Below are 142,382 nucleotides of genomic sequence, written 5' to 3'. Positions count from 1 at the left end.
ACCATATCTATCAATATAAAGTTATAAACACCAACTACAAGCCTAAGACCACAAGATGCAAGTGCGAAAATACAATACAACTTTGCATCTATACAGGAGAGGCATCCAACATTGTAGATATCAATATTCCTAAAACTAATCTGGAGAGATAGATGTTTGATCATAATTTAAAATAAAAAGCACATGAGATGTAAGTCTCACAATATTGCAGAGTTGCTTTATGCTTGAAGATTTCTTGCAGAGTTGCAGAATGTCAAGCATGCTCAGTATTGGGCAGTGATTGAACGCAGAGTCTATTGATGCCTCCCCAAGTCAAGATCTCTTCCTAGCAATCTGTCAATACCAACAGAAGGTTCTAAAGAAGCTTCTGACCTCCTCACATCTATTTCCAGTTCCTTCTGCCTCAGTTGCAGTACCCTTTTCTCATTCTCTAATTTCATTCTCTCATTCTCCAGCCTCAACCTCTCCAGTTCCCTGTCTTTCTTGCTACGGTATCTTAGCCATTTATACCTCTGCTTCTCAAGCTCCAAAGCTTCAGCCTCGCAGCTGACTCTTTGCTGTTGGAGTTGCAACTTCTGTTTCTTGATCCACTCTCTTCGCTCCCATAGAGACTTTGTTGGGTCTTGAAGAACCTCAGCCATTTCAACTTCAAAACTATCCAGAGAAACATGTTGCCAGAAATGGTCATCCTCTTCACTAGATCTCGTCCTGTCACCCATTCTACCCATCCGATCCCTATCAATACCATCAGCATTATTATCTTCGTCATCTAACTCATCATCCTCAGTGTCATGGTGTTCTTCAGCCCCTTCTTCCTCAGAAGCATTATTGTCTGTTGAGCATCTCCCGGGAGGTAAAGGATGACCCTTGAGGTCAAGATCATGACAACCAGGTATCCACTGTCCATTATGATAAGCACACATTTCTTTATAAAACAACTGTTTTGAACTCAAAATCTTTCTAACGTCATCTTTCGCCTTGGCGGAGAGATGGGGCATTGAGTCCATAAGAGTAGGATTCTCCACCACTCTACAACTAGTTCCCCTCCCAAGAATATCATTCAACCTTTTATACCTCTTGTTCAAATCATTAAACTTGTCCTCGCACTGCTGAGGTGACACATGGCAACCTTTACCAATCATTATCTTTGACACAGTCTTCCACTTACCCTTTTTCTGTAAAACTGCAGATTTCCTCTTAAGGCCTTCACCACCTTCAACCGTACCATCATCATCCACACAAGCAACCACCGATATAAGAAGCCTAACCACTCTATCCGTCCATTTCATTCGCTGCCATGTGGATCCCTTTTTACCCGTGGCTCCTTCAACGTTCTCACCATTCCCATCTTCTGTATAACTTGGCTCATCTTCTTCACTCAAATTGTAAGCATTACTGCTATTAAAAGGTGCAACCGCCTTCCCTTTTACAACATTCATCGAAGCACCTCTTGGTATCGACCCTTTCACCTCTACAAGCCCTACAGGGCGGTGATCAACCCCAACACCACCCATCACAATCCCATGATGTTGATGATGTGCTAACCCCGGATGACCCAACTGCTTCTCCTGGTGTCTGGGGATCGCCGATTCAAGGTCTAGTGTCCCCCCACTTGGACCAGACAAAAATCCACCTCCCAAACCTGAACCATCCATCCTTCTACAGTCAACAACAAAATCCTAGTCTTCAATTTGGTTCCTCTCAAAAACCGAGAAGAGATAAAAAGAAACTAAAACCCTTGGATCAACCTCGTACTCAACCCAAAAACATTATATAAACTACTATTCCTTCATATTCTTCCATTTTCTTATCAATCAAACATAACAAGATCAAGGTTCAACTTTCACAATCTCTTTCATTTCCCTCCATTCTCTTACCAACAAACCCCAGGGTTTAATGAGAATCCCATGATGCCCAAAACCGATCAGACCAACTAATGACCAAATCATACAATGCTGCTTTTCGGGTACAAAAGCCCGTGACAATTTGAAAACAGACCAACAAACCCAAACCTGCAAAATATTTACAATTTGAACATGTGAACATTCCTCTTTTTGACTTTACAAACATCCCCAGAAAGCTCAACAATCAGAGTCTATATGAACGACAACAAAATCCAAAAATCCTGACGCAGAGTCTATATGAAATAAATATCAGAGTGTTTCGGAAGCCTACCTTGTGGAGATTCGGCGTCTGGGTAGTTTTGAAGAGTTTGAGTTTGAAGGAACAAGGGTTACAGCCTTCACTGGAAGAGTCTGTTGCATCTACTGTATCAAAGTCCACGCACCGCTACAGTGGCACTCTCCTGCTCCATTATTTCTGGGACATCCCGCTGTTTTAATTCACTACAAAATGCCTACACGGTACCACACATACATACAACTTTTTTTCCATCTGGAATATAATTTTCTCCGGTTTAACAACAACTTTTAAGTTTCATCACCTCATACCTACATCGCTCTGTTATAAAAGGAAATGAATTTGTTCATATTTGAATTGGGTTAATTCTCTAATATTATGTTTGTCGCCGCCGTTGTTCAGTTTTTAATGATGGTGTGCAAACGATATAGTTATGAATCAAACTGGTTAACGAGATCCAACTATTAACTAAAAACAAATGCAACTACTCATGGAGGATTAATTTTGACCAGAAATGTTTAAAAAAAAAAAAAAAAAAAAAATTAATCAGTCTTACATTTCTCTTTACCTGAATTCTTGTAAATTCATTCTGAACAATCCAACGAAAACCTTCACTTAAAACGAAACATTTCCTACCCAAAACCAATGAACAATGCTACTTGGGATGACAAAGTTACTCAATCGGTACCTATAACCCTCAATTTCCGTTCCTCCCCCTCTGATTCAAGCACTAGGAAAGCGAAGAGTGGCGAACACCCAATTGAGTATTTTTGCTTGTACTGCTCTAAGTGCTGGCTTAACAAGCTCATTATGACATATAAATTCAATTGAAGATAAATTTGCGAGAAAAATTGACCCATTGGAATTAAATTAACTTCATCATAATAAGGAAGATTTAAAAGATACAGCGCCACAGCGGGTATGAAAACTAAAACCGCATGAAATAAAAGATGAGGGTACACTTAGGCCTCGATCCTTTCGTCATGTGAGTTCTTTGGAAAATATTCCATTGTTTTTTTTTTTTTTTTTCACAAGGATAAGAAATTAATTTCCAATTATACATTTGGAAAAAGAGGAAAGTAATTAGGTAATTAATAGTATATGATGTAAAATTGGTATCAACAATTTCCAATAGTAGTGATAAGGGGAAAACTAAAAGCCAAGTAGCCAGCTGAGGATACACATGGCCACATGGGCTTCAGTTGCTTCGCCAAGTGATCTTTTTGGAAACTTTATTCCTTTGCTTTTGTTATGGGGATTAGAAATCAAGATTCTGATTATATATTTCGATTTTTCTATTGGTAAAACTGGGAAAGCAATTCAGAGAGTTAATATATTTAATACAAAAGTAGTATTAATAATTTATAATATTAGCACTCAGGAAACAACCAATTGAGGATACATAGCTCTTGGTCCTCAACCAATTTGCTAAGTAAGTTTTTTTTTTTTTTTGTAAATGTATTTCTTTGCTGGGCCTCAACTGATTTGCTAAGTCTTTTTGTAAATGTATTGCTTTTTTTATGGGAACAAGAAATTAAACATATCGTTACAAATTTTGGTAAAATGGGAAAGTAATCAATTGATATATGCACTTGGGCCTCAACTGATTTGCTAAGTAAGTTTTTTTGTAAATGTATTTCTTTGCTTTTTTTATGGGAATAAGAAATTAAGGTCTCGTTTGGTTCGCAGAGTGAAAATGTTGGGAAAGGAAAGTTGATCCTTTCCTGTATTTGGCACATCCAAGAAAGGAACAATTTTCTTGCATGAGCGGAAAATAAGAGGGAAAATGGATCCTCTCACACCCCATGAGATTTATTTTCCCTCATACTTTTCCTGCATTAATTGCACATTAATTACCTACTCTAAAGATGATTTTAATGGTTGTTATTACCAAATTATCCAAGAAACTTTTGAATCTTAAATTGTTTATGTTTTGATAATAAGGATATTATTAGAAAATTGATGTTACCTACTTTCCTATTCATGCACAAACCAAACATCGGAAAGAAAAGTAAAATACATATTGCGATTACTTTCCCGGTGTTTCCAAACATTGGTAGGGAAACTAGTGAGAAATTTACTTTCCCATGCTCATGGGAAAGACCAAGGAACCGTTGAAGGGCCGAGTGGGCTAGACGAGATCGGCGATCGGCAAAGGGATTAGGTTAGGAATGAGTTAGGTATTAGGAGCTTAGGACTGAATGGAGGATGAGGTCGGGCTAGCCTCGAAGAGATTAGGTTAGGGTTTCCGTGTGTTCAAAACAACGTCGTATAAGGTAAGTTCGGGGTTCCCCAAAACGACGTTGTATCAAGTAAGTTTGGTTCTCGGTTTGGTTTGGTTTTGACTGGGTCGAAATCAAAAACCGAACCTGATAGATTCGGTTCAGTTCGGTTTTTGCACTTCGGTTCGTTTTTTTCAGCATCCGTTCGGGTTTCGTTGCGGTTTTTTTTTTCATTTTTCGGCTTCGCGAGTCCACCCCTAGTAAAGAGAGCCTCTTAAGCTAATGGCTCACTGCAACCCACAAGGTTTTGTGAGGAGGATCAATGAGCTAGCTAATAGTAAAATATGACAACCCAAGTATGGTGAAGAAAAGATTTTAAAAACCAACATAAATATTTCCCCAAAAACCTCGTATAAAATAATCATGAACCAAAACATGAGTACGATTCCCAACCGCACTAGGAAAACATTAATCAAGATCATTCTCGGAAAATATGCCAACAAATGCGATTAATATTTTATAAGATTTCTCAATTTGCTCAATATAATTATGCTAGCATTCTTTAAAAATATGATTTTGCGTTTCAACATGAGCTAAAAACCTAGTCAGAATCATCAAGGAGGCAGCAGGAAATCAAGTGCAAATTAGGCTTCCCGATAAGGTAGAAACTGTCAGCTTTTCATGAAGCTTTTTGGGAGATCTTTTCCGGAGAATTACTTGGAGTTTTTTCTAGAAGTTTATTGATCATTCTTAAAGATATGATGTCATAGATCATGGATAAGTCAAGAACCATCCAGAACCACGACAATATCAAGTCAATCCTTGTCCAAGAAGAAAGCTTCAGAGAAAGAAAATGTATCCTAGTCAGAACATGACCGTTTGGCCTAGAACCTTCTTTGGGCGAATTTCTTGTGCATTTTTGGAAGCTAGGTCTATGATGCTGAAATGATCAAGGAGAGTCCTAGAAGAATCTTACAAGATTATGACAAGATTAATCCATCATAAGAATCCTACAAGATTATGACAAGATTAATCCATCATATTATCCTTTGGATAATAGGTATCCCTATGCACCTTCTCTCATTTGGTTGTCACATTGACTTTGGTGACCCAAAACCACCCGAACACTCTTCATTTTCATGTTTCCCATGCACAATAAAGAGAGTTAGCTGCTCCTCTCTTCTCCTAAGTCATCTTTTTTCTACTCTACACTCTCCAACTCTAGAGCAATCATGTTCTGATGGATAGCCAACAAAAGTCGTGCCCTACATGCCTCCGCCTCCATGTGTAAAGCGAAAGACGTATGCGGGAAGTAGCGTGCAAGAGCTGCCAAACAGACACCATGTTCATCACGTATTACTACCCCCACACCACTGTCACCATGGTCAGCTTTATAATTGCCATCAACATTCCCCTTCAGTCCCCCACTAGTAGGGGTGGGTTCGCGTAACCGAAAACCGAAAAAACCGAGCCGAAAGCCGAACCGCCACCGAAAAATACCGAACCGAACAAAAACCGCACCGAAATGAAAAAACCGAACTGAACAGAAAACCGAACTGAACCGAAGTCAGCCTAAACGACGTCGTTTTTGCATTTAACTCAGAAACCCTAGTGGCCGCCATATATAAAGCTAAATCCCTCGGTCAATATTCAGTCTCTCTCTCTCGAGGTTCTCTTCAGCCTCTCTCACATTGCTCGCACAGCGATAAACATCTCAAATTGAGATTAACTTCTACCCAAACCCTAATTATGTGAACCCTCTCATTCTAGTCGTTCTCTCTTCCATCGTTCTCTCTACCATTCTAAGCAGCTATGGGCATCACTGCGTTGCTCCGATCTCGACATCGTGACCTCGCTTCAGCCCTGCTTTGTGCCTACTGATCTGTATGTTTGACTTCTTATCTCAGATTCTCTCCAACTTTTCATCTTTTTCAATCATATCAATGTTTAGATCTGCTTTGGGTTTATTTGTCACTGATTATTTGTGTATGTTTGTTGTGATTAGAGAAAATGGAATCCATCGTTCTCTCTACCATTCTAAGCAGCCATGGGCATCACTGCGTTGCTCCGATCTCGACGTCGTGACCTCGCTTCAGCCTCGCTTTGTGCCTATTGATCTGTATGTTTGACTTCTTATCTCAGATTCTCTCCAACTTTTCATCTTTTTCAAACATATCAATGTTTAGATCTGCTTTGGGTTTATTTGTCACTGATTATTTGTGTATGTTGTTGTGATTAGAGAAAATGGAATCGATATGGGTGATGTCATGATATTTGAGTTGCTGGTATGATTTCAAGCTTTTTTAGTTTCAAATCTCTCTGCTCTTGAATTCTTGATGCTGGGTTTATGTTTGGGTTTATTTTATCTTAATTTCGTGGCTATTGTACAAGTTCGTGAACAAGGCTGGACGATTGGAATAAGGGAAAGCTATGTGTAAGGGAAATTCGTCCAAACAGTATCTGAACTTTTCCAGACTATTAATTTTCATACCTATACTTTGAAAAATGTCATAATGGTACCTGAAGTTTTGGTCCCGACCCAATTTCCATACCTGGCAACAGTAAAAACGTTAACTCTGTTAACTTTTAAAGGGTTTTTTCGTCATTTTACTATTCATCCTCCTATCTTATCTGAAACCATCCTCATCTCCATCCTCTTCTTCTCCTCCACCGAAACCATCTCAAAGCTTCAGTCTTTGCACACAAAATCCAAAAAAGTTTTCAGCATTCCCTTACATTTCCCACATACTGATTAGCTCACCATAACAAATTAACAATGCACTAAAGCCAATTTCTCTTACTTTTTTTTTTTTTTTTTTTTGGTCTGAAAAATACTTCAATAGAAAGCTCAAAACGAGCAAAGATACAAGAACAGAAGAAACAAGTACAGCAAAAACCACAAACAAAAGAGAAAAACAAAGCAGCAAACTGCAACATAACCAATCCATGAATAATTGCAGCTCCCTCGCATTCAATTGCAGAATTGGATGCACTATGGGTACTAGAACCAGCTACCCAGTTACCATTGGCATCCCTGATCACAACACCAATACCAGCCTTCCCAGATGTCTCATCCCAAGAACCATCAACATTAACTTTCATGTAACTCGGAGGAGGAGGAGTCCAAGAATGAGTTGGAGGAGCAGATTGAGAGGGAGCTATACCTAACCAATTCGATCTCTTCTCCAGAGCAAGTAGACCGATTAGCTCATTCATATACATTCCTCCCAAACATACATTATGCATCATAAAGCTTCAAACTTTTTGCAAAATTACACAAAATCAAACAACTTTCAGCTATCCCAACACACCCACCAAGCCAAATCCACCTAAAACACCATAAATTCTTCAATTTCTACCAAACAAATGCAAAATTGAGCAACTACACAAGTCAAGGTAGCCTGCCCTCACCTCGGCTTCCCCAGACTGGCCTGCCACCCTCCCTGCCTACAGTAGACTCGCGTCCGGCAGCCCGCGCCTTGCACACCCCACCTCCTCACCTGCAACGGCGCTGCTGCACCTGTACGCATGGCCCAACTCTCGCCTAGCCGCGCACGGCCGGCTGCCCACCTCGCCTAGCCTCGCACGACCCGAGAAGGCCACTGCTCGCCGGCGCTCTCCACCGTCGCAGCACCCAGATCGGATTCGTCAGCTCCCCACCGTCGCAGCACCCAGATCGGCGACGACGTAGCAGCCCGCTCATCCCCAGTCCTCGCCAGCCCACACGGGCCTCAGCCTTGTCCAACGCTGCACCCCAGGCCTCCGCGACCCCGCGCATTCCTCCCCGCCTGACAGCATCCACGCTCGCCCGACCTCGCCTCCCTGCAAACCATCCATCGCTACAGACCAGAAGGAAGGAGAAGGGAGAAAAGAAAGAAGAAGATGGAGATGAGGATGTAGATGGTTTCGGTGGAGGAGAAGAAGAGGATGGAGATGAGGATGGTTTCAGATAAGATAGGTGGTGAATAGTAAAATGACGAAAAAACCCTTTAAAAGTTAACAGAGTTAACGTTTTTACTGTTGCCAGGTATGGAAATTGGGTCGGGGCCAAAACTTCAGGTACCATTATGACATTTTTCAAAGTATAGGTATGAAAATTAATAGTCTGGAAAAGTTCAGACACTGTTTGGACTAATTTCCCCTATGTGTAATGGTGGAACTATATAACATAAATAATTGGAGGATGTTTACAAGATCCAGAAACTTTGTTATTTGGTTCAGCTTTATTTTCTTTAGTTGCCAACCTCTATATAAATCATCAAATTATATGCATCTCTGGAAATCAATTATATGTCCATAGTATGATTTTTCTGAGATTCTTTCTTATATTTTTCCTTAAATTTTGTCAGGAGGAATGCCTGCAGAAACTACAAAGCCGGATAGATGTTGCTATGACTTTTTTATTGTACGTTGATGATGCCCAGTAGGTGCATGTCTAGAAAGAATTGAATAGGTAAAATAGTCTTTGATTGAATGGCTTGACAACTAAATAGTCCTTTGTGTCTGACCACATGTAAGTAGTTTTGCTATTTGGTTGTGTAGACTAGTTGTCTAGATTTGATCGATAATTTGCATTCTTTTGGTTATGTTTATCTGCAGGACTTGGATCCAGTGACCTCAAGGATTGAATATCATTGCACAACAGCTATTACATCCTAATCTAGTTCGTAGTCTGTTTAGCAAAGTTTATGATGATGATGAGCTAAACTGGTTTCAAACTCTCCTAAGAAACTTGTCTGTTAGTTGGTTGTATGATAAAGCTAGTTAAGAAGACTCTGTTTTAAGAAGACTCTGTTTTAATTTGGAATCTAACTGGATTGTGCTAAAAATTGGGGTCTAAACTAATTTGTATGGTTGTGTTGTATGCAAAAAAAATCCCAGATTGCTTTTGAAACTGATGATGTATACAGAAGTGCTTGCTGCTCAGCTTTTTCTAGACCGAGATGGTTGGAAAACTGTAAGTCTTCACTTGTGTACTTGCTGGTTGCTGCTTAGCTTTTTCTTTAGTTTTTTATTTTGACTTCTTCTTTAGTTCTTCTATTGTAGGAGCATGTCTATCTGGCTCTGATGATGTAGATTTGAACCATCCCAATCATAAAGTTTATGAGGTAATATTTCCCTCATTTAATTATTTGTGTTCTGGGTTTTCAAGAAGCAAATTTGTACCAAGCTCTTATAGCTCTTAAAGTATGTCAGTATCAATTTCTTTTTTGTCTAATGTAAGTGGGCTGAAGCATTTTTGTCTCACTTGCAGTTAACAAGAACCAATTATCAAAACTTATATTCGTTCTCCAGCTATTTTGGAGGATATATTTCTAGATAACGTTTTTAGTTTTTTTTTTTTTTTTTTGCTCCATATCGAAAAGGCTCCAATGGCCTTGATTTTTTCTATATTGGAAAGGCTCCAATGGCCATTTTGAAAAGGCTCCAATAGCCTTGATTTTTAGTTTCCTGGTCTCCAGTGTAATTTATGCAAGGAGCCTAAACGGCTAGTTAAAATAGAAAAAGAACCGTTAAATGGACATTTGAAAAAAAAAACATTTGTATTAAATAATTTTTATTTGAGAAAATAAACCGAATTAGGCCGAACTGAACCGAACCGATCGGTCCGATTCGGTTTTCGGTGTTGAATTCTGAAAAATGTAAAACTGAACCGAAGTTTTGTACGGTTCGATTATCGATTTTGGCCTAAAACCGAACCGAATTGAACCGAACCCACCCCTACCCACTAGGGGGGTTCTGCCATTTCGTCTTTTCCCTTCTCGTATTGTTACCTCCAATGACATGTACTTGCTGGTATTCCTCAAGAAGTTTAATTACCCATTGAGCTGCATTAGATGCACAAAAGAAGTTGCCCCAAAATATAAATATAGAAGGTGAGAGTGTGTGGTTTACAATTTAAAGCACTGCAATCCCAAAAAAAAATTATATTTTTGTATTTATACATTACAGTGCGCCCATAAACGAGGTCGTTTTAATTTTCTTCCATCTTGAATGCAAAGATATTGGCTTGGGCCAAATCTGAGTCGCTGTCTTGCTCCAGATTAACTCCTCCCCTGCTTCACCCAAAAAACCCGGACTTCCATTTCTCTGTAGAAATAGAAATGGCCATGTCCAACTTCCTGTGCCCCACAGCCCCTCTTCGCCTCTCCCACAGACCCTTTATTCACTCCTCCCCATTCTCTCTAAACCACCAATCTCTTCTCACTCTCACCCACCTCTCAACCAACCCAGTCAAACCCAGAAGACTCCTGACCACCCAATCCAAGGGTGACGACTCAGTCGACGTCCCCGACCGCTTAATCGCCGCCGTCTGTTACTTCTACCCCTTCTTCGACGGCATACAATACGGTAAATATGTGATCACTCAGTTCACCGCCATTCAAGCTCTGATTAACCCCTTGGTGCCGGCTATACGGGTCTTCAAGAGCTTCCCCTTTAATGGGTTCTTGGTGTTTTTAACCCTCTACTTTGGTGTTGTTAGGAACCAGAACTTTAGTAGGTATGTGAGGTTCAATACCATGCAAGTCATTGTGCTTGATGTGCTGCTCATTTTCCCTGATCTTCTGGAGAGGAGCTTCAATCCCAGAGATGGGTTGGGATTGGATGTGCTGATGAGCTTGGATAGTACCGTCTTCCTTTTCCTCTTGGTGTGTTTGATTTATGCGTCTTCTTCTTGCTTGTTGGGTCAGGTGCCCAGATTGCCCATTGTAGCTGAAGCTGCTGATAGGCAAGTTCCTTGAGTTGAGCTCATTCTTTTGTAGCAAATTGTGGTGATTTGTTGTCAAGGCAAAGTTCCTGGAGCTGTTTTGTAGCCAATTGTGATTTTTGGGTTACTGATTATGCTTAGCCACAAAAGGGTAGAAACTCATGTTGTTGTTGTCATTGCGCTTTATATGCTTTTGGATTTTGACTGAAATTGATGACATTAGATTGGTTCAGGTACAATTAAAGAGCTATTTATTACACTCTATCATTCTGCAAAGAGTTTAATTCATTGCCCACACGGTATTTACTTCCACTGTGACAAATCATTACCTAATTGCAGCTTGGGAAGCAACTAAAGAACAGTAACAACTGTAGATAGTGATTCAATCTGGATCTTTTTATGTCAGGAACAAAAAAGTAGTTGGTTCTAATGAATTTTGAAACAAAATTTTGTTGATATCATCATCACCTCCTCCTTCAGTATGTTAAACCATTTGTTGACTTATATACTGGTTTACTAGGCTTCGGCTTTGGTTTTTTTTCCTTTTCTTTTCTTTTTGCATTTATGCTAGGCGTTAGTAATGTTTTCAAGTCTAAAACCCTCGTTTATTATCTTGTTTACAATGTTGATTTGCGTGTTTCAAAAACAAAGCTTAGCAGCAATGGACCATCACCAGTTTTCTTTCCTTCCTAAACCAGGTTTCAATGTTTTGTTTGAACTTTGAACTACCACATTAGGAACTGTCAGAAATAGAGTTCGTCTTTCAGTGCTTATGACGACCAAGAAACAACATTTAGGCTATTTTGTCCTGGCTAAGTGCTCATAAGCAAGGGGAAGGCTGTGTGAGGTTATACCAAAAGGTGTGTTTTTTTTGTTTTTTTGTTTTTTTTTGGACTAGACACACACTTTCAGATATCCGCGCACTAGTTATTTGAAATGGTTGGAGATTGTTCTACGAGAAAAAGAAAAGAACAGTTATTGCACAACAAAAAATGTTTTGCAATTTCATTTTTAAGAGCCCATAACATTTCTGGCACTACACAATGGGTCCTGTATATTTTGCACGTAGATCGTTAGGGCTCCTGACGGTGAGCCAAGAAATAGATGAGGTAAAAACTTTACTGCTTTGTCAACAATACACGCAACAAAACTTTACTGCTTTGTCAGCAAGTTTCACTGAAGTCGTAATACGAAATAGTTGTTATGACTTATGACTGGTGAAAAAACTGTTTTGAGAGAAGTGGAGTTTTCAAATATACTTTTTGTCTTGGCCCAACATTCTCATAAGATTGCTAATTCAATTCATATATTTCTAAGCAACTTTTGCTGGACATATTTATATCCCACAAACCAACCTAAAATCACAGTACTTGATGACAAAAATGAATGAATTCAGGGCAACAAAAAGGCATTAATTTATTTATCTTTTCTCAAAAAAAAAAAAAAAAGGCATTAATTTATTTATCTTTTTGATGAAAATGGGTAAGATTATAGGTTAAATGGGGAAATTTCTAAATTGCAGAACAACAGCAAATTGGCTTGCTCCCTGCAATGCATTATGTAAATCTCAACATACTATAGAAGTAAGGCAACTGAGAAGCCACCAAAACAAACACTAGGTACATTCCCGAGACTGTTGTGTTAATCAGAATCCTTTGTCTGTAATTAATAAAAAGAAACAAATATCACATAAAATTAAGGAAAAGGATGAAGATTTAAAGGAACATATCGATCACAAAATTCAGAAAACAACAAAGCCTTGCCAAACCGAAATACACATCGAAGAAAATAAATCTGAAAAATAAAGAAAATTCTTATAATCTCATCGATCTTTCTCTGACCAACCTCGGCTTCTCAATTTGCTCTCGTTGAGATTTTTCCATTCTCGTATAATCCCTCGAGCGCAAGGTGTCGATTCTCATATACTTGGGCAACACGGTGTTGTGTTGGGCCCTTTTTACATGTGCCCGAGTAGGCTGAAAACATTATGCGGGCAGCTCGTGTGTGTGTGTATATATATATATATAGGTCCTTTGAACCCTAAAATCATCAGCAAGCAAATAATACTAAACAACACTGTTAAGCGAGACGATACTGACCTTAAAAAAATCAGGGAAAGTAAATTGAAACAGCAAAATCCTTTGTCAAGACTAAGCAAAAAGTTCCTTTCCCTTCTTGGCTGATATTCTGTTATTCCCTTGCCAGTATCTTCTTTAATTCTCTTCAAGCCTTTCAATATCAGTAGAAATGCTACTCTTTCGTCAGTCAAACACGTTCGCATTACCAAACCACAGAAATCCATACTCCAACTATAAGCAAATTTCACCAACTCGACTCTAAAAATAGACCAAATTCAGAAGCCAGAAAACAACATATAGCTGTTCTATTCTTTCAAATTCCCTTCAAGCCTCTCAATTTACATGAGAAAAAGACTCAATTTTAGTTTGACTATGATTGCACATTGGATTCTATAGTTTAGGTTTAATGCTCATATCCTTATAGTTTCTAATAGGTCAAATTCGTCCAAAACAGATGAAATTTCAGTTAAGTTAACTGAAAAGATGTGCCACTCAAAGATTTGGATAAGGGCTAGATAGAATCTGGGGGAAAATATAGGAATTAAAGTTTGATTTCGGTAATAGAAAAGTGATGGCTCATTGCGTTGTGTTAACAGAGATTGATGAATACCAATTTGACATGATTGCAACTTGGAAGTAATGGTAACCCTGTTGAGTTTTAAACTGTAGGAATTAGAGCCAAATTTTGTAAAAACACAAAAGTGAATTTGGCCAAAACAATTGTTGCTTCACAGCTTAGTAGCCTAAATATATACTATAGATGGTAAACCAACAACTCAGCAGTGGAAAAACTTGCTATTCCAATCACTTTCCAATCCGGATTAAAGGAGATGGCTGCTTGAAAGTTCTTATGCAAATCCTTTCACAGCTACCTAATTAGTCAATAGTGATGGCTGAGATCTGCTCTGTGCTCTAGCAAACTTTAAAATCCATTTCTTCAAATTCCCATCAATTCCCTTAATTTACATGAGAAAAGAATCAATCTTTATTCTTTCACAAACCCAAATCAAATTTCTCAAGCTATATTAAACCAATCTAACCAAACAACGAAGTGGAGAAGCAAAAAAAATATGAAGCAAAAACAACCAAAACGTAGCAAGGAATTCATTACCTGATGCAGCTGCTGTTATTCGGTTTGGGAGGCAGAAGGGGGAAAAGAGAGGAAAAAACTCGGTCTGGGAGGCAGAAGGGAGGAAGAGAGAGGACAAAAAAGGTCAGTGGCAGAGCCGTAAAAAAAATTCAAATGAGGGCAAAATTGTCTTTTTGCTCATGAATGAACAGTGATTAATGGCAGCTTCGTATTTTTTTTTCCAGAAATGAGATGGCAATAATTACTGTTCACTGTACTTAGAACAGTGTAACAGTGCATCCACGCTTAATATATGTATAATAACTAGAAAACTTCCCCGCGCTTTGCTGCGGGATGTACCGTTATCAATAAATTAAATGTAATAGAACTAAACTTAAGAGGACGACAAAATTGTTTTCAATTGTCTTGAGACCATTGCTACATTATAAATCAAGGATCTCAGACAAAATTGTACAATATGACAAAATAGTACAATATCATCACTGCAGATCATCTAAAACAAAAGATGAATTAAATCATGCCCTAGCTTTGAGATCTTATCAAAGTTTCTACTGGCAACATTTTCCATTATAGTAGTTTTCAAAAAATAGGCTATCTTAGTTTAAGGTCAACTTGGTTACAATTGCTGCTGGAACATTTTCCAAAAAATAGTTGTTCTACTTGCTCCAGGTGTATATATACAAAAGGTGTTAGCCTATCAAAAGTTGGTCATGGGGTCTCTCCAAAAACATTGCTTGCTGCAGTTCTATCTATACAAAAAGTGGTGCAGCAACAAATAGTAATTCAGCAGGGAATAAAATTTAGAAAAGGAGACTGAAACAGTGAGCACTGACCAGGATCACACTGCTTATAAAATTTCTTCAAAATCTGCAAACAAAAATCGAGAGCAAGGAAAATTCATACTCAATATCCAGAAATTTACTAAGAGGAGGAAATTGATGGGAAATGTTGGGAGAGAAATACCGGTTGTGAAGGTCTAACCAAACCTCCTCCACTCTGTGGATAGAAGCTCTTCTCCTGACAATCTTTGGGGTGTTAGGACCATACCATTCTAAATTGCAATTGAACTGACTGAAGAACAATAAAAAAAATGAATAAAAACATAATAGAAAAACAGAAACTTATTTTTTTCAATTTATTTTATTTTATTTGCAGCAACTGCCCCTAAAAAGTCATCAATCCTCAGAAATAAGCCAAGAAGGTCTAAAACTTCAATAATTCCCAGAAAGAACACGAATAAAAAAAAAATTCATAGAAACAAAACAACTTAGTTTAATTTCAACAATCAGTATCAAGGAGCGATGATTAAGGAAAAGAAGAGCGAAGAGAGAGCCGGGAAAAAAAAAGAAGAAAAGAAAAAGGATGCCGTGGCTCATCAACAGCAATCACAAAATGATTCAAAACCTCATTCCTTATCATCAACTATTCCAATCTTTCACCCATCAAATACAGCACCCAGAAAGAATTTCAAATCACATTCTCACAAAGTCACAAATAACTTCCACTTGTCCTGTTTTAAAGCGACAAATATACTTAAATGAGAAAAGGCACAGAATACTCAATCAACCAAACATAGGACCAGCTACTTGATCATATTTGAAAGCAAGAAATATACTTAAATGAGAAAAGGCACAAAATAAAAGATTGAAGTCTCACCTATGAAATTTGAGATGAAACTGATTTCCCTTCTTCCCTTTTCTATTTGAATGCCTCAGACTTTACAAAGACTGCAAATTATGGCAAATCAAAAGTTATTTAGAGATAAAAGAAAATTAGTTCTAACATCAGAAATTCCCAACATTGTCTTTAGTCACAAATTCCCATAAAACAGAAATTGTTCTCTCTGTTGTTTTAAATAAAGCTGACAGCCAATTTTCACTTATACTATTTAAGATTACTCTTAATGCTTTAGCTGTTTGAAGATCACATCTTATTGATCCCCACTTACTCAGAATCCACTATTAAATATGGTTCAGAGCACGATAATTATGAAACCAAACCCAAAACCTCTCTAAGAAAACCAAACTCCAACAGCTTACTTTCTAAAAAAGAGGGGGGGGGGGACTCACCACCAGAAAACAGCAAAGAAAAGTTACCTCGAGCAAAAACTCCAAAATCAACAGACCAACAAAAAACAAAATCAAACAAAAACAGATAGCAGTAGCACACATTCCAATTTCACACCAGCACTTCAAGTATAATCATATCAAATGAAGGAAGACATACAAAAATTCATCCAATCAAGGAAGCCACTATCTAATGTCTGAAAAAAAAAATAAAAAAAAATAGAAAAAAGTATAATCCAATAAAAATACCCATTGCAATTGAACAGCCTTAATTTAACAAACTTCCATAACGATACAGAACAAAACAACTCAACTCAACAACCTAATGTCTCTTTTCAACCAACACATAGAAATCCAGAAAGAAAAGGGGTGTAAAACAATGAATTGCAAGAAATAGCAACTGCTCTACCAAGCACCCACAGATCAAACAGAATTTCTATAAATCGTATACATTATACACTTGTTACAACATTACTTGACCAATTTACTTATGTCAAAAACCTTATCTCCAAAAACCAAATCAGTTATCCAATTTCCTAAAGCAACAGTCTTTTCCCTTGAAAAAAAATCCATGAGTATATTCAATAACCCTAACCCTGAAAGCTAATCAAACAAAATTAAGGCCTAAGATCAGAAACCAAACGCAACAAAATTCAATTCCCAATTTCCGAAATCAACAAATCACATACGTTTTGCTTCTGGGTTCCTCAGCTTTTATCGAAAAGACTTCCTTCATTTTCCGGTTGAGAAGAATCGGAGAAAAAATCCAAAAGGCCCAATTGAAATTAGCAAAAGCCAAAAGTACAATCAACCAAAGATCATATCTAAGAAAATAAAGCAGAAAATTGAAGAATTACAACACTGATCTGAAAATTGAATTCAAAAAAAGCAAGATTGATAAACTCCCATCATCATTCAGAACCCAACAACAGTGATGAGAGATAAAAAAAAAAAATAATAATAAAAATCCAGACCTACAACTATTCCAGACGCAGATACCTCTCTCTCTCTCGACCTCTTCTGCAATAAATCCAGATCGATCACTATCACTTCTTCTTCTGCGAAACAGTGAATGTCGATCTTGATCGTCTTCTCGAAGACACAAAAATTAGGGGGAAATGGCAGCATGGTAATTCAGAGAAAACAGAGGGCAATACCGTCATTTCGCACCCTTTATGAACAGTTGAATGAACAGGGATGAACAGTCAATGTGATTCGGCTTTAGATGTACTAGCCTTCCTACACGCGCGAAGAAGGACTTGTCAATTGTTCATTTATGTCAGTGGTTAATAATCAGGCATCTTCAACCTCAATCACAAAAAGCTACAATTTTCATAAATAACTGAAGAATTAGATTGGAAATGTATCCGATAACAACCTATTAACATTGATCTGCAAGAAGAAACACAAAGTTAGAACTTTGCATTAGGAAAAAATGAAATCATTATCTCTCTTGTAGAGAGCATAATAATTTTGAAAGAAATATAAGTCAAAAGTACTTCATAATATCCCCAGGAGAATGAGGCACCCCCTGAGTTGCTTCAGCCCAATCCAATTCCTGAAGGGGTGTGGAGCGATATATCTATGGATTTCATAGATGGCCTTTCGAATGTTGAGGGAAAAACTTCAATTATGGTGGTAGTAGACAGACTGACAAAATATGGTCATTTTATTTCACTAAGCCATCCCTACACTGCTAAACCCACAGTTGAATTCTTTGTAAAGGAAGTTTTGCTACATGGCATGCCTCGACACATAATAAGCAATAGGGACCCAGTTTTCCTTGGTGCTTTTTGGACAAGTTTCTTTGAGCTTCAAGTAACTAAGTTGGGGAAAAGCACTACTTACCACCCACAAATCGATGGTTCTTAACAGAGTTCTGGAACAATACTTGAGGAGTATGCTTTGCGAGCAAAGGAAATAAGAAACTAAGTCCGGGAAAAGCATTGCTTACCACCCACAAACTGATGGTCAGACTGATTGCCTTAACAAAGTTCTAGAACAATACTTGAGGAGTATGATTTGCGAGCAAAGGAAATGAAAATGGCTGAAATTGCTCCCATGGGCTAAGTGGTGGTATAATACCACTTACCACTCAGCCATCAAGATGAGTCCCTATCAAGCTTTGTATGGGTGTCCTACTCCACAAATCCATTCTTACGTACCATGTATTATTGTTGTACATCAAGTTGATATGTTGTTAAGAAACGGAGACGAACTGTTAGCATCCTTAAAAAGGAACTTGAAACAAGCTCAACAGAGGATAAAGTCATTTTATGATAAACATCACACGGATAGAGAACTCGGTATAGGTGACTAGGTATTTCTAAAGCTGCAGCCATACAAGCAAAAATCAGTGTAGGAGAGGAAGTCACACAAGTTAGCTCCAAAATAGTTCGGACCCTTCCAAGTCATTAGTAGAATTGGGAAGGTTGCTTATAAACTGGACTTACCTCCTACTATTAAGGTTCATCCCGTATTTCACGTGTCATTACTAAAAAAATAAAAGCTGGGTGACTCTGTAATTACTTCTCCACACCTTCCCCCTGGTTTTGATTCCAACAAGGAGCATTGGTGAAGGAATTGTGTCCTAAAACAATCATTTTGATGTAATTATTATTGTAATTATTATTATTCAAAAGGGCAAGTTTATTGTTCATTGCTTATACTTAATATTTGATTGAACAAGGTCCAAGGAATATGAGTTAAAGAGAAAGTAATCTAAAGAGTTAGATGTGTGAGACATTTACTCTTTCACACTCTTATCCTAAAAGGTTCCTAGTCATAGGATTATCACTTGGACATTGATAATCCGGAAAGACTAGCACATACTATGTATTCTCAATATGGAGGATGATATGTCTCTTGTCATTTGTGTAGAGACACTAATACAAGTATGTGGGTGCTCTTAACTTAAAGAGTATACTGAACGCGATCATTAGAGTTCTTGTATGGAGTCTTACTTACATGTCAAACTTGAACTCTAAATTGCAATAATACAAATTAGTCCTTTGACCTGAGACACCATAGTTGTCTTATGAGTGAATGGATTATCTCTTGATGATGCAATAACATTGTGTCCCTTAATGGATATAATAGATGCATTCATTGGTATAATCAATTCGGTCATGGAGACATGTGAGTGTACAACAAGGAATCTCTATCCTTAAGTAAATAAGGTGTATGTTCAAAGATGTGATTCAATGAGTCTTTGGCCAAAGCATTGAATGAGATTTAAAAAGGAGTTTTTAATCACATTCTAAGAATCACATAAGAATGAAAATCACATTAGGGGATTGACATATCAATTCCATACCCCGATGATGTGATTTAGAACATAGTGTAAGAGAAGGACCGTATTGTATTGTAATTCCAATTGAATAGGTTCTTTGTCAATCTACATTAACTAGGGTAGTCATGATATGTTGCAAGACGTCACTCATGACTTGTGAAGTCCCCGAGGATTAATAAACATTTATTATCCTAATAACAAGGGAGAATCAAAAATGGAGTTTTTGATTCGTAAACAAAATAGAATGGTTTCTATAAACTTCACTGCCTTGTTAATTAGAACCTAAGAGATCGCACACCATATAAGTGGATCATTGAGATTGTATATGAAGAAGATTAAACAAGAGTTGGTTATGAGCAAATAATTAATTAGATTTATTATTTGAACATAATTAGGATTTTCGGGTAAAACCGAACCTATTGGGCCTAAACGATTGTCGGGTTTTTTGGTGTGGACTTGGGCTTCACTAAATGAGATTTAAATGAAAGCCCAAGACACATTTTTAGTGCCCAATAACATGTATGGACCAGCCAAAATATTGGCTTTATGAAAGTCAATATTTTTCTTTTAGTAATTGGAGTTATTTCCTATTATATAAAAGGGAAAGCATGGACAAAGAAAAGTGTGTGTCTCCACACTATTATTTTCAAATTAGAGAGAGAGAAAGAGAGTTCTCTCTTGGTCCATTTTTCAGAAATTAAAGGAAAGAAGAACACTTGCATAATTTCTTCTTTTCTTTCATCTTTCTTCATCTCTTGATTCACTTGGTGAAGATCCTTAGAGGCCATATATTTTTGTGGCTTTACTTGTTACATCAAGGAGGAGATTACAAGCACAAGAAGGAGTATAAGAAGGAGTTCTTAATTCAAGGTGCTTCAAGGTGGAGGAAACACACACAAGGAGAGATCAAGGAGAGGAACTTTGGTGGTTCACTTGGATCGGATTAAAATCACGCTCCAAGGGTGAGTAGAACATAAACTCCCTCTTTGTTCTTCCTTACCATGCATGCTATGTTTATATACATATCACAATAAGCCAAGATCATGGGTTAAAGGAATGGATTTTATGTTTAGTTAGTAGTTTAATTGTTAAACTTATTCCGCACTAATTAAAAAGTTTTGAAATCCATCCATTCCTTCAATTGGTACCCTAAAAAGTTTTTGGAGAGAGGATTGTTCAAGCAAGGTAATTCATCAGTGGTGAAATGGTTGATACAATGGCAAAATGGTACTGAGAAATATTCTACTTAGGAAGAGATTGACAAGTTTCAACAGCGATTTCCAGAATTTGAAGATTAACACGAGCTATTTCTGCAAGAGGCTAGGGGTGGGATGATGAGAGCCTAGGTCTATTCATCATTTAGTTATGCAGTATATTATAATTAAGCTTTGATGTTAGTAGTTGCTATTGAGCTGTAAACACTATTAGTCATATTGGGAGCATGAGTGCTTATCTGTTAGTGAGTGGGACAGGTGTCCAACTCTCCTTTTCCTTTTGGTTGAGTCCCTATATATGTACTGACCTCGATCGTTTTATGGTTATATATCGAAGAAAAGTATCATTTTGTTTTCTCCTCTTTCTTTCTGCTTCTTTGTATTTCTGCAATTCTAGACCTAGGGTTGTATTACATAATGACCACCACCTTCGGCTTCTCTTCTTCTTTGTGCTTTCTCTGCGTTTCAATAGCAGCAGCGGCGCTACCCTCCATGCTTCTCTCATTTCTTTCTATCGCCTCCACAGTTCAAGAATTTTGAAACCAATATATATCTCCTCAGACCTCAACTTTTATACTGTACATTATAGTAGATTACTACTGATTAGGCCCGCGCAATGCTGATGGGTTTTTTTCTTCGAGAGTTTCTATTGGGACCTCCTAATTTACTTACTAGACCTCCCTCATTTTTTAATTATTAAATGACTTATATGTCATTAAATAAAAAGACTGTTACAGACAATAAAATGTTAAGAAAAAAAAAAAGTAAAACTCTCTTCAAAACTTTATAATAATAGAAACACAATTCATATTACTTTTATTATTGGGAAAAATACTATTTAGTTCCTGAAGTATGACTTTGTCCTCATTTTATTCCTTGCCTTTCTAATTTAATCGCAAAAGTCCCTGAACTCAAAATTTTCAGTCCAACTGGTCCATTCCCTCTATTTCATCCAGTTGCCACATGACCTGTCAGTTATCTACTTGCCAACTAAGCGCCACGCCAGACACTGATTTTGTAAAGTGACAAAAATGCCCATGGCCTCTATTACGGTAGTTGTGGAGTCTATTAACTGTTAGGTTAAGTAACTAATGCTTTTCATTGACCTTTGCAGCTGATCCTGACTATTTCACAGTCAAGGTATTCCATGGAGGGCGCATAAGTGGCAACAAATATGTTGGAGGGAAGGTAGATTATTATGACAATATGGACAAAGATAGGATGTTCGTTGTTGAAGTAGATAATATGGTGAAGCAGTTAAATCCAGCTTATGCAGATCAAATGATTGATTATTGGTATAGGGTTGGGGATGAAGGAGACGAGTTGACCAAATTGGTGACTGATTTGGATGTTATCACTATGTGTACTGCTGTTCCTTTTTGGAGATTGATAATTTTGTACTTGGACCACAAGGGACCAGAAGATATAGATGATGACTTATTCATATATGAAGACTTCATTTTTAGTCAAGTTGGTAGCAGTGTTGTAATAGAAGAGCTACCCGATGAGCCTAGACCTAGACCTAGCAAGGGAGTAGTGATTCGGGAGCTTGAGGACTGTGTGCCTACCCAAGCTAGCACTGCTTGTGGAGTTTATCCAAAGGAAAAAGGTAAACAAAAGCTGCTGGAGTATACAAAACCATCTAATAAGGGTAAAGAAAGTGTGGGGTAGTCAAGTGTAGGAGTAGGTTCAAGTGGTTTAGGGCAGTCAAGTAGTGTGTAGATAATGAAGGGCAAGGGCTGAGCTGTTGACAATGAAGGGAAAGTGCTGCACGGTATTGACCTTCTTAATTATCTTCAGTCATATGGTGGTGGTGAGGTCATTGAGGTTGACCATGAAGGTGATAGTGAAGATGAAGATGGGACAGTTAGAGGAGATAGTGAGGGTTCAGACCACAGTGAGGATGATGATTACTATTCTCTAGCAGTGGATGATGACTATGACCAGTACGGGGTAGATGATGACGATTGGTTGGAGGATGTTGAGAATGAACTGGATCAATAGAGAAAAGGCTTACTAGAGGGTATTGTTGGACAAAGGTTAAGTATGCAGCATGAGGTACCAGACTTTGAAGATAATGAAGACATGTTTGCTGAACAAGAGTCTGATAAAGAGCCACCTAATTACATTGTCAATTCTGATAGGGAAATTGAAGAAATTGGGTTGTACTTTAACCCTAAAACTGACATGAGAAAGCCTGTTTTCAAGTGGGGGATGATGTTTGGTACAGTTCAGATATTGAGGGATGCTCTTAGGAAGATGGTTGTACAAGGTGGATGGGAGTATATTTTCATCGATCAAGAATGATAAAGTAAGACTCAGGGTCATATGCAAGGAGGAAAATTGCCCTTTCGAGCTGTTTGCTTCAAAAATGCAGCATGAGGATACTTTGATGATCAAGGGTTACAATCCAAAACACAATTGCACAAGGAAGTATAACAACAACATCATGAAGCAGAAATTCTTAGTAGCAAAATTGCTCTCAATGAACATTGGAAACCAGGTATATTTTCTTGACAAGTTCATAGTTTAGAATTCATTCTTATCAGCTAGTTGAGTGTCTACTTAATCAATTTCCATTTGGTGTTACAGAGTCACTAGCTAAGACAATGTCTGCCAGTCTTAGAGCAAGGGTTTCAAAAGAAATGGCTTATAAGGTTAAGAGGGCAGCTTTGCTGGAAGTTGAGGGCTCTATAAGGTATCTGTTTGCAAGGTTGAGGGATTATGCAAATGAGCTGAAGAGGGCTAATCCAGATACTACAGTGGATATTAAATGTGATTTCAGAAGCACTCACAAGAATCCACTCTTTAAAAGAATGTAATTTGTTTAGGAGCCCTCAACAATGGAATCAAGGCTGGATCTAAGTGTGATTAGCTTGGATGGTGCACACTTGAAAAGTGCTTTTGGGGGACAGCTTTTGACAGTAGTGGGTTTAGATGCCAATAACACAAGCTAGGTTGTTGCATATGAGAATAAAGACTCATGGATCTGGTTTATGGAACTTTTATGCAAGGACTTGCATACCAAGGAGGATGGAGCTGGATGGGTTTTTATTAGTGACAAGCAGAAAAGGCTCAAACCTGCATTTGAGGAGGTGGTTCCAAGTGCACACATTAGGTTATGTGTCAGGCATATGTGGACTAACTTCACAAAACTTTTCTTTGGCAAAGTGATGAAGGACCAGATGTGGAAATGTGCCAAGTCCACTACTATGCCTTACTATCTTAATGACATGGAGGAGATGAAAGCCCTTGATGTGGATGCTTACAATTGGATGACAGGTATTTGAATACAATCTGTTTGTACAAGTTGGGTTTAATTTGTTTGCTATTTTTAATTTTTGTTCCTGTTTTGTAGAAGATGAGAGGCCTCCCAAACATTGGTGTAGGACATTCTTCAACACAACCAGTAATTGTGACATTATGCACAATAACCTATGTGAGAGTTTCAACTCATGGATTGTGGAAGCAAGAAAGAAGCCACCAGTCAGCATGTTTGAAGACATAAGATTGAAGCTTATGAAGAGGATTCAGGTGAGAAGGGCAAAAATGGAGGCTTATGAAGGAAATATTTTCCGCAAGCCAAGGTAAGTGTTGGAGAAGAGCAAGGTGAAGGCTACAACCGACTGTACTCCAACATTCATTGGTGGTGGTGGAGCTGAGGTTGAGAACATAGAAGGAAGCAAGAATGTTGTGAACCTAAGGTTGAGGACATGCAGCTGCAGGAGGTGGGACTTGACAGAAATCCCATGCAAGCATGCAGTTTCAGCCATACACTTTAGGAAGCAAGACCCAGATGACTATGTTGCTGATTGTTATTTGAAGAAGAGGTATATGGCTATCTACAACAATTTCATAAGGGCTGTTAATAGCATGGACTTGTGGGGAAGATGTGAAGATCCACCAATCTTACCTCCAGCATATTCAAGGCAGCCTGGTAGGCCTAAGACACAAAGGATTAAGGATGCCTTTGAAAAGCTTCAAACGGCTGAGGGTAAGCTTGGAAGACAGCAGAGATCCCTCAAGTGTGGGAATTGTGAACAAGTAGGCCATAATGTGAAAACATGTCTGCTAATGTCTAAGATTCAGCAGTGGCTAAACCTTGGTACGCTGGTCCGATGGGCGGACCGCTACTTGTGGTGTAATCGATACTTCCGCTACCTGTCAAGTAAAATACAAAAGGCGTCAGAGGGAGACCGCGTTGGGCGGTCTTCTCTTCTTCGATGCCTAAGTTAGTCAATGTATTTGTGTTGACAGAATAACAGTAGGTAAATAGTAAATGCGTAATTAATGAGGAGAGAGGAGAGAACCTTTCATAGGTGAGGAGGGAGCTGATCTTTTCCATGTTTTCGATGTAGGACTGATGTGCTTCAGTTCCCAGCTTCTGGAGTTTCTGATGCTATCTTGGCGCGGCGAGTGGCGGCGCGTCAGCGGTGATTTGGGGGTAAGCCGGGGCTCAGGCCGTAGCCTACTTGGCTGTGTTCCCGTAGGTCACTCATTTGGCGGGAGTTGGTACCGTTGGCTGTAGCATGAGCGTGGCTTATTATAGCTAATTATGCTTGCAAATGCTCATGTAAGTACAAGTCCCCCAAGTGCCCAGTCAAGGAGGGCAATATTTGTTGGGGAGTTGCCTAGCGGTTCGAAGCGTTGCTTTCGCTAGACTTGCAAAAGCATAATTAGCGTTAGTAGGTTGTCAATCATGGGCTTACTGAACAAACGTTTTATACCCTTTCGGGTGGGCCCCTGCTAGGCCCCCCAGGGAGTCCCCCACTCCCCGGCTAACATAGACCTCCGTTTGGCCGGTGTATTGTTTGTTGAGGGGAGCTGCGCTGAGCAGAGGATGTTGGGTAGCGAGCCCAATCTTTGATACCCAAGTGGCGGGGGTCAACGTGCCTGATTAGGGTCATCGAAGACTTTGTTGACGTGTCCCCTTACTTGTCCCGGAGGACTATGGTTTGACTGCAACGCCGCGTGGCGGTCTTTGTCAGAGTGAGGTGTTTCCTCGGGAATCACCGGTGGCGGAAGTCCCTCCGCTGATAGTAAGTGGCAAGCAGTGTCGCGGGGACTTGCTTGGTGGTAGACTAGTGAGTAGTGTTGCGCTCAGCGGAGATTGTCGCGCTTGTAGGATAGAAGGGGAGAAGTCCCGCTAGCGGAGCTGCGCTTAGCAGAGACTATCTCGCTTGCAAGATGAAAAGGGAGAAGTTTCGCTAGCGGAGTTGCGCTTAGCAGAGACTATCTCGCTTGCAAGATGAAAAGGGAGAAGTTCCACTAGCGGAGTTGCGCTTAGCAGAGACTATCTCGCTTGCAAGATGAAAAGGGAGAAGTTCCGCTAGCGGAGTTGTGCTTAGCGGAGACTATCTCTCTTGCCAAATGAAAAGGGAGAAGTTCCGCTAGCGGAGACTATCTCGCCCTTGACGGTTAGTATACCTGCTTTGTGGATGGTTACTTCGGATAGACGCTTCGTCTGACGGCGCCCGACACATGGCTGACATGTGTTGGGTTAGCGTGTGGAATAACGTCCCCACAGCACGCCCGCCTCCTTGCCATTAATGCGAGTCATTATTGGTTTTGTAACCGAGGCGACGCCTCGGTTAATCCGGAGAGTAAGTGCGATCGTGGGCTACGTGTTCGGCTATCGTGTGATGTCGTTTTTCAGTGGACGGCTTAGATTTGTTTGATGTTGACATAAAAGAGAGGGAAACCACAGTGGCTTTGACATTATCTTCACTTCAAACTCAACTCCTCGTCGTCGTCTTCAGGCCTTGTTCTCCGATATTCGAGGAGTGTCCTCTGAAAACCGCGTGTCACTCCGTTGGGTGAGAGAGATTCCTGGAAGTGAAGACATACATTCTGAACGCGCCAGATCGCCCATATCAACAGGTTAGTGATTCGAGCTTCTTTGTTTCATTGCTTTCTATCAGTTTCTGGTTTTGTGGTTTCGAAGTGGTTTTTGCCATTCCCCGATGTATTTGAGGGTCTAGAATTGCGTTTGGGGGTGGGTTTTAGGTTTTTTGACAGAGGGTTGAGGTTTCTTGCCTTGCTAGATGGTCGAATCTGGGTTTGAGTGTATATGCGTTTTGTTCTTGTTTTGGCACTTTTTGGGTTTCTGGGATTTGGTGATCTTGATGTTCTTGGCATAGGGATAGTTTAGATCTTGTTGGAACTGACTGGTTTGGGTTTTAGGGTTTGTGATGGCTAGCGTCGTAGAGATCTCGAGCAGTGACGATTCCGGGTCTGACGTGTCGCTCAGCATGGCGGATAAGATATTTTTTGACTCGTTGCGTCCGTCTGCCCATACAGGAACCTCACAGTCCGAACTGCTAGAGATCGAGCCGCTACAGACCATACCCTGGGAAGTAGCGATGGGTCGTGCCGAACGTACGGAGAGTTATAGGGCAGGGGAGGATGCCGTTGATCGCAATAGGCGTGAGGAGAGGTTAGCGAGCCATAGCGTCGCTAGTGGCTTCGCTGATGAGGGAGAGACTGGCGGGGAGGAGATTGAGTCAGCATAGGACCTCCGCGACGGTACTCCTGTTGACGAGGCGGGAGGACCAATGACTGTAGCCTCCGTGAACTGGTTGAAGCAGGTGTTTCGGCTGCCAGGCGTAGTGAAGCTGCGTCCGCCGCTGAAGGACGAGAGAGCTTCGATTCTTCCAGCGGGGCATGCCGCCGTGCATGAGGCAATCTTCCGCCAGGGAGTGACATTCCCGCTGCTGCCAAATCTCCAAATTTTAGTTTGTGAGTTCGACCTCGCATTTGGACAGATCTGTCCCAACATGTGGCGGTTGTTGATGGCGATGAAATCGCTCTGGCGCTTGTCGGGATGTGAAGGGCCAACTGTGGCGGAGGTACTTCACTTCTACGAGCTTGTGTAAGTGAGGCGCCAAGGTTGCAGCGGGCAAGTGAACCTGAGCCGCCGCCAGGGGGCGCCGAAGCTGATCGAGAACCTGAAGGATTCCATGTCTCCTTGGCGGGGGGCCTTTTGTGTTGCTATCGCGGGGTGGGAATATCAAGCGGGGTCGAATGAGGGGGCGCCGACATTTAGGATTAAGTCGGAGTTCCAACCTATCCGAGGTTGTCGCTAGCTTCCGCTGCACACAGTTGGTAGTTTTGCTTTTATGACATGTCTCTGCTTTGTTCTAACCATTACCTCTTTCTTTTTTTTTGTAGCGGGTTTGTGTTTTAACTTGACGCGTGAGGAAGAGTGCCGCGTGGCAAGGATCAGAGGCTGCTGGCTGAATCGCAACCTGCTTGACCTTCGTCTTCTCACCAGTTGGGAGTTGTTGGTCGATCAACAATTGACGCACGCCCTTGGTAAGTAACTTCCTCTGATACTTGCCCTAGCTTTAGTTGGTATCAGGCTAACCCGTTGTTTTTGTATAGATTCTCCACCGGCCATGACGCACGCCCTTGGTAAGTAACTTCCTCTGATACTTGCCCTAGCTTTAGTTGGTAACAAAGCGAGCCGCGACGCTTTTGCCAAAGCCATGGACCGCACCGAGATTAACAATTTTTTGGAGAGTATGTATTCCACTGGGCTGGCGGCCTAGCAGACGACAATCAATCCACAGACACTGGTGTTGAGCCAGTCAGAGACTCTTGTGGTGATGCCAATGCCACACCACTCGCATCTCAACCCCGCTGACCAGACCGTGTGGCGCTGGTTGAGGGTAGCGGTGAGCAAAGGGCTGCTGGAGGAAGCAAGGCCCCTGCTACTCTTGTGCAGCCGAAAGAGAAAGTGCCTGCCAATCGGCGTGGGCCCCAGAAGGAGAGGGTGGTGCCCTCGAAGGAACTAGTTACTATTGCGGGGCTGGAATCGAGGCCTGTCGCCGCTGGTGCCACACGGGTGGTGCTGCAGAGCAGAGGAAGCGGCGGCAGAACGACGGCAACGAGGAGGACGACGTCGCTGACGCGGAGACCATCGGGGCCCGCCAACAGAAGAAGGCCAAGCAAGCCCCGCCAAATGTGACTGTGGCCGCCGGCCGGGAGGTGCAGACGAGCGATCTAGATTCGTTTGCTGCGTATGCCGAATTCCTGACCGACCCCGAGCGGGAGTTTCTCTTCCACCTTTGTCAGCGGCTGGGGTTTGGCGGACTGGAGGGGATTGTGCGCTCGACCACTATTGACTAATCGCCATTCAATTCGGCCTTCGGGCAACTGTCTGTTGGGCTACATGAGATGTTCCTGGCCCCGTCAAACCAGCCTCGGGTTGTGCGTCAGCTGAAGGAGGAGATCAAAGGTCTCCATAGGGAGTTGCAGGAGGCCAAAGACAAGCTGGTAAACGTTGAACGGCGCCTGACCAAGGCGGAGTGCGATGCGATGGATGCCCGTGGCAAGCTGAATGTCGCCGTTGAGCGTGACCTTGAGCGGAACGATCATGTCTCCAAGTTAGAGCAAGACATAGCCCTGCTGAAGGATCAAGTGGCGGCTAAGGTTAAGAAAGTTGAGATCCTTCAGCGGGATTCTGCCGCTAAATCTGTTGAGGTGAAGAGGCTAAAGGGCAAGGTTGAGCGGCTGGGAGCTGAGAGAAACCGCGCGGAGGTCACCGCTGTAGAGGCGTTCAAGCAGTCAGCGGAGTATAAGCAAGCAATGATGGATGCGGCGAAGGCTGGTGCCGCTGCTAATTTGGACCTATTGAACCAGAAGGGCACCATTGACTGGGTGAAAGCGTCCCAATCCGCCGGGTCAGCGGGAACTCGCGAGCAGTGTGGTTCCTACTCAAGTTGGGGGTGTCCGCTCAGGTAGTGGTGAGCGTCGGGCGGACGATTCTCAACGGACTCCACCTCCTACGTACCCAATCCGAAGTTTCCCGCGCTGACTTCATGGCCGCCCATACCTGAGCGGATGGCACCATGGTGACTCCGAGCCCTACCGCTCATGGATCTGATCAGACGAGCCGCCTTGCTGGGCAACAACCACCTCTGGGGGGTGATAATGTCGCCGGTGCTCTCGAGAAATGAAGATTGCTCTATAGCTTTTGTAGTGCCGCTGAGGCTTTGCTTTTTTTTTTTTTTTTTTATTAGTGTCGCTAAGGCTTCTTGTACTTTTGACAATATTTTTGGGGCGGGGAGTCCCGACCCTGAATATATGAAGTAATTGCTATTTGCCTCTGAAATTTTCCCAAGTGTGGATGTGTTTACTAATTGCGTTTTTTGAATGTTAATGAACCGCTAGAGTTTTGACTTCGCTTTTTGTTAATCAACGAAACACTAAGGGAATTAAAATTGATCTAAGTGCACGATGTAGCGGACGTGGTCCGCCGAATATTGTTGGCGTTGCCAGTTAATTCTTGTGCTCGTACTTGGTGACAATGGTTTGAATAATTCCTCGTTTCATTGATAGCCAACAGCTCAGCGTTTACAAAAGCGGGGTTGTACCCGTTGGGTAGCTTCCCTTAGCTAAATATTGAACAAAAATTTAGCTAAGTCAAGATGCTCTTGGGTAGCGACATAACTATTTATAGTAATACCGAAGGTGTTCGGTATTCCAAGGGTGGGTCGTTCTGACGCCATCCTTGTCCATTAAGTAGAAGGTGCCGGGGCTAGCGACTTCCACTATTTTGTATGGTCCTTCCCAAGTTGGGAGCAGTGCCGTTGGCGGTGGAATGACTTCCTTCATTACCCAGTCCCCCAGTTGAAGGTTCCGGGCTTTGACTCTGGCGTTGTAGAAACGTGATACCCGTTGCTTGTTTTGCAAGTTGTGCAAATGGGCCTTGTGTCGTTTCTCCTCGAGGAGGTCTTTGTCGAGGTTGATGCCTCCGCTGTTGGTCTCGGAGCAGTAGCCCTTTACCCTAGCGGTAGGTTGGGTGACTTCAATAGGTAGGACGGCTTTAGTTCCGAACATCATGCAGAATGGTGTTTCACCAGTAGCGGAAGTTGGGGTAGTCCTAATGGCCCACAGAACTTCCGGGAGTTTCTCCGCCCATAAACCCTTGGCGTCGTCGAGCTTCTTTTTTAGCAACTTCTTGATTATCTTATTTGCTGCCTCGACCTAGCCGTTGGTTTGGGGGTGAGCGACAGATGCAAAACTCATCTTGGTGCCCAGGTTGGCGGTGAAAGAGATGAGTTCCTTGTTGTTGAACTGGGTGCCGTTGTCTGTGATGATTGTGTGGGGGACGCCGTAGCGGCAATAGATGTTCTTCCAGAGGAAGTGAGTTACCTTTACGGTAGTTAATGCCGTCAGCGGTTCCGCCTCTATCCACTTGCTATTGTAATCGATGGCGACAATGATGTATTTGAACTGACCTTTGGCGGTTGGGAATTTTCCCACCAAATCCAGGCCCCACGTGGAGTGAATCCATGGACCAGTGATGATTGACAGGGGTTCTGCCTGGGCATGGGGGAGGTCAGCGTATTGTTGACATTTGTGGAAAGACTTTGACACCCTTCTGGCGTCGTCGCCGAGCATGGGCCAGAAGTAGCCTTGTCGCATTGTGCGATTGGCCAGAGATCTGGCGCCCGAGTGGTTTCCACATTCCCCAGCGTGTATCATTGCGAGAACAACCTTTCCTTCTTCTGGGGTCAGACACCGGAGGTTAGGGTGGGTCATGGGTGAACCCCTGGTGGTAAAGCCTACAATTCTGGATGTTATAGCGGGTTGCTATCCGCTTGAGTTGTCTTACCTCGATCTTGTCATCGGACAGCGTTCCATTGCGCTTGTACTCTATGATTTCATCCATCCAGCTGGGATTGACCTCAATGTTGCAGTTGTTGGTCTTGCCAGTGAATCAGCCTTGACGTTCTTTTTCCTGGGGATCTGTGTGATGGTGTGAAATTTGAATTTTTTTAGGAGTGTCCTGACGTACCCCAAGTATGTTGCTAACTGTTGGTCCTTGGCCTGGAAGCTGTCGTTGACCTGGTTAACAACTAACTGGGAGTCGCTGAATATGTTGACACTATCAGCCCCTAAGTCGATGGTGAGGAGTAAGCCGGCAATGAGCGCTTCATACTCCGCCATGTTGTTTGAGTCTTTGAAGTTGAACTTTAACGCGTATTCCACATTTAGTCCCCCTGGTCCGATCAAGATGACTCCGGCGCCGCTGGCCTTGGCGCAAGCAGAGCCGTCCACATGGAGGTTCTAGTCTGACTGCTGTTGGGGGACTGATTCCTCAGCGGTTACCATTTATGTGTTGGCCACCTGTGTCCTTAGGTTGGGTTCTTCCTGACGCTCGGTGAGCTCAGCGATGAAATCTGCCACTGCCTGGCCTTTCATGGCGGTTCTTGGCTTGTAGTCAATGTCGAACTCGCTGAGTTCGATGGCCCACTTACTGAGGCGACCAGAGTGCTCAGGGTTTTGCATTACCTGCTTCAGCGGTTGGTTTGTTAAGACATGAATGGTGTGGGCTTGAAAGTATTGGCGGAGGCGTCTTGCGGAGACAATGAGTGCGAGAGCGAGTTGCTCCAGGGCGGGGTATCTTGTGTCCGCCCCGTTCATGCCCCTGCCGGCGTAGAATACCGGGAGTTCTTCCTGGCCCTCTCATCGTACAATGGCGCAGCTTACCGCTGATGGCGATACCGCCAGGTAGATGTACAGTATCTCCCCTTGGATAAGAATGGAAAGAAGTGGGACTGCTGCCAAGTATTCCTTCAAGCTTTGGAACGCCGCCTCACAGTCTGGTGTCTAGTCGATTTCTTTCTTGTGGGTCCTCTTCAGAACTTTGAAAAATAGGAGGCACCTGTCAGTGAGTCTGGAGATGAACCGAGAGAGGGCGGTTAGTTTTCCTTGGAGGCTCTGAACGTGCACTTTCCATTCCGAAGCCTTCATGTTAAGGATGGCTTGCACCTTGTCAGGGTTTGCCTCTATGCCTCGTTCGCTGACAATGTAGCCCAGAAATTTGCTAGCTGTGACGCCAAAGAAACATTTTTCCGGGTTGAGGCGCATACCATAAGCCAAGAGAATGGCGAATATGACTCTGAGGTTTGCCACATGTCCGCTGGCCTTGATGCTTTTGACCAACATGTCGTCCACGTATACCTCTATTATCTTGCCTAGATGCTCGGCGAACATGACATTCATCAACCGCTGGTAAGTTAGACCGGAGTTCTTCAAGCCGAAAGGCATGACATTGTAACAGTATAGGCCCTTGTCAGTGGTGAAGGTGGTGCATTCCTGGTCGCCGGGATGCATCCCTGGTCGCCAGGATGCATCTTGATCTGATTATAGCAGGAGAAGGCGTCCATTATGTTGAGCAGCTCGTGTTCAGCGGTTGCATCGACCAGTTGATCAATGCGGGGTAGCGGGAAGCTATCCTTTGGGCACGCCTTGTTGAGACCCTTGAAGTCGACACACATCCGCCACTTTCCGCTAGGCTTCTTGACCATGACCAAGTTGGAGATCCACTGAGGGTAATTGACTTGGCGGATGAACCCAATGTTTTGAAGCTTGGCAACCTCTTCCCTTATTGCACGATATCTCTCTTCATCGAAGGCCCTCCGCCGTTGTTTGACAGGGTAGAAGGATGGTTTGATACTCAACTTGTGTGTGATGATCTCAGGAGAAATGCCCGGCATATCAAAGTAGGACCATGAAAAGACGGCGGCGTTGTCACGTAGAAACTGAGTGAGTTCAGCAGCTACCTCTGGGGCTAGCTGAGCGCCTATGTGGACTGTTCGCTCAGGGTGCTCGTCAGAGATGCTGATAACCTTGAAGGATGTTTCTGGGTTGACAGGCTCCTTCATTACATATTTCTCCTCGTCATCCCTAGGGTCCTCAAAGATATTTGGTGCCAGTGCATGGTTTCCTACTGTTAGGATCTCATGGTTGTGCGTTGACCGTGCCACAGTCGTTGAATAACATTCTCGTGCCAATTGTTGACTTCCTTTCACACACCCTGTCTCGTTGGGTGTGGGGAATTTCATGAGAAGCATGTATCGGGCTATGATGCACTTGAGTTTGTTGAGCGCCGGTCGCCCAATGATGGCATTATATGAACTGAAGCAATCGACAACTATGAACTGTGTATGTACCTCCGCCGTGCATGGACTAGCGCCGATAACTAGCCGCATGTAATCAGAACCCAGTGGTCGCGTGACGTCACCGGAGAAGCTGAGCAACGACTCATGATCTTGGAGTAATTTTCTGTTCCGCTGGAGTTGGTATTAGTAGCCATTGAAGATGACGTTGACAGCGGATCCGCTGTCAACAAGGACCCTTCCCACGGACCATTTATCGAGAATGGCGTCGATCAAGAATGGATCGTTGTGGCGCAGATGCACACCACGTTCCTCCTCCTCTGAGAAGGTGATGGGTTCCCATCCAGATCTTGGGAGTTTAGCGGACCTCTCGTAGTGGATGTTGCAGATTTCTTTGGGGTGGTTGCCGCGTGCATAACGCTTTCTTACCCTGTGAGACATGTTGGTGATCAGAGCACCGCCATCGATGGTGTTGATGCGGCGCATTGGTTCGATGTTGGCGACCACGGGTGGCGGTTGGCGCACCTTGAATTGTTCTTACTTGTCGTCACGGTATAGAGTCTCAATAGCCATTTTGAGAGCGTTGCAATTGTTGGTGTTGTGACCGCTGTCCTCGTGGTACTTACACCACTTGCAGGTGTTTCTCGGTTTTCCCACTCTTGGGTACTTTCTTAGGGGTGGTGGTGGGATCTGGTCGTATATCTCCTCATACGAGGCTGTGAGGACTGTAAACACTGCATACCGCTGGGAGGACTCCGATTGTTTGTTACGGTTATCCCTGTGGGATAAGCGGTTGCCCTTGTGGTAATATTGGCCGCTTGCTCTGGTAGTTGCCCTGTTGCCACTCTCCCTTCTTATCAGTTGGTGGCGTAACAGAGGTTTTGTTAGCGGTCTCCTGCTGGCTGGAGGAGGGCTGAGCGGACTTTGCCGGTGTTGGCGGGGTTTCTCTATATGTGATGAATTCTGCCTGTGCGTGAATGACGGCCTCGCTCATGACATGGTCATATGCAGCGTTTGGATGATTGTAATTGAGGTGATAGAGAAATGGCCCCTTGAGGAGTCCCTGCTTGAAGGCTGCTAATGCCATTGTTTTATCGAGATTGTGGCACTGAGACGCCGCCGCTCGCCACCTTGTGACAAATGCCTTCAATGTTTCTTCTGCTCCCTGCTTGACATTGAACAACTGACTTGTGTTGTGATGTCCGGCGGACAACAGGATTAACCGAGAGAGGAAAGTGTGTGATAGTGCGTGGAATGAGTCGATGGATCCCGGCGGGCATTCAAAGAACCAACTCATTGCCTCACTATCCAACATTTTGCTGAACAAGTGGCAGAGGGTGGCGTCATCAAATCCCTTGTTGTTGGTGACTTTTTTGAAGGTGTCCATATGGACGAAGGGGTCAGTCATGTCGTTTTAATGTGACATCTTTGGTGTCTTTGCGTGTGCTGGTCTGACGGCTTGCAGGATCCTGGCGGTGAATGGTCCTGGCCTGGACTCAAAGAGCAGATTTGGTATTGGCGATAGGGTGCCTGACTCTGCCCGGATCAATCTTTGCTCTAATTGCTGCATCCTTTCCAGGATTTGGGCTGTTACATCGCCTGCGGGCCCTACCTGGAGATTCAGCTGGTCCAGCCCTCGCCTGGGGACATGTGGATTGCCCTCAGTCCTAGCCCTAGCCGCCGAGCGGTTGGTGTGCGGCTGTGATTCCGCTTCCTGCTCCAACATTAGTTGGGGCAGGGGGTGGTCCTATTCCCAACAGCTCTGGTGGGTTCAGCGGTACCTGCATCTGCATGATTGGTGCTGGTACCAATCCGCCGGTATTGGGTTGACCGCGTCTGGTGCTCCGCGATTGCTCGCTCTGCGCTGGGTTGACGTTTGCCTCCAGCGCCTTTTTTAGTTCATCGAATCTCGACATCAGCGTGGCCACCTGCTTTTGGGCCTCGGCCTTTTCTCTGCGCTCTTGTTCACGCTCTCTGTTTGCCTTGTGAAGGGCGTCAGAGGGAGACCGCGTTGAGCGGTCTTCTCTTCTCCGATGCCTAAGTTAGTCAATGTATTTGTGTTGACAGAATAACATTAAGTAAGTAGTAAATGCGTAATTAATGAGGAGAGAGGAGATAACCTTTTATAGGTGAGGAGTAGGGATGGCAAAAATCCCCAGCGGGGCGGAGCTTCATTGGATACCCGCCCCTAATGGGGGGAGAATTCGGGGACAAATGGGGAATGGGGATGGGGATCCCCAATCCCTGCTATCTAAGATTGGGGATGGGGCGGGGATGGTATTGTGATCCCCATCCCCAAACCCGCCCCAATAATATATATATATATAAATTTATTTTTTATTATATAAATCACAAATATATACATTTATTACTTTACTTTAATGGCTACACTTTTACTTTAATAGTTTTTTTTTTTTTTTTTACTTTTGCACTCACTGAATTATGATTTATGAATTTAATCATGTTTTAATTTTATTTGTTGTAGATTTTGATTTTAAAAAAGACAATATGAGAAAAAATTTATTTTATTTATTAAATTCTTATTGGGGATTTGGGGCGGGTTTGGAGGCTTAGTCCCCAGTGGAGATGGGGACGGGGAATCCCCAGTATATTTTTATTGGGGATTGGGGCGGGGATGGGGGTGGAAAATGACCTCGGGGATGGGGATGGTATTGTGATCCCCATCCCCAACCCGCCCCATTGCCATCCCTAGTGAGGAGGGAGCTGATCTTCTCCATGTTTTCGATGTGGGACTGATGTGCTTCAGTTCCCAGCTTCTGGAGCTTCTGATGCTATCTTGGCGAGGCGCGTTAGCGGTGATCTGGGGGTAAGCCGGGGCTCAGGCGGTAGCCTGCTTGGCTGTGTTCTCGTATTCACTCCTTTGGCGGGAGTTGGTACCGTTGGCGGTAGCATGAGCGTGGCTCATTATAGCTAATTATGCTTGCAAATGCTCATGTAAGTACAATGTCAAAGGCATTTGCCACCAAAGGAAAATAAGAAGAGGAAGTGAAACAATGAAGAAGGTCAAGGTTCTGATTAGGTATTTTTTGTTTTAGTATGCTTTGAACTGATTTGGCTTCAAGAAATGTCAATTTGTAGGTCAATGATACTGTTATTGCTTGCTGCAGGCCAAGAAAGGGAACAAAGGTCCTATGTCTGCAAATGAATTGAGGAAGAAAGCAAGGGAGAGAGCCTCAAAGGGTATGATGATTGAGTTATAATATTTAGCTCCTATTTATTTGACTGCTTCTCGACTTCATTTAATGGTTGTTTGTGTAGAAAAAATCTGCTCTGCACAATCTACAACCAGACCTACAAGCTTAAGGCCAGCCCAAACTACAACTGCCCCAACCAAACCTATAAGTTCAAGGCCTCTACAACCTTCTACAGCATCAAGCAAGCATGCTGCAACTTCAACAAGGACATCTCAAAGGATCAGAGAAAGGTCGGTTACAAGAGATGGAAAATATGAAGTATGACTCAATGTTTAGCATAGGCAGCAATTTCATTGTTGACGTCCTTTTTTGTGCATCTATGTGCTGTGTCATTTAGTTGCTATCTCTAATCTTTTGTTAAGATGATTAGAGCTAAATTTGAAATATATTTGAACAATTTATGAGGGATGTAATGCTCTAATTTTGGTTTTTGTTAGGTTACAGCTTTTTTCGTTAGGTTGTTGCAAAAACTATGCCTATTATGAATGAAAGTGTTTTTATTTTCAGTTAATGAATTTTTATGAGTGAATGCTTTGTTTGATGAATTGTGGTTGTTGATTGTTGATGAATTGTGGTTTTTGTTGCTACTGCATATTTGAGGGTTTGTTGTCAAACTTTTAATCATTTTGGAGGGAATTGTGGAAGAAACTGAAGCAAGGGCATTTTTATCACTTTACAAAATCGGTGTCTGACGTGGCGCTGAGTTGGCAAGTAGATGACTGACACGTCATGTGGTAACCAGATGAAATGGAGGGAATGGACCAGTTGGACTGAAAATTTGAGGTTTAGGGACTTTTGGAATTAAATTAGAAAAGCAGGGACTGAAATGAGGATGAAGTCACACTTCAGAAACTAAACAGTATTTAGCCCTTTCATTAAAATATAAACAAGATAGCTAAATGTGTACATAAGAATAAGATTTAGATTTCTTCAAAATTATGAAAATTTTTGTAAATTGGCTCTACCGATATTTGAGCTTATCTAAATTATCATCAAAATTAGTTTTTGAGTACCGATATTGACTGAAATATATCAAGATTTCTATTAACATCATCGAACTAAAATTTCAAACTTGCATCAAATAAATGATGATCAAGGAGAAACCATAAAAGTCCCTCACTTAAAAAATACCACAATGCATAGGAAAGGCAAATTGTCGTTGAGTTATTCTAGTGAATTGAAACATAGAACCCAAGTTACCATGTTCAACTCCGTTCGTAGTGATTTTTTATATATTACAAAATACAAACCAAAGGCTACAAAGAGGCAACCCTAATACAACCTAAATTCAAATTATCAAAAATAAAGAGCATGAGCAGCCTAACAAGGCAAAGCATGAGACCATCTACACATCTCCAAAGTGTGTCCACGGTTTGCAATAGCATCAGCAATAAAATTGGCTTCCTCTAAAAATGTTTGAACTAGGTTGAGTGAAAAACTAGGTTGAGTGAAAGAATAGAGAGTTTACTTTGAGGTCTCGAACCAACATTTTGATCATCTGGGGGCAAAAAACTTTTCTAACTTGTTATCAATTATCTCTGTTAGTAATTTGCCGTATAATAAGCAAATAAAACACGTATTGACTTCTTTTTTTTCAAAAATATTTCCGCACTTCGTATTATTTTAAGGGACTCGATAAATTTCGTATATTTTTTAAGTCAAAAGTATTATACATGTACTACACATTATTTTTATAATTTTTATTCGTATTTTACACGTACTATTGAATAAAAATGAACAAGAATGAATATTTTAAAATTAAACAACTAATGAATTAATTAATTAATTAAAGACATTTTGCCAAACTTTTCAACAAATTATTTGATGAAATATCCAAATTATACACGTATACATTTTTTCTATATTATACACATACATTATTTTACTATGTCTATTAATAGAATTTTTGAATCTCTTTCAACCTGAATATGAGACCTGCCTCAGAGCAGCTTTAATCCATATTTGTGCTTTATAAACAACTTGAATAAGAGTTTTATCAACTTGTCTAGAAATAGCATTTTTTTTTTTTTTTGAAATAGCAGTATTTCTAGCATATACCAAATTTGGTAACAAAAATGAAGACATTAGAGCAAGTTTCCCGTTGGGTCACTAGGTCAGAACACTGTTCACTGCCACTGGACATCTGTTTTCACCCGTTGTATCCGGTTCACTAGATCAGTTATTGTTCATTGAATATTCTATTAATTTATTTATTATAAATAAGAAATATATAATTTAAATAAACAGTAATGATGAATATTTTAGAAAACCTACCAACAAAATCATTAGTAATATAGAGAAAAATTAATAAATTTTCATTATCACTTCAATAATTCTTGGAGAACTTATCTCTATTACTTTTTTAGTTATGTCCTGATTCATCTACGGCTTCTTTTTTTTTGACTGTGTTAATGGGAATCCAAACGCTTCCTAGGCCCAAGATAAACTCCTTCGGCGCATGTGAAATTCATCTACGGCTTAATCCTTATCCTTATTTTCCTTTTAAAATTTTCTTTAAAAATAAATTTATCTTCTATTTAATCTATATCTTTTTTTTTTTTTGAATAAAGGGCTGGTGCGGCTGCCCTCAAGTCTTGATTAATGAAAATGTCGAATACAAGGGGGGGACATTGAGCCTAAACCCCTTATTACACAATAAGCATCTAGAGTATTTTCCGAAATAATATCAGAAATCTCTACAGGAGACTTGTATTCTTACAAGCACCAACTAGCAAAGAGTGCACAATTAGCTACTCCATTTGCTTTAAAATAGCAGTGACATAGCGGAAAGATAACTCGATATGTAACCCGATTACAACATAGCACAATTACCAACTTTAGCACAGCTTTCCTCCTATGTTCCCGCCGAAAAGTAAATCCGACGACATTTAGTCTCACCCTGCCACTAGGCGGCAGCGCCCATTTGACGAAGCAAATAACTCACCGCCAACCTAGACCAAACAAGGCACATAGAGTGCATACACAGGCATAGAGCCTGACTAGTCCTACACAACAAATGTAGGGTTTTATTGCTCGCATAAAGCACAGCCAACATAGACAACTTAGCAAAATAAAAATTAAAAAAGATAAAACAGCCTGGGCCCAAACCCAAACACAGTCCCAAAAGACAAGGATATCACAGCCACAGTTTTGGGCCCAGCCCAGTTCTAATCCAACACAAGCATTGGGCGCCAACTAAACCAGGTCGCCCCCGCCCGAGACGGATCGTGCCCGCCTGCATCGAACCCTCCCTTGCGTCCGGCCACCACCTGCAAAGGTCCTCTACCGGCATCGGAGAAACCACCGAAATGGATTGAAAATAGCAACAGATCGCCGCCAGCCACCGCTCCACCAACCCAATTGTCCCAAGACGTTGATCTGCAAGCCGCCATACCCCGATCGGAACTGGAAATACTCCCCTCCCCAAACCAAAGCAAATCAACTCGCATCCACCATCCTCGTGCAACCAAATTGAAAAGAACACTACCGGATCCGGCCTCCACAACCCATCCAACCCACCACTTCGTCCTGCCAGAACTGAGCATCACCCACCCCGCCACCGCGAACAACCCTGCTACCTGATACTGACACCCTCGATCCGGAGCAAGAAAACCCCGATGGAGGGACCTTTGATTACTGAGCAATAGATCCCGTCCGACGACAGCGTCCACAGACGCGCCGTTAGACGGATGTAGCCAAACCATCCGAGAGCCCTAGTTTCGCCTCCGCTCAGAGAGAGAGAGAGAGACGCTGCTGGGGTATAGCTCAACATAAGTTATTTAATCTATATCCTAAACATGCAAAGTTTACACAAAGTGAAGAAAATTTATCTTCTATTTGCTCTGTACGTCTACACTGCACAAAATGAAATTGGAGAATGAATAAGTGAATATTGGTGGTGACGTGTTGCTCTCTCTCCATCATTACGCAACAAAAATCCTTCTTCCACGCGCGTCAGATAATTTCGATGCTAGAAGACAAGAGACTCACCTTCACGCTGCTTCCATGGCGCGTCTGTGCAGCTGTCTTCCTTTGGGCCACACTGGAGGCCCAGGTGAGTCAGGATCAAGACCTGGGTCAGCAACTTAACCTAGGAAGTGGCCTGGGTCATCTACTGTTGGGTTGCCCCAAGCCCCGTGGAAGCTTGATTTTGAAAATTTCTCTCCACTTGGGACAAGATTTGACGTGGTGCCATGGCAAGATCCCTCCTAGTGGACTTGCTCTTGGTGAGATTCATCTAAGAATTTGGATCTTTATGGATTTTAAAAGAATTGAGCCTATTCATAAATTAACTATTTTAACTAACATGTAAGAAAGTTTCTCAAGATGTTTCCTAAATTCGCCGGACAAGATTTGACGTGGAGTCATGGCAAGATTCCTCCTGTGGACTTGCTCTTAGTGAGATTCATATGAGAATCCGGATCTTTATGGATTTTAAAAGAATTGAGCCAATTCATAAATTAACTATTCTAATTAACATGGAAGAAAGATATTGAGAAAGTTTCCCAAATTTTTCAAAAAATAAAGGCAATTCATGAAAAGATGGTCTAAATTCTCCATGTATGAATGACAAGATCTATCAATATGCATAGTAGTACGTACCTACTCTTGTATTCTGAGTCTATTTCTATTCAATTGACGAGTAAGATTATGGTATGTTAACATTTATTATGCGTGTCTATTTCATGTAATAATTACTAGAAACGTAGCTAGACATGTAGATTGCCCTCCACAAGAAATGCAAACAGCAGACCCTCCCAACAACCAAAGGTCCAACATGATTAGTATCAAACCAGTAGCAATGAATTTCTCAAAGGGTGCGTCTATTGCCACCTTACTATTTTCTTAGTTCACCCTACAAACATTTAAATTATTGAAAGACTATATTACCCAAGTGTAAAATGACTACTAAGTACATTAATTTTCTAAAGTCCAAATTTGTAAGGAAAAATAAAAAAATAACCAATGAATTAAATAGAAAGATTACTTATTAACATTAATCTTCATCTTCTCCATCCAAATTTCCATTTATTACTATTTTTTTGTCTTTTTGTTACATCTTCATCATGAATTCGTTATTTAATTTACAAAATCATTAGTGTTAACTACACAAAATCTTTGCAATACCTTTTGTGAACACCGAAAGTAAAAATTTAAAACACGAAAGAAAAATCTCAATATCTTCTTCACCGCTCATAGAGTCATAGTTGTTAACTAACTAATCTTTTGACATAGATTGAAATAGATGAACATTGAAGCAGAAAGAAAAAATTTAAAAAAAGGAAGTAAATTAGATTATGATTTTGTTAGGAAACTTTAATATATTATAATTTTTTTATTGGTATAAATTAACTGCGAGATTTTCATTAAAAAAAATCTCTTTTAATTGGATATGTCATATAAGGATATTCTTGGAAATAGAAATAGGTTACATAAGTAATTTTAATAATTGAAATTAAAATGTAGGGTGTAATGAGCAAGTAGAGTGAACAAAGAAAATAGTAGGGTGGCAATTGCCGCACTTGAGAATCCCGCACAAATTCCCTTAACAAGCCCGACAATGCTAGCAAAAAATACCACGACCAAAAATCGCGCACATAGTCGGAAAAAAACTTGCCAATTGGAGCAAACACAAATATGGAAAGAGCACAAATATGTAAAAGGAAAGAAATCGGTCTAGATGACACTAAGAACATCATATCTAGATTGGAAACGTTGATTGATAGGTCGAACATAATTGCAGATAAACGGAATCTCATCAAAAACAACAAATTACAAAAATCGGATGGAATAACAAAATAACAGCGGCTAGAAAACCCTAACAAAAGCAACCCACCGCACCCATTACAAGTTTTCTAATATACTTTGGCATATTAAAATGAAAAGCTTGTAATGTTTATAAACTTGTAAAAATTTGTGAATAAATGTGCACTCTACTTAACCTCATAGTGGTTGCATGTGCTAATCAACCCCAATTATTTGATATATATATATATACCTAGGCAAAACAATAAATTAATAAATTAATTAGAGAGAAAATCTTAGTAGTCAAAATCATCGTGATTGTCGGTGGGGAGGATGGAGAGAAATCTGCTGTCCCTACTAGAACGAAAGATCAGAAGATCACTCACAATATGCCGTCCACCTGGCCTTTTCTTACTAGATCTTGCCAGCCTGGCACTTTGACCTCGTAAACTCACCTCCTTATCTCCCTTAATTACCCCCCTACTTGAACGAATCTACAAAACTACCCCCACCGCACACCGACACGTGACTTGGCAGCACGGTCGTTGAGATCCAACGGTCAGACGCACAGGTATTTCGGTTTGAAGTCAATCCCATTGACGGCGAATGATTACTGTTGGTCTTTTGGACAGTGGTGGAAGTGCACGCAGGAAATGATAGCAGTAGCCTGTGGAGGGTGCGGGCCCCAGCATATCTATTTTGGTCCCTACTTTTTAACGTGCGAGTTAGCTTGATTCCATTCCATGCGTGTTTGGTTTGGTTTTAAAAACTTGATTCTTTTGCCGTTAAGGCTTAAACCACGTGATCTGTTCCTAATTTTGCTCCCGTTTTCCTTGAAAAAGTTTGACGCTGGTTGGTTGAATTCCCTCTTTTGCCCCTTAAACTGCGATTTGGTCCACGTGTTTCATCATGATCATTATTTCACAGCTGTTTGTTGTCTTGTTCTTTGTCTTTTTTTTTTTTTTTTTTTTTCCCTTATTGGTAAAATCATTTTGATTTATTTACTAAAAAAAAAAAATCATAAATTTTGGGGTTAGGACTTATCTTTGCTCGTAACTGCCGCTGCTATTGGTTTAGATAGCATTATTTTTCACACCAGTAAAAGGCCGGTGAAAAACAGGAAACAAAAAAATAAAAATAAAAGAAGCTTTTGAACAAAATCAAAAGTCGAATTGATTGTGCCAAGGTTGAAAGTTGATTGATGAGGACAATGAGGTCCAACAGGAAATAGGCAAAAGCTTTCTTGCCACCTGTATCTTATTAGGATAATTTATGTTTAATTTTTGAAGACGACTTACTTTCTAGTTTGAAATTTCAGGAGTGAGGATCTTCAATTTTAAGTTTCACTAATCAAGAGGCGACATCTGTATCGATAGCTAGACAAGCATGACCCAAGGACATGTCGTCATTGAACAAAATTCTTCGGTTTTAATGTTTTATGGATCTTTAAGCTCCAAAAACTTTTAGTTGTTAAACCTAATAAATTAAGGTAAATTTTTAGTTTCTTGGCTCAGATTGACACAGGTCTGTTTCCAAATTGACCTAGTGACCCAAACTCAAAGAGTGAAAACAAACATAAAAAAGCAGTAAAGAATGTCTGTTTCAGTAACCCAATGACTTAGTGACCTTGATCTAATAACTCAACGAGTGAACTTGCTCTTAATTAGTAATTTGTGACCAAAATACAAAAGTGGATTTGTTCATGCTAGAAGAAAAGTCTAATTATTGCTACTTTATGAAACCCATTTGCTCTTAAGTCTCAACCAAAATTGCTTGACATTGTGTAACTTAATCATACAACAGCAAAGAAAAACCTAGAACCATTTTCCCACTTTTGCTACTAGGTTGATAGACCCACGGTCACTTCTTCTTAACAATAAAACAGACACAAAGTAACAAACACATGGAAGCAAATGGACCCCATGTCAACACGCAGTGGCTTCACCCGTAATATATTCCCCATCTAAGCCCTTTTTCTTATAAACCCTCCTTCACTCCAAACAAAACCACCATAAACCAGACAGGTTCCAGTTACACTTTCCCCCAACTCACTCACTCTCACTTTCCTCTCTCTCTCTCTCTCTCTCAACCCAAATTTCAAAATCCAGATCTGTTCCTACACAATGCAGCTCCGTCCGGCAACCACCGCCGGCGCCTTGGTCCTCTCCGTCGTCGTCTTGCTCTTCTCCGTCGCCCACGCGCACAACATCACGAGCATGCTGGCCAAGCACCCTGAGTTCTCCACCTTCAACCACTACCTAAGCTTGACCCACCTTGCCGCCGACATCAACGACCGCACCACCATAACCGTCTGCGCCGTCGACAACTCCGCCATGTCCGCCCTCCTCGCCAAGCACCTCTCCATCTACTCCATCAAGAACATCCTCTCCCTCCACGTCTTGCTCGACTACTTCGGCGCCAAGAAGCTCCACCAGATCACCAACGGCACCGCCCTCGCTGCCACCATGTTCCAGGCCACCGGCTCCGCCCCCGGCTCCGCCGGCTTCGTCAACATCACCGACCTCAAGGGCGGAAAGGTCGGATTTACCCCCGAGGACAACGACGGCTCCTTCGCCGCGCATTTCGTCAAGTCCGTCGACGAACTCCCCTACAACATCTCCGTCATCCAAATCAGCAACGTCCTCCCCTCCGCCGCCGCCGAGGCTCCGACGCCGGGCCCCGCCGAGGTCAATCTCACCGGGATCATGTCGGCCCACGGCTGCAAGGTCTTCGCCGAGACGCTCTTGGCCAACCCCGACGCGTCCAAGACCTTCGACGAAGCCGTCGACGGCGGCCTGACCGTGTTCTGCCCCGGCGACGACGCTTTCAAGGCCTTCCTGCCGAAATACAAGAACCTCTCGGCGCCCGGAAAAGCTGCATTGCTGGAGTACCACGCCGCTCCGGTGTACCAGTCCATGCCGATGTTGAAGTCCAACAATGGGTTGATGAACACTTTGGCCACCAACGGAGCGGAGAAGTACGACTTCACCGTCCAAAACGACGGTCAGGCGGTGACCCTCAAGAACAAGCTAGTGACGGCCAAGATCATCGGCACGCTTATCGATCAGCAGCCCCTTGCTATATACACTATAAACAAGGTTTTGACGCCCAAGGAGCTGTACAAGGGAGCGGCTCCAACTCCGGCGCCGGCTCCGGCACCAGAGAAAGCCGCCGACGCTCCCAAGAGTTCCAAGGCGGCGCCGTCCCCCGACGACGCCGATTCCCCGGCTGACTCGCCGGAAGACGACCCGGCCGATCAGACTGCTGACGACAGTGGAGCCTTTGCGTTGGGAAGAGTGGGGTTTGGGGGTTTGATTCTCAGCGTGTGCCTTGGCTTTTCACTGTTGTAAGTTTTTTATTTTTTATTTTATTTTTACCTACTGGGAAATAAGTGAGGCAGTTTGAGATAATTTTTCATTTCTTTCAATTGTTTGGTGTGTGTGGGGGTGTGATTTTTATTTTTGTGTAATTTGTGGGGGGGAATTTGTAAGGTTTTGATTTTGGTTTGTTGGTGTAAGTTTGGCTAGAACTTGTTGGTAGATTTTATTTTATTCTATATGCATAGGCTCCGTTTGGTTGGTAAGAATGTCAAAATAGGAAAATGATTTATTTTCTTTTTCAGAAATAGATTTTGGTATTTTTATGTGGGTGTTTGAAACATTACTTTTCAGTATTATTCTGGAATTAATTTTCCATTTCTTTTCTGGCTTTACGAGAGAGTCAATTTCCAGTTAAATTTTATTTTTTTATTTCCTTTCCAATCTCTAATTACAACCAAACAACACTTTTAAATGGAAAATGAAATTAATTTCCATTTCATAGCATGATTTTCTGCCATCCAAACGGGGCGGGGCCTTAGAGGGATGTTTTCACTCTATCATCGTATAATTGCTGCATTCAGTAAATTTTTGTTCATATCATATCCATGAAACAGATTTTACTGGTGTGATCTCAGGCATTGCCTTTAATTTTCCTTTAATTACTGTTGGATTTTAATTCTTTTCAGTAATGTCTTGTGTTGAAAAATTATATAATACGTTAAAGAATTTGTTACTCCACTAGGTTCAACTGTTATTCGATCTAAATTCAATAGGGAAGAATGATGAAGAAAATAAATAAATTTCATCTACCTTATTATTCTCAATCCTAATTATTTAAATCCAAGAATCAGTTGAGCATAACTAAACAGGAAATTCTCCAAGTGAGTGATCATGATTGCTTGGAGGAGTCTGCTCCATGAACCAAAAGAGTGGAGTTTAACCTTCAACACAATAGATTCCTGTACAAATTTCATTTTTGTGGCGAACAAATCTTTACCATAATGAGAAGCAAAGGACCTTTTGTTGTACACTTGTACTTACAGTAGTGTATATGACCTTCTAAATTAATGAACATGTTTTAATGATTTCAATAGTAGTTTGGCATGAGAAGAGCCTGGAAGATATGAGTTGGCAATCAATTTTTTTTCATGTCAACCTCAATGGCCATATCACATCCCGTTCCTATAAATAGTTCACATGTTCACAACTGGAAAGCTTAGTAGATGCAATCTTTCAATAATCAGAGGCCTCTGTCAACAATGTATTGACATTAGGAAGGAAATGATACAACGTGGAAGAAGAAATAGTGCATTTCCGAGCCAGATCAAGTTTTTTTTTTTTTTTTTTTTTTTTTTTTGGCAATGAGTATTTGGGAGGGGAGAGGCAGGTCCCTCCGGTCCAGGAACATAATGATGGACCGTTGCCCCGATTACTCGAGGCAGGCCTTGGCAAGAGTCCAATTAACATCTGGGCCCCGAGCCAGTTACAATTGGGAGTAGACAGACCCCCGCAACGTCTCAAAGCCCACACTACCACACTGAAGTGGTCAGGTGGTAGGACCCGCAGGCATCCGCAATCAAGCCTTCGAGATGACTTAGACACCCGTAAAGTTGGCACGTTTCACCAGCGTTCACATGGGCCCCGCAAGACTCCGACACTCAACAACCTACCAACAGGGGATAAATTGACAACTCTGGGGCTCGAACCTTGGATGGGGGTGCCAACCAAGGCAAGATCCTTGCTTTTGCCAATCCTGCCTACCCTTGTTGGCAGCCATATCAAGTATTAGACGGTGCATTCCTCACTCGGAGGCTTCATCACTTTGTCAATCCCTCTATAGTGAGGAAGGCTGTCTCCTTCCCTAGGTAGCAGCGGATCTGGAACTCACCTGCAAGCAAATCCAAGTTGCTGTGAAGCCTGAAGCTTGTTGATAGTGCATGCAGCTTCCATGTGCAGGCCACGACTCACCGGGTCTTGCCCCAGCTCTAACCCGACCTAATTGCGACTCGTGGATCCCGGCCCAAATTTTTACCGTCGGATTGCCTACTGTAAGGTCACCATTGGAGCCGGATTTGGGATCTAGGTTGGTTGGATATGGACCTACTTGGTTTATTGACATGGGATCCTAGTCTTTGGTTCTTATTTTTGTGAGGTAGTTTGCGTTATGGTCATGGTGAGTATCAGTGCTTTTGTTACTTTACTGAAGATTTCTCTATAATTGGTGCGGGGATTGATTACTTTTGTCAAGTTTTGTGTTGGATCTGCATGGTTAGTCATACATACTATCAGTTATATTTCTTGTCACTTGACTGACATTAGAGGCTTTATCAGATATACTTGGTATCTCATCACGTCATTGTTAGATTTATTTTTCGATGCCCGTTGCATCTATATTTTCAATTTTAATGCAATTTTGGCATCTATCATGTGTGCTTTTTTATATTTAATATATGTTTGGTCAACATTTAATTAAACTCAAAATACATCCGTCATAGTTTATTAGTCTCCCTTTTTGCCTTTGGGGTTAACCTAAGTGAGTGAGGTAGAATCACAAGCAAGTTAGTCATCAAAAACCCCAAGCGCCGTCTACGTACGTTGCCACCAAACTCTGGCAGTCCTCCTCCCATCATGCTGCAAGGTAGTATTCTAGTCTGGAATTGTCGAGGGATAGTAAACCTCGAGACTCAAAGAGCCCTGGTAGATCTTGTCCAGGCTTGCAAACTATATCTCATCTTTCTTGCTGAAACACTAGCATAGAAAACCCTAATCGACTCTATCACTCAAAAGTTGGGATTCAAAGACAATATCTGCTTCTAACATCAAAGAGATTCTCAAGGAGTAGCCTTATTGTGGAATGATGACACTCATGCGGAATTTAGATCCTCATCTGCTCATCATATTGACGTTGTTATTGGAAAACCAGGGGATACAACAAAATGGAGGTTTATCGGTATTTATGGTTTGCTGCTAGAGATGCAAGAACGCAAACCTGGGACCTCATCCAATCTCTTGCTGCAGAGCCATGTACTCTTCCATGGCTTATGGCAGGAGACTTTAATGAGATTATGTCACAGGTCCAAAGCATGTTGCCATGCCAATGGAGATGTTTAGAAGAACTATGACTGACTGCAGTTTTGCTGAGATGGGTTTTGTGGGAAGCAGATTCACATGGAGTAACAAATATACCAAAGAAAGCCTGGATAGGGGCTTTCAAACCTTGCAATGGCGGAGTCTCTTTCCATTTAGCAGAGTGATCACCCTCAATCCATCAGAGTCGGATCATTGCCCTATTTTGGTGGAAGTTAGTGCTGAAAAAGTGCAGTGTAGAAGAGTGAATAGGCTCTTTCGTTTTGAGGAGATGTGGCATGGACATCAAACCTGCATTGACATCATTCAAAAGGAATGGGCGCTGCCTACTATAGAAAATGCCTTGAGTCAAATTGGTTTCAAATTCAAAGCTATTGGTTAGAAACTTGTTCATTGGCACAAGACGGATTTTGACAAACAAAGGGCTGGAACGAGAGTGATACATGAGAAACTAAATGACATTATGAAGTTGCCTTTTTCTCCAGATCAATATGAAGAGCAAAGAACCTTGCATGCCAAGTATAGTCATTTACTGTCACAGCAAGAGAAGTACTGGAGGCAAAGATCTAGGGCTACTAGCTCAAAGATGGGGACTGAAATTCTGCCTTTTTTCATCAGCATGCTAGTAATAGAAAAAGCAGAAATACCATTAAGAGACTAAATGATGAGCAGGGACAATGGCAATCGGAACTGGCTGAAATCCAAAGATTATTGTTATCATACTTTAGGTCGGTCTTCTCCTCGGAAGGTTGTGACTCTAGTGCACTTCACACTGTGATTAATGCTACACCAATAAAAGTAACCGGCAGCATGAATGACACTCCTCTCCAGCTTTATACAGATGATGAAATCAAAGCTGCACTCTTTCAAATGCATCCGTCCAAAAGTCCTGGCCCAGATGGTATGTCACCATTCTTCTTCCAAAAATATTGGAATGTTGTGAACATGGATGTTTGTACTGCCATTAGAAATTTTCTGGAGAAGGGTGAGTCATGGCAAGAGTCAAATTATACTTATCTTTGTTTGATCCCCAAAATTAAATCTCCTAAAGTTGCTGCCCACTTTAGGCCAATTGCTCTATGTAATGTGATTTGTAGAATTGCCTCCAAAGTGGTTGCCAACATATTGAAAACTATACTACCTGAGATCATCTCACCACTCCAAAGTGCATATGTCCCAGGTCGTTTAATTTCTGATAATACATTAGTGGCCACAGAAGCTGCTCATTTCATGCATCAACTTAAAAGCCAAGAAACAGTTTTTTTTTTTTCCTCCTTGAAACTCGATATAAGCAAGGCTTATGATTGTTTGGAATGGCAGTTCATTCATGCAATGTTACTGAAGCTGAGTTTTAATCTTCTTGGGTCCAAATGATTATGAGCTGCATTACACAAGTTACTTATTCGATCCTCATTCAGGGTGAACCAACTGCAAAAATTATTCCCACAAGAGGCATTAGGCAAGGTGATCCATTGTCACCTTACTTGTTCATTCTATGTTCAGAAGGGTTGTTTGCTTTGATCTCAAAGGCCATTCATAACAATGCTATTGTAGGGCTTAAAATGTGTCCACAAGCTCCAACTCTCCATCACCTTTTCTTTGCTAGATAATAGCTTCATATTTGGCACAGCTAATGAAGTTGAATGTTATAGGTTTAAAGAGATCCTTGACACGTATGAAAGAGGCTTTGGTCAAAAGGTGAATTATCAGAAGAGAAGTGTGGTTTTTAGCAATAATGTGGACATGGAAGAGCAGAACATATTGGCTTCCATCTTAGCTGTTGAAAGAGTGGATGAGCATGATAGGTATTTAGGTTTACCATTGAGAGTTGGTAGATCAAAAACTGTTATTTTTGAGTATATTAAGGAGAAACTAACAAATAAGCTCATCAATTGGAAAAGCAAAATTCTTAGTTGTGTAGGCAAGGAAATCTTGATCAAAGCAGTGACACAAACAATGCCCTTGTATGCCATGAATTGCTATCTCTTGCCAAAAGGACTATGTGATGACATTCACAAGTTGTGTGCTTCTTTCTTTTGGGGTGACACTGATGATAAAAGTAAAATACATTGGAGAAGTTGAGAAAGATTGTGTTTAACAAAGCAGGAGGGTGGCATGGGATTCAAGAACCTGTATACATATAACCTAGCCATGCTAGCAAAGCAAGCTTGGAGACTTGTTGCCAATCCTCAATCACTCATTGCAAGGTTATACAAAGCTAGGTACTTTCCTAATAACTCTTTTTAGGAGGCAGAGTTGGGAGACTCACCATCTTTTTCATGGAAGAGTATCGTCACTAGAAGACCGATATTGAAAGCTAGAGTGTAGTGGAAAATAGGTTGTACATACCTCCAATAATATGGAGTATTTACTACATCACCAAGCATAAGTAACACCTACTTTGGGACATCCACAAGACATGGCAAGGCCCAACCGAGACATGCATCGTGTAGCCCTATGTTCAGGCTACGCGGCGGTATCCGGAAGTCGCAAATCCGCCACCGGGAAGCCACCTTCCCGCCCTTGCCAACATGCCTCCACAAACATGACTTTCTACATGCTTCTAGGCTTTCTAGACTAGAATTATGTGGGTACTTGTCCCACATCGAAGAACAAGTAGAGAAAGGGCATTCCTTCATCTATAAAAGGAATGCCCCCCCCTCCCACAACACACATTCACTCCATTACAACACACTTTTGTAATCATGTTAGGCCGCAAGGCTCAACACACACTAGTACCGGCATTCCCATTCGCGTGTATACATCAACATGTATCACGCACCTCATACGTTTATATATGCCAACCCATATCGATGCAACTCACATCTTGTTGCCCAATGCAACGAGCATTCTACATATGCCTGTCTTCTTGTCTTTGATTGTACAGGTTAACGAGTCCCTTGCTTACGGAGTTCGGGGACTTGTAGGGGCTCCGTACCGCCCGGTTACTTATGCTTGATGACTTCGTGATTTGAACTCCCCAACCAAGAAGCTACTCTTACTCGGGGACTTCGGGGACTTGTACATACCTCCAATAATATGGAGTATTTACTACATCACCAAGCATAAGTAACACCTACTTTGGGACATCCACAAGACATGGCAAGGCCCAACCGAGACATGCATCGTGTAACCCTATGTTCAGGCTACGCGGCGGTATCCGGAAGTCGCAAATCCGCCACCGGGAAGCCACCTTCCCGCCCTTGCCAACATGCCTCCACAAACATGACTTTCTACATGCTTCTAGGCTTTCTAGACTAGAATTATGTGGGTACTTGTCCCACATCGAAGAACAAGTAGAGAAAGGGCATTCCTTCATCTATAAAAGGAATGCCCCCCCCTCCCACAACACACATTCACTCCATTACAACACACTTTTGTAATCATGTTAGGCCGCAAGGCTCAACACACACTAGTACAACATTCAAGTGGACGTAGTCTCCCGCTCATGCGGAGGCGAACCACTATACTTCGCTTGTGTCATTCTCTCTCTCTCTCTCTCTCTCACTTAAGCTAACTAGCGACCCCCTCGGTCACTAACGTTAACATAGGTGATGGCCATTCAGTAAACATTTGGCAGGATAAGTGGATTTCAGTGTATCCTCAAGTTCACTTTCAGCAATCGAAAAATACTGAATTTCAAGTTATGGCAGATCTGATTAATGAGGAGGCCATAGAATGGATTACAGCTTCTGTACATGCTCTCTTTCCACATGACATAGCAGAAAAAATATTGTGTTTTCCACTTGGGAGACGTACTTGTTCTGATCGTCATATTTGGAGTCCAGAGAAGAAAGGTTTTTATTCTATGAAATTTGCATATTAGATTGCTAGGCAAAAAGTGTTACAAAATGCTCTTGCTTCCACTTCAAACGGAGATCCATTCAAGGAGCTTTGGAAACAACTTTGGAAGGCAAAAGTTCCGGGTAAGGTTCTTATATGCAATTGGCGATCTTGTAATAATCTCTTACCTACAAGAGAGAGACTACTCACCAAGGGTTATACTGGAACTACTGAGTGTTTCAGCTGTCTCGGGAAGGGTATGATCCAGCTGAACCACAAGATGTCTCAGTCTGCTATTATCGTGTCACACCTCGAACCCGGGTCAATTTTTTTTAAATATTTCCCGAAATCCGAGGTGTGAGTAAAAATAAAAATAAACGAATAGAAAATAAAATAGACACTTTGTTAATGGAATTGACTTCTCATGTTAATGGAATCGACACCTCGAACCCGGGTCAATTTTTATTTTATTTTTGTGGACTCATTTTTGTTAATATAGGGGGTGTGCATTAAGCAATTGGAGATGTGTATATAAAACTTCATTAGTGTTAACTTCATCAAAATCTTTACAATACCTTTTGTGAACACCGAAAATAAAAATTTAAAACACGAAAAAAAAAATCAATCCTTTTTTTTTTTTGAAATAAAAATCAATCCATTTTTTTTTAAAATAAAAATCAATCTCTTCTTCCTTGCTCATAGCTGTTAACTTACTAATTTTTTGACATGAATTGAAATAGATGAACATTTAAATTGAAAGAAAAAATAAAATAAAATCAATTTTAATTTTATTAGAAAACTTTAATTATTTTACTTTCTCTATTAGTATAAATTATATGCCCGCCCATGGCAAGCCTCTGGCTTCGTCGTTGTGTGGAGAGTGCGGCCGGACGGGACTGTCTTGAGACTATGGCTCTGGTGGTCTGAGAAGTCGCTGCCGCTTCTGTAGGTTTGTTGAGGCAGCGGGGTCTGATTTAGAGCCTCCGATGCGTGGCGGTGGGATGTACAGAGGTGGAGCTTGGAGGTTGTTGGTCGTGGCAGCGTGGTCATTGCGGTGTGATGCAGGCGGCGTGGTCGTGGTGTTGATGATCGTGGCGGCGTTGGTGCAGGCGACGTGGGCGTGGGCATTGATGGTCGTGGCGGTGTTGATGATCGTGGCGGCATGGTGCAGGCGACGTGGGCTTGGCGGCGTGATGGTCGTGGCGGTGGCCTAGACCGAAGGCAGGGAAGCCTGCTGTATGTGTTGCAAGAACGTGGAGGAGGGGAAGATTTGGGCCGGGTGCTGATCCACCTGCTGGGCTGGGTTGTGGCTTTTATTTGGGCTGCCTTTTGGGCTATTCTATTTAGTTAGTTTTCTTGCTTTCTAATTAATTTCCTATTGTTTTAGGGCAACTATGAGTTTTTACCTTAGGCTTGCTTATTTACTATGTTATTTCATAGTGTATAGGCTTGCTTAAATAAGTGAGCATGGGTACCGTCAAATGATCGGACCTAATCTGTTACACCCCACACCTGATATACCTTTTTACCGAGTTACATGAAATTCTTATTGGTTACCGTTCACGATTTTAATTTTAACATTTAGGGGGGTGGTTAAAAAATTGACTTTTTATGAGTTATTAATTTGAGAAAATTTCCTTCATGAAAGTTGTAGAGGACGTTAAACCGAGCGCGTGCATATGTGGTACGTAAAAATCGGAGTTCGTATGTGGAAGTTATAGCTTAAAATGTGAAGTTACTGTTCATGGTAACAAAAATATAAATATGGAAAGTTACCACTGTAGGTTTCCATTTTCGGAAACCCGGTAACTCTCCCTCTCTCTTCTCCCCCGACCCTTTCCCCTTTCGGCCCGAACTGGTTACCTCCGGTTTCTTCCTCCTCCGGCCGACCCACGACGGAATCCGGCTACCCCCAAGCTCGGTTTCTTCCCCCGGTCACGTCTGTGGAGGTATCTTTGGACGATTTGGCCGGAAAAGCTCGGATCGAAGGAAATTCCTCCTCGGTTGCAGTTTTGGGATTTTGCCGATTTCCGGCCATTCCGGCCACCTCCGGCCGCCATATTCCCATCGAAGGTACGGTTTTTGATGGTGATTATTTTCCCTAAGGTGGTTCGTTCCAATTTGCATTGTAGAAGCCGAATTGATAATTTTCCATTCTAGGGTTCTTGGAGCTTCGGGGCTTTCCTTCACCGGCTCGATTCGGCCACTTAGAGGTAAAATTGATCAATGTTGTAGTTGAGAAGTTGTTTGGGTCTGTTGAGATGATGTTGTTGCCGGAATTTGGTGGTCATCGGAGAAGGTCGCCGCCGGCGCGTGGTCCCCACGCGCCGCCACTGTAGGTAGCGCGTGGAGGCGCGTATAGCAGGGTTTTAGATGTCGTTTTAATCCCCTATACCAGTTAATGATTGTAGAATGTAATGTGTGAAGTTTGGTTGACATCGGAGGAATTTCGGATTGAGTTTAAATTGTATAATTAACGGTTTGCGTGAATTCGAATGCCGGAATTATTTCGAATTCACTCGAGAATTAATTTATCGATGATTGAATATTGACGGAGTATTAAGGATGGATGTTGTAGAGTGTTGAGAAGTCGGTTTTAGGAGGGGGGATTATTTTGAATTTCCGATTATAAGTATCGTAAAGTTAAAGTTCAGTCCTGTGAATTATACATATTTATGATTGTTATTCGTACAGGGCGAGAGGAGTCTTCGTACGAGGAAAATACCGAGCGACGTCAGGATTGAGCATATATAGTGAGTGGACTTTTGTTTTAAATAATGATGCATGCGTTTATTTCTTGAATTAATTCTTTATTTAATTATCATATTACTTTTCAAGCATATTATTTGTTTCCGGAATTTGATTATTGGTTTATCTCATGGATTTGCTTTCAATAATGATTTTCTGAGATGGATTATGATTTACCTCGGTCATGAATTTCGGATATTAATTCGTTATGCTCGGATTCGAGTTTGTGATTTATGTTGATTTCCGGAGTTTCATATTTAATTTCATTCATCGATTTGAGATTTCTGAAAGATTTTCGAAATGGGATTTCGATGGAATTATTTCTTGTTTATTTATTCGATCTTTGGTTTTGGCATTGGGAATGCCTTAGTAATGATTTCGGTTTGAGAATTTTGATTTTGTTTGATCTCGCCTTTCTGCCATTGATTTGGAGATACCTTTGGCGTGTGGGACACGTCGTTGGAAATTCTTTTACGAGAGATGGGGGAAGCCTTATGTATTTTGGATTTACTGGATTTTCGGTTATGTTTCCCTGTGCCATACTGAGGGGTGATTTTATCATGCTAGCATTGATTTTCCGCCTTTGTGGCGCGGTGATGGGATCACCGTAGCCCTTCCGCCTTTGTGGCGCAGGTTACTGTCTCTGTGACAGTAATTCTGTAGCCCAGTATCCTATCGCTACACTTAGTGGCGTAAGGGTATATTACGGGAGTTATGGGAGTTCTTTAGCCTGGGAGGCTATCACCCAACCAAGCCTGAGTGGCTTATTCGTATGGCTATCATCTTCCCCTACTTATACTATTTTTGACTAGCGGGGACTAGTCTGAGTTTTCTTAACCAGCGGGGCTGGACTTATATTTTCGAGTATTGAAATTTCAATCTTTTACTCTGTTGTTGTGACTAGCGGGGCTAGTCGGTTTTCTAGAGTTCAACGTTTTTCGGATTATTTTCTTAAGTGTTTTATAAATGTTGCATGCATCCGGATTTTATATATATCGAAAATGTGGGAAAGTATAAAATCCATTTGGTTTATATTTGTTTATTTTTGTCCACTCACGCTAACGTTTTTATGTACTTTCCCCTGGGCCCTTCGGTTTCAAATGCCCAGATTGCAGTACTGTTGCTCGGTGTACGAGGGTGAGCCATAGTGACCGTACCTGCTTCCGCCATCACATTCTGTAGGTTACCTGGTTAACCTACTGTATTCCTTGTTTATTTATATTCCTAGAATGCTCTGATTACTAAGGGATATGTGACCCAACTTATATGTATTATATTTGAGGTCTATGGCCTAACTTTGGTGATTGTAGTAACTTGTACCTTTCGGAGATTATGTATGATGTTTTTAACTTTGAGACGGATTTGGAGGAATTTGGGAGCAGGGTGGCTCCAGGAGTTATGGTTGGATGATTAGAAGTGAATTTTGGTTTTCCGCAGGATTTTGGGTTATCCATTTTTAAGGGAGGTTATGCCGAAATTTTTGGTAAATCTCCTTTAAAGGTGGGTCCCGCAGGGCCACTTCGGATTCCAGGGTGGAATTCGGGGCGGGTCTTGTCATAATCTATGTATCGCTGTGGTTTACCACAAACTCTTTATCTACCCAGAGATGGTAGAGGGAGGATATGTAATGGTCCTTTCTGGCCTGAGTATTAATATATCGACATGATATTCTTCAAAAAAAAATAAAAAAAAAATAAATTATATGAGAGATTTTCGTTAATAAATTTTTTCTTTTTTTAAATTACATGTTATAAGGATATTTTTAGAAAGATATATGAGTTAATTACTAAATTTTATTTAATTAGATATGTCATATAAAGATATTTTTGAAAAGATAAATGAGTTAGATAAGTAAATTGAATAACTAAAATTAAAATATAGGGTGTAATAACTGAGTAGAGTGAACAAAAAAGAGGTAGAGTGACAATAACCGCACCCATATATATAATATCTTTTCCTTGGACAATTATTTGCAATCCCAATTTAACTGAAAACGCTAGACCCTAAAACAACGTCTTGTAAAGCACGAATATAATGCGCAAATTTCGCCAGAGAGCGTTTTGGTATTCTCTCATAAAAAAAAAACATACAAAGTGGATAAGTACGTGTTCAAATAGAGGGCTCTCTTGTGTCAGCAAAAGTAGTATATGCCAGCTACATAGCACAAAGATGGAAGCTCTTCTGCTACATGGCATTAGAGAACGCCTTCCACCGACTGAATTTTTCTTTCGGTATCACGAATTGCATACAACCATGTGTCTATATCATGAGTAGCATACAACTATGTGTCTCTCGTTTTTAACACGTAAAAACAACAAGTGCTAATACCGGAAGAATGAGAAACTAACATTAAGTACATATAACATGAAACCCATCCCTGCTCAGTGCTCAATTTAACCATTATTATCAACCCAAATTGTAGACTCACTACAGTAATCATCAGCTGGTATGAATAGTAGTACCCATCGATGGAACAAGGGTTTATTGCCTACTAGATCGAATTTAAAACATTTACATAACAAGGCCACAGAATAGACCATCCCAAGCTTAAAAGATAACAGCAGCTGAGAACAGCACCATCACAAGTACTGAAAGCAAGACTGACAAAGGAGACGAAGAAGCCGAATTGTAAGGGTAAGGCACATATCCTCCTCCTCCTCCTCCTCCAAAGGTCCCTGGAGGGGTGAGGTACTGAGGAATCGGGCCCGGAGGGGAGTATCCCTGAGGGTATTGGCAACACTGATACTGACCTGGGGGACATTTTCCTTGATGACTAGGCTGTTGAGGCGGTGGCGGTGGCTGGTACTCTCCGGTTTGTGATGGTGGAGGTGGGGGATATAAGGGGTCCCCTCCTGCGGGAGGACATGGGTACTGACATGTAGTGCAAGTGACGCAATTAGCACTAGGAGAAGCAGGTGTGGCGTCTCCAGAGATCTCCTTGATGAAAACAAGGTTGGAGAAGACAGACAAACACAGTGCTGTGAAAAACACAGCGAGTTTCAGAGGAAACATTCTTCTTCTTCCTCCTGGTTCTGGTAAGAGAGCTAGCTATGATGTATCAGAAGAAAGAGGTGGGATTACAATGATGATATTTTGTTCAGATATATAAAAACCCAGCTGCTAGCTTCTTTCTCTCTCTGGTTTGGAGCTTTCAGCTTTTATTCCTGAAACCCGGATTTGCTGCCGCATGGCAGACCATTTGTCATAATTATGTACAAGAAGAGCCTGGAAGCCTCAATTTACATGCATATGCTTCTACTGTTCTACATATGGACAACTTAAAAAATAAAAAATAAAGGAAGAGAGAAAAATCTTTCACATTTTTATTTTTGAAAATTCTAAAATGACTCACCCTTTCATGTATACAGGTCCCACATCAGCTTGAAAGAGTTTGAAAACAAGTTGATAGCAAAACTCCACTTCCCATTCAAATCAAAAGCCAAAACAAGCTGCAAAGGAAGGATCATACCGTTGATTTTCTCCTTGAGCAGCTGGGTTGTGGCTGTGCTAGGGATTTTTGTTGGTAACCTTCTTTTATTCATCGGAAAAAACAAAAAAAGCCAAAACAAATGTAAACTAAAGGACCATTCTCAAGTTCTCAACTCAACACAATCTTCTTTCTGTCTGTTTCTTATTGCTTTCTTTAACGAGCCAAGTAAACAAAGTTAAATTGTGTCACACAGCTGGTGACAAGAAGAAATATGAGAGACAGAAAACACACTTGGAGCAACAAAGAAGGAATGACACCTTAATATTACAAAACAATGTAGAGTTATAGAGATAATGAAACATGCATCTAGGACTGAACCGAAGAAGTTAGGCACTGAATCTCCTGCCTATTTAAATAAAAATAACTCAACCTATCGTCAAAAAATGATTCTATAGACAGTGGAGAAAATCCAGCATAGTTCCCCTTTACTTTTGCCAAGCAAAGCTCATGGATGCACTTGAAGAGCCCATGTTTTTGGGTGACTGGTTGAGCTGCGAATTCCTCGAGTGAAATCCACTACATGAAACAAAAACAATGCCACAAAGTTATGGTCAGTTTTCTTATGCAGTTACTTGATTCACTCTAAAATATATGAGACCATTCGAATTTAGGCATGTACAAGAAACATAACTGATAAAGTGGACAAATTGTACTGATAACTCGATTTTCAGAAATTAATTTCAGAAGTATGTCAGAACGCATTTTCAACAAAAATTTACCTTAGCTGCCTCAATCTCTAGGTCTTGCTTTTGGATGTCAAAGGATAGAGGACGCATCATGCACACAAAAAACAGATCCGACTTCTCAAAAAATAACTTGTGTGCTTGCCTATAGGTAGGAAACAGGAAAGTATGTAGGATTAGAATCTACACCATGGTTTACATCTGTAAAGTAGAAGAAAAGATTTGAAATTCAATAAATCCATGCTAATGAGAAGCAAAACTGGAGCCAATAAAGAAAGAAAAAACGCTATGCAATCAATTGCGTGATTTCAGAATCTCTCTAGAGGTACTCCTCTGAGCATTTTTGTTTTACTAGAAAGAGGGCTTGAGATATGAGTTTGAAGGAAAAGGGTCAAATATTGAATGGGAGCAAAAGAACCATCTACTTATTCTAGAGGAGTAGAGGGTGCTGTTTACTCAGTCAGAGATGAAATCTGCTACTTTGCCTAGCAAAAATTGAATTGTTTACTTTCTATAATTCTACAGCTGAAAATTTCATAATTGAAGGTCAACACCTGAGCATCAACAAGATATGACCAGCACCCAAGTGCTGGCCTTTGCCCACTGGCACTGGCGTTGGCATAGGAGAACAAAGAACAAGTTTACATAAGGGTAAGATTATGGATGGTGTATTGAAAAACTCGGAATTTGAAATTGTTTTATGGTTGGAGAACACTTGGTGGATGCAGATATAATTCACCCAAATGACAAAAGCAGGTTACATCATGATGGTATTGCTAAAGTTAATCCTATAATCACGTGACTAGGGTTTTGGAAAATGTTTAAGATGAAGCACCTTTCAGTCACATCCCTGAATCGATCAAAGATATCGGTCCACAATTAAGGATACCAGTATAATTTGCATCCAGATCATGTTTCATGACTTGTTGGCACACATGATTTAGTTTTGCCATCTATAATTGAGTTGATTTCAAAAAAAATTTAAAAAAAATGCATGAATTCAAGACTCTGAAAACTTGTACCTGAATGCTAATACCTCTGAAAACTCTGCATCAATCTGAAGCGGTGCAAACCAGTGGAATTCATCACACCATTCATATTGGTATCATAAACTATAAGGAGTAAATATAATATAGATACATGGAAATTGATAACTTACTCCTGTTTCTTCTTTAACTTCCCTTACAGCTGCCACAGTAATATCCTCACCCTGTAATTGAATAGCTTATTTAATGTCCGGCCGTAACAAGCATAACAGTTTACAAATAATTAAGAATGCTGCTATTCCCACCCTTTCTCATATTTCCCGCCCTCACTAAATTGCTGGAAAAAGAAAACGCTCTTTCCTGTTATTCCATATTGCCCCTTACGAATTAACTTAGACCAAAGAAAAGAAACTAACTCACTCACTCATCCACTACATACTCTTCCACCACCCACAATTATTATGATACCCATCCACTCATCTCCTTCCACCATTTTAATTTCTTTCATAAACACCAAGTCTGTTCTCTCAGCAGAAGGTGAAACCTATTATACCAGTTATTTGCTAGTTTTCTGTACATCCTATAAGGTTATACTCATCTCTTTCTATTTCTTTCTTTCTACAACTTGATTACGATGATTAGCTTATGTGATACAGAATAAGAGATATTTATTGCAGGGGGATGGTTTCATTGTGACTTCCATGCCACAACTGAAAATTCCACTCATGAAAGGTGAGTGGGGGAAGTAAGATAGGCGGGTAGGAATAATTGCACTCCTGAATAAAATACTGCTTAGTTAAGGTAGATACCTCATCAACTATACCGGTAGGGATTTTCCACACACCTGTTCCTTGTAACCTGCCACTCTTTTCCTGGACTACAAGCATCTATGTAGAAGAAATCTATTTCAAAACCAACAACAGATGATGATGACAAGGTTGCAGAAAATGAAAGACCTACATGTACAGTATGCACATGGACTGAATTAGAACAGGATATTCCAGTCAGAGAGAGAGAGAGAGAGCAGACTAATTTAAACTGCCATTCAAAAGATAGCACCTACTGTTTTACTTTTATCCAAACGATTAAACATTAGTAATTTTGTCCAAACGATTAAACATTAGTAGATGAGAGGGAGTACCTCGTTTTTATCATTCAAAATAATAGCACCAACGCCAACTCGGTGTGAAGCATTTGCAGGTATAGTATTAGTGGTTTCAGGAATCCAATAAACAAGCATGAGGTAATGTGGCTCAGCATGGTGGTAGTGAAATCCTTCCTGTCATCAAAGTAATAGATATAAGTCAAGCAAATAGATTTATCAGGATCAATGGACAGAACATGACATAAAGCAATCACTGAGTTATATGTGTCCGCTCTAGCTACCTTAACTCCCAAATATAAACTTTTGAAGAAAAATAGAAATTGATTCTGATGTCGAATTTTCAGTTTTCAGGTTAAAGTTCATGGTAACACTCTTACAGAAAATATGCAGTGTACTAATTCAGGGACCATTCCAGGGCTCCAGGCTCTAGATTTTGTTAGCTTTTGATTTAACTAGACACTAAAATATAGTTACTAGGATTAACAGTTAAAATATGAACATGAAACCTAAGACCTAACAACATTATATGAAAGTTAAACAATGATAATATTTCTCATAGATTTTGTAGATCAATCCACAAATGAAATAAGGAAGATCAGACAAAGTGCATGTGCAACATAGATTTGTAGATCTTTCCCTTGTTATAAATGCAATTCAGAAATCAGAATCAACATGGTAGGTTGAAAATACCAAAACTAGCATGAAAACAGTTATGCCACAAATTAATAACATCGCAGAGTAATTACCTTAACTACCGTTTCAACAAGATTTACAAGTTCGATGGGTAATTTTATCCAAACTCCCTTCTTTCCCTGCATAGAGTATATGAAAAAAAAAAAATCATTGATAGAGGATAGAATAAATTTGAATATTCATAAAAGTTGAAATAAACACTGTTGCCATTAATCATATGCCTACAGAGACAAGAACACGTACCTAAACATAAAAGTAGATGGATACACAGTATATGACAAACAATATAGAATGGGCACCTTCACCATAGTTGAAAGACAATTTGTGAAGAAAGCCATTGATAGCAGCATTTGAATCCTCTCACATAAGGATGACAAGTACAACTCAAAATGAGTAACCTATGATTGTTCTTCGAATGATGTAACAAACCATCATTTCTTTATCAAACGTGTCAAAGTACACCATATTATTCCTATTGTCTGATAAATAACCAACAAAAATAGAGAGATAGAGAACAAAAGAGGAAAGAAAAGGTAATAAGAATTCTAGTTCATTATTAGAAGCTAATCCAAAATCAAATCAAATCAATATCCCAAATTGAATGAACTTGCCTGATTAAACCCCTGATACCACTTTTTGTTACTTTGCTATTATTCTTCCCCGGTTTTAATATTCTAATCTCAAGTTTTAGACTAATACAGTATGAGCATTTGTAACTTTGGAATTCAGCCTATTTTCCTCTAGGGGTAGAAGTAGCAACTAGAAAAACCAACAAAAGTTAATTTCAGAAATAGAATTGGATTTATCAGGATTCAGGAACAATCAAAAACATAAATATGATTGATTCCTTCAAAGTTTGGACTCTGAAGAGTAATAGATTGCAGCAGCAGCAGCAAATCAAAGTTGAACTCTGACATGTACTAAAGGACTGCAGGACCAGCATAGTGAGCATATATATGAGCGTGTAGAGGGAGGGAGGGCGAGAGAGAGAGAGAGTGTGTATAGACGAAGAGAAGTGAAAAGAAGAAAAGGGTGGAGTGAAACAACAAGGGAGCTATAGGCATCTATATATTTCATAATTCATATCCTAGCCAACTCAAAAAAAGTCAATCCCTATAAACCAATGCCTAAAATCATGATATCGCATCAGCAACTGAAAACCACTACACAAAGAATGACAAGTATCACTTGTTAAAAAGTGTGAAAACTACTATTACATAACATCTTTAAATAAAAAGCACTACTGACGAGAGGTATGCTAACTGAAAGACCTTGGTTTACAGGAACAAGAAGCACTAAATAGTCAAACAAGCAATCAAACTATTAAACCCATTAGTATAAGAAGTTCATATATCAAATAAAAAGTATAAGAACTTGCCAAACAAAAAACAAAAACAAAAAATTAATAAAAAGTATAAGACAGTGACACCTGTAGCCTCCATTGAACTATTGAAGTTCTAAGCGAAGTACGAAATGCCTGAGGCTCCATAGCATCCCTCATGTCCACAATAACACCTCCATGGTGATCATTCGTAGCAGGAAGTAGCTTAACAGTTCCATTCTCACAGACCTGGTCCGATGAATTCACTGAAACCGACATTCTTCCCACCAGGCCAGAAACAACAGAACCAAACCTCAGAACTCAAGATTGCAGAGAAGCACAAGAAAGATTTGAACAGCCAAATCAAATATGAAGAAAAGAAAATGAGCAGGAAAGCAAAACCTAGTTGAGACTTTCAATGGAGGCTTAAAGCTTTCAGGTCTTTCATTTTCAGCTTTCTCGGCTCTGTTGAACTCCCCCGTCCCCCGAGGTTGTAGGGGAGAATTTATAAATTTACGAGGGGGTCCCTCTACTCTGCGAAGAATTGCAGGATGACGTAAGTACCCGCTCACTGGAGGACCAATGGGAGATCTTCTGACGTCATCTGGCCCACGTGATTAAGAGCCGCCCATGTTGTTTTAGGATACGTGTGGGAGACTGAGTGCGAGGGACCACCATTAGATGGTGGAGAGGAGGGCGCGTTAACGGTTCGCGGCCACTAGTTGTAGTGCGATTACGATCGGAGCCCTCCATAATTGGTTGTCTGTATACGGCCCTGTAGGGCAGGACTCTGGGTTCATAGGTGCATTCATTTTTATGAATGAAGATTACAGACGGGCAGCGCAGTTTTGAACTCGGTCGACATACGAATTTCACGTGTGAAGGAGAAAGATTTTAACTATTTGATGCCTCTAGGGGACGGAAAAGTCTTGGGTGGATCAAGGTTCACATGCACCATGAGTTAATTCTCGGTACTGTTCGAATTTCACGTGAAGGAGAAAGATTTTAACTATTTGATGTCTGTGGGGGACGGAAAAGTCTTGGGTGGACCAAGGTTCACATGCACCATGAGTTAATTCTCGGTACTGTTCGAATTTCACGTGAAGGAGAAATTTTAACTATTTGATGCCTGTGGGGGTCGGAAGAGTCTTGGGTGGACCAAGGTCCACATGCATCATGAGTTAATTCTCGGTATTGTTCATGTGCATGTGGACCTTGGTCAATACTAGAATTTTCAGTGGGGGACGGAACTGGTTAATTGGAGTAGTGAGATTATGATACATCCCTCCATGATTGGTTGTGTTTGTATACGACTACGTAGTGTAGGACTCTAGGTTCACAGTTCACACGTACAGAAATGAAGATTACAGACATACGCAATTTTGACTCGGTCGATATATGAATTTCACGCGAAGGAGAAAAAACATTTTGCCTTTTTTCTCTTCACACGTACAGAAATGAAGATTACACAGACACACCCAGTTTTAAACTCAGTCGACATTTCACTAAATTTCACACGAAGGAGAAAGAACATTTTTTCTATTTTTCAATTCACATGTACATAAATGAAGATTACACAAACAAACTCAGTTTGAACTCAGTCGACACATGAATTTCACGTCAAGAAGAAAGAACATTTTACTATTTTTCTCTTCTTCATGAAAACTATTTGATGTCTGTCAGGAATTCAAATTGAGGTAGGCTAAAATTTACCTTACGTTGTCAAAGAAAGTTCTTCTTTAAATTTTGGCATAGACTACTATGTTTTGATGAAATATCTCAATAGTATAACACTTATTACAAAATGTCTAATATTCATTTTTACATCCTCAACAAGATTATGTATAAAAATATCATCTAAAATCAAATAATAACTGAACTCGATCTTAAGAGAAAAAAAAAATATTTGATAATGTGAGGGCATTTAACAAGCAAGAAAAAGAATTCTAGTATGGGGGACATAATGAGCTTTCCCCAACAAAATGCATATTTTTACTTGAATCAGACAGTGGAAAATTGAACACAATTCAAAGGTAAATATGCAATGCAAATAAAATTTAAACTATTTAAGTTGCGCTCTTCGATTACCTAAAGCGTAAAACTCATCAAGAACTAAATTTGAATAAATAGTATCAACTATTTCTCTCTCAATATGCACTATCATTAAATCTGCAAGAAAATCATCATTCATCTTATTTCGAAGTCGGTTTTTAATGAGATTGATGGCTAAAAATGCTCTCTCTGTTGTTGCATGTAGAAACAGAAAGAGTCATCACTAGATGGACTAATCTCTCAATCAACAAAAATGGAGTTCTTATGTTAACAAATTTTTGACATAATTCAGAAAGGGTGCTTAGATCATGGAATTCTATAAAATTAGAGTGTTAATACTCAAAATGATCCAACTAGTCTCTTAGATCATTCAAATTTCTGACATCATGAGGATAAAAGTTCTCAACCAAACCACATATTTTGACAATGTCAAATGATTGGAAATCAAATCAAATCAAATCAAGGATCCAATGCAGAATTTAGAATAAAGAATTCCTTGTTTGCTCATTGAATCTATTGTTTAGTTCAATCAATTGAAAATCAATTACGACAATGAATATTTCAACATAATAATAATGCTCAATGGTGACATAATTTTGTTGTTGAGAAAAATGGCATATACCTTTCATATGACGAGCACTAAAATCTGGAATATTAATTGTATGTATGTCACAAAACTATACAACATGCACTAGCAAAGAAATCAACCCAACCAGCTCTCTCAACTTTTCAAGACAACCTTTCCTACTAGAAACTAGATTCATGACATTTATAATTTTTTGAGACTGTTCTTGCAGTGACTTACAAAGGGTATTTATGATTCCCATAGTCTTGGCCAACAATAATAAGCAAAACACAAAGTCAAAAGATCTTAGAGCTTTAAAGCACCCAAAGCCTCTCTCAAATTTTGCCATTAAGTCCGTTATCCATCATGTTTTTCAAAATCGAACTAGTTGAGTTAAACAATTTCATGTAGTTCTTGATAGAATAATGATATGAACTCCACCAAGTAGCTCCCGCTCTTTGCAAAATTACATGTCTGATTAGTTCATTTACTAGTTTCAAGTTCCCTAGCAAGTAGCAACAGTTTGTTCCACAACTTCAACTTCTTTACTAGATTTTAACTCAAAAACACACTTAGCAAATGAGTCGACAACATTAATAACACTAGTAGCATTTGAATAGCATTTGAAAACATAAATGGAAAGATGCAATTGCTATTTATAGTAAGTTTCCCGAAATAGTAACTTCTCCATTTCAAATAGCAACTTCTTCATACGAACTCCGATTTTCACGAGCTATGTGTCCAATAACTCGGTTTAACGTGCTCTACAACTTTTTAGAAAGAAGTTTCTTCGAAAAGTGAATCATAGATAAAGTCAACATTTAGAGCCTCTAAAAGTTCGAAATGAAAGTAAAAGATAAAGATTTTAATTGTTTACCATCTAAATAATCGGTAAACAGATAATTCTAGGTATGAGTGTAACACTTACAGCCTCTATAATAGCCTAAAGCCGCAGCTAATCTTGCTTTATATATTATGGTGGCTATGGATTTATGACTTTATCGACATCTCTAAATAAATTTTTTAAGCTTATCCAATTTTGCATGGACTTATAGTGAGGTGAACTAGTCTTCCCTACATGCTTTTTATAGGGACACTAAACTCTACCTATTTTTTTCCAATCATTAAACCCATAAGAAATTAATAGAGGATGCCTCAGAGGATTGCTATCAAAAAGAAATCATGGAAGAAAAATGCTATATCATTCTCAGAGTACTCAAGCCAAGGATATAGAAGCTATGCTGCCAAAACAAATAAGGGACAATTGTATAAATATAGAACATGCCAGAAATTCTTTACCGTTTCAGGGAAATCTGGATGAGAGAGCCATACTTTTTGAAAGCGATTAATGTTGTCTAAATTTCATCTAAGATAACAGTTAGTTGGATTTCAATGTTATCTGAAATGCAATTAATATGACAATCTTTTGGATTCATGTGTTGTCTTGGATGAATTCAGACCACACATTTTTTCTTCTTGTTGTTGGCTGAATTTAACATTATATAACATGTTTGAGGAAAGGTTAAAAAAATGTAAACCCTAACTTGAACTTAACGAGCATTTTCGGGGACTAGCCCGCTTCCCATTACTCAAGAGGGAAATTCCTCGCACATAATTAATTGCTAATGTTGTCTGAATGTTATTTAAGATAACATTGACTTTGATGCATTTGTTGCCTTGAATGAACCTCATAGCACACGTATTTTTCCTTCTTGTTATCCTTTTTTCCTTTAAGTTGGATGCCAATGTTGTCTGAATAGCTTCAAGATGACAAGTTGCTAGATGCCAATGTTGTCTGAATACCTTTAAGATGACCAGTTGCTAGATAAAAGTGTTTACTGAATTTTCCTCAGACAATATGTGTTATACATTTTTGGACTTTTTTGTTGTGCAATAGTTTGCAATACTACAGTTACTAATCCCATTTATGTTGTTGGAATTGAATTTGCAATATTGATATGGAAATAGCACTACAAGAGAAAATAGCAAAAGCGAGGAATTTCATGGTGACAACCAGTTTGTCGTATAAAGTTGGTATTTGCGAGAAATTGACAATTGTCGCCCATGTGACATTATGCGACACCTAATTCCTCGCAATATATCAATTAGGCGACAATTTCTACTAATTGTTGGTTAATGTTTATGTGACAACTTTAACTTCCTCGCAAAAGATTAATTAGGTGACGACTTCTGCGGGTTGTAGTTAAAATGTTTATGTGACAACTAGATATTCGTCGCTGAAAACTGGTTTAGCGACAATTTCTGTAAGTTGTCTGTTAATGTTTATGTGACAACTTTAACTTCCTCGCAAAAGACCAATCGAGCGACAACTTTTACGGGTTGTCACTTAATGTTTATGCGGCAACTATAACTTCCTCACCAAAAACCAATTAGGCGATGATTTCTGTGAGTTGTCGGTTAATGTTTATGTGACAACTGTAACTTCCTCGCAATAGATTAATTAAGCGGTGACTTCTACGGGTTGTCGCTTAATGTTTATGCGACAACTAGAATTTCCTCGCAGAAGATCAATTAAGCGACGACTTTTACGGTTTGTCGCTTAATGTTTATGCGACAATTGAAATTGCCTCGTAGATGATTAGCTAGGCAACGACTCATACAAGTTGTCGGTTAATGTTTATGAGGCAACTATAAATTCCTCGTAAAAGATCAATTAGGACTTCAATGAATTGTCACTTAATGATTATGCGACAATTGAAATTTTCTTATAGAAAATCAATTTGGTGACTACTTATTCAGGTTGCCACTTAATGATTATACGACAATTGAAATTTTCTCGCATAAAACCAATTAGGCAACGACTTGTACAAGTTATCACTTAATGTTTATGTGACAACTGAAATTTCCTCGCTTTTGATTTGACAATTTCTATGGGTTGTCGCTTAATGTTTATGCAGCAACTGAAACTTTCTCTTAAGAAACCAATTAGGCGATGACTTTTATGAGTTGTTGCTTGATTAAGAATATTAAAAAAAGTTTATGTGCTTAACATATTGATGCCTAAAATTGGCACTGTCAATTAAGATAACATTGTCGAGATTAATTAAGGTCAGCAATCCTATATGACAGCTAGCATGATAAGCGAGTGGTGGTCCAAAGCCTATCTAATGCATACGATTGACATTCATCATAAACTATATTTATAGAGGTGTCAGATCTCCATCTTCTTGTAGAAGTAAGGTTCTATATCATTCTTGATTTATGTTACACTTGTTTTCCATGTAACATATGAATTCAGGTCCTTAATGACTCCAAGCCCATTTCCACATAAAATTCCCTATTCAGTTCAACCCAGGCCTTTTGATATCAACTCAGCCTTAGGGTAATTTTACCGTATCAACATGACACACTTGGATAACTAAAAGATTCTCTAGTTTGATTTATTCTTTACCAAATAACTTTATAATATTATGTTTTAAAACATGACCTACTTATATCATGAAAGTGTACAATCAACATTTTTAACCACAAAAAAGAGTGAACGAGCAAGTGAACAATTAGCTTGTTATTCTCCATTGTTTGATTTAGATTCAATAAAGGTTGAGTACGATAGAGCAGAGAATCAATTGAGTTGTCTACGTAACAAGCTTGTAAGAGATAATAATCTCACTAAGAAACAGAAGAAAATAGATTGATCATATCACATCGTCTAAGTAACATTTCCCTATAACTTTTATTCTAAGCTCTTAGATTACTTTGTTAATTTGTACTTTTGAATTAACTTAGAAATCGCAGCTTTATACAAGGTACCAAATAGTTGTCCGCTTTTGTTCAACGGAATAAGATTTAACGAATTACAGCTTTTACTAGAAAGGTAAGAGTCTTGCTTGGACTATCAGACTACAATAAAATTAAAATTTGTTGCATAATGTCCTACAGCAGCAGTGTCTTCTGGAGTTTAAATCCTAAATTTTAAACTCAAAATAATATAAAATACGAATGAATTTTGTTTTTTTTTTAAAAAAGGGCGCCATCCAATTGAAGATAAAGACGCAAACCATAAAAATGAGTGGATAAAAAGAATAGAATGGTTTAAAGACGCAAACCATAAAAATGTCTTGATTACAATTAACACTTGCACCTTTTTTATTTGCTGATTGATACAGGAAGAAATTGAAGCTCCTATGTGGGTTCTCACATTAGAAGTCAGTTCAAACAACCAAGATGGGTGAGTTCAATTATATAATGTTTCAAGTTCTCATGCATTATCCCATGATTTAGTTTATCTGCCAACAATACAAAGATCTGAATAATATTTGGGTTTCTTCTTTTTGGATTTGTGAGATAGCTAGCTTGATTATTTGTTGATGTTAGTAATAGTCTTTCATAGTTTTATGTTGTCAATTAACAAAATACGGGTTTACTTACACCTGAAACATGTATATTGACATATATATATATATATATATATATATATATATTATATTATGAATTCAAGTTTGGTATAGTGTTCGGTGTAATCATGTATACCATCTATTAATGATACAGGTTTTCACATGTGGGGAATTTGTCTTTTGTTATGGGCATATATAAAGATACAAACCGGCCAATATTTAGGCCTAGCAGGCTTGTAGAGACAATGAATGGAATTCCTTGCAAGCAGGTAAGTTTTATCAAAATTGTTATAGGTACTTGATAGTTAGGTTTTGATTATAGATGAATAAGTGTGTAAGTGATGGACATTATCCAATAACATCGATTTTGATTATGGGAGTCTTGACCTCTCGTGTCAATAACATCGATTTGGTTTGATTTGTTACATTTTCCTTTTGGAGGCTTCCTTCAAGACAAATGTTAATGATGACTTACCAAAATCAATGAAGCAGACATTACAAACAATTTTGTCAATCAATCATACAAACACAAAAAACTTCAATACATTCCGAAAAAGTGATTGATCTCATGTCTCATTTTGGTTTCAACAAAAATAAAAGAAAGCACAATGCAACTATTGATTCCGTTGAAAAAGTACACAACCATTTAAACAAAGTAACTTGTGTTAAATATAGCACTCATGCATGATAATCAAACTTATACACACATTGTTAACAAAACCATCAAACAAAAACACCATCACATCATACACATACAACATAAATAAACAAATAATATCGTGAATAAGAGCCTCATAGGATGTAGAGGTATCAAAGAGAATGAAGAGAGGGATCAAGCAGGTCCAAAAGAGGACGCAACCGAATCAACTCGGCCTGAAGCGATTCATGCGCTTGTTTCGAAATGATGTGAAGGTTTGAAATGTCTCCCGTATTCGTCGACTTGGACTGGTTCAGTATGTTTTCCACAAGATATTCTATGTGATATACAGTTCTGGATATACTTTCTGGGGGGGGGGGGAAAGCTTGTGAAGGGGGATGAAATAACCCAGTAGATATACAGCCTTCACGGAGACAAGCCGAAGTACCAATTCGAGCAGGTAAGTGTCATTGTGAAGGAATACAAGTCCACATTCACCCTAGAAAAAAAAAATACAATCATAGGCAGAAAAAAAGATGATAAAACAACAGAAATTCCCAAAATTAAATTAGAATACATACAAAGACATGTGATAATAGGCGCCAAATATTATAATGACATTCACTAGCTATAACAGCAAGGCCAAGCATAGTCCGAATAGTTTTGTTTCTGGCCATAATAACTCTCTCTCTCCCAGATATCTTATTAACAACATTTCGGATAACTTGAACTCCACCCTTATCCATCTTATGAGGATTGAATAGCACTACAGAAGCTAAAGGATCCAGGAAATTTTCAATGATATACTGCTCATCCCTCTCATCCAGCCGGGGTTTTTGTGTTTGTGCTTTGTCTGGCCTAGCGAGGCAGCGAGCTGTTTGCTGGATCAAATGGACCCAACTTCCTAGTGGCAGGATGAAACGAAGTGTCGCCAAATTTGTTTTCATGCGGCAACATAGTGGACCCAACCCCACTATACATTTTCCATAGGTGTGTCCCACATTTCCACACGAACAAATCTCAAGACAATCCTCAATTTTCAATAAGCACTGTAACTAGATTGAAGTGTGATGAAAATAAAATTGTGAGCCAATAATAGAGGCTAGACACTCTTCCATACCAGTATGTAGGAGCTTTGCAATGGTTGTAGAGTCCATTCCAACAATAAGATTAGAGATGTCTTTAGTGACCGCAAGTTTAAGACCACATTACAATCCCAAGATGTCAAAATTCAAGTTATGAACGAGTCTAGAGGTTAGCTACATAATGTTATTGTTGTCGTTCCTTGATAGCCTTGGGAGGTAAATCCAAAAGGCTAGTGGTCTTAATTTTTCGCAAGTCTGATTATGGTTGACTAAAGTGAGCGGCCACTTGAGGGTGTTGGTGTCACTGACATGGCTTGTGATAACAGCTGGTGTTAGGGTTGACTTGGGCCTCTCTTAGTTTTAGGCTCTTGGACTTGCATTCAAGTTAGGGTCAGGTAGGGCCTAGTTATCTCTGGATTCTATTACTAGGGCCTAGTTCTTCTACAGTTTTGGTTTTCAAGAAAGATGGAAACACCCTCACTTGCTACATAGCCATTTAGGTCAATCCAGTGTCAGCCAAATAGTCACCCTCAAATATAAGGCCAGTTTTGAACCCACGAGGATTAGATTTATTTTCCTAACTAGGGTGTGAACCTAAGGAGAACTAGAATATGAAAAAATACAGTCACAAACCTAAATTCACAAGGAGATCTAGGCTCATGGTGAGTATGTGCATTGTGGTGGTAGTGAATTTGTGGTTGAAAGACTGGTGAACTTTAATTCAACTAAATGCTTCAAATGTAAACTAAACTATAATAACTAAAAAGAACAAGTGGCTTGAGTTAGGGCTTAGGTTGTTCACCAAAGCCTCCCTTGCAAGTATTGATGTTCAAACTATAAATGATACAATCGTAAGTATCTAATTACCCTCTTAGCATCCGGATAAGATTACCAAGGCCTAAACTCCTTTGATTTTATCAATTTTCACCAGATAAGTGAGGAACTAACTACTCAAGAACAAGTTATATTACAGGAAAAGTATCAATTCTTTGCTCCTAGATGCATAAAGGTTTGAGTTTAGGTAATCAAGCAAGCAAACCAATCCTAGATCTAGGTGATTTTATCTCACTACCCTCACATGCACACCTAGTCTGTTATCATGTTTTTAATGTCCAAAGTAAGCTATTCTCTAAATATTGTTCATGTAATGACAAATGTAAGATATTCAAATTAGCTAGATTCAAATATAAACATTCATTTTTTTGATTTAGCATGTGAAGGTGACTATGGAAATTGCATTAAATAATATTCAAACATCAATTCATTATAAGTTTGGCTAGGGTTGAAACAAAGTACTACTCACTCACTCATAATTACATATACTAACTTCATAATCAAATTAAATACCAAAATATAATCTACAGTAAAAGGGATAGAGTTGGCTTAGTGGTGTGTTGGATGGTCCCCAAGCTCATGTCTTGGTAGTGGTGGTGATTCTTTTTCCTTCTTGCTCTTGAAGATTTGATGATAAAAGATAGTGAAACTTGGATTATGTATTGTGTGAATAGGTGGAGTAGATGGAGAAAATGATGATAGAAATGAGGATGGAGAAATAATGTGTAGTAGTGGTGTTACTGAAGGAGATAGAGATTGAAAGAAGAAGAAGATTTGGATTTTTGGGAGGTGGAGTGTTGGGAACATTGTGGCAACCAGAGAACTCTATAAAACGAGAAAGAGAGAAGGTTTAATAGAGGATAGAAAAGGAGAGGAGTAGCTAGCTCTCTTAAAAACTAGCAAAAAAAAGTGTTGGAGTGAGTTTTGGTCCTAAAACTGTAAAAGATATATTAGAGATGGACTAAAAAAAATGAAGTAATTATGAACTATTAGAGAGAGTAGAGTAGGAAAAAATGGCTAAGAGAGAGGGAGAGAGTAGCTAGGCAATTGCATGGGAAACAAGCAAAGGAAGAGTGTAGAGATGGTTATGGGTCACCAAAGTCAAAGGGACAAGCATGGAAGAAAAGATGTGCATAGTGATGCCTATTATCCAAATGATAATAGGATGAATGTAATAATGTTACTCCACCTCCTTGCTCCTCCTTCATTGTGATCGGAAAAGATATGACACCATCACAAGTTGTGGTTGGCCGCCACTTGTGCCGTCATTTGAAGTGGTTCCCCGGAATTCAGAATTTTAGGTGGCGTTCGGTAACGCTTTCAAGTCATCTTTTTCATTTTATAAAATGAAAATTGCTTGAAAATGCGTTCGTTGGTCTGTTTTCAAAAATGTAGAAAATAAAAATTGGAAATAATTTTTTATTTTACTCGTAAAACAGGAAAACGACAAATAGACGTTTTCACCTTTTCATTCTCATATTTTAGAAAACACGGAGATATATTTTCCAAAACAAAGAAAAAAAAGAACGTGCTCTCTTCTTCCATATTTTCACGTCGCTCTTGTATTTGTTTGGTCTATTATATGAAGGTCTTTAAATTGTTTTCAGAATAAACTACCGGACACATTTTCGGATCTCAAAAATTCAATCTTGTTTTCTCGTTTTCATTTTCAAAATCGGTTTTTGAAAAATCATTTTTAAAAACTTTACCGGACAAGCCCTTACTTTTTGCTCCACATTTTGATCGTCATTCTTCTTAGCTCCGATTCTCTACTTCAAAGCTCAACCTGGATGTTTCTTTCACTCTTGCAATACTTCTAAAATAATGTAAAGTATGGTCTAACATCCCGCCCAAGTTTAGACCCGCAGAGGGTTTGTATGCTTCTCTGGTCCCTAAATGTTGGTTTATGTAATTTCAATCATGATTCCTTTTGGTATTGGTAATTATCTCGAATTTGATAGATATATTTCAAGCGGTTTATGGATAAGGAGTTGCTCCTATTTGTTTACTAGGAAATGACATTCGGTTTATACCATAATCACATGCTACGGTGAACGAAGGGCACGTTGATTATTTTTTTCAAAGATACAAATATGTTCTTTGTTTGTAAAATTCTCTTTTCAACAAGCTCATTTTGAATTTTTTATCAATGGTATTGCTCTACTAAAAATAGCACGCAATTTAAAACCCTTTTTGTTGTCAAGTTGTAGTAGTGAAAGTAAGGGATCGTTCTACGCCAAGGATCAAGGGTTCACCTTCAATTTATGTAACCTACAAAACAAAGAAAACTAAAATATTAAACTACAGTATGAAATAAATTGAAAAACACAATTGGGGGGAATTGTTGATTAATTCTACCGAAATTAAAGTAAGAACAAAAGATGAATTTAAAGTAAAGTTTGTGAATATGATGATGAGCAGTTAGGAGTTCGTTATCCACCACTAAACACAATCCAAGTTCCAATTTATCTTCCTATGTTTATTACTAAGTCATGAGATAGAGATTGACCAAGTTACAAAGCTAGAAGCAAGCTAAGTACCTTATATTACTTCCCTATAATGTTCTAACAAGATCAAGCGCCGTTATTAGAACCTTTTGAAAACATGCAACATAGAGATCACAAGCGACTCCTACATTTAGCAAGTTCTAAAGCATTAAGCACATGTGGAAGGCTGTCAATCTAAGTGTACAAACTAGTACAACAAGCGTGTCTAATTGCATTCCTCATCTTTGGTACACACCTAAGCGAGAGGCTTTACTACTTTGGTTAAAATCACAAAACTATTAGGTGAATTGCTATTTAACCTAGCACCAATTACATGCATATCCTATATGTTTGCAACCACATAAAACATACATATAAAAGACTCATCTAATCCAGAACCAAAGAACAATCTCATTGACAAAGTAACTAAAACATAGAAATTTATTATGAAACTTGAACCATAGTTTAGGGCTTCAAACTAGCCCCTAACACAAAAGTATTTAGCTACTCATTGTTCTAAGGTAAACACACAGTAACATATTGAAAATAAAAGGACAAAGTCGCAGAAAAAGGGAGTGAAGAGACACGGTGGATGTTGCTTGAAGATGGATGTTCACGGTGGTGGTAGACGGCGACTTTGGCGGCTTCTTTTCCTTATGCTTGTATGGAGCTTCGAAAATCAGAGAGCTAGGGCTGTTTTTAGGCGTGAAAAAATGTATGATATGGTCCCCCTTTGACGCCAAGAAGCCTCCTCTTTTAATTGTTTACAAGCCCCTAGTTTTTCTCCTCAAAACCGGGTTGAGTTCTCCTTATTCTTCTCCAATTCCACTTGCTTAGCTGCCACACCATCTTCTGAACCTTCCTTAAGTCTCTCTAACCATCTCTTGATAAGTATAAAGCAACAAAAATCCAATAAAATTCGTCCCAAAATCTGCCAAGAATATCTTCAGAAATTATAGCCTTTAATTCACTTTCCTTTCTCAACTAGGATTGATTTTCCTCTCCATGTTTGATAAGGGTTCCTGGCAGATTCGAAGGTGATATTCTGTCACATAACACTTATGATGTCACCCTTCAAAACCGTGCAAAAACCTTCTAGAAACCTTCTTGAAACATGGCCCAACAACGGTCTTGAAAATGCTTCGCAGAAAAACTTGTCAGAAATTCTAGATTTTCCTTATCCTCTGCTCATCTTTGCAGCATCGTAACTTATACATTACACCACCTTTCTGGATGATTCTTGACTCTAAACTTCTCTACAACATATATTCTTTAAATATGGGAAGAGAAATTCATGATTTTCGTCCCTTAAGTCCAGTATAAAAGTCCTTGAAAAAGCTTCCTAAAAAGCTGATGGAAACAGTCTTATCTGGGTACCAACTTTGAGCACAGCCTCTGGCTTCCTCTTTATCATTCTGGACTAAATCTTTGCCTGAAGTTATAGTAGAACATATGATCTTCAAATTTTGCAAGGCCTTTCTTCATAACTCCACTCCAAAGGTCTTCAAAACAGCTTCCCAAGATAGAAGAAAATAAGGCAGACTCTAGTACTTTGTTTCCTGCTTCTTTGCAACTGTTTTTCATGGAAACATTCTCCATCTTCTCTTGAGTTTTAGGACCAATGAATGACCAGAATCCATCCTATGCATCACTACTTCATGTGAAGTTCCTTGATTTCACCATTGTAGCTCTCTCTTCTCCTTAACTGCTTCTCAAAGTACCTAAGAAAGTAACAAAGTTAAATTGATCTTTTTAAGGAATAAACTAAGCAAAAGTATAAAGGTTTGAACGATAAATTTGTCGCATTTTATGCTCCTATCAGGTATTTGCTTAAAGGGGTTTTGGCCTAAGAGACTTGATCTTGACTCCTTTATTAAGTGTATGTATGTCTCTGGCCATTGGCTATTGACTCAGCATGCAATCAATTTCTCCTAAGCAAAAAATGGAATTCTTCCATATATCGAGAGTCCTTGAGCAAAATGTTAAGTAAATAATCGGAGTTCATCTTCCCAGTTATGATTTTGAAGATGATTTTATACGGGATGAAATTAGCTGTCCCCAAATATACTATCCCCATTCTGTTCCCATGCATTCATTGGTCCACAAAGAATAAAAAATGGAACAAAAGATTAAAAAAATATTTTCTTAATCTTTGTTGACCAATGAATGTATGAGGATAGAATATGGATAGTGTATTGGGAACAGCTGATTTCATCTCGATTTTATACATGGACTGGTTATTAATGGTGTACTTTTCATTCAATCAACCACTTGAATTCAATTTAATGTGAAAGTCATGATATCCACAATATTTATGATACTTTGAACAAAATGTGGAGGCTCAATCTTCAGCCCAAGGTAAAAGAAATTTCAAGATTCTTGTTGAGAGGAAGAAAATGATTCAAGCTCGAATGCATAGATTCAATGAGACTATCAATCATGATTGCTGTTTTTCTGAAATTTAGAGGAAGATCTCAATAATCTCTTTTGCTCCTACTCTTTGGCATAGGAGGTTTGGAGATGTTTATTGAATTTTTCAAGCCCTTTTGATGCACGTAATTTGATCCAATGATACAAAACCAAAATTGTGGTTTGAATAATAATGATGGTAGTACTTTTATGGGAAAAAAAAAAAATCTTTTGATTTGTTGGCAGATTTGGGAGACCAAACATAAGTGGCTATTCAGACAAACTCTACAACACCCTTCAAAAGTGTTATTTGATATTGCTAGGTGAAAATTATTGGAAGCTAAACTTACAAATGCACGTATCAATTGCATACCATCATACTTTATTCGTTCTTTTGTTCTGAATAATAACGCAGCCTTTGGCTTTGTTATTAGTGATAAAGCATGGTTTATTGCTCGTGACTAGTGCTAGAAGTGTTAATCATACCACTATTCCAAGTGTTAAAGGTCAGACGTTAAAGAGAAAGGTCTCTTAAAAGCTCTCGGTCAGAATTTCAAAAAAATCTAATAGAATATAACTTGAAAATGATTCCAGACTTATTATTGAGCGCATCAATGAAAACAACAATACTTTTTTATGACTTAAAACTATAATTTTGTGAGACAAATTACAATGATGAATCTTAACCACAGTTTAAGAGATGACCGAATATAGCATGATCGTCTGTTCTAGCTTGAAAAAAAAAAAAAAAAAAAATCTTTTAATTTGGAATTTTTTTCTTTTTTAAATTTTAGCTGTCGAGTCTCCTTAAAGAGTCATAAAACTCGGAGCAACCGAGAGGGAACAAAGAAAAGAAACAGAACATAAAAGGCCTCTCTCTCACTCACCACTCTCCCACCTCCGTGTTCTTTTTCATCACACTTACTCCAAACACAGAGTTTTCCAGAGACAAAGTACCTGATTGACCATGTCCTTGGGTTATGCAGAGAAGCTTTCCTACATTGAAGATGTGGGCAGCGTGGGAATGTCTGAACATTTCGACACCCCTGAAGTTCTGCAACAAAAGGTTTGATATTCCTTTCCCTCATTGTCTTCTTTCCTTTTTTCAGCGATGTTTTGTATTGTTTTCTCTTCTCAAAGTTTATCACTTTGCTGATCTTCTGGAATTTTGATACCCATAAATGGTACTTAGGTTTTATGCATAAATTGGGGCAATTCTAGCTTTGGTTGAATGTGGAACGCACTTGTTTTTGATATATCTACATACTTATGAAGATCTGATATCTGGGTTTGGGCGTTTGTTTTCATTTTGATCCAATTTACTTGCTTTCTTCATCAATGAGTTGCACTTGAATCAATTTATGGGTTGTGACATTGCTCCAATACCTTTGCTCTTGTTTATCACAGAAACATTTGTGTATAGAGTTGTAATTTTCAGTTTGACATGTTCAGATGGAAAGTAGTTGAAGTACTCGGATGGAGTCAGACAAAGTCACAATCTTTGTCTTTCTCCTCTATGATTAATTGACTGGGTAAACCTTTATCTTGCCCTTGTAGTTTTTCTGGGGTAGGGCTTGTGCACATGGGTAGCATCAGTGTGGCTATTTTTTGAAGAAAATCTCTGTTCATCCAAATTATGTACTATTTACATGATATCCCAAATATCTGGTTTGGTTTGCTAGAATATGAGTTTCAATGCAATGTGGGTCATAATTTTATTCTGTCCGGTAGGAGTTTCAATGCAATCTGATATTGAACTTCACATGAACTTCTCTCTCTTGTGTGTGTATTTGTTTGTAGTTGCATTATAGTATGCATATCTCATTGAGAATTCAAGAGTCCTGGATTTATCCCTCAGTTACAGAATTGATTTATTTTGGTCAAGCAGTTAAAAAATTGTTATACTTGAGTTATTCAACTCTTTTTTCAATATATATTTTCTACAATTGTGATGTGTTCACTAACTGCAAGTTCCATTGCATATATATTCACTTTTGCAATTGCTTATCCTCGTGATCTTTTCTGTGTGCGTTGACTATCCAACATAAGATTTTGTAAATTTTTATGTTTGTCATACTTACATCACCTGTTTGTGTTTGTGGTCTTTTCTTTCCACAATGGCAGATTGAACAGCTTGCCCTGCTGGTACAGAAGGTTTAAACCTACACTTGTCATTATCTGCTTAATTTATGTATTTTTTTTTTTTAATATTAGATCTGATTTTGGTCAAGTTCTTCAAGATTTTTCTTTGTTCTTGCAGAGTAAGCATCTAGTGGTGTTTACAGGTGCAGGAATATCAACTTCTTGTGGTATACCTGATTTTCGAGGTCCAAAGGGAATTTGGACTCTTCAGGTGAGGACCCCAATATTGTGGATTAAGTCTTCTTCTTGGTCTTTTCTGTTAAAACACTAAAAAAGAAATTGCTTTTAGAGGAACTCTTCTTGGTTGGAGGAAAGTGGTGTATTGAATTGAATGTGAGTTTTGAAGGTCTTTATGTTCGATATGATCGACTTGACATCCATCGCAGCTGTACCCTTTTAACGTTTTGATGTAAATGGTTTCTTTTTCCATTTCGTCCCTGCAAAATTAGTAACTCTACTCTAGTTCCTTTCCTTTCAAAAAGCCCCTGTATCTTTCACTGCTTCTCCAATATGTTAACTACCATAGTTAAACTTAGGGTGAAGTCATTAGGCTGCTTAAGTCAGTGTGCACTCAAACAGAGTGCATAACCAGGAAAAATCTTCAAGAAAAAAGGCTTCTGCAACATCAACCATTGTGCATTGACTAACTTATAGAGGAGCAAATGATTTGAAAGAAGTTTAGATTGTCCTTTGCAAGTTCCTCCCTCTCTCTAATTAACCATTTTTCATGAATTCATGGGAAACTGATTTCCATTTACTAGTGCAGCGTGAAGGCAAAGCCTTGCCAGAAGCATCGTTGCCATTTCATCGTGCAATGCCGAGCTTGACTCATATGGCTTTGGTTGCGCTGGAGAGGGCTGGCATACTGAAGTTTGTTATTAGCCAGGTATGATATTGTATTCTATAGCTGCTTCTAGAAATTCCTGTATCTTGAATTGTTTCATGCTAGATACTTGGCTTAGAACCTCTTTCATGTTTTTGGTACTAACTGTTGGAGTCATCAGGAACATATAGTTTTTAGTGTTTTTCAGTGCGGGGTTACTAATTTGAGTGACTCCATCACTCCTTTGGTTCATTTCTTCTTCTTTATTGAATTTTTTTATATATTTTTAATTTTTTTTTAACTTTATTTGTACTATGGTGCTTGCGAGACAATTCCAAGTAGCATCTATTTTTTATGCTCTATTTTGTCTACATTCTTATTAGCTGTTACTTACTAAATGCTAGAATGTTGATGGACTCCATCTTCGATCTGGAATACCAAGGAAGAAACTTGCGGAGTTGCATGGTAACTCCTTTATGGAAGTCTGCCCTTCTTGTGGCATTGAGTAAGGCTTGCTCTACATATCAGCCTATTGTATTATTATATTGTGCTCCCTCTCCTCCCTCCCTTCCCCCCTGTTTGTCTGCTGGAGGTTAATAATTTGTTTCTTGAATGCATGGTTTGTGTCTATCTTTCATTAATTGATATCTAATATAACAATTCAAACATTGGAAGGTATATGCGGGATTTTGAGGTAGAAACTATTGGCCTAAAGGAGACTTCCAGAAGGTGCTCAGATAAAAAGTGTGGAGCAAGGCTTAAGGATACAGTTCTTGACTGGGAGGTATTACTTGCTAATTATTTAATTGCAGATTGGATGTCAATGAGGTGCAAGGTCATTTTGAATTTCAACTAAAAAAAGTATGTGAAAACCAACAAACAAAAAGTGAGAGTGTGTGCAAATGGAGTGGGAAATCGATAATCTTTTGTAAATTAGATAGATTTGTTTAAGGAACCCTCACCTTCTCTCTCTTTGAATGTAGGATGCATTGCCCTCAAAGGAGATGAATCAGGCTGAAAAGCACTGCAGAATGGCTGATGTTGTTTTATGTTTGGGAACAAGGTAACAGTAACGACGGAGATACCCTAATTTAGCTGTCCAAACTTTAGTGACTCTTTTCTTGGTTTTGTTGATGAAAAACTTATGTTGCCCAGTACCATTTGGTCTAGTGGCATAAGTCTCCCCTTCGTAAGTGGGAGTTGTGAGTTCGACTCACGGAAGACTAGTTGTTGTAATTATGAGTTGTTGATGTGATAAAAAAAAAATGTTTATTACTTTATTTGCCTCAAATCATCCAGAAACTATGGCTTTGCATATCACATAACATACACAGATGTACATTAAATGAGCTTATATGTAGACTTTGAAAGTTTTATAATGGTTCATCCTCTTCCATTTTGACTTTTCATTTGCATCCCACTTACTAATTTACTCATGTATTCTATAGCTTTGATATATGACAACTACTATTACTTTTTGGTTCCGATGAATTTTTATACAGATAAATAGTAAAGACTTGAGGTTTGTTGATAGCGATTTCTTTAATTTTAAATTCTTTAAATTTTTTTAAGAGTTTTTTTTTTTTTTTTGTACTTTTTGGCCTTTTATAAGCATTGCATTATATAAGGTCTTGGGCTTCTCTGCCTGTTGCCAACCATGCAACCACTCATTGCCAATTGATTTCTGGTTGGAAGCTCTATTGTTTGGAAAAATGCCAAATTGAAAATCTGAAATGAATTTACGGAAACAACTAGGGAAGAACTGGCCACATCGAACTAGACATATTAGAGTGCTTGGATTTGTGATTATTATTGTTGATATTGTTATTTCTATTTTTATCATTGCCCATCTTCTAGGATACATTAGCAAAGACTTGGCTTTGTGATTGTTATTATTCTGCAGTTTGCAGATCACACCAGCATGCAACCTACCTCTGAGATCACTCCGTGGTGGGGGAAAGATTGTAATTGTTAATCTTCAGGTAATATCATCTTTTGTTCTACCCCGGCAGCTTCATTTTTGTTCAAGATAATGGCTGTTGCTTATGGGAAATATATCTCATTTCATATAGAAAATTGATATTGAGAACTTATTTCATAAGGATTGCGCCCCTCCACTGTTGTTAAACTATGTAAAGACCTATGTTTTACATATATGCTCATTGATCTTCTGGTTGTCTATTATATGCTCTGTTTAATTTCTCAGAAAACTCCAAAGGACAAGAAGGCAACTTTACTGCTCCATGGGCTTGTAGATAAGGTATTGGACCTTACTACCAGTGATTATTATTTTTTTTTGGCTGATGAAAGTGTCATATTTATCGGATGTATTGGAGAAACGTTAATGGCCTGCATTGGTATAAACCAGAATGCTGAGGTACAGTTGGTTTATTTTCTTTCAGACAGAGTGATATTATCTATTCATTTGTATTCCAGGTTATTTCAGGTGTCTTGGACAGTCTAAATCTTCAGATTCCTCCATTTGTTCGGATAGATCTTTTTCAGATCATTCTAACTCAAGCATTGAGTATAGGTAATCTTAATTCATGCTTATTTAAATAGTTTGTACTTGGGTGTAGAGACCGAAACATGCATGCTTGTATTGTATCTGCAGCAGATGCTTTGTGTACTTTTGTTTAAAGGTTACAAACTTACAATTCATTTAACTCTAAATATCAATTATGCGAAAACCTTTTTTTGTTTGTTTTTCCTTTTTCGTTTAAGCTTCTTCCTGGATTGTGGATTGAAATTATGTCCTTTACTTTGCTGTTAATCTTGCAATGAATTACTGTTCTGGAGAGCCTGACTTGTACACTTATTTCTTTGCTTTATAACAAGATGCCTCTTTTATATCATTGTCTTTGCTTAGTAGACCATAGATGTAGGCGTAACTTAACTTGAAGACACTTCCAACATAAATGCTTTTGTAGTTTGCTTGGCAACATGCCATATTTGTCAGAATTTATAAGTCACAGCATTAGTGAATCTATAACATATGTAATACAAAATAATAAGTGGGTGGTTTCTAAATACTTAAATAGTTGGCCCTATATATGAAATGGATTGCTCTCCCCAGTATGCAACAAGTCCCAGGAGTTCACTGGATTGTATACCAATTAGTCAAGGCTATGGTTCACAACTTTCTCATATAGTTCATTCACTTGCATTACAGATGAAAAGTATGTGAACTGGAACCTCCGGGTAGCAAGTGTACATGGACTTAAAGCTCCATTGCCATTCATCAAATCTATTGAGGTGATTATTTAAGAGATTCATTTTGCTGATCTTAGTACTTGGGGTATAAATGAGGCTGAAATTGCCTCATGCTTTCATTTTTCATAGCTTATTTAAATTGCTACAGGCAGCTTTGCATTCTTGTCATTTTACAGATAAGAATGCAGGGATATTTTATTTTTAATTTTAATTTTTATTATTTTTAACTGTAAACATTGAAGAGGTTGACCATCTACACCAAAAATTTCTTATAGAGAATAAGGGGTTATGGAACCCGGATTTTTTTTTTCCCAGTGGTCCACTTAACTGAATCTAGCGCAGTTATGGAAACCCATTATAAGCGAAGACATTAGTACATTTTGTTCGTAGATGTTTCTCAACTTTTATTGTAGCACTGAGAATATGTATTTTTGTTAGAGCTTATTCTTTTGGAATTTACTGGTGTACTCCTCAACAGATATTAAGTGGACTAAACTTTGGAGAACTTTTGCACCCAATAAAACTCTTATACAAGGAGTCAATTATCCTAAACCATTTTATTCTAGCACTGTGAACTGGCACTTGTTTATTGCCTTACCTCAGAACTGATCAACTTAGTGAAAGGAAATATGAGAACTCATTATAGAAATGACATCACTTACAAAATCATCTTGTGGATTACTTGATTACAACAGTTGCTTGTATCTGATGCTAACCATCCTATTCTGGTTTGGAATCCAGATATCCTTCGTAGACAACCAAGATTATAAAGCAGCTATTCTACAGAACGAGCCATTTCAACTGAAAAGGTATTGCAAATGTTGATGAGCTGTATTCAATTTTAAATATAAATATGCCTCAGAAATACTTGAAGCTCAATTGTAAAAATTGTTTAATTCAAAATGAGGGAGCTGTTTGATCCGTAAAAAATAAAGTTAATTATTTATGGAAATTCGTTTTCTATGAAAAATAGCTTTAATGAAAACTCTTGATGATGAATTCCTTGGAGTATCCAATGCTTAGTAATTATTATGATTAAACAGCAGGTATATATCTAACACTCATGTTCTCACATTCTTGTGTTCAATATGTATCAGGAGAACCTCACAGTCAAAATCAATTGAAATGGTTTTGAAATTCAACTTCATTGATGGTTGTGGTTGTCCATTCACAGAGATTAACGTGTCTCTCAATTGGGAGGTGAGACATTAAGCATATCTTTGTTCTTACATGGTGATACACCTTGCAAAGAGATCAATATGACCATCATTGGTTTGCAGTGCTGTCTTGGTTTTGAACTATTATTACTAGCCATGCCCAAATTGTCATCAAAGTAGATAAATAATAGTGACAATTATCTCTGCAAGAACTTGAGTTTTGAATATCCTCAACTCTTTTGAGGGAAATCTGACAAAATTGTGACTTATTGTGGTGCAGGTTTCAACAGACCATTCTAAGCTTGATAAAGATGCCATATTGCAAAAGCTCAGAGACACAGCTACTGATGAATCATGCTGCGGCAAGAATGCTGTTGTTGAGAGAAATTTCATCCCTAGCCCAAAAACTGAGGTTCTTATGTATGCCATTGTAACCAACGTTGTCACGTATAAGAAGACCACTGAAGCTGTGCAAGCTGACACTCTAAGTAATGGGGTTAAAAGGCGGAAGAACGATGGTCCTGCAACATCTAAGAAACGATCTAAAGTGCAAAGGCGCAAATCTAGGCTTTAGAAACTGATGATTGTCTGCTAAGGATAATGCAGTAGACTGCACTTTCTGGTACCATATTTGAATTATATGATGTGGCAGTTGATGTAGCATTTAAACAACGGTCTAACAGTGTTGTTAGTATTAGCCAATGTATAATTGGTACATCAATTGTTATAACATGTTGTGTAAATGTGGTACAAGAAAATGTGGAACACTTGGTATTTGTAAATGTCACTGTTCATTAGGACTAATGAAAAAGTGTGATTAGTAGGAAACTGGGTGAGTTTTGTTAGATAATACACCCAGTAGCCTCAGCTTTGAACATGTATTAGTAAAACTTGTCAAGTCATTTGAAATCACGTTCTTTTGTTTGTTGCTCCTTAATCCTTATAGCCTCGATTCTTATGGCTTGTTTCGTAGCTTCTTTGGGTATTTGTAGTTGTTACTATTTATAGGTGTCATGGCATTCAACCATCGTCTTCTTTTCTGGTTTGGTTGGTTAAAACCTAGAAGGCATGATCATAAGGACGGTACGGGAATGACATTATGAAACTATTTTAACTGGATGGGCACATCAGTATGGGAATGAAGTGATTCCAATGTTGCTGTTGAATAGAGCGCAACTATTCTGTGGTGGAGTTTATGGACTGAGACAAATGAAGGGTTTCTTGCTCAAGATCAACGGCAATGGGAGAAACTTTTGGAGGCGCAAAATGAGGGAGAGCAGCAGTGGCAGCAGAAGTGGTTGTGTGCTACTGGTGTTGTTGGGCGGCTATGTACTGCTGCTGCTGCTTGGAGCAGTAGCTCTACTGTTTGGTGACGTAATGTCATACTGATCATATACAAGCACAGGATCAGTTCATAGCAATATTAACACAAACTAATGAATCACACATGTATATCTCGCATAGGAAGTAAACTAAGGTAGTGTTTGGATAGGGGATTTGGAGGTTCCAAGGGATTTCAAGGTGATGGGATTATAAGGTGAAGGGATTATATGGTGATGGGATCTTAAAATGAAGGGACATAATCCACATGACTTGTTTTGGTAATTTTTTTGAGTGAAAGGATTTAATTATGGGATTCTGTAAACATATTAATTTTTTGACAAAATTAATCTTTTTTTTTTTTTAATATATATATTTTGCTATAGAACTATTGTAGTTAATTGCAATTATTTTTTTAAAATCAAATAGATGTAAAACAAGAAAATTTGTGCTTCACTAATTAATTCCAAAACTTCCATTAAAATGAAAAAACCATGAAAAACCCTAGAAAAATGCAACAACTATTTCACAGTCACAATTCGATTATGGTCTTACTTGAATTCATAGACTTAAAATGTCAAACATTCTAATAACATGATAGTGATAACATCCTAAACATCACAACAAAACCATACAAATTTCAAAAGTCTTGTGGCATTGACTTCAAAACAAAACAGATATGTGCAAGCTAGACATAGAAGAATAGAAGCAAGGCAGAGCTTGTAACATAGAGGAATGAAAACCAACCAAACCCAACATACAAATCAAGTAGCCAACATAATCTCTCTATCAATATATGTTCTGTTTCGTTAAACCACATACAAATCAAGCAGCAAGAAATATGCATAAGCAGCAAGAAAGTTAAACTCATTTCATATATATCTAAAAAATTAATAGTGGCAAAGTAAACATGTACGGTTAACAGATCATACCTTTGCATAATCATTCCATACATTATCATCATCTACGGTTAGCATCTTACGCTCACTATCCCAATTAAAGCCACTTTGGCTTAGGATATCATAAACTACTCCATATGTCCTTTTCCAACCTTTGAGGTGATTCTTCACATTGTCATTTGTCACATTTACATTATACTTGGCTGACATCTTCAACGCAACCGAAGTAAATGCTTCAGTTTTCCACCTACCATCACTTTTATGGCCAGATTTTCTCTCACTTCTAAGAATATCCGCCAATGAACGATCCATTTCCGGATTCCAATGCAAGTATTTGCCTCCATCATCTTCCTTTTTCATACCCTTTTGCTTCTTATCCATTCCTTATCTAGCTTGCATTAAACTAAAACAACCGAACAAGATTAATGTTAATATACCCTATATTTCCATACATGTTGTCTAACTGGTTTCACAATCAATATACTCACCAGCCAGACAAGTATTATATAACTCAACTTATAATATGTACGGAAAACATGATTTCCAGTACAGAAGGCCAAGTAAATTCTAGCTTGGCTCATAGGTTCATAACTAGGCTAGAACCCATCTAACTAGGGAACAAGCATCTTTATAGAGCAACCATAATTTTATATTTAACTCTTTTAAGAGTAGAGAGAGTACTGACCAGTGAAACTCTGTCTAATAATCCTCTCTTAAAATCCAGTCTAATTTAAGTCCCTCCCTGTTTTTTTGCCAAACGAGGGATGACGAGCTCAAAAGTGAGTTCTCAAAATTAACCCTGTTGACAATTGTTAGTATATAGCAAGTAGGGATCGTTCTATCCAGGGATTGAGGGTGCTCCTGTCATTTAAACGTCAAGAAAAGAATATTAATTAGAGATATACAATATTTACGAAAATTACAAAGAATAAAAAAGGGGATTTCGAAATTTGTTTATTTACTAAACTAATTAACTAACTAACTAATTGCATTGACCAATCAACCAAGAATCAAGGATAAAATGGACGGATGAGATGTATGACGAAGTTAACAACCTTTAACACGAATTCAAGACTACAAATCATAGTTTACAAATCAAAACACAAACTTGAACGAAATCAATCAAGAACAAACCATGAAGGCATACATAAGTTCTTCTTTACTCTCCTTAGTTAAATTAGCTAGATGAACGCACCATAGTTAACTCTATTAAACATGCAATGCTAGTGAGTGATCAATCTAATAACAAACATATTCAACGCATTAAACACTTAGAAAGTTTGATTGATTTAAGAAAAACACACAAGTTAGAACGCTAATCAAGCATGCAATTCTCTTTGTTGATTTACCTAAATAATTATAGGTTTTCCACTTTAATTAACAAGACCTAGAACGCTAGCATCTTATTATGGATTCAATCATGCAATTCGAAATCTAAGTTGGCCAACAAAGAAATCGAAAACATGATAGGTGGGATTGAAGAACAAAACCAACAAACATTCAAGAAATCGAAAACTATAAATCTGAAAATCCTAAAACGAATTCATGCTTCAAGGTTATTGGAAACTAAACATCAAAACATTTACTTTAACCTCACAAGAAATCGCAACATCTAATAAAACCAAAAATATAGAACGCTACATAATCTGATTTTTAAAGTACAAAACAAAGAAACCGAAAATAACAAGTTAGGGTTCATGGTTACACTTTTAAAGAAGCTTCAAGAATGCAAGAAGGTCTTCAAAGGTGATGGGAGATGATGAGAGTCACGGCAAGGATGGATGAATGGAGGATGAACTTGCTTCACGGCTTCAAAGTCTTGAACAATTGGAGAGGCTGAAATTTTGAGAGAATAAAGGGAGGTATTTGCGATTTTGATTCAGGGTTTCATGATAATTTTGCACGGCAAACATCCCCCCTTATATAGTGCACGGCCTAGGGTAGGGTTTCCTAGGAATTCTACTTGTTTGCATCATCTGACCAATGAGAAAATTCCATTTGAATTGGAGAACAAGTTACCTTCTCATTGCCGAAATTCTCCCATGTATCTAGCCATAATTTGGCCACCATGCATGTAGAATACAACCAGGAAACCTAAAAATGATTTTTATTTTCTTTTCCTGATTGCATACGAAGTAGATTTTCTCTCAAACTCTCCATATTTGCCCTTGCCGAATTCTTCTTGAATCTTCTATATATTTTCGGCAAAAATCAATAATAATTGATTTAGGATTCCTCCAAGACGTCAAGAAGGGTCTAGAGACTCATGTGCAAGTCACATGCTTCAATCTTTGGGCCAGACTTCTCAATTGGACAATTTCAAAGCCCATTCTTCAATTGCCGAAATTTCTTGTTCATTCTAGAACATTCTTGAGCAATCTTGAGTCAACTTGAAGCCACAGAATCTCCTAGCATCACCAGGACTCCTAGTGTCAGCAGGTTTCCTAGTCCAACTAGGTCTCTGTCATTTCTTCATTTCCGAACACCATTTTTCCGAGTTCACTCCTAGTTGCATTAGGATTCCTACTTCAACTGAGATTCCTTTTCCTAGTAGAATTAGGAAAGTTTTTTTTCTCCATTTCTTTCTCATTTCTGCGCCACATTTCCTTCTTGCCTTCATTTCTAGCTCTTCTTAGCTCATTTCGTTTGAAGCTCATTTGTACCTAAATACAACAAAGTAAGTTAGAAATGACATTGTTAAGAGAATAACTAAGTAAAATGTAGGAAAAATGATATTGAAAACATAAAAAATATTAGCTCGATCAAGGGATTCTTCAAATGGGATTTTTAATCCCTTCTACAAGTCATCTCCCTCCTCAAAATACCTCACCCAAACACTGCCTAAAGGACGGGTCTATACCTGATGAATCCATGAAGGTAGCAATCTAAAGCACCAGCCTTATGCAATTATCTAGGTATGAACTCCTTATGAATGAGGCAAGGACTGAATGCTCAAGAATAAAGAGGGTAGGAACAATTTTGCACCTTATATAAGAAGGTTTATTCTACGGTTGTGATTGGGTCAGTATGGCTTGGTATAGGGCCTAAACTGAAATCAGATTTTTTCTGTTTGGTTTGGCTCAATATTCCTATTTTGTTTTTGTTTTGTTTTGTTTTTTTTTAAAGGGTTTTGGAACCTAACCTAATTGGGAGGCTCAGCCACACGCCCGTAGGGGTGTGAATGAGCTGAGTCGGAGTGAATACCAAGGTGATCATGTTCGGCTCATTTGCTTTTTATCGAGCTCGAGCCTGGTTAGAGCTTGATTTTTTTTCCATACTCAAGCTCGGCTCGGCTTGAATATTTTTCTTAAGCCCTAGCTGGGCTGGGCCCGACTCGATTTATTGGACACTATGCTCAATATTCCTATTTGTTACTTTACAAACCGAACATTTCACAACCTTTCAGTTTTGTGCAAATGCTTAGGTTCATAAATTCACATTTCTGAGTTGAACATGCTAAAAACCTGCATAATTTTTGTGCATATTTCATACCAAAAACTCCAAATGTCTCATAAAATGATAAACAATTCAGATGTGCTAAGCCCTATGGCTTAATATTACAAACAAAAAATAAAGTAAAGTATTTTTTTTGAAAGAAAATAAAGTAAAGTATTAAACAACTAATAAGTTCATAAAAGCTGGAAGTTTTAGAAAATTATAAATGCAACAAGGCAGCAAAATAAACAACTTCTAAGTGTCAAATTAGTCAAACACTCATGAACTCATCCTTCAACTTCTTTCTGATTCATCTGAACTTGAAGGGCAAAATACTAGTTACATTTACCACTTTAGTCGCTGCTTTTCTAATTTCATAAAAAACATCCCTATACTGTATCCAATAAATCCAATATGTTAGTCTTCCATTAAGTGAGTACGTTAACTTGCTGAAGTGGCTCATGTTGGGCCCATATTTTATGATGTGGCGATGATGTGACATGCCTAATCAGCTTAGAAGTGGGTTCCACTATTAGAAATCTATAACCCAACCATAGCTCAAACCCACAACCTCTGAAATACAAGTCGCACAACAAACCACCACATTAACCTCACAATGTTATAAAATTATCCTCAGTTTTTTATATTTATACTGTATTACTTAGAATTTCAAACAAACATTATTTATTTATGATATTCGTTAACCTTAATTTTTGTATTAATACTACATCTCTTGAAAAAACTCACGTACTTGGGAAATTTTATTATGGATTAATTTCAGTTTAGTACTCAGTGGTTTGGGGGTAACATCATGTCAGTCCTTGCTCTTTCAATTTGATCAGCAACACCCCTGTGCTTTCAATTTCAATCAGCTGTGCCCAAATTTTACTGTTCCATCCAAATTTTACTTTGTCAATCCAGTCAAATTTAACGTTCAAATTGGACGGAACAGTGAAATTTGGGCACGGCTGATTGAAATTGAAAGCACAAGGGTGTTGCTGATCAAATTGAAAGAGCAGGGACTGACATGATGTTACCCCCAAACCACAGGATACTAAACTGAAATTTATCCTTTTATTATTAAGGTTTATATTTTCTTTTGTTTGGCAATATTTTTGATGAAGATGCAAGAATACTTAAGTTTTAATTGAGCAAAAAACAAACCCAAGTTAATAAATATTTTATCTATTGCTAAAAAAATAAATATTTTATTTCTCATAAAATAAAAAATAGTTGATAAATTTTTGTTTGTGTTGTAGAGAAACTGAATTTAAGAGGAATTTGCTGTGTATATCTCATTGATAATAGGGGCCTCTTTATATAGAGGATTACAATGTAAAGAATCTCAATCATACAAGGAAAGTAATCGTACATTGAATAGGAATCTAGATCCTTCTAATTTAACCATATTACCACTAGGTCAAGTAACCTAGAGTTTGGGCCAAACACATAAAAGAGAGATTTCCTTAAACACTCCCCCTTGTGTTGCCCAAACGCGGTGCTTTTCTCGTTGCCTCGTTAAAAAGCTTGCCGAGTAACAAAAACCCAGTGGGACAAAAATAACCTCGGTCGAAGGGGAAAAAGAGCACAACACACCCTTCACGTTTCGAGACCATACATGTAGACATCTCCCCCTGATGTCTGCATCTCCCCATGATGACTACGGTCATGGGAGTTCGGATAACTTCCGTAAACGATGCTACCAACATGTTTCTCGAAAGTGGAATTTAGGCAATGACTTAGTGAGCAAGTCTGCCACACTGTCCTCAGATCGAACCTAGTTCATTTTGATCTTGAGGAGAGTTTGTTGTTGCTGATTAAGCTTGGTGTTGTCGCTTTGATGTAGCCTTGCTTCATTTGTTCAAAACAAGCTGCATTATCCTAAATGCTCGTAGGCTCATCTATGGTAGACTTCAAACCACAATTGTTCGAACATGCGTAATTATGGATCCAATCCATATACATTCACGAATCTCTTCGTGAAGAGCAATGGTCTCTGCATTGTTCGAAGATATAGCGACTAGGGTCTATTTCTGTAGACCTCCAAGATATCGCAGTCTTTACCCATGGTGAACACTTAACCAATTTGGGAATGACCTTTGTGTGGGTCAGAGAGATACCCAGCATCAGCAAAACCTTCCAAAACGCTAACTTCGTTTTGGGATGGGGAGAGGGGACGCAGGCCAGTGTTGGCGGCGTTCCTGGTGTGTGATGGGTCCGAATCCATCATCTCTCTGTAGGGATAGAACAAGCCCATATCAATCATACATCTCAAGTACTGAAAGATATCTTTTACACCAATCCAATGGCGTCGCGTTGGCGCAGAGCTATATCTAGCTAACAAGTTCACAATATATGAGATGTCCGGTCTTGTGCATGGAGCTAAGTACAATAATGCGCATATTGTACTTAACTAGGGCATTTCTGCCCGTAGCGCATCTTCGTCATCATCCTTTGAACGAAGAGGATCCTTTTCAGGATCAAGACTACGGACGATCATGGAGGTGCTTGAAGGTTTGACCTTGTCAAAATGCTTAAGTATCTATCAACACGATGCTCAAGTTCCAAACCGGGACATAATCGTGTTCTCCCAAAATCCTTCATCTCAAACTCGGATTTCTAGTGTTCAGCGGTTTCCCTTAACTCTTTAAGGGCTTCTAATGAAGATCATATCCAACATGAACCGCGATAGAATCCGAAACTTGTTATGGAAACGCGTGGGCATATCCCTTCCCAATCAAGTAGTCACTTTAGTGAGCGTTTCAACCTCTTTGTAAACGCGCTCCGTAGTCTGGAGCCACTTGACTTGGGTAAATGAAGTTCACCATGATCCTTCATGTATATTCCGTATCTAGATCCCCATAGAGATACGTAGTGACCACATTTGTAAGCTGCATGTTCAGTTATTCGGAAACTACCAAACTGACAAGGTAGTAGAGTGCAATGACATCCATTACGAGATAATATGTCTCATCGTAGTCGATTCCAGGGCATTTTGTGAGAAGCCTTGCGCCATAAGGCGAGATTGTCATCTCTTTTTCTCATCACGCTTTCTAACGAAGACCTATTAGTCAATAGGTTTTATGTTAGGAGTTGTTGGCATCACTGGCTCAAAAACCTTCCTCTTCGTTAGAGAATCTATCTTAACCTGGATCGCATCTTTCCATTTAGGCCAAATCTCTCTACGTTGGCATTCATTCATCAACGGAGCGTGGTTCGATATCATCGGACTCAACAAACTCATGCGCAACGAAATGCGCAACTACATCATCAATTATGATGGAGTTTCTATCCCACGTCTCATGTACACTAGTGTAATTTTCATAGAGCTCTATATTCTCAGGAATAGGGTTCTAACGTTGAGGCGTCCCCCAACGATAACCATAACCCGGAAGATACTCATGAGACGGATTTTGAGTCTTGATGATCAAAGGATTGGAATGTGCCAAAGTATCCTTCGAACCCACGGGCCTCCCATGCATCCTAGCTGGGGCCATGGCCTGTAACGCCAGAGTGCCACTCTCTATGGCTTTGGCGCCATGCCTACCTTTGTGTAGGGTGGCGCTACGTCCTCTCGTAGGGACGTCCATCCTTGCAGGCATGTTTGCAGCATATTTGTGTGATCTCGTCACTTTAGTAGGGATCGAGATGAGACATAGTGGGGACAGGCCACGACAATTCCTGTCGTTCCTGCTGAACATCTGTGTTATTATCTCCCCCTAACGACGGGAAGACTGTCTCATCAAAGTGACATCCGCAAATCTAGCGGGAAGGAGATCGCCATGCAAGGGCATGAAGTGGCGGACGATTGTTGGAGTCTCAAATCCAACTGAGTTGCTCATTCGTCTGTAAGAACCCATTATAGAGCGCTATGGCTGCGCAATTGGCACAGAAATGGCACACTCAAATATGCGTAAGTACGATATTTGTACCCAGTCACTAGCTGTAACGCAGAGGTAGATTGAGTGGCAGTGGGTCGTAGACGAATTAGCATAGCTGCATGCGATATTGCATCACCCCAAGCGGATATAAGGAGGTTGGTGCGCATTACCAATGTCCGGACTACCATCGTAGTCGTTTCCGCGAGACCATTTGGATGTGCTCATGGGAATATGATGTCCAACATCAGTCCCAAATGCAATAACAATAGAAAGTCTTCGATGTAAACTCACTAGCATAGTCAAATCCAATTGACTGAATAGGATGATTCGGGGAGTGAGCCCGTTGTCATATGATGTGTGCTAGGAGTGTTTCATAAGCAGCATTACAAGTGGACAATGACACAACACGTGACCAGCGTGTTTGCATATCAACCAACATCATGAGATATTTAAACGTCCGCAAGTTGGTGGAATCAGTCCACAGAATCCCTACGGATTCTATGTGAGAACATAATGAGTATTTTCATATCCTTTGCATAGGACGGTCTCAGTCCTAATTTTCCCAAGGAAATGGCTTTGTAAAATGAGCGAGAGGCCTTAGAAGCAACCAAGGAGAGTTTTGGTTGGGCCTGAGCGTTTGAAACGCATATTGAAGCAAAGTTTGTGACTACATCACCCATCATGGTGTCATGACCATGGGAAGTGGCATCCATGGCGTTATAACCATGGGGATTGACATCCATGGCGACATGGCCATGGGTAGCGCCATATATGGCGTTGTCACAAGGGACTTGGGCGGCCATATGGCGCCACAAGACAGCTGCAGCGCCAGATGCTGCAATTATTGCGGTCTTGCTAAGTCCAGGAACCAAATTTTGATTCTTGCTTCATTTCGCTCGATGGTGTCCATGTGAAGTCTTTAGTAGACGGATCATCATATCATGACCAGGGTGACTTATCCTGTCGAGACAAAGCCAATATGTGTCTAAATCCAAGAGATCTTCTCTCATAACTTTATTGGATTTAAGAGCTCGAATAGTGACATAGAGCCCACTAGAGAGACACATAAACTTCTCTAAGATGCGCCTTCGTTCGCAATCATTAGAGGCATTGCAAAGGAACTCATTTCTGTTCTCTACTTGCATTTTCGCATGGAATCCGTTGGCTATCCATAGGTGCGAGTTGCCCTAAGAGCGTAGAGAGTTTCTGTGACATTAATCAAGGTGCCATTTGGCAAGGAGAACTTGGGCTATTCCATGTCCTTGAATTAATATTGGCCCAGCCATCGTAGTCACAAAGTAACATGCTCATGAATCAAAATGGAGTCATAATGAAAAGAACTCAAAATTTTATTCATAAGCCAACGGAGTACATCATTGTCTCTTAACCATTAGGAGAATCTAATCCAAATGCTAGCTAATGCAAAACAATGGTAGTAGTCTAACTTCTTTCGGTAATTCCAACGCAAATGTGACCAGGTGAGTAGAGAGATGTCGGTGGAGCAAAGCTCGCTTAATTACCACTTATCTCAAAACCTTCCTAGACATCACATTTACATTGAGTACGCCTACTTTGAAGAAAGACTAAACCATAGGCATCTACTACAAAAATAATATGGCAATTGCCTACATCTCTTGAAAATAAAGACTTAAATAGAATTGGCGATCTATTGATCCCAGCCAGATTCGTAGTCTTTAACCCTTCACTCTAGATCATCTTCTTGATCTTCTTGTTCCACATAGTGATCTTCTCTTGGTTCACAATATGCTTTGTAGGCAGTGACAAGTTCTTCACGAGCTCTACAAATGTGTGCCCAATGATCTGACACTCCACATCGAGAACATAAATCTCTTTGCTTGAATTCCATTGATTGAGGCGCTTTGAAAGCGTCATTTAGATGGCTCTTAGTGTTGGTGGCGCCACCAACATGGCCAGAGGCGTTGCCTCCCTCTCTCTTTCCACGTTGACCTCTTCGGTTACGTGTTCGCCTATTTTGGCGATTACCTTCCCAAGTAGAGCGATTATATGGACCAGAACGTCCTAAGGTATCCCTAAGGTTAGGGTTTCGCTCTTGGCGCCTTCTCTTAGGGGCGCGACTATAATTGGATTCCGGAATATGCTCTATTTCCACGGATTTCGAATTATAGTTCTTCACAAGGATGTTGTCATGCTTTTCAGCGACATTCATAGCTCCAATGAGCTCATGAAACCTTGTGATTCGTCTTGCAGTAACATCGATTCGATAGTTCTTAGCAACCATCAATGCAGAGATGGGGAAAATAGAGAGAGTCTTCTCAATCAACATCGCATCTGTGATCTCTTTACCACAGAATTCCATTAAGGATTTAATGCGAAGTGCTTCCGAGTTGTAGTCAAGAACTGACTTGAAATCACAGAAGCGGAGGCTATGCCATCTCACTTCTAGGTCAGGAAGCAGGGAGTCACGGACATTGCCAAATCTTTCTTCGAGTGAGGCCCACAGCTTTCTGGGGTCTTCTTCATTCATACACTCGTACTGGAGTGAATCATCCATATGACGAGTCATTAGGATGATGGCTTTCGCCTCATTTGCCTCTAAGGCTGCTCTATTTGCTTCCAAAGCTTGAGCTTGCTCAACAGTTAGCACGTCCTAGCTAGGCTCGAGAATCGTATCCAGGATTCCATCGGCCTTGAGATGCTGGCGGACATCACGAACCCACCTGTGATATTCAGAGCCAGTTGTTCCCAATGGAGCAAAGTCCAATTTGTTCAGGTTACTCATCCTGAAAGAGAACAAGAAATTAGGGTTAGTTTCGGAGCGTGAAAGGCTACCACGAAAACATATAAAATTTCTGAGCGTAGTCGCTTCCAAGAAATTAGGAATTTCCGAGCGTAGTCGCTGCCAAGAAATTCGATTCCAAGAGGGGTTGGATTAGATTGAAACAATGATGTGTGTGGTCGATCGTTTTCTTCTCAACAAACTCTTAAGTTTGGAGGGCTCTACAAGCTCCAAGCTTGGAGTGAGCACGAACCCCCACAGTTCGGCTATTTGGTCTCCCCTATGAAGAAGAAAGGGGGGTAGAAGAAGGGAGGTTGCAAGTCCCCGAGAAAAGAAGAAGAAAAGTAATAAAAACTTCAAAAACGGGAACTTTTAGAAAAGTTTACCTTAAAAGATGCCGGAATTCTTGACCGGAAAAAATGTTGGTTGGGCTGTGCAGTGATACTGCAGGGTCGCTGCGAGAATGTCGCGAGGACACTACGGATGCCGCGAGGACTGTTGCGGGGCCACTACGGGGATGCGACTGCTGCGGGGATGTCGCGGGGACAGTTACGGGGCCGCTGCGGGGATGCAACTGCTGCGGGGATGTCGCGAGGCCGCGAGGACAGTTGCCGGGCCGCTGCGGGGATACAACTGCTGCGGAGATGTCGCGAGGCCGCTGGTGAGTCGCGGTCGCCAGGGCAGGCGAGCGCGAGCGAAGGTAGAAGGCAAGCAGGGCTTGCGGGCGCTACAGGGGCAGCGAGGCTAACCTGGTAGGGTTAGCGGTGAGTTGCGACGCGGGGGTTGCGGGGGCAGTAGTAGCGCAGGCAAGGCAAATCTGGTGGAGCTTGGTCAAATTCTTGGGTTTTGGTTTCTAAAGCTAGGGTAGGGCTTGTGCTGATAACGTGTTGTAGAGAAACTGAATTTAAGAGGAATTTGCTGTGTATATCTCATTGATAATAGGGGCCTCTTTATATAGAGGATTACAATGTAAAGAATCTCAATCATACAAGGAAAGTAATCGTACATTGAATAGGAATCTAGATCCTTCTAATTTAACCCTATTACCACTAGGTCAAGTAACCTAGAGTTTGGGCCAAACACATAAAAGAGAGATTTCCTTAAACAGTTTGAAATTTTAAGAGATATAATTCGACCAAAAGGAAGTTCAAGGGACATGGTAAAAATATAAAAACTGAGGACAATTTAAAACAATAGAAAGTTAGCATGGTGGTTTGTTTTGCAACTTGTAGATTGGGTCATTTGTTAGACAACTTAATTTTTGATATATTTCTAATAGTATGACCCATTCATTCAAGTTATCAAAAATGAACCCATCATGGCGGATCCAAAAAATTTGATCACATAGGGCAAAGCTAAAATTAAGAGAAGGCTAAAACAAATTTAATAATAATAAAAATTATATATTAGTACATTCTCCACAAATTGAACCTGATCGATAATTGTCCATGAAGAGGATGTGGGTTTCAAATTTCAATCTTACTATACAACCAAGGTAGACTTGAATGGAATCCATGACAATTGCAAAATGTTGTTGGTTTAGTTGCAATCTTGCGCGCTATCCAATAAAATAGTCAACAAATAACAATCAACAATTAACTATAAACAAACAAACATTATAGAAGGCCTTAGTGAAAATAAAGGACAGATGATGATGTATTATTGTGGTTAATTGTAAATTAATTGGCTATAGTGGAATGAATGAAGTGAGAAGGAAAATTAGAGGAGCCAACGTGGAAGGGACAAAATGTACTTTCAATTGGTTAATAAATCCCACTTCAAATTAACGGAATCGTTTTTAGGCAAAGTCATTTGAACAAGAATTAATGCCCAGCGTGTCCTCTTCTACGTCCTTGTAGTTGCCCCTTTTAATAAAAAAAATAACGAAATTGCCCCATTTTTCAACCTCTGTCGAAGAACAGCAGCTGATCAACACCATAATTCATGGCAGACCAGAAAAGTTGAGGTCAGGCAGTTACCAAGTCACGCCCTCCCCTGAATACGCCACTGTCACCAAGTGCATGTAAACTCCTAAGCTGATCAAGCATGCCACCTCATCGCTATGTCATAAAACATGGGCTCCACATGAGCTACATCAGCAAGTTAACTGACTCACTTAACAGAAGACTAACAGATTGGACCTACTAATCAAAATTGAAAGTGCAGAGATGTTTCTGATGAAACTAGAAGACCTCTAAAGTTCAGGCTAGTAACAGAATTTAGCCCGAGCTTAAATTATTTGAATCATCTTTAACTACCTCCATAGTTTGAGGTACTCCATTATTTTCTTTAGATTTAGAAAGAAGATATGAATTTAAAATTGAAAAAGCAGTGCTTGAATGTTTTATATACCAAACATGACAATCACACAAGATTAGAATAATTGAAAAATGAAAATATTAAAAATCAAAAACAAAAATGACAAAATCAGTAAATTGAATAAGAATAACACGTTACCTTTTTAAAATGTTCATAGATTTCCGTGTCTTTAATGCATGGTGCATCCTCAATATAGCAAATATCATTTTCTCTCAACCAAATTTGCAGACAAATCAAAGGTTCAATTGATTTAGGGATTAATAGAATCCTAAAGTTATCTATATATCACTCTCCAACCTATGCTAAAAGCAGCCTCATAGTCTCAGAAGCAACTGTGAAAACTTGAACGACCATTATTTCTTTTCCTATTGCTGGTAGAACAAGGTATTTGGGTCAATTCATCTACCACTATAACAAGATTGGAAAGTTAGATTCCCCCTCATATGTTTACTTAAGAGGGTACAAACAATATTTGTCAACTTCATGAGCAATCACTACCTCATCAAGTTCTCCCACTACCTTTTTTGAATCTTTCAATATTGAAGCTCTTCCTCTAATGCCATTGTCACTGCTTGTATAGTACTCTATGTAGATGGGTTAAAAAAATTTCTTGTTTTCCTAGTGGCATCCATTGGTGCATAAGCATCATACAAAGACACCATCACATCTCTCAATTCTGTTGTTATGATTAGCACATCTTTCTAATCATACTCTTCTTTTCTCAACAAATGTGTGATATGCCTTACCTTGAATCTACGATCAAGCAACATTCCAACAAACACCAATTGACTCAAATCCTTGAAAAATTTAGACCTATTGTTTGATGCCATATTAGTCAATACTTTATTAGTTTTTGATCCAGTTGCCATTTAAGTTCAACAAATAACTTATTAATTTTAGTCGCAATAGACAGTACATCAAGAAAAGTTGTATGGATAGTGCGATAATTTGAAGAAGTATCTCTCAATGCGATTTCATAAAAGGCTCTTAGAAACTGCATAAAAACTTCTGCCTTATCCTATTCTTCATCCAGCGATAATCTTACTTACTTTGTTTCTCTTTCTTTTGTTAGGAATCAAGTTCCCTTCCTCATTATTTTCTTTTTCAAGCTCATTAAAGTATCATTAAGAACGGTTATAATTATATTGTTAAAACATAACTAGCTTTTTCTGTTCATTACTAAAAACTAAGAATATTGAACAACTAGTCCATCAGCTGAATTCAGGACCTCCCATTTATAAATGAGAGACTAATGCCATTATATCAGATGATACTAGTTAAACATATTTCATGGCTTTAATCTTAAGAATTCTTGAAGTTTGAAATTTTTTCAAATAGATTTCTATTGACTTGTATTATTTCACACTCAATCTTCTCGGACAAGGTTTTAGATTAGAAACTCTTGCCCTAGATTTTATTGATGGAATGGTTGTTATCTTCATCATTGACACTTGTGGATAGTAACAATGTCGTCGACCTTTGACCTCCGCCCCTCTGGTCTATCAAACCAAAATATCTTCTAATAAATAATTGATTTTGTCAACATGCACACAATATAGTGAAAAAAGTAAATTTCTTTTTTTGAGCTAATGAAATTTCATTAGGAGAAAAACCCTAGTTGGGTGGATTACAATTAAAGTTGTAGGCATCCAAAATGCATTATGGTACCTCATTAAACCAAAAGAACTAGAACTAGCCTCATAAGCAATGCTAGCTAATCTATGTGCAACTCCATTACACGATCTAGAGGTTTGACAAATGGTTACATTGTGCAAAAATTCCAGATGAATTTTGATGTCATCCACAAGACCGTCAGCCAAAGCCTCATGATGAGGATTAAAGATGTCTTGCTTTGCTTGCAGGCAGTCTGTCTCCACAATAACATTCCCATCATTTAGAGTTTGTAGCATTTGCACACCCTGTTTAATGGCCTGCAGTTCCACCAGTTTCGGAGTTGATATATTAGAAACTAGAATAGCAAAAGCAGCTCATCTCTCAGTATACCTCCAACGCCACCATTGTTACTGTTAGGCAGAAAACTGCCATCAACATTTAATTTCCAGCCACCATTCACATTTGGCCTCTAAACTTGCATGAGCTCTTTGCTTGGGACTGATCCGGTTCACATTTCTTACTTGGTGGAACTCTTCCAATCAAGCCATAGAGGAAGTTAAGATATGCTCTGTATTTTGTTTTATTTTGCCATAGAAACGTGTTTCTATTCTTCCAGAAGGCCCATCTCAAATTGGAGATTGTTCATGTGGAGAATTCTTTCCAACATCCATTCCTTGAAATTGAGGTTAGGCAGTAGGTTAGCTCCAAGATTAAAAACTGGTGCATATAGTATAGAAGAAGCTAAAGGGCACTTACAAAGAACATATGCATTATTCTCATAAGAGTGTTGGCAGATAAGGCAATGTAAATCTCCTTCATAACCTTTTGTCTGCAACTTTGCCCTAGTTGGCAAAAGATCATGACATGCTCTCCAAATGCAAATCTGCACCTTGCCCAGGACCTTTGAAAAAAGTAAAAAATTGAAATGAATGTATTTACATCTATACCTGCATTACTTGACATGGAAATAAACACCCTATAATTTATTGCGGCTTGTGCTTGACACAAGATCATGACCGTTACTAATGAGTTTAGATGTGTCTTTTGAGTAAGCAATATAGTAGATAACAAAAATTGATAAGCTGACAAAATATGCACCTTTGGAGACAATTTTATAATGATGTGCAAAATAGTTACCGTTTACGTGCAATATCCTCCTTTTATTAATGGAATGGTTGTGATCTTCATCATTAATTGACACTCGCGGATAGTAACAATGTCGTCAACCTTTGACCTCCACCCCTCCCCCATCTGGTTTGTCAAACCGGCGTATCTTCTAATAAATAATTGATTTTGTTAACACGCACACACAATGGTGAAAAAAAATAAAAAATAAAAATGAATGTATTTGTATCTATTCAAATGCATTACTCGACATGGAAATAAACACCCAATAATTTATTGCGGTTCGTGCTTGATACACGATTCTGACCGTTACTAACGAATTTAGGTGTCTTTTGAGTAAGTAGTATGGTAGGTAACAAAAATTGATAAGCTGACAAAATATCCACCTTTACGTGCAAAATAGTAACTGCATGTTCATGTTATATTACCACCAATGAAAATCTAAATTTACATATCCTTAAGTATGAAACATTCTCTGTCTGCAAAAAGAATAACAATAACACATTTCGGAAATCAAAAACTAACTATACAATCTTTAAAACATGAAAAATTGTGTAAACGTTTTTCAGAACGATATGTCCATTTTACCAAAAGCTGCTTACAAAAGTCTGTAAGTTTACTAAAGTTATGTTAATATTATAGGAACGCAATTAGGTTACATTTTTATGTGACAAAAAGTTGAAAAAGAAAAGTGGGTAACCACGGTAGTGTAGAATATCTAGATGATATAACTAGCACAATGACATCTTTCTTGTGCTCTTAAGAGTTCTCAAACCTTAATGACTTGTGTTCTCACAAAACCTCTAGGTGCTTCTACCATATTGGCCTCACAATTCAAATGAGACTAATTATTGTTTTGTATACTACCTCATAAATACACTTTTGCTTTAATAATCAATATGTTTGGGGGTAAAATAGTAGTTTTCCTCCATAAAAAACCAAGCCTCCCCCTCACTCTCCATGTGAAGCTAATGCAAATAATGCTTTTGCAATTGCTTTTTAAGGCCCCTAGTAATCAAAACCAGCCAGTCCCCATTAGAAAGTTGAGTCATTTTCCACCTACTACTCTCGGTAAAAACATCCCCTTTATCCAATGACAGAGCAGAGATGCTGTTTTGACCGGCATTTTTGGTCTCAAGTCCCCTTATAAATTCGACCAGTCTCCATTCAAGAGACAATTGCACTGTTCCAAACCTAAAGAAAGTAATTTTAAAAAAAATCAGTAATGGACCCTGTGAGTGGCCTCGATCGCTTTCGCAGCAACAACAACAACAGGCAGGAAAAATCAACCACCGGTAAATTGAAAGCCATCTCTAGCCAAACGCCATATGTTTGTTGCTTCACTCCGTCAAATGTTTTTTTTTTTTCCTTTCTTATTTGGTTACAGATTTGCATGCATGTATGTTTCTTTTCCTATAAATCTTAATTGTTTGGTTCGTTGCCATATCCAGGTTTTCCTTCACTGGTTTTTCTTCTGTTGCTGTGATTTTTCTGTCTTTATTGCTCTAGATTTCATCTGCAGCTAGCTTCTGTATTGCTTTGTTCTTCCCTTCTTGTTCTCTATCATTGATTTTTATTTGGAGCGTCTGTTATATGTTAGTTAGGTTTTTCTTGCTTTTAGTTGTCCTCAAAAGTGCCAGTCTTCCATTTTTGTTTTTTTTTATTCATGCAATAGGTAGGGCTTGACGTCCCCTATCGGTTTGTTTCTTGCTTTTCTCTTACAGAAAGAAAGACCGGTGGGTTTCCGGAGAAGTTAGGCCCCTTCAAGCTAGGTTTTGTGGACGCCTTGCGTCTGTGTTGGGTTCAACTAAAGAAAAAAAAGGATAGATGGTATTTTGGGTAACCCTTATTTTACACTGTAACGCTTGGTCAGATATTGGTTGTTTCCGTGTAGCATCGCTAAGTAGTGTTCTCGATCTGATCTATACCTGCGTCTATATCAAATGAACCAGCTTCCTTTCGTTTCAATTTTTTCTCTCTGACGTGGCACTCATGCAGCAATATAGAGTCTTCCTTTATATATATAATCCAAAATCCCTACGTTTCTGTATGAACCTTTCGAATATATATGGGTAATTTTACCTTTTCTTTTTCGATGATGGTCCATTTTTTTTTCGAAATTTTATGGTGGTTAATTAAATTCTGAAATAAGTCAAATATAGAATAGACTGTGGAGGCTACAATAGCAACCACACGAAACGAAAAACCTGGAGGGAGCTGACCAGACCTTGACTTAGGGGGATACCCAAGGCAGGGTAGGTAGGGCCCAGTAATCGGAGTCGTTTCCTTTTCAAAAGAAAAACAAGCGAAGCATTTTCATTGTTTTCTTTTTCTAGGGTGACAGAATTAACGTTAGGTCATTTATGGAAGATATCTGTACAGTAATTAATCCCTTGACTATTGTTGTTACTTTCAGCCTCGGACCCAGCGCAGGTCACTGATGCCGTTAACGTTAACGGCGGCAACAACTCGGAAGCTGCAATTCCTCGTCTGCCTGTGGCGCCGTGCATGGTCCGTGAACAGGACCAGTACATGCCTATTGCTAATGTGATACGCATAATGCGGAGGATATTGCCGCCCCATGCAAAGATCTCCGACGACGCAAAAGAGACGGTCCAGGAGTGCGTGTCGGAGTACATCAGCTTTATCACCGGAGAGGCCAACGAGCGGTGCCAGCGGGAGCAGCGCAAGACTGTGGCGGCTGAGGATGTGCTGTGGGCAATGGGCAAGCTAGGGTTCGACAACTACATCGAGCCCCTCAGTCTTTTCCTGAGCAAGTATAGGGAGGCTGAGGGCACTGAGCGCAGTTCATCCCTGTTTGCAAAGTGTGAGAGGGGAGATGGCGGGATGGTTGAATATGCGCCGGTGCTCGGGCATTATGGGCCACCTGGGTTTGGTCTGGCGGCCCAGCAGCCCTGGATGCATAAGGCTGGCGCGATGATGAGTGGGTACTATGGTGGGGCGGGTGGTAGTGGCAATGAAGGTGGTGGAGCTGGATCATCTTCTGCGTCCCAGAGACAGGGACAGAGTGCTATGGGTGGTGGGTTTGACCCTTTTGCTCAGTTTAAGTAACAAGAGCTGCTCAAAAAATAAATAAAATGTGGATTGATGGGGTTTGTTTACCAGAATAAGCTTTAGCATTGGGGTTTGGTATTAAGTTGTATACTGTTACGTCGCGGTTATTGGCAGAGAGAGCTGGGGTGATAATGTATGGTTGTGCTTCTCCTCTATCTTATATGCCATTTATATTTTTGGCCGGCCTGAGCTTTTTTCCTCAAATGAACAAGAGGAATATTCTATGTATGTTAGGTCGGCTGTTGAATATTGTCCTCTTATATTTGTGTTTGTTTTAAATGTGGTGTGGTGATTGTATTTCAACAAATAAGAAAACAATAAGTTGTGTTTTATTACATTAATTTTCAAATTACTGATTTGTTTTCCAAAACAAAAAAATGCTAGAATTTGCGTACCCAGATCTTTGGTTTATTTTCGAGTCGTCTGCATACCCAGATCTTCTCTCTTCCTCTTCATTCTCAAATTCACTTCCTTTGATACATTAGCGAGGATTTACTATCCACAATCGATAACTCAAGTTTCCTGCAACCATATCATCTTCCCTCTCTTGGATCGACGCCTTACTTCAAATTGTATTAATATGTTTATTTATGATGAAGACCTGGGTGTGTGTTTGGGTTCAACTCTACTCTATTATTTGAAGAAGATAATTACCATTATGTCGTTCATTATGGACATCTGTGCCATTCTCTAATGTCCAGATCAATGGACACCAAACTTTGTGTTTTTCTTCAATTATCCAATTAAGATCTTAGATTTGCGCATCAATGCGGGTTAATGAGAATAATGAATTTTCTGAATATGCAGATCTTTTTTCTTAGACTAATGAGTGTGATTAGGAAAATTTTATTCACACATTGCATGCAGATACTAGATACACATCTCCTACTTAATACACCACCTATTAACCTTTTTGTTTTAACATTTTACTAGAAACAAACCTTAAACTTCTTAACTTCCCAAACTGTCCTAGCTCATCCACAATACACCATATGCTCATTCACTAGATACACATCTTCTTCTTCTTCTTTTTATAAATACCAACTTAATTAACTTGAAGAAAAAAAATCCTTAATCTTTGACAAAATTCCATCCAAACAGGAATGTGAATCTTTATGTAACCGGGAAAGTATATCATAGACCTCCTATTCATATCATAATATGAATAGGATTCCAAGTAGTATTAGATTTGTTCTCTTACCCTATATAAAGGGCCATATTATCAATGAAGAAGTACACATGCATCATTCTCTCTCAAATTTTCTCATTCTACAACACAATCTTTGTCAATCTTTTGGATATAAGAAGTCGAATTCAGTTCCATCAGTCTCTCTATTCCAAATCTTTAATCTTTGACAAATTCATTTCAAGTTGAACTGTTGCGTATTCATCAAGTTGATATTTCTAAAACAAGGATTCATATCGCAATGTCTACCACGGAATCTCCGACTGCTGCTAACAAAGTGGTTATTCATCTGAGAGCTACTGGTGATGCCCCTATACTGAAGCAAGCCAAATTTAAGATACCTGTAACGGACAAGTTTGCTAAAGTGATTGACTTTTTAAGGAGGCAACTTCACCGGGATACGTTGTTTGTGTATGTCAATAGTGCATTCTCACCAAACCCAGATGAATTGGTGATGGATCTGTATAATAATTTTGGTTTTGATGGTAAACTGGTAGTCAATTATGCTTGTTCCATGGCTTGGGGCTAACTATCAGTGTGGGGTTTGCAGACATATAACTATTGATAATGAGAATATCAAATTTTTCTTTCCACAAGAACATGGAACAAGAGTTGCTATGGAGACATGAAGATATTTTGGACTCTCTTTTTGTACGTACATATTCTATTTCTTTCAATTGGTGACCATATAACTTTTCAACAAGTTTAGATATAAAGCCAAACACTGATATATGATGCTACTGTTCAAAAGATTTACCTTTATTCTCAATCTGAAAAAAAATGGTCGATCTTTAGAACCTGAAATAAAGGGATGCATATGTTATGAGTTTCTTACTTTGTCCTGTTTCATCAATTGAACAAAGGAAATAGAAATCACAACAAGCAAATCAAAATGAGAGGTCTAATGAGCAAACAAGTATCCTAGGCTTAATAGGATTGTCGAAATAACCATACAGGATCACTTAACAAAAACAAATGAATGCTAATGCCACACCTGTGAATATGCATACATTCTAATCAGACTAATGTCACTTGTGTGTCTCAGATGGTTAGCATAAGTTTGTGACCTTATGCATGACATGTAACAGGAGAATCTCTAGTGAATGTATCCTTAGTGACAAGGGTTTTATTGCAATTTACTGTTTGAAGTTGGAGTAGTCTTCGTGAAGAATTAAAGTCAGAGTTTTTGCATGCACTGGCATAACTGCAGATGTAAACTATCTCAATTTTGCTTTTCATGCAACAAGAAATGCACCAATCTCTAAATTGTAAACACAATTCATACTGGGCTACGGAAGAGAACAAAGTAGTGACAATTGCAAAATATTGATGCTCTGTTCAAGCTAAAAATTAAAAAGTTACACATGTAGAATTGATAAATAGATTTTAAGTTTTAATTCTAATTATTAGTGTCTAACAATCCAACTGAGTAAATCTCAAACAATTCAATCATGGCCAAGATGCCTTGTATTGTCTTTGTCGGTCACCGTAACATCACCAAGTTGATCGAGTATCTGATATAAGAACACCAAGCCTTTATTTTCTTTGGTCAGAAAAAGACCAGAGTTTTACATTAATTAATTTTCAGTATGCTGACATGTATGAGAGAGATGAGCCGTGTAGAAACTGTGTATGTGCATTGTATTTCCTGTTACTGGAACACTAGTGTCAGCTAATTCTATTCATAGTGACAATATACTTTTCTGTTTTTGCTTCAGTTAGAGAAGGGAAAGGAAAAGAATTTGAAGAAGCGCTAGCTACTCTACCCTTACCCAATTCTTTGAAGTTTTAGGATCTACCATATGTCCTTGCTTTGGTGATAAATGAAGTACATGAGTTCAGCTGACCATAACTTTCGTTTGGATTTCATTTTGGGTTTAACTTTGAACAATTTGTGAGCATATGAAATTGGTGTTTTTTTTTTTTTTTTTTTTTTTTGTAGCTTACCAAACAAGTATCCAGCTTTGACATAATAAGTTTAGTGGATTACCAGATTCATTCAAGTTCAACCAGCCCATTTTTAAATAATAAAAGCCACTAATTGTTTGACACTATATCATGGCATGCAATCCTTGGATAATAACTAGACTAGATTACCCAGATTGGTGCAGCAATAAAGCATACCAGTTGCCTACTTAGAAGTCTTAAGAAATGTACCTACTAATTGAACCAAAGCTTTAAAAGCATTGGAACAATCCAAAACGACACTAAAGCTTGTAGTACAATTGAGTCAAGTTCATACTTTCAGCTATATACTACAACTTTCTATACTAAACTCTTGAATGAAATCAAGACTACTACAGAATGGCATGGATGACAAGAAATGACATAGGCCATATCGATACCGATTTAAAACCATACCAGATCGATTGGTACCACCAATAGGAACTACTCCTAGCTCAAGACAGTGTCACCTATACTAAGTAAAAATCAGTGTGGAATCGATATCTTGCTTCTCTTCGTAACCATCAAGAGTAACAAGAAAACAATAGCTATGTAACACGAAAATCACCAAGGACGAAAAATATCCAGTCAAGCACTTCCTGGAAAGAAAAGACTCGGTACTGGTTGCAATTTGACAAAAGACGTACTTGCTCCATGTCTTAAGAAATATATCACTGCTCTTTAATTAGTTTCAATAACAATAACAAACCCACCCATTAAACTAATTAGCTCTATATTCATATATATTGATCTTATACTAAGTTGACAAATAATCAAACAGACAATTTAAAAGCCTAAAACAGTAAACAAGTTTCAGTACTAATCTATCAAACAACAATTAAAATTGAAAACTTAAATTTTATACTAGATAAAATTCAGTTAAAGATGGAGAAGTCATACCTCAATTGAGGGTTGAAAAACACCAATATCAGAATCCATTATGCTGTTGCTGATTTTCTTTGGAACTATTTTTTTTTTTTAAGGGAAAGACGACAAACTATATTAAATGCAAACTGAAGAGTACATGGAGCGATGCAGAAGCATCGAAATAAAACAATAAAACATAACAAGATGCACAAACGCATCTATAATGAAAAGAACACAATAAAGGATAACAAGATGCACAGATGCATCTAGAAAGAAAGGTAACTAGGATGTGTCTTGATGCCGAACGACATCGCTGCACTGCATATATCACGAGAGCAGTGTAAAGGTAAACGTAACCGTAACAGTAATCGTAACCGATGATATGATCACCTAGGAGAGGTGATTCACCCACCAGGAGTTTGAAAGTAACTGAGGGTGTCAAAAACTCGAAAATTGGCAAACGAACTCCTAAGAACCAGAACCAATACCATTTCAACATGAGCAACTGTCTCGGATCAAGGATCCGGATGTGAATGCGACCCGGGTCCCAAATACGGATCCAAATTCGGCATGAGACCAAAGTCAAATATGCCAAAGCAAACTTGACAAAAGCCCAAGCCCATTTGAATCTGATTTGGACACCTAAGTACATGGGCACCCTATCAGATCTTCTCTAGACACCCACCTGTCTGTGCTCCCACTGCAACCATCGAATGCCACCGGTGGAAGGACCCACGGCGGCGCCGCCACCATCCGCACGCAGCCCCAACACTTCTCGTCCTGTTTCGCCGCGCCATAACTCAGAAATCTCTTCACTGGGAGGACATGGCCCCACTGTCAGCCGTCCCACGAAGCCGCATCGCGGCGTTGCTAACAGAGCCAGACCGACAACATATCCAGAATCCCAACGGCAGATCCTCCAACCACCAAGCACCAATCGCTACCGAAGAGGACCCAAACACATTGACGCCATCCATCGCCGAATCCCTGCAGTAGCACCCAGAAGCCATATCCCCCCAAACCGAAAAGATCCGGACTCAGAGTTGAAAGAACCGGGATCCCAAGTTTGGTTTGGATCCACCAGATCACGGCGCCGCCCTTCACCACCATCATTGAAATAGAGTGCATCATGAGCAAAGCCTGAAAGGTTTGAAACCCATTGGCAAAACGACGAGACTAGGGTGCAACAACCCGAAGGTTGAAGAGGAGAGATTCTCGAGTTCAAAAACTCGACAGCCAAGGACTACGGACGCCATCGTCGCAATCCAAGGAAATTGGACGGCGAAACCCTAGGGAGAGAGCGAGAGCTCTCATATTTTCTTGATCGGTTCAATTTACATGATTTTCTTTGGAACTATGATTGCTCATCGATTAGTGTTGTTAACTGTTTTTTAATAGGGGTCTAAGTTTGCATCTTCATTCACGTCATTCATGTAGAGGAGAAGAAAACTCTAAAGTGGGATAATATATTCCAACTATGTTTCTTTATTTTTGATATAGATGTTTCATTTGGTAATTTAACGTACCCTTACATTTTTATTTTAGGTGTATGAAAAAATGATGTGTATTTAGTATTTGGGCTAAATACAAATTACTACCCTGTGGTTTAGGTCCAAAATCAATTCAGTCCCTGAATTTCTAATTTCATCAAAAACACCCCTGCACTTTCAATTTTGATCTAATAGGTCCAATTTGTTAGTTTTCCCCACAATTGAGTTATCTAACTTGTTAATGTGGCTCATATATGGCCTATGTTTTATGATGTGGTGTCGAGGTGGTCTGCGTAGTCAATTTAGGAGTGAGTCCTACTATTAAAAATAAATAGTTTTTCAACAAATAATCCAACTATAACTTGAACCCATAACAGAATATTAACGAATTGGACCTATTAGATCAAAATTGAAAGTGCAGGGGTGTTTTTGATGAAATTAGAAGTCCAGGGACTGAATTGATTTTGGACCTAAACCATAGGGTACTAACTAGTATTTAGCCCTAGTATTTTGCAACGTGTGCATAAAATTTTTCATTGTGATTATTGCATTTGTACTAAACATCATTGATAATTTCAAAGCCAGACACAGTTTCATTATCTTCTATTTTGAAAACAAGGAGAATAAGATCTTTGAAAAAAACAACAAAACTGAAGGATGCGGAGGATCACTATGGCAGCGTCCCTTGCTTGGCTAGATTGGGGTTTGGATGGATTGGGCTCGCTTGGTTTGAGTCCTTGTTGTTGTTGTGTTTGTCTCTGTTTCTGTGTTTGTGTACGTTGTAGTCTGGGTTTGCTTTCTGTTGCTTTGTTCTTTCTTGTTCCTATTTGTTTGTTGTTCCAACCCAGTTTCTGGGTTCTGTAACCTTTCTTCATTTTAATGTTGGGAGAATTCCACAAATGATCACTCAACTATGACTCATTCGACACTTTGGTCCGTCAAGTTTCAAGTATATCACTTTGGTCACTCAACTATTACACTGTCAATCACTTTAGTCACCCAAGGAGTATTTTTTCTCACTTTAATCACTTCTCCCAATCATATGATATTTCTCAATTTTTCACAATTGGTTGGATGAAAATATCATTAATATTGTAGCAAATAATTTTTTTTAATGAAAAAAATTAACAAAGTAACTAAAGTGATTGACAGTGTAATAGTTAAGTAATCAAAGTGATATATTTGAAACTTCAGTGACCAAAGTATCGAATGGGTCATAATTGAGCGACCATTTGTGAAAATTTTCATTTTAATGTTACTATGTTATTAATTGTCCTTTGCCAAAAAAAAAAAAAAACTAGCTAGCAACTCCATCAAAAGGTCTAACACCTGATTTTCTATCTCTATCTGATAGCTAGCTCCATCAAAATCCTCAAAAAAAGCACTATCCATCATATTCAATGACTCAATCTATAAGCACGATGAATGCCATTCTCAAGTCAAAATACCTCTTCTTGAAAAAGTAGTACAAAAAGAAAAGAATTTATTCGTCTTCAAAAAAGAAGAGAATTTATTAATGTGTAACTAAAGTCTTCTCCTCTACTTAATTCTCAAAAAAAAAAAAAAAAAGTCTTCTCCTCTAGCAAAGGGTAAGACGGGGGGTATAGCCGTATAGTAGAAGTTAAACGCCGTTCAAACCTAAGCATATCTGGCCCTTGGCCCTTGCGATTAACAAAGACAAAGGTGGGAAGAGCATCCAAGACGTTGGATTTTCAAAAATTTAAAAAAAATGAATATATAAACGACAAAGTCCCACGGCCACCACATTTCCAAAACGCACGAGACTTTCTCTCTGCCAAAACTCTCTGCGGTTTTTGGCCGACCTTCAAAATTCTCCAACCTCAAAAACCCTAATTCTCTTCTCTTCTCTTCTCTCTCTGTCGCCGCCCCGTCGCTCTCTTCTCATCTATAGTTTCAGCTTCCGGCTTCGTCACCGTCACGTCGTCTTCATCATCCGGTAAAGGTACTTCCTTGTTCACACACATAGCCTGGGATTTGTTGATGGATATCGAAGAATTTTAGTTCGATTGCTTGGAATTTTGCTGAAATTGATAGGGTAAATTGTACTATGCAACAGTCGCGCGCACATGCTTTTGTTCTTTGCTGTACGTGTTCGTTTGTTTGGTGTTTGATATTATTGATTTATATGGAATTTCTTCTTCTTCTTTTGGTTAGCTTTAATTATCTTTCATTTTCTTATGTTGAGGATGCATACGTACAGAGATCAGAATAAAGTGTTGGAAATGATTTTGAATTTTTAGGGATTTTAAGAATTGAAAAGGCTATGATGGAAATAGAGTGTTAGGATTCCAGTTTTTTATTTATTTATTTATTTTATTTATTGTTTATTGTAATTTCTGATTTAGGTTTGATGGATTCAAACCGTTTGATAAATGATATCAAACAGCCTCTGTTGGAGCGCTCGGATACACTTAAGTTCAAAATTGGGGAAATCCACCGTGCTTCTTGTTCAACTACCATTGAATCTGTGGTGGGAAGCCTTAATGGGGTCAAGAGCGTTACAGTGTCACCCATTCATGGCCAAGCTGCCATCGATTATATACCAGAGCCCATTGCAGTTGATGAATTTCCAGTTGATGAATTTCCAGAACAAGACATTGCAGTATGCCGGCTCAGGATTAAAGGAATGATGTGCACCAGTTGCTCCGAGTCCGTTGAATCTGCTCTTCGAATGGTTGATGGAGTGAAAAACGCAGTTGTTGGTCTAGCCCTTGAGGAAGCAAAGGTTTACTTTGATCCAAACATCACTGACGCCTGTTCGATCATGAAAGCAATAGAAGATGCTGGCTTTGGCTCTGAGCTCATTAGCTCAGGGAATGATGTAAACAAAGTGCATCTAAAACTTGAAGGAGTTAATTCTCCTGAAGACATGACCATCATCCAATCCTCCCTTGAATCAGTTGAGGGTGTAAATAATGTTGAAGTGGACGTGTTAGAAAAAAAGGTCACTATTACCTATGATGCAGACCTCACTGGTCCAAGATCTCTTATACATTGTATTGAAGAAGCTGGAAGTAACCCCAAATCATACCAAGCAAGCTTGTATGTTCCTCCTAGACGAAGAGAAGCTGAACAGCAGCTTGAGACTCAGATGTACAGGAACCAGTTTTTCTTGAGCTGTCTATTTTCAGTTCCTGTATTTTTATTCTCAATGGTGCTTCCAATGCTTTCTCCCTATGGGGACTGGTTAATGTACAAGATTCACAACATGCTCACTGTAGGAATGCTTTTAAGTTGGATTCTGTGCACACCCGTGCAGTTCATTATTGGAAGGAGGTACTCCTTTAGTATATTTTTACTGTTACTTCTTCTTATTGTTATGAGTTATGCAGCAACAACTTGTGCATCAATGTTTTTGAGGACTGAATATGTGTAGATACTGTTTCTAGACCTGAAATTCTTTGCTTTTGGATGTCATTGTCAGGTTTTATGTGGGATCATATCATGCTTTAAGACGTAGGTCAGCTAATATGGATGTTCTTGTTGCACTGGGCACCAATGTTGCTTATTTCTACTCTGTCTATATAGCAATGAAAGCATTGGCTTTGGATAATTTTGAGGGGGAAGATTTCTTTGAAACTAGTTCCATGTTGATATCCTTTATACTCTTAGGGAAGTACTTAGAAGTTCTAGCTAGAGGAAAAACATCTGATGCTTTAGCGAAGCTGACAGACCTTACTCCTGAAACGGCTTATCTGCTATCACTAGATGCTGATGGCAATGCTATCTCAGAGATGGAAATTAGCACTCAACTTATTCAAAGAAATGATATACTTAAGATTGTTCCCGGGGCGAAAGTTCCTGTTGATGGGATTGTAATTAGTGGTCAAAGCCATGTGAACGAGAGTATGATCACAGGAGAGGCAAGGCCTATTTCTAAAAGATTAGGTGACAAGGTAGTATATCTTTTGATTCTTACTCTGATCTGCAGCATTGAAAGAAAAATGCTAAAGTTAACTTTTTCCCTTTCACTTAAATAGGTAATTGGTGGCACCATGAATGAGAATGGATGCTTACAGGTTAAGGCAACCCATGTTGGTTCAGAGACTGCGCTATCCCAGATAGTTCAACTTGTTGAAGCTGCACAGCTTTCCAGAGCACCTGTTCAGAAGCTAGCTGATCAGATCTCAAAGTTTTTTGTTCCAACAGTGAGTTCATTTATTTCAACCTTAAGGGTACCATGTACCAAGTAATATTACTGAATATATTAACCTTCTTTTCAATAAATATGTGTGTGTGAAGTTTTTTGTGCATTTATTCTCATTATAATTTCTCCAAAGTAAAACTGACGGAGGATAAAGTAAGGGAGGCTTGTTTATACGCTTTGTGTGTGTGTAGTTTCAATGTGTGAAGTTTTTTTGTGCATTTATTCTCATTATAATTTCTCCAAAGTAAAACTGACGTAGGATAAAGTAAGGGAGGCTTGTTTATACGCTTTAGATACAACACTCTTAGACTCGTATAATACCAAAATACTCAATAAAGTCTCAGTAAAGACTAAGCAAGAGACTCTTGGATACTAAGGTTTAAATAAAAGTTTAAATAACACTAGACTCAAATAAATACCCTAACAAAACTAAACTTAACTTCTTTGGATGACTCTTGGTTTTATTTATGTATTATAAGTTTACTTAGACTCTTAGATTATCATGGAGACTTTACTTTGGACCAAAAAGGCCTGGACTTAGTCTTGGCCTTCCAAAGAGGATATTTCTTTTCTAACCAAGCTGTGGCTACTGCATCAAAAACAACGCCGCAAATTAGATATGAAAAAAATCTTGGAAGTACATATCTGCAGATGATACTTATATCTGAAATACAAACTCATTCTTGGTTTTAAAGATCATCAGCATATACAAACTTGTTTTTATTGATCATGTTAAGGTTGTTACATCAATATTTATTTCCTTATTTGTTTTCAGATTTCTTGGTTTCCTTTTTCGGCAGGTTTCTATTTTTTATTTTATTTTATTTTATTTTTTTTCGTTAGTCAGATAAGTTTTGACTTCTTTTTTTGTTCAAAATATGGTTATTTATAGTTGAGTGCCATGTCTTGACAAACTAGCTAGTAGCTAAATGGTGGTTGGAGGTAATGAACTCCATCTCTTATGACAGTTTCTTGTAAACAAAAATAATTTAATCTCCTTCCCCACAACAGGTTGTGATTGCAGCATTTCTGACATGGCTGGGTTGGTTCATCCTGGGAGAATTCGGTCTTTATCCCATATCATGGACACCAAAAGGCATGGATAGGTTTGAGCTGGCACTGCAGTTCGGCATCTCAGTACTAGTGGTTGCATGCCCTTGTGCTTTGGGATTAGCAACACCTACAGCAGTCATGGTTGCAACAGGGAAGGGTGCTACACAAGGTGTTCTTATCAAGGGTGGAAATGCACTTGAAAAGGCTCATAAGGTAAGGCCACCATTTCTCTGAGACAACCTTCAACTGTAAGTTACGGTCTGGGTTTCATTTGCATAATCTATTTGATCGTGTTAACTTTTTATGTTTCTATATAAAGTGAGAACCCCCAAATGGCTAGTTTACTTTATTCAAATTTGCTTTTTGTGAAAAACTGTTATTTCTGGTATTGACAAACACGAGTATGACAGTTGCTACATCAAAGATTCAAGTAATGTCATATTACTTCACAACAGGACCTGCTGATTACAAAGTTGATATATATGTTGAGATGTAAATCAAAACATTCATCTGCCCTTAGAAGATTATATATATACATATGTATATGTACTTGTGTCTCTGTGTGTTAAGATATGAGAGGTGAAAATTTATTTTATTTATTGCAAATGTAACTATTTCTAGTTTGAATTTGTGTTATTAAGATGATCCAGAGAATTGATGGGTGTTTGCACCATTTTCATGTCACCAAACATCATATTAAGTCTACCAGCTACTCTTATTAGCATGGTGAAGGACTCTTAATTTTGATGGACATGTTGCTATTTTTACCGTTAACTTTTTCTTCCTTTTTATTTTTTATTTTATATATATATATATATATATATATATATATATATATATATATATATATATATATATTTGGAACCTAGGTCTTGCACATTCATACATTTCATATATGTGTGTCACTCTGTGTGTGTGTGGATTCCTAATATGCATTTGTGATTTATCCTGCAGGTGAAAACAGTTGTCTTTGATAAGACAGGGACACTGACAGTTGGAAAACCGACAGTAGTCAGTGCTGTGCTATTTTCCAATTACTCAATGGAGGAATTCTGTACTGTGGCTACTGCTGCAGAGGTCAGTGTTTATGTTTTCAACATTCTTACATGAAAATTTAACTTGAAAACTTTTGAGTACTTTAAAAGTTAAACTCTGGTATGTTTAAGAACCATATATGTGTGTGAGCATGTGTGTGCATCTATATATTTCAGTTGATGTACTTTATGAATGATGAAAGACTAGATTTTATTCTGGTAGCTTAAAATTTTGACAATCAAGTTAATACTCCTCTTTGGAATATTATTTAGGCAAATAGTGAACACCCAATAGCAAAGTCTATTGTGGAGCATGCAAAGAGGTTTCTTAACAAGTTTGGGTCAACTGAACATGTGGTGGAGGCTAAGGACTTTGAGGTACACACTGGAGCTGGTGTTAGTGGAAGAGTTGGTGACAAAATGGTTTTGGTTGGGAACAAGAGGCTCATGCGGAAATATAATGTCCAGGTTGGTCCTGAGGTTGAGAAATTTGTTTCAGAAAATGAGAAACTGGCTCGAACATGTGCGTTAGTTTCCATTGATGGAAAGGTTGCTGGGTCGTTTGCTGTAACTGATCCAGTGAAGCCAGAGGCTGCATGTGTAATATCTTATCTCCACTCAATGGGCATTTCAAGCATCATGGTTACAGGTGATAATTGGGCAACAGCAGAAGCAATTGCAAGGGAGGTTGGCATCGATAAGGTGTTTGCTGAGACCGATCCCATGGGAAAAGCTGATAGAATCAAAGAGTTACAGGTAAGCTTGTGACAGTCACCTAGGGCAGTGTGTATTAATTTAATAAGCTAAATTGAAAAATACTCTTACCAGTAAATAGTAGAGTTCTAGGATTTAAAAAGAAAGTGGATGTGGTTGGTCTTACAGATGAGATTTTGAAAGAAGTTAAGATATGATTATGGTTTCTGACCAAAGAGAAAAAGAAATTTTGATTATGATTGCTTGCTCTATCTGTGTCGTTGCATGAAGCCTGGTCTATATGCTTTCATTCCCTGACATGGAGGCAGCTTGCTACATTATTATGCATGACTCCCTTTGGGTCTTTTCTTTCCAGAATATGGCATTTGCTTTTCTTTTTCATCTTGAGGGTGGTGGCCAGCTGAAAACTGCAATGTTTATCTTTCAAGTTGACTTGTAAATTTAGGAAAAAAAAAAAAATTAAGAATGAGGGCAAATATGTGATTCACATGCTTTAACCATTTGATTGATTATAAAATTGCAGAGCTTTTAGTCACTTGTTTTGAAACCACTCAACAGTAATTTATACTAGAATTTCTTAAAAATATTTGAATTTGCTATTCTATATCAAGTTTGTTCCACTACCAGTTATGGAGGTACAATTGGAGCAAGCAGAGCCTTCTTTGACTGTTAAACTGAAATTGGATGCAGAACAAAGGATTGACTGTGACTATGGTGGGAGATGGAATCAATGACTCACCAGCTTTGGCTGCAGCAGATGTTGGCATGGCAATTGGCGCTGGCACCGATGTAGCAATAGAAGCTGCTGATATAGTTTTGATGAAAAGCAATTTGGAAGATGTAGTTACAGCCATAGATCTCTCTAGAAAGACTATGTCTCGAATTTGGTTGAATTATGTCTGGGCCCTGGGATACAACATCCTTGGCATGCCAGTTGCTGCGGGAATCTTGTTCCCTTTCACTGGGATCCGATTACCACCTTGGCTTGCCGGTGCCTGTATGGCTGCTTCATCTGTTAGTGTGGTATGTTCGTCTCTCTTGTTGCAGTCTTATAAGAAGCCTTTGCATTTTCAGAGCATTAAGTCTGCGTGACGGTGTACATCTGACTAGTTTTCAACCTCTGGTTGTTGCTTCCTTTCTCCATTTTGCAGCAATAAATATATACATGTACTCGTAATCTGTAGTCTAGATTTCTTTGCATGATATTGTATTTCATCTATCATTTTTGGAGCTGAGAAACTAATTAGCCAAATATTGATGATGTACAAATCTAGAATACACCGAGGTTGATTGTTTATAACCTTGGTTGAAGAAGATTGTGATCAGAAGAATGTAGTTCATAAGTTGTTGGCCCCAATTGCATATAAACTTAGAAGTATGCACCTTTTATGTGAATCATTAGCTCATCTACTTTTATGTCCACAGTTCACCAATCACTTAAAACTTTTCTATAGCTACTATTCGTGTTAAATTCTGTTTAAGAAGTCATCTCAAGTGGAAAATATTACGCCCATTAAACAGTAATACTATTAAAAACCAGAAGCCGCGTTCAATGCTCTCCCTTTGGGTTAGGGTTTGGACGAGTCGGCAAATTCCTATGGCTATCATTGAAGGTGTGATTGCTTAGTTGGCTTCTACTCTTCTTGCTTTCGCCGACACTGATGACTCTTGAATCTTGATGTTCAGCATGCAACCAGAAATCTGTCAACAAATGGTGAGTTATCGACTCCGGCAAAGACTTTTGACAATGAAGAAGAGCATATTCTGGGCAAGGCTAATAACATTTTCATCCATATACTTTACAACAATTATGAGAAAACCTTATATTCCAAGATTTTTGGAGAATGAGTTCTAATTAAGCCTTGGATAATTCAAACCGTAATCTCATAGTTCTCGAGTTGCATGCTGCAAGATCTCATTTGCATGGTGACCAACTAAAATCTCATTATGTTTATTGAGAGGCAGATATGCCAGCTGACAAGTTTTCAAATCTTAATCAAAGGTGAAATTTTCATATATGATCACCGGTGAAGTTTTCAAATCTTGATCTCCATTGAAGTTTTCAAATATGATGTTCATTAGAACAAAAGCTTTGTAAACAATTAAATTGTTAGCTTCACTGAGAGAAATGCATAAACTGATGGATAATCTTCATATAATCTAGGCCACTCACCACGAGTTTCCTGCCCTACATTATTTTCCTGTAACCCCAATCCTCATGAGGGCGACATAAGCAATTAGCCTGTAACCTACAAGCATGAAAACCAAAGCAATCACAGAGCTAAATTGTCCATCAAGCCCCACCATTTTTATAGCTGGATAATCTGCAATCACGCAAACTCCTCCAGCATCGTCACATGGATATGTCTCATCTGTCTTGTATTGAGACCCCAAGAAGAGTTTGTACGAGTAGTGAGAGAAAGAAAGGTACTTGATCCAAGATATAAATCTAGGCACCTGTTGAACATAGTACCCACCAACTAGAAGGAATGACAACATGAAGACCGATCCAAGTGTCATGGCCACCTCATGGTCCATTACCAAAGCACCAAGAGCAAGTCCTAAGCCTTGAGAAACTGAAACACTGAGTAACAGAACCAACAAGGCATGCAAGAAATGTCCAATAGTGGATTTTAGGCCTGCCGACCAGTATGTTATTGCGAGGAATAGGGTAGGAAGAACAAGTTCCATGGGTAGGTCAGCGACAATCCTTGACATGAAATAGGAGGAAAGTCTGTAAGTGCCAGAAGACCGTTCCTTTTGGAGCATCTTGTGCTCTTGGGGAAATGTAGAGATTGCTTCTAAGAGAGGAAAAAAGCCCCAGAATCCGCAAATAAAGAAGAAAATCCCAATCTGTATACGCGCGTATATAAGTAGCAAAAATTAGATTCTCAGTCAGATTTTCTGCATATATATATATTGAAATTATAAACCATTGCTGCTATTAGCTAATTCATATATATAGATATATGTGTAATTAAGTATATGCCCATTCTAGTCCCTCAAATTTGAAACTTGCACTATTACTTTGGCAGTCATATGCAGTTTGCACATCATATAAAAACAGCAATGAGATGATGGTAATCAAATCATTCAAACGCATAAACAGTTGTGAATTTTGTTGGTTCTTGGCAGGTATGATTCTGCATATGAAACTATGAAAGTAAAGAATAAACACTTTCAATCAGGTCTAGGCCAGGGGAGCTAGGTTTTGTAGATTTCAAATTCAATGACCACGAAATTGCATGTTGAAAAGGGAAACCAGCTCAATGTTCAGGCAGATTCATTATTTCATTTCTATTCTCCAAGCATCATTCATGTCAAGTATCAGCAATATTAATATTTGTTCATTTCATTTCTATTCTCAGTTTAGATATACCTGAAGTGATTGAGGATTAATTACCTGATCTTGTAAGTGGGAAATATGCGATTTCCACCATAGTAGGGCAGTAAGAAGAGAGACTGCAAGCACCTCAAAAATCTTGAGAGGAGAGAAGGACTCATGCTTCCTCTCCCTCACTCCTCTCCTCAACAACACACTGAATTGCTGCCACCATGTTGTCGGCCACCTCCCAAACTCCTCCTTACTATTGTCTTCTGGACCATTTGATAATTTATCTTCATTGAATCGTTTGCCTGCAAGTTCCTCCTTCAATTTCTCCGAAAGCCTCTCCTTATAGGCCACAACGATGCTCTGCATGTGATCATCCATGGACTCATTTGCATGCGCACCATCACTTGTCAACCCTACAAAAGCATAGCATTCAATTTCGTACTTGAAACTTGAAACCAATGACCAAACTATCGAGTATAGAGGATCTAAAAGATAGAAATTTCAACAAAAATATCAAGGAAATATCGGATAGAAATGAAACTATACAGAAGTTCTTGAGAGAACTTGTAGCATCAACTAAAGATATGCATGCATACCATTAGCAAGGTCCAAGAGAAAATCAGCAGGATTCATGGGTACAGATGAGGCAAACCCTATGTTCGAAAAGTAGTCCATGACTGCAGAGACCTTGCCAAAATACAAAGCATTTCCTTCCGATAACAGCAACAGCTTGTGAAACATGTAGAACAGCCTACTGGAAGGCTGGTGTATTGTCATCACTATTGTTCTTCCACCACTGGCTAACTCAGACAATGCCGAAACGATGCATTGAGCTGTGGTGGAATCGAGGCCGGAGGTTGGTTCGTCCAATATGAGCAAGCTAGGGTTTACAAGCAACTCTTGCCCTATGCTCACCCTTCTCCGCTCGCCTCCTGAAACACACCTCAGGAACTCATGACCTATAATGCTGTTTCGGCACTGGGTTAATCCGAGTTGGGCTATAACCGATTCAGCTTGGGATACCTTCTCTTCCTTGGTTAGAGCGTTTGGCAAGCGGAGAAGGGCAGTGAAAACTAGGGTTTCGACCACGGTTAGATGGGGATAGAGAAAATCGTATTGGGAAACGAATCCGGTGTTTCTTTTCATTGCGTTCGATATGGGTTTGCCGTTGTAGGTTATGCTTCCGGCGAGTTGGCCACCGAGACGGCCTCCTAGTGCGGTTAGGAGAGTCGTTTTGCCACTTCCGGATGGACCTAACAATGCTAGAATTTCACCTGGTTCTGCCATTCCTGTCACACCCTTCAATATCACTTTCTCAGTCTCCTTGCTCCTCTGTGGCCATAATATTCCTCCTATTCCCACATTCTTGATTCTGATCTTGTAGATTACGTCCTCAAACTGCGTACGGATTATTTGTTTCAATCAATCAAACAGTGAAGAATTACAAAACAAGATCAAAGACCAATGAGTATATGTGATTTGATGATATGTTTTACCTTCAATGTGACTGGCCGAATCGATTTCTTAAAGATGGAGGGGGTTTCATCTGGGGAGCTTTTGTCAATCTGGATCTCTAATTCCATCATGTAATGAGCAGCAGTAACAGTACTGGAGTTGAGAACTAATCATAATGAAGAGAAGCCGAATTTAGCTGGGGCAACTAACTAAAACTCTAGTGTTTAAGAAGTTTAATACAACGCAGTTTGTTGGACTACTAAACAAGTGAAATTTGTTGGCACTTGGCACCACTTTTACTAGTATTACATTGCAAGTTTTAGGGTAATCAATCAAATATCATCAGTGGGTTAAACAAAAAAATGAAAAAACACATATCATCTTTAAGGATAGAAGAGTGCGCATTAATGATCAAGGACTTCTCCATTTTGATGTCGAGGTAGAATGAGAGGAAGATGACATAGAATGCCAAATAAGTATGGCAAACCAAATACATTCCATGGTCATTCTTTTATTTATCAAAATTACTTGAAACTCGGTTACTTTTATAATTTACAGTTATACTTCTCAAGTACACACGTACGAGACTTGGAAGAACCCAGGCAATATATTAGACTTGCAAAGCTGCTACATCTTCCCTTTACAAAAACAAAAAACAAAACTAAAACAAAACAAAAATAAAGAACAAGTATCATGAGTGGAACTGTTACTGAAGATCGTTCGGTACAATTTAATGGTTAAATGGGGTTTTATCAGCTGCTTAACCAACTTGTGCTCATTTTTCTAACAAAAGGAACGAAGTTACTCCAGTTTTCAGTCCTAAAGATCTTATCATCCATCCTGAAATAAGTAAATGATCTTACAACTTCCGCCTGTGAATGGTAACAGTTGGCATGTATTTGCCATAAACTAACCTGCAATGTAGAAAAGCAGAGCAGTAAATATTAATAGTGGTTTGAGACTTGACTTAAATCGGTCAATCTTTACTCATAAAAAAGTAAATATAGCCAACTTACACATTTGTACATCATATATAGTGTGCATCTGCTGTCTGTGTGTGTGTGTTATCCTAGATACGGTCATAAGATGAAGCTTAGTTTTACTGTTGTGCACAAAGGATAGATATACCCTGTCAAATCGTTCGTTGGTGTTTCTCCCGATCAAATGTATTATCCTTTTCTTTGAAACACTCCATAACTGTGTGAAATAAAATTACGTCAAAGCAAACTAGAATCGACACACACATTTGATGAGTAATTGAATGATAACAACAATATCCAATACCACCAACAATATTCAATATTCCCAAAAAATAAAAATTAAAAACAATATTCAATACCACCATCAAGTGGTCTAAAACGGACCACCCCAGCACAATCATGGCATTGGTCCTGCCTGTTTAAAAGAATAAGCACAGCATGGTTTTGACCATGCTGGGCCAAATTATTTGGCAAGCTGTGTGCCCAAAAGTCCAAAACAACCTATTAAGCTCAGAATAAAAAGTAAAGAAAGAAAATTCCATTAAAATGACAGTTGTAAACTAACATTCCTAATATAAGCTTTGAGTGATGTAAATGAATGACAGTTGAGTAGGCAACTCTGACCTTATCATACAATGATCGTGTTCTTATCTGAGTTATCCTCATTCTTCAATTTCTTAACAAACAACTCATTGAATTCAATTACTAGTAAGCAGATTTAGCTTATAATAAACTACAATACTAAAAATCCCATGAGTCATGCCAGGCCTGTTCTGGGCGTAGGGGCAACAGAGTTAAGATAAGTGTCAAAGAATCGTGCTATCATACTGTATTGAATATTGACACCCAAACTAGCAGGGGTTTCAAAGACAACATAAGAATTGACCTTGTGTTATGATGTTGTCCAAAAGTAACACCCTAACTAGAAGTGAGTTCAAAGGCACCATAAGAATCGAGCTACTAGCAGAAAATATCCAAAATAAGGAGAACATCAACAAGGCAACAAGCTAAGAAGCTACCATTATTGACCAGCAGGCCCAATACCTGTTGCAGTAATCCTTCTGGGCTGCAGAGATAGGATTCTGGTGTCTCACCATCCATCATTTCCAAGCAGCTGCAACAGGTATTCAGCATGTGAGAATTCCAGATCAAAACCACTAGACCTGAGGTTGATCAATGAACATAACACCAGCATGAACATTAAGATTTCTTACGACACATGCAAAGCAGCTCCATGACGAGAAAAAATTGAGGCAACAGGATCATAACCATCCCTAAGAGCAGTGTTGTAGTATCCAGCTGTGAGTTCAGCAGGGTGTGCTACTGTCTGGTACCACCAATATATTCCACCAATTTTAGCCACTAAGAGAATAGAAGTTTGCTTGTCTTCTTGATACTTCTTCAAAATTTTGGCTGCCTTTGCAAGAATAGCATCTGCATGACCAAGCAAACTACCACTATACCATTCCTACAATGAGTTAAGCAACTGTTAGATCTCGCAAGCTCCACTATATTATTCAATCAATTGGCATTTTAATGTTATTAAAAGTATTACATGGTATAGAAGCTTATAATTTCTTCCCCAATTATACCTCTGTAGTTGTTCTTGGTACACTAACCAATACTAACAAAAACAATTTTCTTTTGATTTTTCCTTTTATTTATTTATTAAGCAAATGAAGTTGCAATTCAAGTTTCAGAAAAGATGATAGCATATATTGCAGGCTCAAGTTATTCACATCCACCTATAAATATGTTTTGCATGACCGAGGAAACACGAGCCCAAGGTATTTATAGTATAAAGTGTTTGCATTTATATATTCTATGGTAGATCCAGGATGAAACATGCATGAAGAACCAGTTTAAGATGAACATTATATGGTCCATTGTACCCTAGGCTTGGATTATGCAACAAAAAAATAATAATGATAACAATTGAATACATTAAAGTAGAAGAGCAGAAAACTTCCATCGGTTTCATACAAGGAAAAAGCACCCATAATCAGAAAGAAAGCTTTCCTCTCCCTCTTCAAAGAAAGGAGCTCCAGATGGAAGACTATTGTAATAGCCAGCATTTGGTGGTCCCCCTTCTCCCCATTGAGGCTTCCCTTCCTCACATGCGGCCATCTTTAGGTTGTCCAGCCTAAAAGGGATACAAGGCACTAAATAGCGAACTTCGAATATCAACCAAATTTCCAGCAGAAATTGAAATAGTTTTTAACCTACATGTACTTGTCATAGCACTGGAACTCGCCAATTCCAGGGAACTTCCATATACCATCACCAAAATGTGCAGGATACCTGTGGGCAACACTCCATAAGAAACTGTTGTTCTGGCTTTATACTTGTAGTTCTAAACTTCTAATGTAACTGTAACATACCTAAGTTCACCAGAAGGACCAAGACCAACACAAATTTCTTCTATGACACTTCCAATATGGGATTCAAATTTCTTAACAAAACTGGTCATAAAATCTTCATAACATTGAAGGGCAGTCCGGCCACAAAACAGAGGAAGGTTATCAACCCCTAGTGTAAGATAATCATCACTTGAAAACCCATTTTTGTCTCGATAGTATATATGCTTATTGCTGTCACCAATCTGTGGGGTGGGGAGCAAAAAAAGGAGCATCAGGACTCAGCTTCTCAATCTAAATTCAGGATTTCAACCAAAAAAAAAAAAAAACGTAAATGCAGGATTCAAACTAAGTCGCATGCAATTATTGGAAAGTTAAAGTTTTTTCACAGCCCCTTACTGTGCTAAAGTTTTGTGTACACCAAAGATGAAATCAAGCATGTCAGTAGGAACTCAGTACCATAGCATATTAGCAAAGTGGTTTCTGGTAGATGCCTAACCTTTTCTTTCTATTTCTGTGATAACTTACTAGAGTTGATACGGGGGATTATGAGGGTTCTAACTATCTAATAACTTTGATATCATAAGAAAAAACTTCTAGTCTAAACATTCAAATGGATTATTATTTTCTTCTTATCTCCCTCTTCAGTTCAGGAAAATAAGTGGATTTTATTTTAAATAATACAAGGACTTTGCACGTGGAGAATTTCATAATGTTTTGCATGAAATCAGAATAGCAAAGTAACAAACCTGTGTGATCCAAAGAGGAAGACTTACACCCCCATTTGTGCAAGAAGAACAGTTTACATTTGAGTGAAAAGACAAGGCAACATGCACCTTTAACCCTGACTCAGAAATCAGCTTAAATAGCTTTTCATATAGAGACCAGTCATATGCAAGGGGAGAGAAACGTTCTACGATTCCCCACCAAACCTCAACTGCAATTCCATGGACACCTGCTAACTTGAGTGCTTTTAGAGATGCAGTTAAGGCCTTGAGTCTGAAACAGCAACGAGTTGAGCAACATCTAAATATCACCAACAAAACACAATGGAACAAAAAAGTAAAATCTAATACTTAACTCGACCTCATCAATCACTCTCAAAAACTCATTAACATTAAAAGGATAAGGACATAAATTTTTTACCTCCTAATCCTTGGAATCCCAGAACCATCTATGCAGAATGCATCAACAGGCATCATCACATATATGGGAATTTTCTTATGTCTCATAGATGACAATACCGCAGGCCTCGATTTCTCTTGTGCACTCGTGCTAAAATACACAGCATGTCTAATTAGTCACCATTTTAGTAGCAACACACACACATATATCAACTCATACATACAAGTTTATCCTTTCCAATTTCAACTTTCAGAAGCAAGAAGAAATCACAGTATTTCAAGCTTTGGGTTTTACTTTTTTGACATTATCCCCATTAACAGCAACCAAACTGAAACTGAGCCTGGCCTTTCAAATATTGAGTAAACCCAATACAAGAAATCAACACACAAACTGGAAATGGGAAGTGTCACCTGAGAAGGGTAAGTTTTCCGGCAAGAGATGGGCGGCGAGTGAAGAGAGGAATTCTGGAAAGGTTTCGGAGATTGGAGTGCTTGGGTTGTCTGAAGCGGAAACTCCTCCTGGCTGTGCATTTGCAGACCACTCCACCATTCTCAGCCATTGCCATCGATCAACAACACCACTAAAACAGAGCTCAGAGCCTCAGACCAGTTCTGTTCTACTGTTTTTTACTTGTAACTATACCTTCTTTTTTCTTTTTTCTTTTTGTTTAAGATAGAATCAAATAGATGGACTCCATTAAGGGATATACTAGTCAAATGGTTAAGGGACACTTCCTATGAAGCCCTCTTTTCTGTAGGACTGTTCCTCTTAAATTTTTTTATTTTTTCATTTCTTTTTAGACTCTTCATTCTTTATTATTATATAAAGTTTACTTGCCTAAAATACTCTTCTTTCATGAAACTTGTTTACTCATTTAGGATCGGGGCCGGTCACGTTATACTATATCACACACGTGTATCAACAAAACACATTTTCACTCAATTTTGCCTCTAGTTACCTTTGCGGTCTGAGCCAACCATGTCGCATTATAACAAAGCTGTATCACATGTGTATCATCAAAACACATTTTCACTTAATTTTGCCCCAAATAACCTTCAAGTCTCGGACTCACCATGTCATGTTATATTAAAACTGTATCACACTAAAGTTGTATCAACTGTATCTCACCAAAACACATTTTTTACTTAAATTTCGACAATTGCTCCAAACAGCAGTCATGTAACAACAACTCTTGAAGTGATGAAGAAGTCGACGAAGTAACCCTACCTTCTAAGTGATCAATAATTTGTGAAGTAGTGGGATAATCACAATAGAGGTGTAAACTCATCTCAATGGCATTATCACAGAGAACACAAGTTTGAGAAGCAAATTAGCTCTAGATATAGCAAAAATTCACAACAAGTTTTCCAAGCATAAAGTTTAACCTTTCCGGGCACTTTGCACTCCAAGAAAGTTTGTAGAAAGAATTAACGATCAACATGTGAACCGGAAGAACTTGATGAAGCCAACATAGAAGCATCAGAACATCCTGTACAACCTAGCTCATACACACTACTAAGTACTAACTGTACACAACCCTTTTGCATCATAATGCCAGACAATTATATTTGATCAGAAATTTTACGAGCGCTCAATGGAATTAATAGCCATAATAGAGTCAACATCGATCCTCTTGAAGAACAAGCGAAAGAAAAATAGACTCATTCCAAGTGGTATTATTAGAATCAATAATAAGCTGTGAAACAAATTGTGTACGTAGACTCATTCCAAGTGGTATTATTGATGAGCCGCCAGCCTTGTTTCACTAGTAGACTGCAGTGGGTATTTCTGCCAAAAAAAAAAGACTGCAGTGGGTATTGTCTTTTAGCCACAACTAAATTGTCCCTTCTGTCCGACGTTGGATACCTCCAAATTGAAATATCTTTCAATCGCATTCTGGACATGTAGATCATTATGTGTAGTTTGGCACATTATGAATTGTTTCGTGTCTTCTGATAAAAATAGAATAGAAGGAAAATGCATTCTCTTTTCGAACCATTTTTCTATTGTGCTGATCAAGTTTTTTGCTTTGTGTAGACCTTCTTTACGACTTTTGGTCAATATATGATCGTTTTTACTATCTTCAATACTGAACCATTATACATCTACGGTTTTTTTTTTTTGTCAATTTCAATTGTAATTAGCTAATGATAGAGATATTAACCTTCATGAACTGCAATTTAAGACAGGCAGAGGGTAACTGCCCACCCTCGCCCACCTTGGATCGGCCACTAGTACATGAGAGTTACTTAAGTAGTGATTTTTTTTTTTTTTTTTTTTATCGTGCCTCTGATGTGTTGTCATTATGTGTACTTTCCCTCGTATTGAATTATTTCAAGTCTTCCACAAAAATAATGTAAAAGAAAAAGACATTCACTGTTCGAACCATTTTTCTTTAGGTAGGTTTAGACATTCTGGTGATCAAGTTTTTTGCGTTGTGTAGACTCTCTCACAGCTTTCGATTAATATGTGATTTATTTTCATATCTTCGGTTAATTATCCATTGTAGCTCTAAAATTTACGTTTTTGTTTTTTTTTTTTGTTAATTGCAATTGAAATTGGCCAATAATTAGGATATTAACATAGCTGTGAAATTCAATTTAAGTGAGCTATGCAATTACAACATACAGTTGATTGTAGAACAAGGTATTGTGTAATAGTATAGCTCCAACATGTAATTAATTTATTAATTTCAACATTTTGATAAAACATATAGGAAAATAGGAAATGAACAATGTTGTCCAGTTGATCACATCAAAATTCAGGGCATGTAACCAAAAATGACTAACGTATAGAAATCATGTTTAACAAAAAACCATATATTTAGTGTAAAGCTGCAAAGCACTCTCTTGTTATCAAGCACTGTTCTGGTTCCATTTTAGATTGACCAGATGTAAGCAAGTCATCATTAGGATAGAACTCTCTCTTGCAGCCATTATTTGTTTTTCGAATTTATAACCTGCAAAATGCAAAACAATATACGTTAGTAAACAAATAATGTAAATACTTCAAGTCAAACTGATATGCGAATGATACCAAAAGAAACGCATAAAATACCATGTAGTTGAAGGACACTTACACAAATGGAACAAAAACTGAATTAGGTTAGTAATGAGTTGGTGGTGGAGGAGATTTGTAATAATAAGGGTTGGGCGGTGGGGGTGATGGTGGAGGTGGCGACTTATAGTAGTAAACTGGAGGAGGCGAAGGTGATGGTGGTGGTGGTGATTTGTAAACATAAGGAGGAGGAGGCGATGGGGATGGAGGAGGTGGGGACTTATAGACATAAGGAGGGGGAGGTGACGGAGACGGTGGTGGTGGTGGTGGTGACTTGTAAACATATGGTGGGGGTGGTGATGGAGATGGAGGAGGAGGAGACTTGTAAATGTAAGGAGGAGGAGGTGACAGTGATGGTGGTGGTGGTGATTTATAAATGTAGGGAGGAGGTGGAGATGGAGAAGGTGGTGGCGGTGATTTGTACACATAGGGAGGGGGAGGTGATGGAGATGGAGGAGGTGGTGACTTGTAAATGTATGGTGGTGGAGGAGATGGTGATGGTGGTGGTGGTGACTTGTAAACATATGGTGGGGGTGGTGATGGAGATGGAGGAGGAGGAGACTTGTAAATGTAAGGAGGAGGAGGCGACGGTGATGGTGGTGGTGGTGATTTATAAATGTAAGGAGGAGGTGGAGATGGAGAAGGTGGTGGTGGTGGTGGTGACTTGTACACATAGGGAGGGGGAGGTGATGGAGACGGAGGAGGTGGTGACTTGTAAATGTATGGTGGTGGAGGAGATGGTGATGGTGGTGGTGGTGACTTGTAGACATAAGGAGGAGGAGGTGAAGGAGATGGTGGTGGAGGTGACTTGTAAATGTATGGTGGAGGAGGTGAAGGTGATGGTGGTGGTGGGGACTTGTACACATAGGGTGGAGGAGGTGATGGGGATGGAGGAGGTGGTGACTTGTAGATGTATGGTGGTGGAGGAGATGGTGATGGCGGTGGTGGTGACTTGTAGACATAAGGAGGAGGAGGTGAAGGAGATGGTGGTGGTGGTGACTTGTAAATGTATGGTGGAGGAGGTGAAGGTGATGGTGGTGGTGGGGACTTGTACACGTAGGGTGGAGGAGGTGATGGGGATGGAGGAGGTGGTGACTTGTAAATGTACGGTGGAGGAGGTGAAGGTGATGGTGGTGGCGGGGACTTGTAGACATAGGGTGGAGGTGGTGACTTGTAAATGTATGGTGGAGGAGGTGAAGGTGATGGTGGTGGTGGTGACTTGTAAACGTATGGTGGAGGAGGTGAAGGTGATGGTGGTGGTGGGGACTTGTACACATAGGGTGGAGGAGGTGATGGGGATGGTGGAGGTGGTGACTTGTAAATGTATGGTGGTGGAGGAGATGGTGATGGTGGTGGAGGTGACTTATACACATAAGGAGGAGGAGGTGAAGGAGATGGTGGTGGTGGTGACTTGTAAATGTATGGTGGAGGAGGTGAAGGTGATGGTGGTGGCGGGGACTTGTAGACATAGGGTGGAGGTGGTGACTTGTAAATGTATGGTGGAGGAGGTGAAGGTGATGGTGGTGGTGGGGACTTGTACACATAGGGTGGAGGAGGTGATGGGGATGGTGGTGGAGGTGACTTATACACATAAGGAGGAGGAGGTGAAGGAGATGGTGGTGGTGGTGACTTGTAAATGTATGGTGGAGGAGGTGACGGTGATGGTGGTGGTGGGGACTTGTACACATAGGGTGGAGGAGGTGATGGTGATGGCGGTGGTGGTGGTGGTGACTTGTAGACATAAGGAGGAGGAGGTGAAGGAGATGGTGGTGGTGGTGGTGGTGACTTGTAAATGTATGGTGGAGGAGGTGAAGGTGATGGTGGTGGTGGTGATTTATAAATATAAGGAGGAGGTGGAGATGGAGAAGGTGGTGGTGGTGACTTGTAGACATAAGGTGGAGGAGGTGAAGGAGATGGTGGTGGTGGTGACTTGTACATGTATGGTGGAGGAGGTGATGGTGATGGTGGTGGCGGTGACTTGTAGACATGAGGAGGAGGTGGGGATGGAGAAGGTGGTGGTGGTGACTTGTATACATAAGGAGGAGGAGGTGATGGAGATGGTGGTGGCGGTGACTTGTAAGCATACGGTGGGGGAGGCGACTTATACACATATTGTGGAGGAGGAGGTGATGGTGAAGGTGGAGGAGGGGACTTGTAGTAGTACGGAGGTGACTTGGACTGGTAAGGTGGTGGAGACTTGTAGTGATAAGAGGGTGGTGGAGGTGGAGATGCATAAACATAAGGTTTATCATCACCACCAGCAGCTACACTGGTAGCCATAAAGCATATAGCCAATGCATACAGCAGGCTTGGCCATAGACTGGCCATTTTGAGCAAAACTGCAAAGACTGAGACCCCAACAATTTGTGACTTCTATGGCTTACAAATCCAAAGACTATTTGTGAATGAGAACTGAGGAGACGTTCACAGCTTATATAGTGATCCCTTCAATCTCCGAGACTTTGTTTAATAGTATATAAAGGTTCCAACCTGGAACAAACCAATAATTAATAAAGTCGCTGCAGATTTTCCCATTTTCTTGTTGTCTGACCATTAACAGTTGAGTAATGGGATGCCACTAACTTGCACCAAAGGTCTTCATGCATGCATATGTCTCTTGAAACAGTCTAAATTGTTCCTGTAAAACTGAAGTCAAGGAATCAAATTATATAATGTATATTTAAGTGGAAAGACAGATTTGAAATAGAATTTCTCAACACTTCTGAATTTGTAAGAGGAAGTAGGTGAGATTAGGTTTGCTTAATTAGGAACTTTCCAATGGTATGAGGAATGTAACAACGTCGATGGGCGGGTGTTTAAATAAAGTTTAATTACCTCCCGTCAACAGTTTTACACCTTCAATCTCAACACATTTGGTAAGCTGTTAAGATCAATACTTGATAGTTTACTAATTAATCAGTATAGTTACTAGATCATTATCAATGAAGTTTAGACAGTCAATAATCCATTTGGCAAACTTACCAAATACCTATATATTTTCTTGTACTTTTGAAATTTTCTGGTCATTGTTATAGAATATGATCTCAAGCTGAAGAGACTGAGCTTATAACACCAGGTCAATGTCTCCCAGTCAGTTGCCTGGTAATCGTTCAATAACGTTTAAGTCTGACATTGTCCTGGTTATTTTTAATTATGTTTCATGATGCATATTAGTTCTAAATTACATACTAATTAAATGAACTGAGAAGAATAAAACCAAGTGATTGTATGTTTGATACTTTCAATTGTCACAAATTTTTAATGTCATATTGCATGACCTATAATTTCCATCAATAATGATAACATATTAAACTTGCTAGTGGTTACATGCAGTTCCTGTTGAAAAGATAAAGTCAATATGAAGATTTGTATTTGGATCCCTGCCCAGTTGGGTATGGCCTGCAAAAAGAAGGTTTTTGTTTTATGTTTTTTGTTTTTCTTAATCATACCTGATTTCAATAGTGTATAATTAGGTCTTAATCATATAGTTACTCTACCCTGCCAGTTGGCTACTTTTGGGTCATCTTAAATCAAGAGCACTTGCACCAAAGTAACATTAGCAAGATTAACCTAAGATGTTCTCCACGGATTGAGTTCTGCATTAGTTTCTGTTAAAAAAAAAAAAATGAAAAATGAAAAGTCTGAGATCTTCTCCCTGCAGCTAAGAGCCTTAATCATATCCCACTTAATACAGAGATACTTGCATCGATCTATAGCAAAGGTGATTTCAGTAGCACATAGCCGGCGCAATTATCTCTCCTGTCCGTAGCTAATGATAGCTCCTGAACCTCCCATCTTTTCCATTATTAAGCACTTTCTCACCATCAAATGGAACATCTTCTCCCCAGGTCCAACTCTGTTTCCAAGCTTGTAAACTGCAGTCTGCACTAAACAAAAAAGTATGACCCCAGATTGTTCGATCATAAGGGCAATTCCCTGGTCCTCCCATAGGGAAGTTCAACTCGGCTCCCAAACCAAACCTAAAACAGCCTTCTTGTGGGGATAGACTCCTGCGCTTAGACAGATTTGCAGCGAATGGCAAGATAGTATCCATGTAAACAGCTCAATTTTATTACGCACACGCAGCTCGATTCCATGTACTATATAGGGGTAGGAAAAACACTACTTCTGGGTTGCCCAGCTAATCTTCCTTCTTTTCTGAAACTGTCAAGGCCACTCAGTAGCCATAACACACACTTAATTCTGCCAGATTTGTCAAAATGTAACACAAGTCTCTCTGTCTAGCACTCATCAGTCATCACCTCACGAAAACAAAGAAGGATTTTCCAGGTAAAATTAAGATGGAGAGATTGCCGCAGATGGTGTCCCGTACTTTTGCCTTCAGACGCTTACCATTAGGCAATAAGGTTGCTAATGATCACTTGTAGAATTAAAAACCTAAAAATGCACATTCCATTATTTGGTCTTATCAATGACACAACGTTTATTCATTCTTATCCATTCCAAGATTCACTATGAACTGTACATTACTAGTGCTTGACCCAGGAATACATAATAAGGATATACTAACTCAAAATTCCACACAGCTCATTTCAAGCATCTGTTGTTAGTAACCGTTGACAAACTCATTTTCCCCATCTTGAGAGGATAAGCAAGCCAAAAACTGTCAAACATGATGCAGCCGCTATAGAGACAACAAGCGCAAATGCATAAACCAACTAGGAAATTTAAACCTGTTTTTGGATCCTTTTTAAGCCTTTGTCCATTACAGGTGCCAGTGCAGCTGCTTCAGCTACTCGAAATGGCCTCGTAACATTATTTCCTGTCCACATCAGGAGAACAATCTGCAAATGCCAGAAAACGTTATTCACAAAAGCACAAATATCTTTCAGAAATGCTGAAAATAACTTCTTTGTTTCCTTACAAGATTTAAATTGCCAGCAAGGTAAAAGACTTAAATTAGATAACAGTTTTATTCTCTGCAAAACAGACCCTTGTAACAAAACAGACCTCTGATATGTGTTGTGCAGATTGCAATCAAGCACTTGAACCAAAACAGACCTAATGTAACAAGTAATAAGTTTCTTCAATTTACCAACCCATAGGCATTAGAAATTTAGTTACATGTTTAAACTTTTTGAAAGTAACCTGTTTTGGACTATATTAAGACCATGCCATAGTCGTTATGTACTCCAGATGTGAGTTACACTGAGTTCTTTTGAATCAAGATGACATGTTAGGAGGACAAGTTTTCTAATTGGCATATGTATGTAAACAGGCTGTTTTATAAGGCCAAAAAAAAAGTCACCTAATCATACCATCTGACTTGAATTGATTAAAAAGTGTAAAAGAAACAAATTGCAGTAAAAGATTGAGCATTTCTTACCCCTATAAGGGCCTTGATATTGGCAGCAGGATTCTTTCCAGTACTTTTCTCATACCCCAGAAATGCAAACACAAAAAAGGATGTGTACGTAACCGCATCAAACAGCTCATAAGCAAGCACAGCTGCCAAGCCAAGCTTTGCAAGTTTTGCACTCATTTCAGCCGAATTCACCTGCCAAATATGTGAAGCGTAAGAGAAAGAAATGCAGATTGTATATGACTATGCTACTATAGAGGAGGTAAAGAGCACTCTCTTGGTTGCATTTATTTCCATATGTATTTCTTTTGTCAAATAATTTCATACTTGTAGTTAACTTTTCATTTTGCTTTAGATTGATATATAAAAGCCCACCTAATTTTGATTTGAGATTGTCATTCTTACTTTCTATTACATAATTCAAAGAAACATAGAATTGACATCACCTAGTAGTAGTAGCAGTACTAATACTAAAATATTCTCAGCAACCAGACACAAATACATATCCCATTGTAAAGCTAAAGAGGAAGAACTATATACCTTCCATTTTCCCCAGAAGCCCTTGTCCTTCTGCTTCTAGCCAAAATACACAATGACAAGAAATAGAAAACTCCCAAAACACAGAAAGAGGGGGGGAATTTAAGTACCTCCAATTGTTCATAATCGTTTGAAGGGAAGTTGTCTGCTGCTGCTCCTTCACTGAGGGAACACTTGACTGAAAGAGTGGGTTTTCGAAAGCAATATGTTGGCTTCCTCCATAAGAATACAACAAAGGGGTCGAGCAGGTTGCTGTTGAACTCTTCTTCTTCAAGTGCTTGGTAATGGTGTTCGTATGGGTTTGGTGTCTTGGGAGGAAATGGGTTGGTGAAGAAGAAAATGGTATCGAGAGTGCAAACCAAACCACATCTTAGATTTCACCTAGTCTACTACTAGTACCAGTAGATAATTGGAGGTTGAAGGAAGACCTGTGAGCGGTAACCATTAGTGACCGTTATGTTGGTTTCATTAGTCGAAACAATATCGGTTATTCACACCCACAAATTTAATCCTGGCACTGAAAACCTTTTTCCAAAAATTTCAGTTTCTATTAAAGATTCATCATCAAAATAAAATGGGAGCTTAAGAATATGGATCATCACATATGGCATTATGCAATTGAAGATTGAAGAATTTTTCTTTAGAAGAAACGACAAGTTTTTAACTTCACCCTACTTATCCGATAATGTTAATGAGATTTGAACATGTGACAGTCACGATGTTTGATTAATCTAAATAACCAATAACCCAATTTGGGCAATTTTTTTTTTTTTTTTGATTGTGCAATTGAAGATTAAAACAGTGAGTACTAGACGAGATACAACAGTGATATAGTATATAAAAATAAATGAATATATGATTGAATGAAAAATGATCCGAAATACAACAGTGAGTACTAGACGAGATACAAGTCTCTAAGAAATAAATATAATCGAGAAAAGTCCAAAGAGAATGAATTTAGAGAGCCAAAGCGACCCAGATAGAGAGCCCACTCAAAATGAACCCAACTCCATACTTGGGCTCCGAACCCGACGTATCATCACTAGCCGGACTCGCCGCCGCGCCTTCAGGCGACAGACCCGCCGGCGTCGGACTTGGTGGGCTACTGCTCGACGGGAACATCGCCGGCGACTCCGACGGGGTTTCAGACGAAGGAATGTTCGACGAGGATGGGGTTGCCGCAGTCTCGGGAGTCTCTGCAACCGGCGGAGCCCCAGATGGGCTTGACTTCGGAGCGCTCACCGGAGTCGCAACGGGAGAGGCCACAGTCGGAGGCTGCGTGGCCGGGGCTTGAACCGGCGACGACCCATTTGAGGACGGGCTAGCCGCCGGAGAAACGGGTGACGCCGGAGGAGGAGTTGCCGGTGAGACGGCCGGCGCGGCGGCCGGAGGAGTCGAAGTTGGTGGAGAGGATTTTGGAGAAGCCGCAGGCGAAGGAGAGTGAGTCGGAGGGGATGCCGGAGGAGAAGCGGTCGGAGTAAGTGCCGGAGAAGCCGCGGGAGGAGGCGGCGACGAGGGCGGAGGCGGGTTTGCGAGTTTGGGAGCAGGAGCAGGAGCCGGCGCATTGTCTGATTGCACCACATGGAAATGTAACAGAGAGAAAACCAATATAGCAAGTAGAGATAGTTTCATCATCTTCGGAGATTTGAGTGTCTGTGATTGTGGGATTGAAGAATGATTGTAAGGGGAGAATGATTTGTGGAAGAGAGAGAGAGATTGAGGAGGGGATTTATAGGGGAGGAGCGTTATGGTGACGGAAACTAAACGTTGTGAAGGTTTTAGAAAATTGGTTCGAGGGGGGAGGAACAGAAATGTGACCGTTGGGTGGTTACGGGCTATAAGGGGTAAAGTAGCCGTTGCTTGACACCATATCACTGCCTGCTGCCGGTCAATTTGTCGTTCAATGAGCGAAAGATTCGTGGTCATAGGGGAGAACAAACAAAACCTCCAAACTGGTAGGCTGGTAGCTAATGCGACTAACTGTGGATTTATGTTCGAGTATCGCACCTAAACAAACTTGGATTTTCTTCGTTTAATAATGTTTTGGACTTTAAAAAAACTAACTAGTTGAAACAGTTTTAGGGTCCGTGTGTTTGAACTTTAAGGGACTAAATGGTAGTGTGTTAAGTAAGAGGTAGTAAATGATTTAGGCTGCGTTTGGTTTCAAGGAGTACAAAAATAAATGGCACTACATAACACCTGTTTTTGTTCTCAACCTTCTTAACCAGTGTTACTGTGCATTCGGGAAAAAATAAACAACCAGTGTTATTGTGATTACACGAACCATCTCTCTAGGCCGGTCGTCAAATCCTCTGCTTTCTTTCTCACTCATGGTACTCAATTTTCTCTCTGTGATCTCATTCAGAAACCCTTTCTCCAGAATTGGTAGTATTGGTCTTAAATAAAGAAGAACATGACTCGCTTCCATGTATAATTTTTTATTCAATTTAGGGTGAAAGCAATTGGAGATTTGGATGTTGCAAAATTGAATTGGATTCATGGAGATTTGTAGAATTTGGTTGATATGGGTCTGGGTATTGCAAGCATGAGGAGGTTTTGATTTGCAACTCCATTGATTTGATGTTTTGATGATGCATGTAGTTTGGGTCTTTCGGTGCAACTTTTGATCCTTTGTGTTTTTTTTTTTTTTTGGAAAACGGGTAAGGGATCCCGTTGGGTTGGAGTGGGGGTTTTCCTCCCTATACTATTATTAATACTATAGTTTTGCACCGAGGGGGACATAGAGCTTATACCTCGTAATGCATTACATCCATCTTCAAATAGCACATCATGAATACAAGCAGGAGTGTCATGAACCCAAAACTCATCCCAATGGGATACACAAGCAAGGTGTGCAAGCCTATGTGCAGCACCGTTTGCTTCCCTATTCTATATGTCTAAGTGAAACGAAATTGAAATCTTGCAAGTAAGACCTACAATCATTCAAAATAACACCCACCTCAGACAAATCTTCATCTTCCCTTGCCAAGGCATGTAATACTATAGCACTGTCTCCTTCGGTGCAACTTTTGATCTTAGATTTGTTGAATTTGATGTTAGTTCAGGGTTTTATTAGTTCAGAGCGTATCAAGAGTTTTTGGAGAGTTTAGGGTTCTCAATAATAGTCCCACCTTTTTTTTTTTAAAGGAACTTGAAACTCAGTCAATCTGATAGGCTCATTGGTGTTAGCTCAGTGGTTAGAGCACCCACTACCTAAGATCAAGGTCCTGGATTCGAGTCACCATGGAGGTAGGAGTGAAATCCTTTGATCCTCTTTTAAAACAAGAAAAAAAAAAAAAGAGCACGGAAGGTTTTCGGAGAAGAAGGGAGGTGGGGGTGGGGTGAGGGCTCTCTGGTAGAGGGGGATTCTGTGGAGGAGGGGGTGGGGGTTCTTCTTATTTGCACCGGTGGTGTAAGTAACCCACCACTTATTAGGTAACCTCAACTCTTGAAAACCAAAACGAAGTGCTTGTTGTCTAGTCATGATTTTGCCTTCTCCATAACCCCACCGCTCAAGATTGACATATTAAACATTTTAAGTTAGAAGAGGACTTCTTCTTAAAAAACAAAAAAAACGTCAGTAAAGAACTTTACTGTTTTAGTTAGCTACACCTTACCTTGTTGATGTTTTTAAAATTTCATCAGCAAATTCAGCCCCTGAGCCTAAAGTCTCAGCATTGTCCATTGTTCTCATATAAATTTTTGTATCCTGGAGATAATCAATGCCAAGGCGGTGACCATGCGATGAAATATACTTCAAAAATATGTTTCAACTATCAACGTTAGAGTAGTATTTTGGTTTTGTTTAAATAAAATGAATCAGTTTATTGCTTGTCAAAAAAAAAAAAATTGTTTCAATAATACCTCGTTTTATGTAACATCCCAAACGCTTCATCCCTTTTGAAGGCGTTCCTAGTGTACTCTAGAGTCCCACTGTTTCTCTTTGTGTATTAGTGTTGAAAATCAAAAGTTTTGCCTAATTTGTATTCAACTAATGTCACATCCATTTCCTAAACAAAATTTTAAATCTTTTCTATCAGGACTAATGTAGAGGTGACATGAGTGGATCTTGAAGCCTACAATTTAATGTATCGTCATGAGTGTTGAATGAAAAAAATAAGAATAAAATATGGTAGTAAATTCTCAAACCTTTAATGTATCGTCATGAGTGTTGAATGAGTTCACGAAATGCAGAGGAACCAAAATTCCACCCCCCTCAGCCTCACCCCCGCCCTCAGCCCCCTTAGTCTCACCCTTAAAACCAAGTTCCTTCTCCCTAAATTGTTCCCAAATAGTGAGTGATTTTGCTTCCGAGCTATCATTACCTTTCACAGAAGATTTTGCTTTCATGGAGGCCGAGGCCGCGTCCTTAAATTTAGCAGCGGCTTGAACAAATCTCATGGACGCGGCCTCGGCCTCCATGAAAGCAAGATCTTATGTGAAAGGTAATGATAGCTCGGAAACAAAATCACTCACGATTTGGGAACAGTTTAGGGAGAAGGAACTTGGTTTTAACATGGTGTGCAAAATAGTGTTGGCCGGCTATGGCTATATACTCACTATTTGAGAACAGTTTAGAGAGAAAGAACTTGGTTTTAACATGGTGTACAAAATAGTGTTGGCCGGCTATTATGGCTATATAAAGTTTCAGGACGAGGCCGCCTTCGTGTAGGCAGAGGCCGCGTTCTTGAATTTAGCAGCTTTCCTCATTTCTCGCCTCTCGGTTGAGAAGGATGAGAGGTTTTTATTTATAGCTGGGGCCTAGGGCTAGGGCTGAATGGGAAAAGTCAAGAATAGCCAAATTAAGATGAGAGTATTCTAGATAACAGGACCGCTCACCTGATTAAAAGTATGAATCTGATTTTGCCTTCTCCATAACCCCGCCGCTCAAGATTGACATATTAAACATTTTAAGTCAATAGAGGACTTTTTCTTAAAAAAAAAAAAAACGCCAGTAAAGAACTTTACTGTTTAGAGCAAACTATAGGCTACACCTTACCTTGTTGATGTTTTTAAAATTTCATCAGCAAATTCAGCCCCTGAGCCTAAAGTCTCAGCATTGTCCATTGTTCTCATATAAATTTCTGTATGCTGGAGATAATCAATGCCAAGGCGGTGACCATGTGATGAAATATACTTCAGAAATATGTTTCAACTAGCAACTTATAGAGTAGTATTTTGGTTTTGTTTAAATAAAATGACTCAGTTTATTGCTTGTAAAAAAAAAAAAAATTGTTTCAATAATACCTCGTTTTATGTAACATCCCAAACGCTTCATCCCTTTTGAAGTCGTTCCTAGTGTACTCTAGAGTCCCACTGTTTCTCTTTGTGTATTATTGTTGAAAATCAAAAGTTTTGCCTAATTTGTCTTCAACTAATGTCACATCCATTTCCTAAACAAAATTTTAAATCTTTTCTATCAGGACTAATGCAGAGGTGACATGAGTGGATCTTGAAGCCTATAATTTCGGGGCAAAGATGTTGGATTTCTATTAAACATTTTGAGTCAGTAAAAGAATTCTTCTCCATCTAAGCAGCTCTTTGACCTCTTCATCCGAACAAGTACGATAATCCCAATTATAGAGTAGAAAAAGAGATCTTCAATCCACATCGCCTATGTCATAGTGTGTCACATATGATTGTAGAAAACTACAGCTTTGGTGCTGAACAATATTTT

General features: G+C 39.2%; 14 protein-coding genes and 1 long non-coding RNA gene across 19 annotated transcripts in view; 6 read left to right on the top strand and 9 right to left on the bottom strand.

The window, feature by feature from the left end:
* The window catches only part of LOC133732913 (uncharacterized), a 2,606-nt gene extending 69 nt beyond the window's left edge, over window positions 1-2,537 (bottom strand). Inside the window, exons 1-2 of the mRNA XM_062160526.1 lie at window positions 2,176-2,537; window positions 1-2,012 (exon numbers count right to left, since the gene is read on the bottom strand). The exon at window positions 1-2,012 is cut by the window's left edge and continues 69 nt beyond it. Coding sequence (XP_062016510.1) covers window positions 294-1,655 — 1,362 coding nt within the window. The 5' untranslated portion in view covers window positions 1,656-2,012; window positions 2,176-2,537 and the 3' untranslated portion in view covers window positions 1-293. The remainder of the gene's footprint in view (window positions 2,013-2,175) is intronic.
* A 7,808-nt stretch (window positions 2,538-10,345) lies between these two features.
* On the top strand, window positions 10,346-11,361 carry LOC133732122 (protein TIC 20-v, chloroplastic). The gene has a single exon (XM_062159590.1). It carries the CDS (start codon window positions 10,466-10,468, stop codon window positions 11,102-11,104), a length of 639 nt encoding a protein of 212 aa, XP_062015574.1. The 5' UTR covers window positions 10,346-10,465; the 3' UTR covers window positions 11,105-11,361.
* A 3,185-nt stretch (window positions 11,362-14,546) lies between these two features.
* Window positions 14,547-17,223, bottom strand: LOC133733727 (uncharacterized). The gene is made up of 4 exons (XR_009857851.1): window positions 16,994-17,223; window positions 15,895-15,965; window positions 15,202-15,255; window positions 14,547-15,105 (listed from the first exon to the last, which is right to left on the bottom strand). It is a non-coding gene; the product is annotated as an uncharacterized LOC133733727 (long non-coding RNA).
* A 27,467-nt stretch (window positions 17,224-44,690) lies between these two features.
* LOC133732132 (fasciclin-like arabinogalactan protein 1) lies at window positions 44,691-46,737 on the top strand. The gene has a single exon (XM_062159601.1). The coding sequence runs from the start codon at window positions 44,805-44,807 to the stop codon at window positions 46,029-46,031; it is 1,227 nt and encodes a 408-aa protein (XP_062015585.1). The 5' UTR covers window positions 44,691-44,804; the 3' UTR covers window positions 46,032-46,737.
* An 11,207-nt stretch (window positions 46,738-57,944) lies between these two features.
* Window positions 57,945-64,445, bottom strand: LOC133728633 (nudix hydrolase 10-like). 2 transcript variants are annotated; one of them, XM_062156057.1, is made up of 9 exons: window positions 64,300-64,445; window positions 64,006-64,177; window positions 62,630-62,695; window positions 61,920-62,057; window positions 61,588-61,665; window positions 60,952-61,002; window positions 60,815-60,849; window positions 59,829-59,937; window positions 57,945-59,625 (listed from the first exon to the last, which is right to left on the bottom strand). In XM_062156057.1, exons 2-9 carry the CDS (start codon window positions 64,174-64,176, stop codon window positions 59,416-59,418), a joined length of 858 nt encoding a protein of 285 aa, XP_062012041.1. In that variant the 5' UTR covers window position 64,177; window positions 64,300-64,445; the 3' UTR covers window positions 57,945-59,415. The 2 variants fall into 2 exon arrangements, with proteins under 2 accessions (XP_062012041.1, XP_062012042.1); XM_062156058.1 differs by lacking the exon at window positions 61,588-61,665.
* On the bottom strand, window positions 58,167-58,631 carry LOC133730588 (uncharacterized). Its single transcript, XM_062158149.1, has one exon. It carries the CDS (start codon window positions 58,629-58,631, stop codon window positions 58,167-58,169), a length of 465 nt encoding a protein of 154 aa, XP_062014133.1.
* Window positions 64,446-79,166: 14,721 nt separating the features above from the next.
* LOC133734321 (NAD-dependent protein deacetylase SRT1) lies at window positions 79,167-86,615 on the top strand. 2 transcript variants are annotated; one of them, XM_062161950.1, is made up of 14 exons: window positions 79,167-79,386; window positions 80,445-80,474; window positions 80,581-80,673; window positions 81,229-81,348; window positions 81,690-81,790; window positions 81,961-82,069; window positions 82,269-82,348; window positions 83,189-83,267; window positions 83,492-83,545; window positions 83,722-83,818; window positions 84,458-84,540; window positions 85,240-85,307; window positions 85,596-85,698; window positions 85,936-86,615. In XM_062161950.1, exons 1-14 carry the CDS (start codon window positions 79,288-79,290, stop codon window positions 86,227-86,229), a joined length of 1,410 nt encoding a protein of 469 aa, XP_062017934.1. In that variant the 5' UTR covers window positions 79,167-79,287; the 3' UTR covers window positions 86,230-86,615. The 2 variants fall into 2 exon arrangements, with proteins under 2 accessions (XP_062017934.1, XP_062017935.1); XM_062161951.1 differs by lacking the exon at window positions 79,167-79,386 and having other exon boundaries at window positions 81,224-81,348.
* A 365-nt stretch (window positions 86,616-86,980) lies between these two features.
* On the bottom strand, window positions 86,981-88,255 carry LOC133730587 (uncharacterized). The gene is made up of 2 exons (XM_062158148.1): window positions 87,908-88,255; window positions 86,981-87,040 (listed from the first exon to the last, which is right to left on the bottom strand). Exons 1-2 carry the CDS (start codon window positions 88,253-88,255, stop codon window positions 86,981-86,983), a joined length of 408 nt encoding a protein of 135 aa, XP_062014132.1.
* A 15,976-nt stretch (window positions 88,256-104,231) lies between these two features.
* On the top strand, window positions 104,232-106,078 carry LOC133730586 (nuclear transcription factor Y subunit B-9-like). The gene is made up of 2 exons (XM_062158147.1): window positions 104,232-104,301; window positions 105,423-106,078. The coding sequence occupies exons 1-2, from the start codon at window positions 104,232-104,234 to the stop codon at window positions 106,076-106,078; spliced, it is 726 nt and encodes a 241-aa protein (XP_062014131.1).
* Window positions 106,079-107,508: 1,430 nt separating this feature from the next.
* Window positions 107,509-107,855, top strand: LOC133734644 (ubiquitin-like protein ATG12). Its single transcript, XM_062162255.1, has one exon. It carries the CDS (start codon window positions 107,509-107,511, stop codon window positions 107,794-107,796), a length of 288 nt encoding a protein of 95 aa, XP_062018239.1. The 3' UTR covers window positions 107,797-107,855.
* Window positions 107,856-113,939: 6,084 nt separating this feature from the next.
* On the top strand, window positions 113,940-119,932 carry LOC133730585 (copper-transporting ATPase HMA4-like). Its single transcript, XM_062158146.1, has 7 exons — window positions 113,940-114,865; window positions 115,014-115,485; window positions 115,570-115,737; window positions 116,748-117,002; window positions 117,744-117,866; window positions 118,097-118,579; window positions 119,228-119,932. The coding sequence occupies exons 1-7, from the start codon at window positions 113,940-113,942 to the stop codon at window positions 119,627-119,629; spliced, it is 2,829 nt and encodes a 942-aa protein (XP_062014130.1). The 3' UTR covers window positions 119,630-119,932.
* Window positions 119,933-120,730: 798 nt separating this feature from the next.
* Window positions 120,731-123,454, bottom strand: LOC133730584 (ABC transporter G family member 9-like). The gene is made up of 4 exons (XM_062158144.1): window positions 123,368-123,454; window positions 122,468-123,269; window positions 121,941-122,284; window positions 120,731-121,390 (listed from the first exon to the last, which is right to left on the bottom strand). Exons 1-4 carry the CDS (start codon window positions 123,452-123,454, stop codon window positions 120,731-120,733), a joined length of 1,893 nt encoding a protein of 630 aa, XP_062014128.1.
* Window positions 123,455-123,801: 347 nt separating this feature from the next.
* On the bottom strand, window positions 123,802-128,439 carry LOC133733964 (inactive beta-amylase 4, chloroplastic). 2 transcript variants are annotated; one of them, XM_062161625.1, is made up of 10 exons: window positions 128,199-128,439; window positions 127,810-127,938; window positions 127,413-127,662; window positions 126,688-126,908; window positions 126,533-126,607; window positions 126,290-126,449; window positions 125,521-125,774; window positions 125,351-125,420; window positions 124,455-124,523; window positions 123,802-124,240 (listed from the first exon to the last, which is right to left on the bottom strand). In XM_062161625.1, the coding sequence occupies exons 1-10, from the start codon at window positions 128,351-128,353 to the stop codon at window positions 124,079-124,081; spliced, it is 1,545 nt and encodes a 514-aa protein (XP_062017609.1). In that variant the 5' UTR covers window positions 128,354-128,439; the 3' UTR covers window positions 123,802-124,078. The 2 variants fall into 2 exon arrangements, with proteins under 2 accessions (XP_062017609.1, XP_062017610.1); XM_062161626.1 differs by having other exon boundaries at window positions 124,100-124,240; window positions 124,343-124,523.
* Window positions 128,440-130,437: 1,998 nt separating this feature from the next.
* LOC133732726 (extensin-2-like) lies at window positions 130,438-133,422 on the bottom strand. Of its 2 annotated transcripts, none has more exons than XM_062160311.1 (2): window positions 130,846-133,422; window positions 130,438-130,747 (listed from the first exon to the last, which is right to left on the bottom strand). In XM_062160311.1, exon 1 carries the CDS (start codon window positions 133,171-133,173, stop codon window positions 130,894-130,896), a length of 2,280 nt encoding a protein of 759 aa, XP_062016295.1. In that variant the 5' UTR covers window positions 133,174-133,422; the 3' UTR covers window positions 130,438-130,747; window positions 130,846-130,893. The 2 variants fall into 2 exon arrangements, with proteins under 2 accessions (XP_062016295.1, XP_062016294.1); XM_062160310.1 differs by having other exon boundaries at window positions 130,868-133,419.
* A 4,114-nt stretch (window positions 133,423-137,536) lies between these two features.
* LOC133732597 (vegetative cell wall protein gp1-like) lies at window positions 137,537-138,396 on the bottom strand. Its single transcript, XM_062160180.1, has one exon. The coding sequence runs from the start codon at window positions 138,338-138,340 to the stop codon at window positions 137,663-137,665; it is 678 nt and encodes a 225-aa protein (XP_062016164.1). The 5' UTR covers window positions 138,341-138,396; the 3' UTR covers window positions 137,537-137,662.
* Between the last annotated feature and the right edge of the window lie 3,986 nt (window positions 138,397-142,382).

Source organism: Rosa rugosa, chromosome 2, assembly GCF_958449725.1.
Source record: "Rosa rugosa chromosome 2, drRosRugo1.1, whole genome shotgun sequence".
NCBI classification, from domain to species: domain Eukaryota; kingdom Viridiplantae; phylum Streptophyta; class Magnoliopsida; order Rosales; family Rosaceae; genus Rosa; species Rosa rugosa.
The sequence above is the reverse complement of the archived record's forward strand: the minus strand, read 5'-3'. Positions and strand labels throughout refer to the sequence as shown.

Bases quoted from the DNA above. Each gene is read 5' to 3' on its own strand.
- LOC133732122 (XM_062159590.1), top strand. From the start codon at position 10,466: ATGGCCATGTCCAACTTCCTGTGCCCCACAGCCCCTCTTCGCCTCTCC.
- LOC133732132 (XM_062159601.1), top strand. From the start codon at position 44,805: ATGCAGCTCCGTCCGGCAACCACCGCCGGCGCCTTGGTCCTCTCCGTC.
- LOC133730588 (XM_062158149.1), bottom strand. From the start codon at position 58,631: ATGTTTCCTCTGAAACTCGCTGTGTTTTTCACAGCACTGTGTTTGTCT.
- LOC133728633 (XM_062156057.1), bottom strand. From the start codon at position 64,176: ATGTCGGTTTCAGTGAATTCATCGGACCAGGTCTGTGAGAATGGAACT. The intron at 62,058-62,629 runs GTAATTACTCTG...CTTTGATGACAG, and splicing joins TTGTTGAAACGGTAGTTAAG to GAAGGATTTCACTACCACCA. The intron at 61,666-61,919 runs GTACTCCCTCTC...TCTTCTACATAG, and splicing joins TTTTGAATGATAAAAACGAG to ATGCTTGTAGTCCAGGAAAA.
- LOC133734321 (XM_062161950.1), top strand. From the start codon at position 79,288: ATGTCCTTGGGTTATGCAGAGAAGCTTTCCTACATTGAAGATGTGGGC. The intron at 80,475-80,580 runs GTTTAAACCTAC...TTGTTCTTGCAG, and splicing joins TTGCCCTGCTGGTACAGAAG to AGTAAGCATCTAGTGGTGTT. The intron at 83,268-83,491 runs GTAATATCATCT...TTAATTTCTCAG, and splicing joins TTGTAATTGTTAATCTTCAG to AAAACTCCAAAGGACAAGAA.
- LOC133730587 (XM_062158148.1), bottom strand. From the start codon at position 88,255: ATGGATAAGAAGCAAAAGGGTATGAAAAAGGAAGATGATGGAGGCAAA. The intron at 87,041-87,907 runs GTATGATCTGTT...GTATATGATCAG, and splicing joins TATGGAATGATTATGCAAAG to TATGACATTACGTCACCAAA.
- LOC133730586 (XM_062158147.1), top strand. From the start codon at position 104,232: ATGGACCCTGTGAGTGGCCTCGATCGCTTTCGCAGCAACAACAACAAC. The intron at 104,302-105,422 runs GTAAATTGAAAG...TGTTACTTTCAG, and splicing joins GCAGGAAAAATCAACCACCG to CCTCGGACCCAGCGCAGGTC.
- LOC133734644 (XM_062162255.1), top strand. From the start codon at position 107,509: ATGTCTACCACGGAATCTCCGACTGCTGCTAACAAAGTGGTTATTCAT.
- LOC133730585 (XM_062158146.1), top strand. From the start codon at position 113,940: ATGGATTCAAACCGTTTGATAAATGATATCAAACAGCCTCTGTTGGAG. The intron at 117,003-117,743 runs GTAAGGCCACCA...TTTATCCTGCAG, and splicing joins CACTTGAAAAGGCTCATAAG to GTGAAAACAGTTGTCTTTGA. The intron at 117,867-118,096 runs GTCAGTGTTTAT...AATATTATTTAG, and splicing joins CTGTGGCTACTGCTGCAGAG to GCAAATAGTGAACACCCAAT.
- LOC133730584 (XM_062158144.1), bottom strand. From the start codon at position 123,454: ATGGAATTAGAGATCCAGATTGACAAAAGCTCCCCAGATGAAACCCCC. The intron at 122,285-122,467 runs GTATGCATGCAT...ATGCTTTTGTAG, and splicing joins TCTCTTGGACCTTGCTAATG to GGTTGACAAGTGATGGTGCG. The intron at 121,391-121,940 runs GTAATTAATCCT...GCGCGTATACAG, and splicing joins TTTCCCACTTACAAGATCAG to ATTGGGATTTTCTTCTTTAT.
- LOC133733964 (XM_062161625.1), bottom strand. From the start codon at position 128,353: ATGGCAATGGCTGAGAATGGTGGAGTGGTCTGCAAATGCACAGCCAGG. The intron at 126,450-126,532 runs GTAGGTTAAAAA...TATCCCTTTTAG, and splicing joins CAGTGCTATGACAAGTACAT to GCTGGACAACCTAAAGATGG. The intron at 125,775-126,289 runs GTATGAAACCGA...AACTCATTGTAG, and splicing joins ATTATGGGTGCTTTTTCCTT to GAATGGTATAGTGGTAGTTT.
- LOC133732726 (XM_062160311.1), bottom strand. From the start codon at position 133,173: ATGGCCAGTCTATGGCCAAGCCTGCTGTATGCATTGGCTATATGCTTT.
- LOC133732597 (XM_062160180.1), bottom strand. From the start codon at position 138,340: ATGATGAAACTATCTCTACTTGCTATATTGGTTTTCTCTCTGTTACAT.